The sequence below is a fragment of the Numenius arquata genome, chromosome 14 (assembly GCF_964106895.1).
Source record: "Numenius arquata chromosome 14, bNumArq3.hap1.1, whole genome shotgun sequence".
NCBI classification, from domain to species: Eukaryota; Metazoa; Chordata; class Aves; order Charadriiformes; family Scolopacidae; genus Numenius; species Numenius arquata.
In genome coordinates, this window is record NC_133589.1 from 9,466,570 (window position 1) to 9,610,019 (window position 143,450).

General features: G+C 41.0%; 3 protein-coding genes across 3 annotated transcripts; all 3 read left to right on the top strand.

Moving 5' to 3' along the window:
- Positions 1 to 10,464: 10,464 nt before the first annotated feature.
- SMG1 (SMG1 nonsense mediated mRNA decay associated PI3K related kinase) lies at positions 10,465 to 75,071 on the top strand. Its single transcript, XM_074158786.1, has 63 exons — positions 10,465 to 10,553; positions 19,571 to 19,734; positions 22,920 to 23,075; positions 27,452 to 27,588; positions 29,916 to 29,974; positions 30,738 to 30,951; positions 31,750 to 31,875; positions 31,971 to 32,043; positions 32,719 to 32,816; positions 34,386 to 34,559; positions 35,627 to 35,851; positions 36,551 to 36,652; positions 37,097 to 37,366; positions 37,920 to 38,050; positions 38,827 to 38,988; positions 39,465 to 39,583; positions 40,327 to 40,414; positions 40,496 to 40,597; positions 41,073 to 41,213; positions 41,519 to 41,718; positions 42,005 to 42,201; positions 42,897 to 43,064; positions 43,836 to 43,990; positions 45,066 to 45,211; positions 45,876 to 46,077; positions 46,839 to 46,948; positions 47,331 to 47,478; positions 47,863 to 48,022; positions 48,671 to 48,791; positions 49,488 to 49,736; positions 50,041 to 50,325; positions 50,633 to 50,777; positions 51,073 to 51,211; positions 51,510 to 51,740; positions 51,834 to 52,011; positions 52,620 to 52,781; positions 53,124 to 53,341; positions 53,531 to 53,685; positions 54,629 to 54,851; positions 55,871 to 56,117; positions 56,728 to 56,957; positions 57,520 to 57,768; positions 58,180 to 58,318; positions 58,406 to 58,515; positions 58,677 to 58,895; positions 59,370 to 59,560; positions 60,194 to 60,366; positions 60,769 to 61,048; positions 61,775 to 62,047; positions 62,183 to 62,417; positions 63,914 to 64,140; positions 65,389 to 65,539; positions 65,632 to 65,821; positions 66,050 to 66,519; positions 67,569 to 67,706; positions 68,563 to 68,715; positions 69,041 to 69,220; positions 69,436 to 69,663; positions 70,108 to 70,319; positions 70,520 to 70,626; positions 71,334 to 71,513; positions 71,653 to 71,759; positions 72,464 to 75,071. The coding sequence occupies exons 1-63, from the start codon at positions 10,465 to 10,467 to the stop codon at positions 72,539 to 72,541; spliced, it is 10,989 nt and encodes a 3,662-aa protein (XP_074014887.1). The 3' UTR covers positions 72,542 to 75,071.
- Positions 75,072 to 79,163: 4,092 nt separating this feature from the next.
- ARL6IP1 (ARL6 interacting reticulophagy regulator 1) lies at positions 79,164 to 87,187 on the top strand. Its single transcript, XM_074158556.1, has 6 exons — positions 79,164 to 79,221; positions 81,355 to 81,488; positions 83,226 to 83,345; positions 84,217 to 84,334; positions 85,765 to 85,849; positions 86,087 to 87,187. Exons 1-6 carry the CDS (start codon positions 79,186 to 79,188, stop codon positions 86,203 to 86,205), a joined length of 612 nt encoding a protein of 203 aa, XP_074014657.1. The 5' UTR covers positions 79,164 to 79,185; the 3' UTR covers positions 86,206 to 87,187.
- Positions 87,188 to 89,291: 2,104 nt separating this feature from the next.
- RPS15A (ribosomal protein S15a) lies at positions 89,292 to 92,652 on the top strand. The gene is made up of 4 exons (XM_074158543.1): positions 89,292 to 89,429; positions 89,610 to 89,689; positions 91,187 to 91,272; positions 92,517 to 92,652. The coding sequence occupies exons 1-4, from the start codon at positions 89,297 to 89,299 to the stop codon at positions 92,608 to 92,610; spliced, it is 393 nt and encodes a 130-aa protein (XP_074014644.1). The 5' UTR covers positions 89,292 to 89,296; the 3' UTR covers positions 92,611 to 92,652.
- The last annotated feature ends 50,798 nt before the right edge of the window (positions 92,653 to 143,450 follow it).

Consider the following 143,450-nt stretch of genomic DNA (forward strand, 5'->3'; position numbering starts at 1 on the left):
TGTGCTGAGACTTTCTGAACCGACCCAGCACAGCTCTGAGGGCAGGGCTATAAAAAGGTGGCTTCACTGGGGACACATTTGAAGCTGAGGCAAACTGCATGTGGGAGGTAGCCAAAGGCTTGCCCTGGCTTCTTGGCATGCCTCTCCAAGTCCAGGTCTTCAGCTTGTGTTCTGTGGAGTTCTCATGCCATTGCTATCTCCAGTGAGGAGGCCACTTCAGAACTTCAGATCAAGCAGTAAATGTTTGCATGGTGTAGGCGAACTGCATCTCTGGAGATCTTAAGGATTTCCTAATCATTTATTTTGGGGAGACATAATTACAGGAAAGGGTATTAAAAGACAAGTCTCCAAATAGCAAGAGGGACTGGCTTGCTGGGCTAAGAGCAGAATAAGCTCAAAAACTCAAGGATTGGGGCAGAGAATGCAGATACGGTGGTCTTTCATGGATACTAAATGGAGCAAAACAGATGAAACCAAGGAAAATGCCTAACTATAATGGGGCGGATGAGTGGGAAACAGAACCATTTTGTAGGCCGCCACTGTGGGGCAGGAGAGAGGGAGCCACGTGGTGGGGCTAGTGGTGTGGAGGTGTGCAGTGAGAGGGAGCTTCTGTGGCTTGGTTTGACCAGCTCCCAGGACTGGGTCCTGACACTGCAGACAAAGGCTGCACCCCACTCAGGGCAGGACCTGAGTTTGTGCCAGCCAGGCAGTGGCACTTTGACTCCTAGTGAGCAGTAGGGTGGTTGCCCCAGACGCAGCATCATCCCAGTGATAGCAGTGACGCTAGCAGGCTGGAGGAACCCAACTATGTGCTGGCACTCTGCACTCAAACCACTTTGGCCAGTACAGAAGTTTTCTTTTCCTAAGAAAACCGAGACATAAGAGAAGTTATCATTTGGGGTTTACAACAGCTGGTACACAGGAAAGTGGTCACTACTGGGCTGAAGGGCCAGCAAGCGGTGGGTTTGAGCACACCAGAGTGTCTTCCTTCTGAGACAGGAGGGAAAACAATCCTTGCAACCCAGTCCAGCAGGGACTCCGTACCATGGGAAGACCCCTTTCAAAGTGGATGCAAGTGAGCAGGCAAAAACAGAGCACCTTATAAAATAATAAAGCTCCACATTCAAGGTGGGAGCTACAGCCCCTCTCGTGAGCTCCGCGGTTCATGCTGAGATGGCAGCTGAGGCCACAGTTCCCATCTCCCTGCCCTATTTCCCCACTCCAGTGCACAGCCTGACATATTAGCATAACCCTCAGTTCCAGTTTGTATTAATATGTCGGTCTATGCCCTGCAGTAACTCAGGAACAGATATAATGTCATTCAGCGACTGGGCTAGAAGGCCATAGGAGGGCTTGGAGGTGGGGCCTTCCCTGGGTAAATCAGAGCCCACCCGTACCCAGGAATCTGTGAATAGCCGGATAGTCTCCAAATCACCACCTTAGTGCAACACAGAGCCATAAATATGCAGCAGGTACTAGGAACAGCTGAGCCCTGCTAAAAGAATTTAAATATATAAATAAAATGAGGTAATTAATCAATTCAGGCATCTTGCAAAAAATGTACATCAAATTTACATATTTTACTAAGGCATGTGATTGGTAATGAAGAAGGGTTTGGGGAACAGAAAGGAATCACATATAACCTGTCACTTATGCAAATCACTCTCTATTCACCGATTTAAAAAATCAGTTAGTTACATGTGAAGCTGCTTTAAGATGCTGATGTGCATCTCCCTGGTGTGTACCGGGCAGTGTTTAGGCAGTCTGGACTGTAGGAGCATGGTTCAGCACACAGAGCTGCGTGGGTATAGGTGCCATACCCTGAGAGCACCCTCAGCACTAGGGAGCCAGCGTGCTGCGGCCGACACACACACAGGCAGCGGAGAATGACAAGAGGAGGGAAATGCATTAAAAATCTACCTCGAACAATTGATTTCAGTACGTCTTTGATGGGGTTGCTTTGTAATTTGCTTCAGTGTCAGTTTTAATCTTATGAAGTTTAAAATTTAAAGGCTATAGTTCATTCAAATTTAGATGTTCCTTTTTTCAACTTGGAATCCAGATTTAAAGGAAATCAATGTTGATCCAGATAGTGTGTATGGAAACATATGTGTATGTATGTATACACTATACACACAAATGCATTTCAGAGGGGTACCTATGCCCAAACAGCAATTACCTGCGCAGCTCTGGTTCATACTGCTACATTTCTCAGTGTCGCTTTTTTGTCTCATCATGGGTTTTCTTCTCAGCATTTAAACACTTAGCTTGTTCTTTAGCTGTGTGTTGGTGAATGCGTACAGCCAGGATTTATGGATTTGTGAACACGTCATTATGGGTTTGGTGGACTGACTCTGCGCGCTTGGAGCTGAATTCCATTTATCTGAAGAGTAGATGTTTAACTAATGGGCACATCAGACATGGAATAAATGCAGGGCAGCTTCTAGTGTCAGTGTTTTACAAAAACATCTGAATGAATGAGCTGAGAGAGCAAAGCATTGCCTGTTTTTATATTCAGTGAACAGAAATAACAAGAAAAAGCGCCATGATGAAGCACTATCCTTGTGCATTACTGATTATTTCAAGGTTAATTTTATTCATTCTGAATGATCACCGTATCTGCAAGACTGAAGAGCAATGAGTTCAAGGAACTGAGAGAATTAAGTAATTCCAAACCATAGGCTGAAAACAATCTAATTAATATCTCAAATAAGAATGTGAAGGAACTTATGTGAAAGACGACAGTAAATTTATGCCACTTATTGATCACTTTCTAGCTGAATGAAAGGCTGATCATATTTGTTAAAAGGCTTTTGGATTAAAGGGCTGTAACGCTGCTGCGTGCATCGGCTGAGTGAGCTGTGGCCCGAAGAGGACGGCTGTGCTATGAGGAACTGGGCAAAAGCACAGCGTAAACTATGGTCTAGAAAAACAATGATAAGAGAGAAAGAGGAGAGAGATGTGCTCTGTTTAAGGGCTCGTTCTGCTTCAAATGATGAAGCTCCCACTGACTTCAGGCTCCTGAACTCTTCTATAACAGAATTATTAGACTTAATGTTATGTTGTGCTCCAAGATTCCGACTAGATCAAGGTCTTACTGGGCTAAACATGAGGAAAGATGTCATTTCTGCCAAGAAAGCTTTACAATATACAGGGTTTTATAGAATAACATGTTTTTTACAGGAGAAATCACAAGTATTGGGGGCTAAGGAGTATCAATTATGTGTAAATCACAAAAAAGAAAAAGTTAGAAGAACATGTCAATACTGCATGATAAGATCTGCTGTCTTCATTTTCTTTATTTCTGATTAAATCCTTAGAGTTTTCTCTGTAAACATGCAAAAAATGAATTAAGAGAACTTCATGAAAGCTGCAAAAGCAAAACTTGCAAACTGGGAAAAAGTCAGAATTCAGGTTGTGTAGGAATAATGTATGCTTTTTATGCACAAGAACACATACTATTTTTTCATTCTGGCCTGGGGAAGAGTCAAAGCTGCGTACTGAAGGAAGCTGTGGTTTGTAAGGCTGTTGTTAGAGAAGCTGGAAATTGTAGTGATTTCGATAGGGCACTACAGGAAGACGATTTGGTGGTTACATTGCATGTATGTTATTTGGGAAATCAGATTCTCTTTTACATAATGCTAGACAGCTCTCCCACACCAAGCTTCTCACAGGCACAAGTGTATCTGGCAGTAGAAGGCAATTTTATTCTTATTTAATTCAGCTTGAATTGTGTGATCATTTAGACACGGACACAGCCTTTCTCACAAAAATAACATGCAATAACAGCTGTGCAGGTGAGATTTTCACCAAGTAGTGCCTGGGGCCTCAACTTCCCCTGTGGAGACTTTGAACCCTCCTGGGTTTGCTCTAGATAGTGCCAGGTGACTGCAGCCAGAGGGATGCCCATCCTCTGCAGCACCAAGCAGAAGAGTTACCGCTGAGCTGGAGCAGAGCAACTTCTGCTGCTGCTGCTGCCGCCGAGTTTGCCCGAGCTTTATCCACCCGCCACCAGAGAAGGAATCCAACTCCATTTGTTTTCTGCTGATGAGTGGTTTTTCATGGTGGCAGCATGTTACCATGCAAATATCCAGTGGCATGAAAGACTGTCTTTTTAGCTGGTTTCGCATGGAAACAGAGGTTACATAGTCCCTGGGCCAGCAGGTGGGCAGTGGGTCCTCTGGTCGCAACTTTTGGTCCCATTGCCAGCTCTGTGGTCAAACACCTCAACTTGTGAGTTTCCACAAAAACACCCTTCAGAGGGACTGTAAGAAAACCCAAGTGGGACTGAGAAATATGAGCAGAACTGACAGACAGTCTGGTTGTACTTCACATATAAAATCAGTCCCATGGACGACTGCCTGGGCCAGAGCAGGGAACTCTGGTGGATAAGGACCTGCTGCTTAGATCTCTCTCTGCGTCTGGCCCCATGGCCCTGTGCATTCGTGCTCTGCCACTGTGTCTTTCCTCATAAAGGCTGGTTATCAAGCTGTCACTCGAAGTATGACCCAAGTGACATCTCTAGTGGTATCATCAAAGTCTTTTCCAGAGGCTTCAAGGAAAGATGGAGAAATAAGAACTTGGTAATGTTGACACCTGGAAAACATTAAAAAACAGGTAGGAAAATAAGCCTAGAAAAAGCAGTTAAAATTAGATAAGATTAAATGATAAATACTTGGGGGAGTTTACTGTATGTTTCATTCCTAATTGTACTACACCTCTTAGACTGATTTTTCTTTTAATTTTCATAGCACTCCACTATCAGCAATAAGCACCAAACTGAGACAAATTAACAAGTTGGATTCATTACACCATCCAAACAAATTTCCCTGGGCTTACTATGCCTTAAGGGCTTGATACTTTCCTGGCAGCTTCTTTGAAATTACCCCTTCAACAAAGATGACATAAACTTGGGTCTGTAGAGCATGAAAATTTATGTGAGAGAGCAGTTACTTTAACAGATGGAAATGCTCAGATTCACCGGAAAGGTGAAGCATCAAGTATGCTATTAATTTTTGAAAAAGACTTCACCGTATAATAGTCTTGTACTATTGGCATCCACGGTAAAAGATAACTGCTTCTTGCTCCACCTTTGTCTTTTTCTGCAGTGCAGTACAGCGAACGCCAGCTCCGCTCCAGCATCGTGCAGCATTTCATAATACGCAAGTGCTTGTAAGTCCTGATTCAGCTTTTCACTCCTGCAGGATGCAGTGTTTCTCATTCTCATTAAGCTTCTGCCCGGGCTCTCCAGAAATAACACAAGCAGCACAAACCTCCCAACAGCTGCCAGTCAAACCAGCCAGCTCTTGCAGCCACATGAACTCATCTCCAGCCACGCTGTTTGGCTTGCAGGTAACAGAACATCTGGGGCAGGACCCTGCATACAGCACTGTCTAATTGAGCAGCAGAGAGGGAACTGCTGCTTGTGGCACACATTTTATTCGGCATGAGTAAAAGCATACTTGATTCTCGGCCAGCGCTCTCTACCAATCAGACATGCAATTGTTCCACAAAGAGTTTGATTTTCAGAGCTGTTGAGAAATTTTTTTAACCCAGTTGCTATGATGCTGTCAATTTAACTATGTAACACACTGCATGCAGACTATGACTTTCCTCTAAGGCATTCTGTGTGACTTCCAACACTCATAAAAGGATTGCTGCAATTTCTGCTCTCCTGAAGACCAGCATGGAAACTACAGCTCTGGGCTAGCTCACCATTTTTACTTTGGCTGAAATGTAACAGATGTAATATGGCTGATTGTATTGACAAAAAACTCACTTTTCTACCATTTTTCCTTGGACATTTCAAGACCTAAATATTTCAAGACGTACAACTGTTTCAGGCTCTGTATTAGTCAGGTCAAAGTAACTCCAACGACTACTTGTTTAGCAACCAGTCACTTAAATGGAAGTGCTCAGTTTACATAATATTTATGACTGTTGCTGGTAATGAGTAAATGATGTCTAGGACATTTAAGGAAGCATACAGTAAATAAACAGAAAATGAAGGAACAGCTTATATCACAACCAAGGACTTCTGTAGTCCATGATGTAATAAATCTGTAACAAATGTCTGTGATAGGAACCCAAATATTTACTCATATAATGTACATAATGCTACCCTGCCTAGGAGATGTAAAATGCCTTGAAGATGTACTAGCCTTAAAGAAATTCAGTAGAGCAAAAATGCAAGTTCTAAGAGAAGTGAATGTATTGTATTTGTTGCACTGCTGTAGAGGAATACCGTTCAGTAGAAGTTATCCTCTAAAAGACCTTGAGGAAATGGAGCAGATGGTTCCATGTGCTATCCCACTTAAATTCAAAGTGGTTTTATAAACACTCAGAAATAGTAAAATAATATTTTCCTTAGTATTTTATGTAAAGAAAAGAAGGTAAAAGACAATTTTTGTTAGTCTTCAAATCACAGTGCATTTGTTATGGAATTCTAAAATGCAAGATTGACCTTTTTTGCATTAAAAAAATTTTCAACAGAAAACCCTAGAATGGTTCAGTATGCCTTGCTATTAGGACTATTGGTACATTGGATTTCTGTATTAATACACCCCATAGGATAAGGAAAAAATTCCAGTTTGGGATGAAACAATGTAGGCCCCGATATGGACTGCCCCATTTGTTCATGACAGACAGTATCTTTGCTCGGCAGTACAATCTCCACAGACCTTTATACCTGCCGACATTTTTAATAAAGAAAACAGTAGGAGTCCTGAGGGACCCACTGTGCATGCGCTGACGGGCTGTGCCTGTGCCACAAGGACAATATGTTCTGGACACCCCAGGCTCTCGATGCCTGCACAGATTGGCCATACATCACATGTGCTTCGAGTCTGCTATATCCAGAAAATAGTGTATGGGGCCATTCAACTGAAAATCTGGCAGGTTACTGATAAAAACAGGATTCTGCCATCAAAGCAGTAGAATTGGCAGGTATATGGATAACTATTCTAGGAATCCTTTATAATTTTTAAGAGGCATCCATCTGCAATATACAGGCTACAGGATCTTGGCGTCTGGTTCTTCTCTGCTCTAGTTAAATACTGTTTTGCTCCTTGGCTTCTGTCCTATTTCCAGAAGAGGAAATAGCATCTCTTTCCTTCTCGTGGTTGGTGATTGTTTTTCTCTCAATCTGTAGCTTTGTTATGGATCAGGGAACCAAGGGCCAAAAGTGACTTGTAATCCTCAGCACATGCTGTTTTTTCTAGACATACTGCTTAGTAAGGAAGTAAACTAATAAGGGGTAAAGTTGCAATATGGTGCTTACTGCCTTATTTCAGCACATTAAATATATACAATCTGCTCTTTATTCCAACTAAAAATAACACTCAGACTAATACAGCTTTCTTTTATATATTAAATAGAGAAATCATTAACATGAATTATAAAGCAGGAAAAGCGTGGTTCACAGTGCCTGTCACTCCAGAGTTCTGCATTGGGACGGATGTGGACAGTTTGATGGAGTGGATTGAGCATATGCCTGGGAGTGAGACAGCAGACGTATCTCTGCGAGTGTCACCGACTCATTCTGAGATTTGACAGGTCTTTTAAGTCTATTTATTTCCATTTTGAGGGGGTCCAGATTCAGACACCTTATTTATTTTTTTTTAACAAGACTCAAGAATCTACAGCTCCAACTGATGTCACTGCTGGCCACTAAATATCCAAAACTGAAGTCCCAAACTTGAGGACAGAAAATTAGAAGGCAGTTTTGAAAATCCTGGCCTCAACTCCCCCGGGCTGCTTCATGCTGAGAGCGGTGTCTGAATGGCCTTATCTGTCTTTGCAAAGCAGCTGATTGAAATCTGTGGCTGAGAAAGTGCTATACAAACAACTATTGCTCTATCTCACAAATCTTGATGAGCATTTTAACTATTATCTATAGTAACATTCAAATTTCACAATATAATCATCCTTGTAGAAACAGATCAACTATGTCTTTTCGTTTGGCAGCTGTATAGCATTTTACAGTTTTAAGATGTGCACAACATCAGTTTAGAAAGCTAAACCTCGCTGATCCATTTTACAAATAGAGACAACTGCACTCAGAAGAGGGATCTGCATTATACGACACAGACTGCTGCAAATTCACCTCTAGAATACAGGATTTCTGATACAAACTTTACTGTACCAAACACGAAATCAGTGGTTCTTAAACTCTTGCTATATGCAGGCAGTTGCTGGCCATAGTATGCCAGCTTGCTTTCTTGCCTCCCCTTACTAAATTAATTTGAAAGGTAGTTAAAAATACATTCCTAGTGTTAACTCGCCCCTCAAGTGATTCCTGTTGCTGCCATTGGGATGCTGCTCAGTCATGAAATAAAAAGAAAAATCATCACCTGCTGCATCACCAGGGGCAGAGGATCTCCTAGGCTTTGTTGGAAACAGTGAGAAAATACACAGCAGGTATTGTTGCTTTACTTACAAAAATCTAATTTTGCCGCATGTTGTAAATTTTGGATGTCCATCTCAATTACAAAGAAGGGGAAAAAACATCTATCATGGCTCATGGAATTGATCGGTTTTGCAAAACTGATTCGCTTAAGATACACACACGTTATGTCAGCTGAAACGCAGCCTGATGGGCACTGGGTCATATTGCATCAAATGGCATTATGTTGCAATGAAGCCTTGTAATAGAATTTTTTTTTTTTTGTCCCAAAACTGATTTTGAAATCTGTACATGTCTTGCACGCATTGCTTGTGGACCGGGAGCCAACAAGACCATATCAGTAGGATGATGGCTGCCCAGCAGAATCCAAGGGAGGCGGCAGCATGCCATCTGTCTTAGCTAAGTCACCAACAGAACCGTGGCATATTATGCACAGGGGAATTTTAAAAGTCTCCTCAGGTCTTTCACTGGTCTCAAATGTAGGATATTGTAATTAAAAGAAGAGTTTGATCTACCCACGTCTCTTTGCTGAGTATCTCACTAAAGTATTGTAATTTTTCATAACTAAGGAAATATTCTGCAGTCAGGAGTTGGGTTTATCAAATCAGCTAATGTAAGTTTCCAGGTCTTGCAGGAGAAATAAAAATATGCCTGAAACAGACTTCACATCTTTTTTGGGAAACAGAATACCTACCAAATCGAGGCGACTTTTTTTTCTGCCCACAATGTATACAGACAGGCTTTCCCCACAATGGGCACCAAATGCCCTTCTAGCAAATGTGGTGACTGCTTTATATAGAAAAGTCATCTGGGCTTAGAAAGACACTATTCCGCTAGTCTGCTTTTGAAATGCATTTTAGCAGCTGGCAGGAAGAAGGAGACACTTTAGGGGTTTAGTTAGTGTTTAGTGTGGAATTAGCCAGCTTTTTGCTGACCATTGCCAAACATCAGACTTCACCCCGGCAGTCCTATATGGGTGACATGTCCTAATGTGGAGAAACGTGGAGATGATGATCTGGCCTGTTCGGAGGGACACAGTTCCCCGCAGACACTCCATCAAGGCTTGGGGCCACACAGACCCCTGCAGAGGGAAGGAGAAAAAATGTCTTCGGCCTTTTAACAAAGGGAGACTGGAGCAGGGCTGGGGTCCTCCATGTCTGCTCACGGGTTGGAATCCCCAGCTCCTCTCAGGGCTCAAGGGCACCGGGTTCCCCTCGTGCTCTGGGGACTTTGGTCCCCTCAGCACCCATGGGCCCAGGCTCCCCTCAGGACGCAGGATCCGGGATCCCCTCACAGTTGGGGACCGGGAGGAGCTACCTCCCCTCACGCCCCGGGGACCCCGGTCCCCCCAGGGTGCGGGGGTGCCAGGCTCCCCTCAGGTCCCGGGATACCCCGGATCCCTTCACGCTGATCAGACTGGGATCCTCTGGCTGCTCTCACGCCCAGGGACCGCAGGTTCCCCTCAGAGCCGAGGGGCAGGGACCCTCCAGGCTGTCACCGACCCCTGACAGCCCAGGGGCCTCAGGCTCCCCTCGGGTCTGTGGGATTCCCCACTTCCCTCAAGCCGCGGGGCGGGGTGGCCACGATGGCCGCCCTCTTCCCCACGCCCACTCACGGGGGAGACCGCCGCCCGATGCCCCGCGGGGCGGGCAGCCGCGGGGACCACCCTCCCCGCAGGCTGGGAAGCCCGTCCCGCGGCGGCCGGAGGCGGGGCGCCACCGCCCCCGCGACCCGTCCGCCGCCCTCCCAGCCTGCCCCGCGGAGGGGGCGGGCGGCCCATGTCCGCCATCCCGGCATGCAGCGCGGCCGGGCAGCAGCCGGAGCAGCCGCGGCGGCCGCGTCCCCTCCCTCCGGTGTGAGACAGCAGCCGCCCGCCGAGCGCCAGTGAGGAGCCGCCGCCCGCGCCTCTCCGCCCCGCTTCCTCCTCCTCCTTCTCCTCCTCCTCCTCCTCCTCTTCCTCCTCCTCCTCCTCCTCCTCTTCCTTCTCCTCCTCCTCCTCCTCCTCTGCCGCCCCTGTCCCGCGCCGCTGCCCGGCCGGCCATGCCGTCTCGGGCAAGGTAATGAGCCGCAGAGCCCCGGGGTCTCGGCTGAGCGGCACCGGCAGCAGGCAGCACTACCACCCGCGGGGCTGGAATGACTGGCAACCCAGGTGGGCAGGGCTGGGGCAGGGGGCGCGGCCTGTCCGCCTGCGGGGCGCGGGGGGCCGGGGCAAGCGGGGCGCTGCGGCTGGGCTCGGCTCCGCCGCCGCCGGGCCTGGGGGAGCGGGGCGGCGCGGGCCGCGGCGGCCCGGAGCGGCGGCGGAGCCACTTCCTGGCTGTTGGGCCTAGGGGCGGGCGGGAGGCGGCCGCCGGGCCTAGCGCGGGGCGGGTGGCAGCGGGACGGCCACCGGGCCTAGGCGGCGGGGTGGGGGCCGGCCGCCGCCGTGCCCCGGCGGGAGGGGATTTCTGGATCCGCGTCTGCCGGCGGCTAGAGACGGGCCAGGGAGCACAGGTCTGTCGCTGCGCAGGGCTAGGTGGGACCCCGGTCTGGGCTCCGAGCTTGCGGGTGAGAGCCGATCCCTCCCCCCCACTCCCGCTTCTCCCGGTGTCCCCTCGGTCCCTCTCGGCTCGGGGTGGCTGTAACGTGTCTGGCGGATGGTGTGTGTCCGCGGTCAGCGGTCCATTCCCTGTGGGAGGCACCGGGGGCTGAAGCGTCGGGGGGGCTGCAGTGGGACGAGAGCTGGGAATGGGCTTGGTACCTGCATTTTCTCAGTCTGCTTTTCAGCTGGCAGTTAATCAGAGAAGAACAGAGGCTGCAGGAGTGCTATTTGAGGGTCAATAAAATGGTACAGGATTTATTTTTTTTTTTTTTTTAATCTGGGGGCAGTGGTTGAGCTGTAAGTGGGCTGAGGTGAGAGCTCATCCAATGTGTTAGGTTTTAAGGGGTGCTTGTACCTGGCACTTCTTAGTAAGTGAAATTCAAAGTCTATTGACTTCTTTAGTCAAGTATAGAGAGTGTATTTCAGGCCCCAATTACTTCCAGTGTACGTGATGCCAGTGTGTTTGCTGCACTGCTCTGCTTTGCTATTTTAATAGTCAAAATTGTCATGTAGAAATTGTAAATAAACTTGATGTTTCTTAAATTATTTTTCTTTTGATGTGGAAGATTTGGGCATTTTTTAGTGTTTTTGAAACTTTAACATAGTATGGGATCCTACTTTTAAAATTTCCAGCAAAAAACAGTGTGGCACATGCTTGGGAATGCATTTACAGATGGCAGTCCCAGTTGCACGCTGTTTGGGCAAGGAAAATTGGGTGGATGCGAAGGTAGATCTTATGAAACACAGATGTGACTTCAGTATTTACTGTGAAGGAAGCTTTCCTTTTGCTTGAGCAGCTAACAGCACAGCCTGCAGGGCTAATGCTAGAGGCTATCCAATTCTTAATGGTATGTGGGGCATGGTTATTTAGGTTCTAATTTCTTCTGTTATTGAACTACTTGGCCAAATAACTTACTATTTTTTCCCTCACTTAAAAACTTGCAAACCTCGTTGGTGACGTCTTACAGCATCTAGATTTTGGGGGGGGGGAATTAAGAAGTCTCTCTTACTCCTTCACTACTACCTTGATTCAGATTTCTGGGCTGCAGCCTGGAATTCTGGACCCTAACTCTTGACCCTCCCACCTGGAAGAAACTGGGTGTAAATCTTGTGTCTTTGCAGTGGCTGGGTTCTATAAATTGCTTTCTGTTTGGATATATTAATTTGTCACAGGTTCTGTTTTTTAGGCTAAAAAATATGTCTTACCAGGGGCTAGGAAACTGACTTTTTCTAAAATAGCATTGTCCGCAATAGGTTCAGTTGTGTTAGGGGTGAAAGTAAGAGTGTAGCTGCAGAAATGCTTTGCCGGGTGATAAGGCCGCTATAAGAAGTTAGTCTGTTCCCCCTGTGTCTGGCTCTGGTCCATTCCCCATGCTGTGGTTTGCTGCCTCCTTAGTACTCAAGTACAGCTGCTGTAAACTGGGCTGCTAAAATAATTATCCCCAAAACCACAGCAGAACCAATAATCTGAAAGCAGTAGAGAAAGTGTGGTGGACATGGGGAACTCCATAGCATGGATAGGGCCTAGTTCTGTTCCCATCACACTGTATGATTAGGGCTCCTGCTAAGAAATAGGTAATGCCTCTTCACTGATTCTGTCACTTGTAAGAATTTAACTTTATCCTTTCCTTTAAATATTTATTATTATTTTTTTTTAGTCTGGTGAGAGAGCGCAGGAATAAGAAACGTTCACACAGTCCCAAATATAGAGCACATTTTTCTCTGTACGTTATGCTCAAGTTTTCTTAAATTTCAAAAAGATGGCTTTGGTGATATGGACCCTGTGAGTCTACTTAAAAGCTTAAAGAATGAAGCACAGATTAAATCAGTCTTTGTTGTTTTGGCGTTAACTAATTTTTAAAAGTGATTCACATGCACGGTTGAGAGGATATCTGTTACATAAAACTGGCAATGAGTGTTTCTTTTTCGCTGATTGTTTTGAATGTGCTTTTGGACAAACCCCACAAGGCAGAATATACCCAGATATTCTTTCCTTCCCCTTTCTTTTGACTGTTAGTTTCGTTTAGCAAAGGTGATGTTGCTGGTAAATGCTTTCTTGCAGGGTGTGGAAGAGGGAATGCACGTGGCTGAAGTATGGAAAACTGTAGGTTTTTTTCAAGTTCTTAAAGGGGAAAAAAGGAACTGCTTATGCACAGGTGTATTATCGGATGGATTGTGTTTTCAAATGCAAATTTGCGTGTGTATAAAAATGACTAGATCGACTCTTGTTACTGGGTCCAGATTCCTCTCAATTTTTAGAAATGCTAATCAGCATTGGGACTTGAGGTGAAAACACTGTGGAACTGAAGGCTGGAGCTCACGTTGTTCTTTAAGGGAGAGTAGTTTTTAATTAGAATTTGACTTTTTGTGTGTGTGTCTGCATGAATGCAGTCATATCTGTCAGATACACGTGGACTGGTTTTCCTACAGTGTGTGTACTGATAGAGCTGTGTATTAGAAGGAAGTTGTCCTGATATACGTGGGCATATTAGTGTGTTCACTGAGGTGTACCAGACTCTAAATTAATAGCAACACAAACACTTTTTAGGTAAATGTTGGGTGTATGTGGCATGGAACAGTGAGGGATTTTTGAGAAGGTCTTGTTCCCCCTTCTCCTAATCTTTATAGCTTTTTAGACTTTTTTTCTTTCCTTTTTGTTTGACAGATCTTACTGCATTTTCCCTGATAAGACTTCTGGGGGAAAAAAATAAAATCATGTCAGCGGGCAGGTCTTGCGTGTGAGCAAGAGTAAATTCAGTAGAGTGCTAAAGGCTAATTATATACTGAAACACGCAATACCTCCCTTCGGTAGGAAGAGCTCTGGGTGGCAGAGCAAGTTTCATGTGCTTATGGTGGTACTAAGGAGTGAGAGTGCAGGGTAGCAGGTTAGGAAGTGCAGGGTGCACCATCGCTTTCTTACTCTTAAGTAAGAGTGGGAAAAAGAAGTTAAGATTTTAATTAACAGGACCTTTCTGTTTCTCTTTTCATAAATGTAGGTTAGCAGGGGAGCATACAGAAAAGCTAAAAAGAAAGTCTTTCACATCTGAGAAAAGTTCCAGAAGTGTCTTACTAGGTTAAGTACTGAAATTTGTTCTTGAAAATGAAGTGTATCCTTCTTATGCAATGTAAGTCAGTGTTATAAATTACTAATTTCTGTTAGCATGGTGTCTGCCAAACCAAGTTATCACCTAGGTCCCCATGGGTCCAGACATGATGAGACAAGACAGAAAAATATGACTCTTCTTCCAGGTAGCTTATAACCTAAGCAGGAGAGCAGTATTGGCTAGACTTTATGATTGGGGACAAGTACCCTGTGTTTAATTAAAGACAGAATGGGAGGTATTGGCAGGGAGCAAAGAAACTCAGAGTAAATGGGCTAAGAAAGTGATGGTTAGAGGAGCGCTTTTTACCTGGCTGTGAAGGACAGAGGCACATCTTTTACGAAAGGCAAATACCAGTTGCGGATATTGTCTGTTCATAATGCTGGATTAACACGCTGAATGACAAGCAGGGTGGGTGCTGTGTATAAGGAGAGTTGAGACAGAGGCTCTTTCTTCTGCGTTTGCATGGGCAACAAGGTACACAGAAAATGTTTGTTAGAAATAGGCTGAAATCTTAGTTTGGACAGGTGTGTAACTGAGACACCTGAAAGGTGACAACATAGAGATGTTTGAGGACATTGCTGAAATTACCTGAGAAGGGGTGTAGAGTCATGAAGGATTAAAGTTGGTGAGGCTTCTCCATCTCTTCAGGGTTAGTTGGGAGAGAGAGAGGAGAGTGCAAAGGGTGACAGAGATAGTTATGTATCATATGGGGGAGAGAGAAAAAAAGTCTGTGATGCTGAAGGCAGTTTAGAGAACGAGATGCAGTATCAGTTGTGAGGCGCCATTGTGAACAGGTCAGTGGAAACCTTGGGAGGAGATTCAGTGGACTGTGCGTGGGAGATGCTGAACAGGAATGGGTTCAGTTCTGAACTGGCAACAAGTAATTCTTGATCTCCTTTCACATCTGAGTGTGTTGAATATGCTGATAAAGTTGGAAAGTATGAGATCAAAGGGCTTTCTGTTTTTTGGTAAAATGGGGGAGCCTCAGTTTGTGCTGTGAAAGTCTTTGTTTTTAATGTGAAGACAGAGGAGAATGAGATGTGAGAAAGATGAAAGAAGATGAAAGTGTGTCAGTGGGAAGCAAAAGGAACTTGGAGTGCAGATAGTCTTCCATACAAGAATAGCCATACTAGATTGGATTTAGCTAGCATGATATTCTGTATCCAAAAATGGGTATCAGAAGATGCTTATGGAAAAGTAAGAAGAGGATGCATATATATTCAATAGATTTCCTGACATTCCCTCCTAATGTCTGTCACAGAACAGAAGGAAACTGGTGAGCTACTGTGTAAAAAGGGAGTGATGTAGAATCGAGCAGTGGAGATGTCAGAATTCCAGTAGGAAAATAGTTAATTAGTTATTTCAATAGTAGAAAACACAGCCACTTACACTCTTCGTGCTCTCAACACAGGAGTAGAAACAACAGTAGGCTTTGGGATGGGCTCAGCCAGGCTTGGGCTTGGCGAGATGGACCAAGTGATGATAGAAGAGCACAGCAAAAGAAGGCTGGCATTGCTCTGCATGGCGGTGGAAGAAAGGTTGGAAACTTGGTGGGAAGCTGTTAATTTGAGTGGATACAGTGACTCTAAGTTTTAAATGTTTTATTGATAAAGATTTTAAGTAATGAAGAATTTATCTCCATTACAGCAAATAAACTTGGCAAATAGAGCAAGTAAGATTGACTGTCTTGAACAATAATACAACTCGTACAGTAGAGTTGTCTCTGAATAAATCTTCCGTGTAAATCCTGTACTTGGAAATAAAATAGAATAATTAAGTGATTTTTGTCTCAAAATAATATCCATATGGCAGGGTCGTTCTGAAAGAGCTACAGAAAATGAATAGTATATACCAGATTGTTTATAACAAGTTCCTTGGACAAAAATTCTTCAATCTTCCATATAACTAAAGAAACATCATATATTTTTGATTGACCTATTTTTTTTTCTAGATAAAAAGATTTATTTTTTTTTCAAGCCAGTTGTTCTCAGCTATGCTTTCTTCAGTCATACAAATTGGCTAGTCAAATCATGCTGATACTTTTGATGGAATGAGATATAGTTATTTTTGGAAAAGTCTAACTTTCCTTTTGCATGTCCCTGGAAAAAAAAAAAAAAGTAGTAACTTTTTTTAGGGAGAACTAGTGGCTACTTCTGCTTATTTAGGTGGGTGAACTATTTTCTTTATTCCAATGAATAAAGACAGGTTAAAAACCACCCTGCAGAAAACTGAATGCAATCTCTTCTGCATAAATGATATTGCTAAAGCAGTGTATGCAGGCAGCTGGTACCGTGTTGGTGGTAACCAGGTAGTCTCCCAACCAGAACCAGGCACAGGTGAAAACTGTCACGTGAGCTCTTGAAACCCTTTGCTTAGTCTCCATCAATGAGCTTTTCAGGTGGAAATAAAATATAGTGTCTCACAAAGTGGCAAATAAGCTTTTGAAGCTACAGTATAAGGTAATAATAGTCATGTTCATCCTTGCAATTTCCCATTCCAACTTTATGTAATATCACATTTGTGTTTGTACTTCTGCTTATCTGTTGCTAACATTGTATGTTGTGATTTTATTAGTATACAATGTTTGTTCAGGTCTATTACAATGTCAATGTATGTAACTGATAAATCTGTTGTTACATAGACTTCTTTTGAAAGATGATGCTGAGCCTTACGTCTGTCACACAACCTCCCATCTGCTTGGCGTAACGTAATTAAAGTGGAAATGCTGCTGTGTGGACAGGAAAAGTGCCCTCCTGCAATGTGGGCATGAGTTGAGGTAGCTGGGGGTAGAATTCTTCCTGTCGCCTGGTAGGATGACTGCAGTGTACCTTAAAGGGCTGGACGGAGGAAGGAAAAGTAGTTATTTGTGAGACTTTGGCAAGGACCTGTCCATAGAGTGGACAGGTTTTGAGTTCCAAGTGGTTCTCTTTCAAAATCATGAATACGTTACTGACATGAAAAACGGTATTTTTCAGATACAGATTTGAAAATTAAATGTATCTTCCTGTGCACACAGGCCATGCTTCGCTGTGAGTTTACACAGCAGTGTCCTGTGTCGCCCGGGCATCTGTGTTCCTTGGTAAGGGAGTGCAGGCGACGGCTATTAGGGTCACGTCCCCAGGTCTCAATGAGCCCATACCACAAACTCCCAGAGTGCTGATGTGGGAGCCTACAGGGCAGTTCTTGAATGCGCTTCTCACCTGAGAAATGCTGTGCCTCGCTGGACAGCTAGAAATGCATGGGCCCATGAGATGGTGGGCTCTGCTTCCGCTGTGAATCTTCTTCCAGTTCCGAAGCTTCTTCCAGTTCAAAATCCTTCAAAGCAAAGGGAACCATAGAAACAAGTTGGGTTATAGAACCTAGTTCTCTGGAAACAATATCTTTCTATGAAGGGCAGAAACTGCTGGTTTTCTAAGCTACACATTTGTTGTAGTGGGAACTATTGTTGCAAATTGATAAAAAGGAGAAAAATTATATATTTTCAATAAAATTTTGCTCACCTTTTAGTTGGGTGATAAAGTGTGGACAGAGTAGGTTGTAGAAAGCTGTTCCCAAACACAGAACAAAGCGAGCATGTGGTTCTTCCCAGGGAAACAATAGGCTTATGTATTTTACCACAATGGAAAATTTTACAAAATGTTCAAAGGCTGTGCTGCGGGAAGTGAGGTTAGCTGAGAACACGTATAGTCCTTCAGTTGATTGGGATATGCAGAACAGTCTTAAAAATTGTATGTTTAATCAGCTTGCCTTCAGACTTAAGAATTTCAGACTTAATGCTTGACAATTGGAGATGATACAGTCTACAGCACGTTGCCTTAAAAAAAGCGATGCTCCAAATTGGGGAGGTGCACTGTTAAGAACCCATCAGGACTTAAATTTACCAATTGAAAATTTGTCAGTCTGTTTCACTGAAAGAAATAATTTGAATCCTCTGTAATAAACTCTGCTGTTCCTCAAAGTGAGCTGGAAGTCTCCTGAGGTTTCAGAACATGAAAAAAATCTGGGGGCTCTGTAGCAGACTGGAAAACTTGCAGGTGGTGTGGGCACATGAAAGCCTATACCATTTGAAGGTACAGTGCAGAACTTTGTTGTTGTTCAGTGTCAGTCAGGTGAATGATGAAGGTCCAACTTGTGTATTTCTAGAATCCCAGCTGACTGTTGTTCTTTCATTCCAGTTTTTGCAATTATCAGCCCTCGTGGTATTACGCTTCCAGTTTTACTGAGGATGAGCTGTATTTGAAAATAGCAAGCCTTCAGGACAGCTTAAGTAACAACTGCTTTTCAAAAATTTTAGCTGTGTTTTTCCCTTTGGCCTTGAGATGTATTTAACTCCTTTTCCCCGAATTTGTCTACTGGTTCTAATCACAGTGTTCTCTTGAAAAGTAAAAATTAGACTTTTCCCCGAGAACATGTGGTGTTTGTCCTTACACAAATTGTAGTTAATTTACAGAAATGAAAAAGAATGATCTGTTCTGCTTTTTGTTAAATAATCAAATGAACTATCCAAATCTTAAAATAAAAACAGTAGATCTTTAGGAAAAGCCCTCTGTAAATAATTTAAGTAGCATGATTCCAAATATACTTGAGTTAAACACAGTTCTGCTGATTTTTTTGTTTTAGATGGGTATTGTTTTAAAGTAAAACCTCCAGTATTGCTTGGAAGAATGCATTTGAAGGGATTGGTTGAATTTAAGTTCTGAAGTCTTATGCGCACAAGTTAGTATATTAAAGTTACTGTATTTTTAAAAATGAAATCAGTATGTCCAGTGAGAAGAGTTAGTTTGATAATTTTCACCTGTTTCCTTGAAAGTTTACTGTGGGCTATAAATCAGTTTTCTGATATGAGAGTGGTTTAAACAATGCAGGTTTTTAAACTCGCTTTTTATCTGCAAATGTTTACTCTTAAGGATAGCAGCTCTTAATTTACATTCCAGTTTTTTCCCCTGTAAAGCCTGTTTTTTTGTTTTGCAAAAACTTAATATGCGATTCCTGTATTGATTATCAGTTATATGCTAGTACCACCTCCATCTAATAATTGGTTTTACATTGCTCAATAAGGCCCATAGCATATTATGGAAATGTTCATGTGTGGGTTGGTAATGACTTTCACTAATGGTAGATACTGTATGGCTTAGCTGTGGTACACACCTATACCTAGTTGTATTTTATTTTTCACTTCTGGGAAGTAATTTTTCCTTATATCTCATATAGGCATCTAGCTGAAAAGAGGCTTGAGAACATCCTGAGAAAAGGCACTGGAGCACTAGAATGCATTTCCTTTGCATGTTGCTGTAATAATTAGTGAATTCTAATCCCAGTGTGAATTTAAGGTCACTTTTTTAAGAAGCAGGTTAGACATACACAGGTTTTTTAACACAGGAAGATACATTTGGGATTGTCATTTAAATATGTTGCATTTATAAATGAATATGAATCCCACTCCTGTTATACCCCTACATAAAAAAAATATTTTTCTCTTTATAGAACTGACAGTGCATCAGCTGACCAGGACAATTTAAAATACTCTTCATCCAGAGATCGGGGCAGTTCTGCCTCCTATGGATTACAACTCTCAAATTCAGCTGTGGTGTCTCGACAAAGACACGATGATATCAGAGTCCACACTGACATACAGAATGAAGAAAAAGGTATACAGATTGCTGTTTCATGTGTAAATTGTGAGGGGAAGAAGAAAGGCAGTAAACTTGAAATGGTGAAGGGTTGTTTTTTTGTTTTTTTTCCAAAAAGCGACAGTGAACTGATACAACTCATTGCCACAGTATCAGTGTGTTGAGAGATTTATCAGGGATCAACGAAATGTTGTGATTGATATGAATAGTGAGAAGAACGTAAGAGAAGACTTATGACATTAACAGATGAAGCACTTTTTCCTGAATACTAGTGTTCTGGATGTGTTTGTTCTGCAAGTTGTAATTTCTTCCTGAATACTGTCTAGCGCTTCTGGTATTGAAAATAGACTGCCTCATTAAATGGACTACTAATCTGATATTTTATCTATTGCAGCTTTACTGCAGCAAACTGGAATCTTAGTTTGGGAATCAAATCTATATTTGTCATTAATAGCAATTTCTACTTCTATGTGCCTCAGCCTGACTTCATATAGAAGGCATGATGTATGGCTCATACTGTTGTTTTTTTTTCTGGTGGATTGGGGTTTTTTTTGAGACTGGAAATAATTTCTCCAGAAAATAGCTGAAAATTCAAAATCCTATCTCTTTTTACCTTTACGAAAGAGAGATCTGTATTCTGAATTTTCTTAATCACTAAATACAGATATCAAATAGGAAGATTCTGGTTTTTTTTACTTGCGGAGTTACTTTTTAGACTACATAAATTTTATTCAGGCAGGCCAGACTCAAAAAAAATCTCAGAGTAATATTAGTGTGGGAGTTCTTGTTCAGGAACCTAAAAAGCATTTGCGCTCCCCCAACTTGTGTGTCCTGTAACTATCTCTGAAGAACTGCTACATCTTAGGGGAAGTTACAGCTGGGTACACTGATGCAAATTTATTTTTTTATAAGTAGTAGGTAGTGTTAGTAGGAGGCAGGAGCATGAAGCAGGTATTTGTTTTTCTGCACACCTTGAGAACCTTAAGGTTTGGTTAATTTTAACAGAGAAACTGCTTAGAAAGTGAGTAAATTTCTCAGTGGGCCTGCTAACGTGGAGAGTTTTACTGTGCTTTGCACAGACTGGCATAGTATGTTATTTTAATGCTTGGAAGTGTGCTAGTATTTAAAGATCATACTGGCAGTATAGTGAAGTAGTAAGTTTTGGACAAATTCAGTAAGGTAGTTTGTGGAGTTGCTGGGAAAGTGCCATTTGAAAAGAAAAATGCACCTATCTCTCCCTTAAGTACTGTATCTTGCAGGGCATGTCTCTGCTAGCTCAGCACTTTAACTATGCTACTTTGTTCAGGTGTGACTTGAAAAGAGATGATTAGGATATTCTCTACTATAAAACCAAGTTCCAGGTATCTCTAGTTCATTTTTATTTTTGGAGAAATTTGTAATCTTACAGATGCAGAATAGTTTCTTTGCTTACTAAGATTTTTTCAATTAATCTGTTGGAGTCAGCCAGCAAGGAATTTTCATTTTAAGAATTTCTAGCTTTTCTGTCCTGGATACCCATGTGTCATAAGTACCTAGAATGCCTGAGAAGAGAATATACATTTGTGTTTGTTTAATGTAAGACAGTGTCAAATATGCTGTAGCAAACACCAAATGCCTTTGCAGACAACCAAAAAAGCTAGGATTTTTTTGTGTGCTAAAGTACGAAATAACTTTAAGAACTCCAATATTATATAGTAGTATGTCTGGTTTTGTTAGTTGATGCTTGTGGTCTGTATGCATGATTATCTGACACCTTCAGTTAAATTAATTTCTTTGTTGCTTTGAATTTTAGTGATATGCTTCTCTTTAGTCATAATTATTGCTGTTAGAAGTAATTTCCTTCATAGGATAGTGTTGGTTTGTTTCGACAAAATGATGTTAAGGTGGCAGGCATGCTAGCTGATCTTTAAAAATTGAGTTTAATGTTGTAAATACAAATATACACAAAGTTTCTTTACTGTAATTGTAGTTAGCTAATTACAACTGAGACTGCACAGGATTTTGTGTTATTTCAGGAAAGTCCTGTGTGTCTAGAAATACACAAACTTATACTGGAACTTTTCAGCTGCTTTTTATGAAAAGCTTTGCCTTCAAGATGACATCATTTACATCTACTAAGGTCTAGATTCACCTTCATCTTTGAACTTATTTTTTTTTATCAATCCTGTAGTCTCAGTAGACTGCCTCTTTTTATGGAGAGCCACCTCTCCTTTTCCCGAGGCTTCCTTTTATAGACTGATGCAGGTGGAATTGTGGGAATTTCTTTTCTGAAATATCTTTGGTTGTTCTGGGTTTAATTTTATTAGTTGATTCCTCCCTGTCTGAGTTGGGAAAGGCACTTTAGAAAGCTGCCCGCACAGCTGCCTCGAAAGTGAGCTCTAATACATGGAGTGAAGTATTCGGCAGGCTCAGGGGAGCAGTTTCACTTCTCCACAGCACTGCAGGGGAAGAACGTGCCCCTCAGAGTGGTGTGGCAGACTGGAAATGTCTTTGGTTTCAAAGATTTGGTTTGAGTATGTAAATTCTTGTGGATCTAGGAGTAAAAATAATTTCATTACTCAAAATTACACTTTTATTTCTGTTTTTATATTGTTACCAAAGATGTACCATGTGTATCTCAAGTGGGAGAATGTAAGATTGAATTTAATTTAAGATAATGTCAGTAGTAGTCTGTAAAAATAGTGACTGATGTGTGTTTAGGGAGAGTTGTTTAGTCTGTACATGATAGTATAAATGGTCTGTGGCTTTTTAAAAGCTTTCTCCCTTGGCCATTTTACTGACCTTGTGTGGTGGATTTATAACAAAAACACAGTGGAAATTTGATGAACATAATCAAGGGGCAAGTAAGTGAATGCATCTAGCCACGTGTACTAGCAGTGGGACATGAAGGACATTGTAAAATACAGAGTCAAAAGTTACAATAAGAAAACCCCAAATACAACAAAATCGATGTTAAACTTCGTTGCAGTTGAGTTTTTTCATATGCTTCAAAAAAAGACTGATCAGATTCTGAATGTGTGACCTGGAAACTTACAGGGCATAACAAAACTTTTGCATGTGAAAGTGAAAAAGGGAGCTAAAGAAGGTGGTAGAGGATATGGCTGCTAATTTGAATTAGAATGAATTGAATAACTCATAGTATACTTCCCTTCTAAATATACGGTTTGGCGGCTTGTTTTAATCTCATGTTGTTTTTTCCACAGGTGGCTACAGTGTCAATGGAGGATCTGGGGAAAATACTTATGGTCGGAAGTCGTTGGGGCAAGAGCTGAGAGTTAACAATGTGACCAATCCTGATTTTACCAGTGTTCCGCATGGGAATCGTGCTTTAGCCACAAAAGACATGAGGAAATCACAGGGTAAGGATACCACAGATTTTCAGGAAAAGAGGATCTCTTTTGGCAACCTCTCTTGTGTTCCAAATATGAAAAGAAGTTCATTACGATTAGGCAATCTATGTGGATTTTATTTTTTGTGATCTATGATTAGATGATGTTGATGGAAACTCTAATCTTGTATTTACTGTTCCCTGCATTGAGGCTTCCTCTTAGGTAGTTCTCTTGAGTACATGGCTTATGCTATCAATCTTTCAATTTCCTTTAAATACCGTTTGAACCCTTATTCAGGTTAGCCAGTTTTGGCAAAGAGATCAAGGGCTCCAAGAAGGAGAATTTGCTCTTAGATTTGTTGAGAATTGATGCCTGAGTAAAAAGTTGTTAATGAGTCCCTACTGTGGGAAAACCTGCAACAGTGAGCTCAACCGTTATGTGTTCTCATTCGCCTGCAGGTCAGCTAGTCATCACATCATACCAGCTGATTAGTCAGTAGATGTGTACTCCTGAACCAGCCACAATTCATGCTCCCTCTTGCTCGTTTGAGGATTAGAGGCCAGGGAGGAACTGGAGGCATCATAAGAATGTGGGCAAGGTCTTGGAAGACGCAGTGAGAGTAAATCTGGTGTTGCAAGAGCGTGCGAGAATGCTGGGCACGTGTTTTTGAGAAAGAAGGCTTCACTTTTCCCACATTTTGGGTTTAAATCGTAGCTTAAAAAAAAGAAGGTTGTTCCAAGGATTTTTTGGAATGAAAATAGAAACTTTGTCATGACTAAGCACTGTCATTTATTGCATTACCTGGTGTAAGTGGCAGTTGAGCCACTGACAAAAGCTGTGACTGCTTTATGCCAGGTACATTATAAACATATGAGGACACAGTGTTTTCTTCTCAGGGATTTATATTTCAGAGGAGACAAAGGTCAAAGGAGAGTGTTGAATGTGCTTTGCAGATGGAAGAACTGAGGTGCAAGTGGTGATGAAACTGCAAAAGCCTGATCTTTGGAATGGGTTAAAATCCCATTTAATAATCCCAGACTTCATAATCCCATTCTGGTGTCTTGATATAAAAATTATTCAGTCCTTTTAGTGTCTTAAATTATGTTTATATAGAGGAAATAGAGAACTCTATGTAAATAACACTTCTGGTAGTGAGCTTGTGTGTGAATTTACTATTAGTTACTACTAGCAGAAAATTGAGACTGTTCTAGGTACATGCACACCTCTTTAATCCTTAAAATGTTAGGACCTATAATCTTGGATGACTGAAGTTGCTGCCTATGACTTGTATCCTCTGTATGTATTCTGTCCTCTAGATGTCAGATTTTGAGAGTTCCTCCTCTTTAACTGGGCTGTCTTTGTGATTGTTGTAGTTTTCAGCAAGTCATTTTGGTTTTTCATATCATCTTCAAAATACAGTGGGATTATGTTGCCACAGGATCTTATTTTTTAATTATTTTTTATTTTCTTGTTTGTTAGTGTGTGCATTAAGTGTTTTTTAAAATAGTTGTCTTCTGTGAGTGAGTTAGCAGACCTTGCTGATTTTTCACAAGTGGAAGTCATATGGGTGTGTGTTAACTAGCACTTTGATTAGAATAGCTTCAGTCATCCTCTTGGTTAGTTTATTTTATTTTTAGGTTATGATTATGGCTCAACAGACAGATAACACTCTTGTAGGGAGTAAAGCCAATATTCATCAGATATTAACTGAATAAAAACAAAGCTGCTTTTAGTAGAATTCTGAGCAGTGCGTTTTGTTCTAGCAGCAGTTAAATGTGTGTCTCATACAGTAGCTTTGGTGGTAATTTTATTTATGCAGTTTTGGTTTTAGGATTTTTTCTCTGTGTAGAACAGCACAACCATATTTCAAAATGAATTACTTTTTTCCCTAAAGAGATTGCAAACAAAAAGATAAACGCAGAGAAGGCAACACTAAAAAGTTGTAAGTTGTGGATTTAATTAAGTAAAGGCTTATATTCACTGTTGCCTTTTCATCTAACACTGAAGAGTCAACCAGCATTTTTAGGGACAGGAGGGGGGATTTTTTTAGGCACCTTGCAAAGATCTAAAATATCTTTATAAAAAGTTATTTAGTAAAAATAATTTTCAGTGTTTTCCAAACCACTGCACCTGGGTTTGCTTTTCAGGAGCAGTATCTAGTGACCTAACCCAGCAGTGCTGGTGTAGCTTCCCATATGCTCGCCGAGTGGCAGAGATCGGCGCAAACTGGAGGAGCGAAGTGATGTATACTGGGCGTTCCTGGTCCAGGTTAGCGTTGGTAGAGTGCAGCTGTAGGAATATTGTAAAATAGACTTCTTTCTTTCTCTTGAGGCACATCTGTTGTCTTGGAAAGGACTGTATTATGGGCTGGCCAATGCATTGTATTATTCAAGGGCAGATTCAAATTGCTCTTTTGAGAACCTTCTACTGCTGCCCAGGTGTTAAAGAAAATGATAGACACGGTACAGCCCCGGGCAGGCTGCGTCCTTCCTTCTCCACGGCTAATCAAGTTTTTTGGGTGGGTAACTGCGCTAGGTCCATCTTTCTGAAATTTAGCTAAGTATTGACCAGTGGCAGGCAAGCTTTGGACTACAGCTGTGGGCTCAGTTCTGGGCAGAAATATGAGATCTTCAGGTGCAAGTAATCATCTAGCAGGGATTGTAGTTATTAGTCTGACACCATCACTCAGGAGGACCTCAGATACTGCTTCAGAAGGTGTCTTCGCTGATCATGATTCCTTTTATGTTTCTCACAAGACATGTGGCTTTTTGTGGACTACTGAAGACTGTGGTTTCCAGATAAAGCAAGGGAAAAGAAACTTAATCCTTCCTAAATGGATATGTATGCCTTAGTCTTCTGTAAAATCAGTAACATTTTAAAAGAAGCGTCTTCATACCTGTCAGATAACGTCTCAACATGTCTCATGTAGTTGTTCTAGCTAGGAACAAAACGTAGATTTGATCCTTCAGACTCTTATAGCTATTTTAATGTTTGCTAAGCCTGCCTAATCCTTCAGAGTGTCAGGTGTCTTCAAAATTAATTGCTTAAACTGATGCCTGGCAAGAAACAGATTATCAAAGCCTATTTTATTCATACTGTCTTTTAAAATTCAAAAAATAAAGACACAAAAATAAGGTTGACAGTATTCTTCATAACTGTAATACAGCAGACGTGCTCTCCTGTAGATGATGTCATGACCTATAAGAGTTACTGGTCTGTGGGTGGGTTCATAGGATTCTGTAATACAGGAGGACACAAACGTTTTTGTTTCTTAAGTTTCTTTGTTACAAGTTACTGTAAGTTACCACTAGTAAAGTAAGTATACACTTATGATAAATTACCTATATGTATTATTCAAAGTGTTACCAGCACAGCACTCGCCAGGCTTCTCGCAGGACTGGGGCCAATTGATGACAGACAAAGTCTCATTTCAAAGATGATTTACATCGCGGAGCCTGGAGTCAGTCAGGTGTCCTCAGCGAGGGTCTGGTCTGTCCAGGAGATCTCTTGTGGTGAAGTCTTTGCAGGGGAAACTCTTGGAGATAAGCTCCATTTTAGGTAGAAAGCGAGTTATTTTTATGTTGTTAGAGACATAAGGGAGTGTAGGACACAACCACCTGGAGCCACCAGTAGCTCTTAATAACTGCTGTTTTTCATCTGGAACAACCAATAGATGATGCTGTTTTCTTAGACCACTGTTGGCTTTCTCAGTCTGTTTTTCAAGCAGGAGCAGCCAATAGCTGTTGCAGATTCCTGCTTTGTCAGGATGTTTTCCACCATTATTTTTCACCTTTTCAGACAGTAAGTTTGTTGTTGCAGTTCCTTTGTTTTGTGCTTATCAAGGGTATGTCAGGATGTCTCAGATTCTTAGGTACCCAGCTGCCATTCAAGGATGCTCCAGGTTCCTGGGCCAGGGTCTCAGGCTAGCAGTTCCCAGACATCATCTTCTGTCAGTATTTTTCCATTATAACCAGGTTGCCTTAATGGCTGCTCCAGATGGCTGATGTGTAACACACCAGAGAAAAAAAAACTGTCTCTATTTGTCCTGGGTGTTCTCATAGGAGTCATGGTGACTAAGAAAACCTCATCATGTTCGATGAATCCTCTAATTTTAATCACCATGAAACATCTAATGTTAAACTTTTGAAAAGAAACTTTTTTCTTTTTGCAAATGAGGGAAATTATTCATATGAATTATTGTAATTGGTACCTAAATCAGGTAGCTAAATTAGACTTCACATTTAATTTTCCTGATACTAGCTTTAAAACAAATCAGGATTTTATTTTTTTACTTTTTTCTCAAATTACTATTCTGACTTAGAGTCCACAAATACACATGTCAGACAGTACAGATATTACAGATTAAATGCTGCAGAGAGAAGAAATAATTGCCTTTTCTTTTTCAGAGCGATCGTTGTCTTATTCTGACGAGTCTCGACTGTCAAATCTTCTTCGGAGGATTACTCGGGAAGACGACAGAGACCGAAGACTGGCTACTGTAAAGCAACTGAAAGAATTCATTCAGCAACCAGAAAACAAACTGGTTAGTAATTTTTACCTTTCCATAGCACTGGAGTATTTCTCGTTTTATAAAACTGTCTTTTTAAAAATCTGAGTATTGGGATATGTCTGCAAGGATTACCTTATATACAAGGAATTTCCTTCCATGACGAAGGAAGGATTGCCTGTACTTTTTCCAGCATCCAGGAAATTTTTTATTGCTCAATTACTTTCGACGTATTGCCTTAAAGCAAACTACTTGAATGATAAGCTACAGGGATAAATATGACATGCATGTGGAGTTTTTTGACTGGTCTTAGCAATGTCCTTTGAATCCTTCAGCAGGGAAGTAGAGGAAAAGAAGTAAAACGTCTTGTTGTCTAGTTCAAGACTGTTTCTGTATTTTAAATTTAAAATACACAGATATTTATACAGTCTTGTGAACAGCTCATCTTAGAGTTGCTTAGCGTTCTAGCTAAACACCTTTGTATGTGGATTTCTTTTTATGGGAGGGGAACAAAGTAAGTCTTTGGTTTTGTTACATCTTTGGTGGTTTTTAATGGATTGTTGAACTCTAATATCCTCAAGTGTTTCTTAAGGATTTGGGAGTGGAAGGGGAAGTATCTCATTGTGGGTATATGTTTTTAATAATACTTTTTCTGAAGTGAAGTATTATTAGTATTTTGTCTGACATATCTCCCCCACTGTTCTGGAGAGCTTTGGAGTTCTCCAAGTATCAAAAGAGCAGGAAGCGATGGTTTAATACCCTGTCACTCATTTACAGGCAGTGCTGTGATATTCCAGTTGTGGGTTATATGTCTGTCCATATTTATAAGAATTTTGTTCTTTCTTTCATTATATATTAATTAACCAGTGGTAATTGTGCTGTTTTCCAAAAGGCCTGACAAATATTGAGACTTTTCTACTCTGTGCATGTAGGTTTAAGCAAACCATGTGCAAGTCTAGCTTTCCTCTGAAACAAAATTCTTGTTAATACAAGGGTTTGGGGAATGAATGCTTTCCATAATTATTCCGTGGTTGCATTTTTTTAATTACTTCCAGTATTATCAATGTATTTTTTCGTCCATTTATTTTTTTACTCCAACAACATTTTATTTAGGTTTATTGATATCTCAGAACATATTGGAACTGCCATTCTAATATCTAACTCAGTGGTGACAGACTTTGTACTTGTTAGTGATCAGGATGTTAAAAGTTTGTCACCGAGAAACTTTAAACTTCTCCTGGCTCACTAATGAGAACAAGATCAGATGTCAAGTGATATCCACAATGTCAAGCCTAAAATTTTGTAATGGACAGTGTTTAACCTAGCTGTAGCTCCTTCAGTTCTTGACACTAAGTGTAGTTTAACAGAGTTCTTTTCATTCTCTGGGTTGAAATGTGTGTTCAGTAAAGTAGTAAAAGTCACTACTGAAACTTTGTCATGTCAGTACCATTGTAATGTAATGGCATTGTGCTCCAGCTTCTAAATTGTACAGATGCCTTCTCCTGTCTCTCTTGTAACCTCTTTTGTGGATACCAGGCATATTTTTAAAATGTCCTTGTGAGTTCTGAGGGGCCAAGCATGTGGACCTCTTTCTCACCCCTCCACCCATCCCCAAGAGTGACGTTGCTCAAAACGTAACAAGAAAAACTAGATAACATCCACTGTGTTAAAGATTAATAACTTTTAAAGATTAATAAAGATTAATAACTTAAAGATTAATAAACAAACCTTTTCATTAACTCTTCAAGAAAACTTCTTGTCAATATCTTATTCAGATGCAGCTAATGTATTATTTTGCAACTCACCTCACTAATGTGAGGTTTTTTCAGTGTGTATTAGGAAAACAAGTATTTCTGGTTATGTGTACTGAGCAGCACTGGTTCATCAATAATGTTTCATCCATCAAAATAGTACTCTGTTTCTTTGAAAGTCAGGATTGCCTAAGGAGAAATTATAATACATCAGATTGTATGATCTGATCAATTACATATGCTGCTGATACAATTGATTATTAGTATAGGAGACTAGGGCTTCAGTAGATGCTACTAATGAGCTGTATGATGAGTCTTACACTTGTGATGTAATGTTATCAGCAAGAACTAAACTTAGAACAAATCTTGATTGCAGGCTGCCAGTGTATTTTTGTGGTTACTGTAAATAAATATGAAATATAACATGTAGGATAATGTTGCAGTATTGCTTAATATAGTTCATGCTAGTCCGCAGGGGCCATGGAAAGCATAATAGCATTTTGTTAGCAACCAGAACTGGCAGTGGTGTGTTTAACATGGGTGTAAACAGGGCCAAGTTTGCAGTATTGTGCCATTATTATGCTTATGCCTTTTATGTATCTCATACTATAGGTACTAGTTAAACAACTGGATAATATCCTGACTGCCATTCATGATGTACTCAATGAAAGGTAAGCTGAAAAAGCTAAGCAGTTGGAAGGCTTTAAAGAGGAAAAATAATGACAGCGTTAGGTTTGAATTTCAGTATAGATGTGAAGTGGAAGGGGGGAAAGGTTGAAAGGAATTAATTCACTAATTTTGCATGGGTGTGACATTGCAGTAACAGGACAGAACTGGGGAGAGTTAAGACTCCTAGGCATTTCAACAATACTGTGAGACTCGCCGTTTCAAGTGTGCTCTGGACAGACCTTGAGTGCACAAGTGGCTTTTATGTTGTAGGTAATGTGAAGCCTCTCTCACCTATGTTTAGTCACCTGGGTGGAGTAGAGCGCTGCTGTGGTTGTCTAGCTTGGAAATTGAACATAAGTTTTTTATAACCTGATCTAATTCATTTACATGTGACTTAAGAGCATATGTAGAGGGAGCTCAGGTGTGTATGGGCTTTTTGGTGTTCAGTTCAGTGTTATTGCCCAAAGTCAGCTCTACGTTAAGAATTTTCTCCCTTGGATAGTGTGTTGCAAGTAGAATAGCCTATTTATTACATACTTGTATTCAAGTTGTTTTATTCCATAGAATTAATATTTCATAGAATTTTTCAGATTATTAATTTTAGGTTTATCACTGCTGCCATTAAGTAGGAGAGAAGCAACTTCATTCATGCATATGTTCTTCTTTAGGAAATGTTTTAATTTGTTAATGATTTCTTCTGTTCTGCTCTCATGTCTGGAGATTCCACGTCTCTCTCTTTTTTTTTTTTTTCTCCCCAAAATACAGTAGCAAATTGCTTCAAGAACTGAGACAGGAAGGAGCTTGCTGTCTTGGCCTTCTTTGTGCTTCTCTGAGCTACGAGGCTGAGAAGATCTTTAAATGGATTTTTAGCAAATTCAGCTCATCCACAAAAGATGAAGTTAAACTTCTTTATTTGTGTGCAACCTACAAAGCACTGGAGACCGTAGGAGAAAAGAAAGCCTTTTCATCTTTAATGCAGGTAAGACTACAAGTTAAAATTGGGTTATTAATGATTTTTTCCAATGCAATGCTTTAATCAACTTTTTAAACTGGAATGAACAATAAATAATGCTATGTTGACATAATAAGTAAATATAATTACAACTGGAAGGGAACTTTCTGACTGAATGGAATTCTTTGATTCTGATTGCATTAGAAAAGAATGTCAAGTCTTTGTAGAATGATACAGTCTACGTATCATCGATACGATCTGCGCATCGATTTGATGTGACTTTTTAGTATATATTGCAGATCCAAGAAGAAGAATCTTGTTGAGACCAAAAGGAGAATTCAAGTGGAATGGTGCACAAAACCTGACCTTTGATTGCTTTGTGCTACCTCCTATTTATGATTTCTAACCTGAATTGTAATTAGATCTGAGAAGGAGTAGGATGTGTGCACACAAATCTGGTCCCCTGGTTCAAGTTTTAGGGTCTGTAATTTTGGGTATAGAACAGCAATGTCCAGGTCTCTGCTCCAATTTCAAATTTACTTTACAGGGCCAAAAAGCTTCAGCAGGAGAAACAGGAATGTAGAACTTAGGAACTTCGGTCTGCCATATTTCAAGCAAATGCCCACTTAATTATTTTTGTAGAGTGTATGTGCTGCTTTTTACATTTCTTTCCTTCCTACAGAAAGAGTATTGAGATGTTTCTGTTTGAATCAAAGTAGTTTGCTAAGAAGTGTTCAACACTGAATAAATCTGTGTCTAATATTGTAAGTTTTACATGTTGATTTAATGAAGTGAAATGTCTAATGGCATTGTTTTACTTTTTAGCTTGTAATGACCAGCCTGCAGTCCATTCTAGAAAATGTGGATACACCAGAATTACTGTGCAAATGTGTCAAGTGCATCCTTTTGGTGTCCCGATGCTACCCACACATTTTCAGCACCAATTTTAGGGTAAGCTTACTTTGTCCTCTGTATTTTCTTTCTCACATAGAAATGTTGGTGCTGCAAATTGGGTAATTAACCTTTTTTTCAAAATTGCTTTCCAGGACACAGTGGACATACTGGTTGGGTGGCACATAGATCACACTCAGAAACCTTCATTGACGCAACAGGTGTCTGGTAAGTTTGACCAAAGAGTCGCCAATGTAGTCCCACTCTGGCTTGCAGATGATGTGGGTTTATTTACACAAGTCTGGTCCTACTGACACGGAAGATGACATAAAACCAAGATGAGTTTCTGGCTGCATAACAAGAGACTTTGTTCCTATTTTTTTAGTAAATTTTACATTTGCCATTTTTGATACATATGGAAAAATGGGATGCTTTATTCAGGCTACATTTAAACATCAATTGCTTTGTGTAACTTTTCAACAATTTTACTAAGTATATAGATCTTAATATATTCTTTCACAGAAAATATATTTTCTCCCATGTACTTCTAGAAAAATCTTTGTGGTAAAGATACTGTACTGGGATTTAAGAAATTGGGAAACTTTTTCCCACAGTTAGAGTAGTTATCTTGGAGTTATTCACAGCAAGTCTGTTATGTTTCCTGTGTCATAGGTTCTATCCTTACTGTTTAACTGCTGTGGGACTGACCTTAAAATGAATTTGTCAAAGGCACAAAAGAGGGAAATACAATTTATAAGTATTTTAGAAACTACTTATGTCAAATTTTCGTACAGATGACCTTCTCTTATTTTAGCAACTTTTACCTAGCAACATGCAACTAAAATTTAATTTTCATATGTTACCTTGTTCCCCTGTTTTAATTACCCTGGCATTTTCATACAGGATGGCTGCAGAGCTTGGAGCCCTTTTGGGTGGCTGATCTTACTTTTTCTACCACGCTCTTGGGTCAGTTTTTAGAAGATATGGAAGCTTATGCTGAGGTAAACAAGACTTTGTGGTATATACCAGAGTTAACTGGTGTGGATTTCTTAATAAATATGCAGTGTGATGCTTGTGGATGTGCTACATTTGTAGAAAATAAAATTATATGGTTTTCCCGAGGATCAAAGTACGGAGTATACTTAAGGCATGTATAATTTAAATGACAATTCTACACGAAATCTCATGAACTACTTAAATAGCGTCATAGCCAGGCTTTCTGCCATTGTTGATTGAGACTATCATGTTATAATAAAAATGAAAGCAGTTAACCAACCAGGAATGCTTTAATTTTTAAAACTGCAACGAAGACATTTCTTCTTTCCTTGGTGTTTTCCCTGATTGTCCAACTTCAGGGTTTTTCAGAAGTAGTGACCACTGGGGTAGAGGGATTCTTAATGCTTCCGTAGGTGAATAGTAAATTGATTGTATTATGCAGGAAATAATGCAGCAGAAACTGATAGAAAACTAAAGTGTATTCATTTAACATACTTCATTTTGACTTCAACTTTTGCGTAGTTAACAGGGCACAGAGTTTATCTGACACTGTCATTAAAGGGAGGGTTTGGGGGTTTTGTGGGGGGTTGTCTTTTTCTTAAGATACAAGAATGTGCTCATACAGATTATGATATATTATGTATGTTAACATGCAGATCCTATTGGTGAAATTGTACTTCCAGCATAATCTGTTTTACTCAAAGCAGAATGAATAATTTGATTTTGTTAGTGTACTTACATGTACACCAAGGCTTCTGAAGGTGCAGCTTAAGGAGTTAGGATTCACAGACCTCTCTGGCAGTGTCAAGCCCACAGAAACGTGTGTTGCTCTGACTGTGGGCACACGGTTGTTAGTGATTAGTCGGTGCAGTAAGTCACTGCTTATCAGCTTGTCTGCTGAACTGGACGACGTGCATATTCTTAGTCACGGAAGAGTTTTAAGATAACATGTGTTAAGTTAAATCACGGAGGAGGGTGGTTCCAGCTAGTGTGTTTTTATCTGACAGTGGGGTAGACCAAGGCTATATCTATACTAATGAGATCAGCACTTCTGGGAATGTTCCCAGCACTGATGCCAGCTGGCACGAAGCAGCCTGCTGGTAAACTCATGGTCTCTGGATCAAGGTGGCTGCATGTAAACAGTAGGATGGGAACAGCCACTTGAACATCCTGACTCCAGCTTGTGGGCGGGAATTGTTTGGGAGAGTAGTAAAAGTGTGCAGACAACTGTTGCAACAGTGCAGCAATATGGATGGTCAGGTTCCAGGGTCCAGGAACATCATAAGTCTCTGTTTTAATTTATGAGGTATAGTCTGAGTATTCTCTTTTAGTGACTAAATTAATGAGCAGCAGCTCATTACTGCTCTGACTTGCTCATTGTTGTTGTCTATGTCCCATCTTTGTATGTGTGTGAAGTTAGAGATATTGGATAAATATATCTATAACTGGATAGTATCTATAATATGTCTGGAAAGTAGTTATAATTAAGTATTTTCAATCTGGTATTTTGATCTTTTATGCATGTAATTATAACTGTCAATGGTGTGTACTGATATAAAACTTCTGTGCTGTAGGACCTCAGCCATGTGGCTTCTGGGGAATCTGTAGATGAAGATATTCCTCCTCCTTCAGTGTCACTGCCTAAACTGGCTGCACTTCTTCGGGTTTTCAGTACTGTGGTGAGGAGTATCGGGGAACGCTTCAGCCCGATTAGAGGACCACCAATCACGGAAGCATATGTAACTGATGTAAGAGATGAAGTTTCTCTTCTTGTTTTTCTTTGTTGCTGACATGATTTGTCACCACATAGTGATGCTATTCACTGTTGAGTTTATTTAGTTTTTGTGAATTTTACCTGAATATATATATGCTCAGCTTTGAGCAAATATTTTTCTTGAAGAAATATGCTACAAGAATTTCATTAAATATTAAGGTATAGATTGTCATAGGGGCACATAGGAGTCATATACAGCAGAAACTGTTTTAGGCATTTTAATTTCATGCAGCTAGGTCCGTGCTTGTGTCATCTGTCTTTGTAAATGTTACCATTTATTCTAATTGCTATGATGCTAAAAAACTAAATTCAAATTATGAATTGGATTTTATAAAATGTAGGGGTTTTTTATCCATGCTGAAATTGTATCTATCAAATCTGATAGCAAAGTCCTGTTGTTCTAAAGTATAGTATAGACTGGTGTAAACTCTGAATAAATATTAAATAATATGCTAAGTAGCTGCCATACTTTAACAGAAACTGTAGAGAGTGTGAATGATTACAAAAAAAGATTAAACAAGATAAAAATACTTAGGGTTAAAATCTTGTTGTTGCTGCATTCCCTGTGCAACTGGAATTTTTGCTCTTGCTGAATTCTGTGAGGTTCAGAACTTCTTGGATAAATACATGTATAGATTTCTCAATTAAAGTCAAGATAGTTATGGCACTTGTCTCTTAATCTGCAGAGGATTCTTGTGACACAAGCTCAAGAAAGGAAAACTAGTCTGTCTTTTGCAAGAGGAGGTCTGTTGACATCACTTGGAACTGAACAGGATTCTGAACAATGAATTTAGGTTTTCTAGGTCTTTGCAGGTCTTAAACTGAGTAGGAAACCAGGCAACTGAAAGTTCACTTTTTCTTATACTTCTGAAGTGTAGTGCCATGATGTGCATTATTTGGAATATTTGTTGACAGAATTTACCAAGCTGCAGAGTAGGTGATGGGACAGGATATCAAATGGATGTGAATATAATTAAAGTAGCATGCAGTCCTTGACTCTTTTTAATGGAGTTTAATTTTAGTGTGTCTTTAATTTTCCAGGTTCTGTACAGAGTAATGAGATGTGTGACTGCAGCAAACCAAGTATTCTTTTCTGAAGCCGTACTTACAGCTGCCAATGAGTGTGTTGGTGTTTTACTTGGCAGCCTAGATCCCAGTATGACCATACACTGTGACATGGTCATCACATATGGATTAGATCAAATGGAAAACTGTCAGACTTGTGGCACTGATTATATCATTTCAGTCCTGAATCTGTTGACACTGGTTTGTACATATTTTTATTACTGTGGTTTTCTCATTGGAAAATGTTTTCTAAGCAACCTTGCTTTTTTTGTGTGTGTGTATTAGATAAATATTTAAAACTCTTCCTGGTCACAAGCAAGAAATTCCTCTTCTAAATGCTTGTGTACTTTTCTGTAAAGCTTGTGCTGCTAGCTTGTTTATGGATTTGGTTTGTCCTTAAATTGGTGGTTAGTTTTAGCCTGAGTGTTTGTGTTTTGGTTTTTTGTTTTTTTTTTTTCTTTTTTTTCCCTGTCTGGCTTGACTGTTGGACAGTGCCATTCTCTGGCCTCTGTAGTTGATAATACCACCTGATGAATTTCAGAATCTTACTGCTTAATATGTCCTAATTATCTACTTATGCCATGACCTGGGAAATCAGACTTCTTCAAAACATAACTCTTAATATGTAGGTCACAAACTCTTAAACCCACATCAATCTAAATTAATCATGTGATGTTTTCTCTGTCGTGCTATTAAAGCCGGGAAACAACTAATTCTCTGAATTTGGGAAAGCAAATACAAAATATTTGTATTGCTGGGAAGCTGTTTTTTCTAAATACAGTATATAAAAGCTAGAAAAACAGTATTTTAATTAATCTTTAATAATCTGTAATAAAATAAAAAAAATAAATAAAAATTAATTTAGGTAAAGGCATTCACAATTTTGTTTATTATCCTCAGATTGTTGAACAAATAAATACAAAACTGCCATCGTCATTTGTAGAGAAATTATTTATACCAGAGTCTAAACTACTTGTTCTTCGTTATCATAAGGAAAAAGAGGTAAGAGTCGGTGACTTCTACAGGTGTATTACAACAGCCTTCATGCACTTCTTAGAATATAATTATTAATGTGTGAAACTTTGTTCGCCTTAAATATATTTTTTATCTAACTGTATATCTATGAAACTTTTGAAAAGGTTGATGTAGCTAGTTGTAGATTTTGGCATTTAGGTTTGATAAGGAATTGGTGAGTTGGCCATCATACCAGATAGAGGAGTCCTTAGTTGATGTGGCTTTCATACTCAGCCTGTTATGTGGATGATCCAGACAGTGATTAATAGCATTCTGTAAGTAGTACTTAATTACAGAAAACTGCAGATAGGTATGTGCATCAGACTACGCTATTCATAGATGGAGCACAATTTTAAATTCTGTGTTGGTGATTAATGTATTTTATGATGTCATGCTAATCAATTATTACTCTAATTATTTTATATTCTCAAGGTTGTTGCAGCAGCCCTTGCTGTATACCAAGCCGTATTGAGCCTGAAGAACATTCCTGTTTTGGAGACTGCTTACAGGTTGATTCTAGGAGAAATGACCTGTGCTCTAAATAGTCTTCTGTATAGTTTACATCTTCCTGAGGCCTGCTCTGAAATCCAGCATGACTCTTTCAAGAAGCATATATTAAATGTGGATAATGCGAAGTTTGTTGTTATATTTGACCTCAGTGCTCTAAGTACTATTGGAAATGCTAAAAACTCATTAATTGGGGTGAGTGAAACTCTACAGATAAAGTTTGTGCAATTAAGTGTAAAAACTCTTTTTTACTTAAAATACACCACAACGTATTTCACCAGTAGTGCACATATGTATAATTAAAATGGTCATATTTGTTTCCCAACATATGTTACAGAAAAACTGCCCTTATTAAAACTTACGGAAACAGAATGGGTGGATTGTATCTAGTTGTACTTAATGAAAAGCAGTTTCTAGGGAAGAGTGTCTTATCAGGGTTATTCATGGATTGATTCTAAGATTGTCATAGTAATTTTTTTTGAAAATCAAGACTGGTAAAAGCAGCTTTAGTGTGTCCTCTTATAGTATATCAGCCATGTGAAAACACTTGTTCCAGATCTTTCCAAATAAAAACATAAACTGCTTTTAACAGGTTGTTTAAAATAGTTACAATTAAGGTCAGAAAATTAATACAGTTAAATTGTTTCCCTTTGGAAAAAGCAAAACATGATAATTAGTGGTATGGAAACTATACTTAAAAACAGATGCTATTTATTGTTTCTTGGCTTATGTTGCTATTGTTTTATAGATGTGGGCCCTTTCACCGACTGTGTTTGCACTACTGAGTAAAAACCTGATGATTGTTCATGGTGACATAGCAGTTCATTTTCCTGCTGTGCAGTATGCAGTACTCTATACCTTATATTCACACTGTTCCAGGTATGAAGATTACTAATTCATCAGTATTTTAAGAGCACTAGGATAGACTGATCTGAGTAGAATATAGTGTTGGAGGGATGAATTTAAATAGGCTGTTACAATTACGCTTTTGCCCAAACTTCCTAATCAGTTTTTACTTTCATTAATTGCAGGGAGTCTGTATCTCAGCCAAGAAAGCATATCCTGGCTTAAAATTTGGCATTTTATTCAAAGACAGATTAGAAGTCTTGTGTTTGAATAGAGATAACTGAGGGAGAACTCTACTGAAAGTAAATAAGGAAAGATTATTTACTATTTTGCTTACTGTGAGATCTAGGAGAGGTAATGAAATGTAAACAATAGATTTAAACACATTTTGGACCTTATTACTACAAAATGTTGTCAAACTAAGGGAATATATTAGTTTAACTGCTACTTTGTATGTTTCTTGCTTTTAGTGATTTTTCACTAAGCATTCGATACCAGCCACAGTTGAAAGCAGGTTCCTGGGCTGCATGGACTGATGTAAAATTGCAGCTTTGTTCTTTTAGGCCAGGGAGCAAAATACTTGGGTTTTGATATAAAGTGGTTACTGTGTGGGTGTATGTTAACTTTTGCTGCTGGGTTTTTTGGTTGGGTTTATTTGGGGTTCTTTTTTGGTTTGGTTTTGGTTTTTTGGGTTTTTTTTGTTTGGTTGGTTTGTCTTGTTGCTGTTTTTCTCCCCTCCTGTATACTTTAAGGAAGTATCCCTAATTTCAGGGTCGGTTTATATTTTATGTTTTTTCCTGCCTTTTCAGGCATGACCATTTCATATCCAGTAGCCTCAGTTCTTCCTCTCCCTCTCTGTTTGATGGAGCGGTTATAAGTACTGTAACCACAGCAACAAAAAAACATTTCTCAATCATACTAAACCTTTTGGGGCTACTGCTTAAGAAGGATAACCTTACTCAAGATACCAGGTAACTAACATTTTCTTATTAATCAGGAGAGAGGGGATTTGTGTTTTTTTTTCCCCATTAGAATGGCTTAATTCAGAAGTGAGGATAACTTTGATCTGTAAAACTTGGGGTAAATTTAACCTGACAAGTATTTGGTTTTAATGAGACAATAATGAAATACCTATCGAAGAAGTAGCTCATTTTTATGCATGAAAACTACAAACATTGAAACCATCAGAAGATGTATACAGTAAAAGCAGAGCTATCAAACTTTACTGAAAAACAGATTTTGCTCATGGAGAGTACCCTTTTACAATGGGTACATTCTGGTATTACCAAAATGCTGTGAAAGCTAGGGATATTTTTATGTTAGAAACCCTTTTGTTTCAAAACTATGAGTTATGGTACAATAGTCATTTGTAACATGAAGTAGTTTGTTATATTGAAAGATAATCTCTCTGTAACTGTATGGAGTGACATACTTTTGGTTTTTGAAGGAAACTACTTATGACATGGGCTTTGGAAGTGGCTGTTCTGATGAAAAAATCGGAAACATATGCACCGTTATTTTCGCTCCCATCTTTTCATAAGTTTTGTAAAGGACTTTTAGCAAACAGTAAGATATCGCATATTTTTACTTAACTATCTTTTACACAGCATAATTAAGTACATAAGTGACCTTCTCATATACCATTGATAGCTGTAACTGTACTTATTTCCTTTACTTTTAAGGATGCTTCCATTTTGTATTGCACAAAAGCTTATGCTTTCCTGCTGTAATTTTTCTCAAACTAGCCATTACTTATGCAAATAATTGTCATCTTAAAATAATATTTGTGATTGTGAAATTGGTCTACCAAAAATGTGAGTAGCGTGCCAAATCTTGTAAGACTGCATTTTATTTTATCAAAAGCAGCGGAATCATTCCATAATGTGATGTGTTTTTTTTTTTATTTCAAAATAACCTGGAAATAGAAATACGGGAACAAATACTTTTTGTACCATAATACTAGCAAGAGCAGTAACTTCTCAAGGCCGCGAGTTACTAACTTTACCGTAGTTTCTTATTGAAATATATTGTCTAATGCCAGTGTGTGAAGACCATAGAAGGATTAATCTGTCAGCCATCAGAAAAGGCCCATAAGTAACATGTAACACAAGTGACTTTTTGTTACTAAGCATTTATTTATTATAGTGAAATCAGTCAGCTAACTCAAGATAGAAGTATTGCTTAAAGCCTGTGTCTCCTTCTACCAGCTATCCTGTAAAAATGTCTTTAGATGTTCTGCCACAACCAGAATAATGTGTAATTTATATAATTCTAACAAGAATAACTTTTTTTTCTACTCTTTAATTCAGCACTTCTGGAAGATGTCAATATTTGTCTTCAAGCATGTAGTAGCCTCCATGCCCTGTCTTCCTCCCTGCCAGACGATCTTTTACAAAGGTACTTGCACAGAATTTTGTATATTTGAATTATGTAGTTAATGGAAATGTTCTGACCTTTTTTCCTTTTTGGTCATGCCAGGTGTGTTGATGTGTGTCGTGTTCAGCTAGTACATAGCGGTGCTCGTGTAAGACAAGCTTTTGGAAAACTTTTGAAGTCAATTCCTCTTGATGTTGTGTTGAGGTAAGTTGTTCAGATTAACTTTAATATAGAGAATGGTTTGGTTTCTTTCTTCGAAGAGATTTACCTGAAGAATAATGCCAGACAAATGTCATTGTATTTTCTCAATTTAAAATCAAAAAGCATGACAGTGTCTTTCTGTATTTTCTACTGTTACAGGCTTAAGAGCAATAGATAGTACACAAAGTAGTTAACAAATTTGATAAACTGTGCAGCATTTCTTGCATCAAAAATGCATACTTGGAAGGTCCGTGTTATCCAGATCTTCAGCAGTATTATGTCTTGCCTTTTGTCTCCAAGACCTGCACTCTTAAAGCACTTTGTCTTATACCAAAGAGTATACTCATTTCCAGTCATTGCATATATATACACACACACATAACTTTTTTAAACAATATTTTTTGATTTATTCAAGTACATTATAGCATGGTTTGGTTTTTTGTTTTGTTTTGTTTTTTCCCCTCCCCTCTTCCTGCAGTAACCGTACCCACACAGAAATACAAGAAATTTCTTTGGCTATAAGAAGTCATATGAGCAAAGCTCCAAGTAATACATTCCACCCGCAGGATTTCTCTGATGTCATTAGTTTTATTTTGTACGGAAACTCTCACCGAACTGGGTAAGAACTTCTTTTAAAACTGAAATTCATGGATATTGAATTGATAGTGAACAATTCCATGTTAGATCTAGTTTAAAATTTGTAATTATCTTTACAAATTACAAATTATCTTTATCTTCAGTCTTTCTGTACACTTCTCTTAAGCATTTAATAAATAACTTCAAATACACACCTATTTGCATATGTACAGTACTGTTTGGAAATAATCCTATGAGTGACTTGCTTGAGAGTAATAGGTAGCTGAAGTGTGTGCAGTATGAATTTATCTCGTGAACTTATGTTAATGTACTGATATTTTCTTTCAGGAAGGATAATTGGTTAGAAAGATTGTTCTATAGCTGTCAAAGGCTAGATAAGAGAGATCAACCAACCATCCCTCGTAATCTGTTGAAGACTGATGCGGTCCTTTGGCAATGGGCTGTTTGGGAAGCAGCTCAGTTCACTGTTCTTTCGAAGTTGAGAACTCCTCTGGGTAGAGCCCAAGATACATTTCAAACAATTGAAGGTAATGTAAAGAATATAATTTATTTTCATGGGGTTTTTTTTGTAAGAGATTGTGCAGCAAAGAACTTCATGTCCAAGGCAAGAAGCACAATGGCTTTATTTTTCAGTGATTATAGATCTTTAGCTTGTTTTTGTCTGACATATCAAGAAGTGCAATGGCAGAAGAGCATTTGCATAATTACTATTAACTTCTAAGTGATTTTACTTTAGCATTGTTAATCCTTGACATATCTAAATAAAATATTGTCTGGTAACTTTCTTTTTCCATATTTTGGTAAAATGTGTAGGTATTATTAGAAGTCTCGCGGCTCATACGTTAAACCCTGACCAAGATGTTAGCCAGTGGACTACTGCAGACAATGATGAAGGACACAGTAGCAACCAGCTTAGGCTTGTTCTCCTTCTACAGTATCTGGAGAACTTGGAAAAATTGATGTACAATGCTTATGAAGGATGTGCCAATGCCCTCACCTCTCCACCCAAGGTTTGCCTGTCGTACAGTGCTGATGTTACTTGAAATGTACTGAATGAAGGGTGTTTCCAGGGTTATTCGGGTCTTAACTGTGGAACTTCAGAAGAACTTAACCAAACCAAGTTTGAGACTCTCAAATCTGGTTTTGACTTTGGCTTATTCATAGAGAACATGTGAAAACTGGATTTATTTCTGCAGTACCAGCTTGTATCGTGGTACAAATCAAGCAAGTCTGTAGTACCTCTAATTTGTAGCAGTCATGTATTCATAGGTTGTCAGCAGTCTTGTTATAAATTAACACAATTATTTGAGGCTTTAAATTGCTTTTTGAGGAATATAATAATTATTTATAAACAACATGTCCCTTTGTGTAGTTCTAACTGCAAAACATTCTTCACTGTTGAAATAAGCTGTTTAATTACTAGACCTTGACGTGACAATAGTATATAATTTATAGTCAGTTCATTTCCCAATTTTTAGCTTGCCAGTATGCCTGGCCAGTTGCATGCTATGCATGATTTCAGACCATCTGTTTTAATAAAATTCAACATGGAGAATTTTGCCTGTTTCTTAATCTCTCAATTGAAAACTCAACTGGAGAAAAGAAACCTGTCTTGACTTTGTTATAAATATTAAGTACTTAATGTAATTATTTTGATTCATACAGAAGAACGGTATTGTATAACTTACCTTTTCTGTCTTTAAAGGTTATCAGGACATTCTTCTATACTAATCGTCAGACATGCCAAGATTGGCTAACAAGGATTAGACTTTCCATCATGAGAGTTGGATTGCTGGCTGGCCAGCCTGCGGTGACAGTCAGGCATGGTTTTGATTTACTCACAGAAATGAAAACTAATAGTAGTATCTCTCAGGTACTCCCTTTTCAAGCTCTGTAGACTATTGCAAAAATGTTCCCATGATATCCTGTGAGACTTAAGCTAAGGCAATCAGTGGTCTGTAAAAGATTGTTATTTAAAGCTATGTTTTAAACTGATACTTCTGTATTTATAGACTTTTGTAGATAAGTGATACTGTAGGTTGGAGATTAGGATGTACTGTATGCATGTGGTCAAATACTCTATAAAAATTAATGCTATAGTGGAAGGTTCTACTTAAACCTTATGAAACTTCTCTTGTATTAGCGTGAGGCCTTCCCCATCTTGTGGTAGTGTAGTGTCTTTGCTTACCTGTGGGTATGAGCAGGAGGGGGATGTCCTGTGAGGGTGTCCTTCCTCTATAAGTAACTGGCAGGTAAGTGCAGGGGTGGGATGAGTGGATATAAAATTATTAAGCTTTTTAAAAAGTTCAAATAGTTTCTTCAGTACATGACTTCATTTGCTTAAATATTTTAACAAAGGAGGTTTGATAGATATTTATTACTTCCTGCTTACGAATTGTTATATAGGTATAGACCATCGCCTAGTGATGGCTAACTATTGGCATTCAGGCTGTGAATTCACAGCTTACACTCTTCCCTCAGCTCCCCTGCTTTTCCAAAAGCAGTGTAATGGATGGATACACAGAATACTTCGCTTGTAGATGCATGTAACGAAATACTGCTTTACCATTTCCAAGTGTTTAACCGTGTATATAGCTCTTACTTTACTTGAGATTTGTTAAATAAAGTTTTGGTTTCGTTTTAGGGAAATGAATTGGAAGTGACAATTATGATGCTGGTAGAAGCACTGTGTGAGCTTCACTGTCCTGAAGCTATTCAGGGTATTGCTGTCTGGTCTTCTGCTGTAGTTGGAAAGAGTCTTGCCTGGATCAATTCTGTAGCTCAACAAGCAGAAGGGCGGTAAGTTTTCTTGGATAGCTGGATGTTACAAACGGGGCGTTTTTTTTTTTTCTTTCTTATGCATAGATCTACCTCTAAGTCTTTTAAATTGTGGCGTGAATCAAGGCTGCTGATCTAATTTCCATGTCAGTTAAAGTCATCTTGTCTTTTAGAGATACCTAATGCATCCAGCATTTTTTGATATATATTTTTAACTTTTACTTTCAACTAAATTACCAAGGCTTAAATATAATTGGTGTTCCTAAGCTGTTTTTTGTTAGTTTTTTGTACACAACAGTACTATTTTTGTATTGTATTTGGTTTTCCATTGCAAAATATTAATTTAAATATTTTGTAATTAAGTTTCAGACCAGTGGCGTGATCTGATTATCTGTCACAGTTTGTCAAGAGAGAATCGAGAGAGGTGTTTTGCAGTCTTAGTTCAGCTTTGAAAAAGTGACTTTTCTGTCTATGGAAGTAGAGTCTTTGGCTGCAGATACAAATAAGTGGGTCAATGTTCCAGATAGGGTATGCCTTCATTTTGCCGTTTCATCTCCTTAAAGGAATGCATCCTTTAATCTGTATGAAGTGAAAAAGGGACAACTTTCATTATTTACCTTACATGTAAAAAACCCCAAACAAAAAAAAAAATAAAATCCAGTTTTCATAGGATTACTTAAAATAATTTGCAGCTTTGTAATACCTGAGATGTTTCTCAAGAATGTGAAGTTTAAGGTGTGAATTGTTGCCCTGGAACCAGTTTTACAATCCTCTATTAAAGGATACATAGTTAATCACTATTCAGCTTTACTCATTCAGGTAAAAAGTGAGACAGTCAAATACGAAACTCATCTCCTTCAATCTGTACGTGGTTTGAAGTTAGCATTAGAACCTGAATGGAAAAGCTTTTATCCTATGCTATAACCTGGAAATTCAGCCAGTAAACTTGTATTCTATGTTAATTCCCTTCTTTTGCTGAAGATGACACATGAACTTTTTGAGTATTGTGGTAAAGAAATGTTTAAAGTACAGTCTATTTACAAGAACCAGTTTTCGCTTTTGGTAAAATGCTGACTAAGATATTAAACCATTTAAGGTTTGAAAAAGCAACTGCGGAATACCAGGAGCACCTGTGCTCCATGACGGGGGTGGATTGCTGCATAACAGGCTTTGACAAAACTGTTCTGAAGTTGGCCAATTCAAACAGTGTGAATAACGCCAGCCCAAAGCATTCATTGAATGGTCAGTATTTGTTGGTTTCTTTTTAAGAGAAATACAATTTTGTAACTGTATGTACATAAAATTAGAACACACAATGATATAGCTGTGGGTAATGGTAGTGTCTCGTTTTTAAGTCTGAAAACCTGTTTGTCTGCAGTTAAACTGAACCACTTAATGCCATTGAAGCCAATATTATGTATAGATGTGAGGGTTTGCAGTAGTGAGGTCTAGCTGAATGAAACTAAAAACAATAGGTAAAATATTTTGTAATTTACTAATGTAATTCTAAATTATTTTAGATCATTATAACTTAAGGCTTAGTATTTATGACATAATTGTATCATAAATGTACTAGTTACTCAGTTTTTTAACTACTGAGACTTTGTTTCAGTATTCCGTTTCATCTTTGAAAAGGGACCTTCTTTGTTCCTAATTTAATTCTTTTGTTTTCCTGTTTTGATACTTCTTTACAGATATGGGCTAAATTTTTCCAACACCTCCTTTGAAAAAGTTTTTTTTAAAAAAAAGTGCAAGTGGAAGAATAATACTGTAAACGTGCAACTATTTGATTTTAAGTGGAGTGTTTTTCTTGACAAAAAACATTTGAGTAATAGAATGGTTATTTAAAAATATATAAGCATAAATTTATATATTTAAGTATATATATTCTTTTTTTGTTTCACAGGAGAAACTAGAAAAACTGTTTTGACTAAGCCAAGTGACTCTTCACCTGAAGTTATAAACTATTTGGGCAACAAAGCATGTGAATGTTACATTTCCATTGCTGACTGGTCTGCTGTTCAGGAGTGGCAAAATATGGTCCACGACTTGAAGAAAAGCAATAGTAATACCTCAATCAATCTGAAAGCAGACTTTAACTACATAAAGTAAGGATACAATTAACTTATTCAACAGTACCTTAGAATTCAGTATCTTAGAGCTGAAATACTGAAGTTTTTATGGATTTTAGAAACTGAATGTCATTGAAAAAAAGGTGTGATCAGAAGGAAGTTGTATTCTTGGAGGGGGAAAACTTGGCCATATTTACTAGCCATACAGATAAGTAAAGAGGTAACATTGTTCTAAATAGTTACTGTGGCTTTCTGATTGCTGAGGTTTCTTAGTACTCAAGAAAAACATCTTTTCACTGAAAGCAAAAGATACCAAATTTATTCTATTGCTGTTGGCAGAAGAGGCATCCTTTTGCACAAGTTAAATAATGATAAAAAATAAAACGCCTGTCAGTGGTACAGTTCTTATGAATATTTTAATTCATTAACCTAATGTAAAAAGTATATTAAGGAGGTGATCTTGGCTTGTTTCAGTTTTTTTAAATGGAATTTAGAATTGTAGTTTGTGCATTTATTTCCTAGCCTTTGATATTTTTCTGGTTCATGAAAAAATATTTGTGACATTGAAATAGTCCTTCGAGGTTTAAGGGACCTTTCTGATTCATTTGACAACTTGATTACTTTCCATCCCTGTTCTATTGCGGTAAACATCATAAAAATCCTTTTGGCTGAAACTTCTTGATGTGAAAATAAAAGCTTCTGAAGTTAGGCTTGAGTCTTTTTTTACCGTATAAGTTATTTAACAACTGGAATGCAGTCAGAAACGTGAAAATAAAACTATAAACATTGAATTGCAGATCTTTGAGCAGCTTTGAGTCTGGACAACTTACTGAATGCACTGAACAACTAGAATTATTACCAGGAGAAAATATCAACCTACTTGCAGGGGGATCCAAAGAAAAAATAGGTATAAATGCATAAGTTAACATTACTTCAAATACAAAAGTAAATATTTCTTCATGTATCTGCCTCTCTAAATTACAGGCTGAAACCTCTGAATGCAGTTTGCTGTGTTTAGTGGACTGACCATAACCTTTATGATTCGAGCTTCAAAATGATTGGCAGTGATCATTCTAAATGTTGATACAAGTGTCTTTTCTGGAGTTAATGTGTTTGTTTATAGTAATCATCAATTTTAAATATGAATACATACACATATATTAAATATATATAGTAAAAAAAGGGCTTTTTTCCAAACTTTCTTGCTCTCAAAAATGAATTTTCAAATGGTTACACTTGATAAAATTTGGCAATTCTAGTTGGTTTCAATTGTTTAATCTCTCACGTAGACATGAAGAAGCTCCTTCCTAATATGCTAAGTCCTGATCCAAGAGAACTTCAAAAAGCAGTTGAAGTACAGCTTTTGAGAAGTTCAGTGTGTCTGGCAACAGCTGTAAACCACATAGAACAGGAGCAAAAGTGGCAGTCAATCTCTGAGTAAGTTGAAATGTGCTATGAATGAATGAATGTAATATACTGTGAAAAGCTGTTCTCGTTTGTTAAACATAACTTTCTGAAAAGCATACTTTGCTTTCTACTTCGGCATCTATGGTAGTTTGGTACCAGTTTTAGCTGTTGTGAGTTAGAAGCTTACTGAGGAAAAATAAGATGATGTTTAATTTGGAGATTATGTAGTTCTTTGAGCTGATAAAATACTGCTGTTTGTCACTTTATTATTAAAGTATCATACTATAACTTGTACGTGATATTGCAAGGTTTTCTCATCTCTTTGAAGGTGTTGAATTTGCTTTTTTTTTCAGTAATTTTGGTATTGCTGTTTACTCTTCAACAAAAACGACTGTTCCGATTCTTTTATTTCAGAAATGTTATTAAGTACTTAAAACAAACATCACGAATTGCTATGGGACCTCTAAGACTTTCCACACTCACTGTGTCTCAGTCTTTACCAGTGTTGAGCACTCTTCAGTTGTATTGTTCTTCTGCTTTGGAAAACACTGTATCCAACAGGCTGACATCAGAGGTATGTCTGTGTGTTTAAAATCTAAATTGCTGTAACATCTTTCTCCATGTCCTGTCATGAAGTATTGAATATAGAACATACATTGTTTTGACCGTTGTTAATCATACTGTAAAAAGACTTCGTTTAGCTTTCTACCTTGCCTTACCTAAATTTACATCTCAGTTGGGCTTCTTTTTATAGTCATAAATCTACCATTTGCTTCAATTACTTCTAGTATTTTTAAAGTTTCATTGGTAGTTGCTTTTTAGAGAAGTGTTGATATATTTCTACATTGTAATACTCCTACAACACCCACACGTAATTTACTTTAACTCTAAAATATTTATCAAAACCCAATCAGTTCAGCAATTAAAAACTCAATGTCAGACTTCAACCAGCATGAATGATCTAGTTACAATTTGTATTCCTGTTGTTCAGAAAAGAATTCTGCTTGATTTTGAGTTATTCCTAGTGTTGTTCTCAAAATGAGCACATCTTTCTAGAGTTGCGTAGAACATATTTGTGTTTTATTAGTTAACCATAAAGAGTGGCTACTACACAAATAAGAGTATTTACTCTTCACTAAAATGGTCTTTGATTTTGATAAATGAAAATGTTTTAGTGAAGATGTTTCTGATGACAACTATGCAACTTCTGTGCTTCTTTCAGGACTGTCTCATACCTCTCTTCAATGATGCTTTGAGGTCATGCAAACAGCATGATGTAAGGCCATGGATGCACGCGCTGAGGTACACAGTGTACCAGAATCAATTGATGGAAAAACTTAAAGGTATATAAGCTCTCATTTTAGTGTTATAAAAGGTAAATGCAGTATTTGAACTTAAATCTTCTGCTGAAAGCAGTGGCTGTGTCTTTTTCTATTATTTAGATGCATTACTTCTTCTTAAAAGCCAGATTTTGGTTATTTAGGTGTCTTGCTGTACAGCTAGGGGTCTCAATTACTACTGTAATGTAGACAGTGTCAAAAAGAAAAAAACTATTCTGAAATGCTTAGCAGTTCTATACTCAGTCTTCTAATGGCACTTCACTTGCTCATCTCTTTGTACTTTAAATACTTTTGCTTCTGAACACTTCAAAACTATCAATAATAGGTCTTTAAAAACAATTATGAAACTGCACATTTAAATGTGCGGTTTCAGAAGAGCTAATGAGAGAAAAAAGTATTGGGGATAAGTAGATTTCTTAGTTAAAAAGAATGCTTGTAGTGAAAAAATTACTATTTTGCCCAGCAGATAATCTATGGATATATTTCAGATATTTATTTCAGATGAGATATGTAAATATTCAAGGCAGAAATGAAGTAATCTAAATTTCTGAAGGAGATGTTAGGAAATACAAAAAAGCTGAGCAATTTTTTACTGGTGGCCATGTACAGAATACATTGGGTAGAAATTATCTGTGTACCCCAGATGCAGTTACTGTTTGTTTAACAGTTTTGTTTAGAATGTTCCACTTTATTCTTCAGAACCAACAGTCCCAATTAAAAGCCACCTAATGGAGCTGGGCTTAACAGCAGCGAAATTTGCACGGAAGCGAGGAAATATTGCCCTAGCTACACGACTGCTCGCCCAGTGCAGCGAAGTTCAGCTGGGAAAAACCACCACTGCACAAGACTTAGTCCAGCACTTTAAAAAATTGTCTGCACCTGGTCAGATAGATGAAAAATGGGGTCCTGAACTTGATATAGAGAAAACAAAATTGTTGTACACGGCAGGTGAGTATTTGCTCATTATGTTGTAGATCCTTGGGTGGCTTGTCCTTATAACCAGGCTAATTCCCCTGACCTTAAAGAAATCGTAATAGGACAGTATCATTAGGAACTGATTTAATCCTATTAACTGTTGTCACAGTCTGAATGTGTTTCCACAAGCCTTCTCTTCCATGTTGTTTTGAACTTCAAAGAGAATTTTCTTTGTAAAAAATATTTTGTTACAAGCTGTATCTGAATATGCTGAATTTCAGGAGTGTTTTGAATAAAGTTAACACTCTACTGAAGATATGCTTTTCATGATATGCAGGTCAGTCAACGCATGCCATGGAAATGCTGAGTTCTTGTGCCATATCCTTTTGCAAATCTGCCAAGGCTGAATATGCAGTTGCTAAATCTATTCTCACTCTGGCTAAATGGATTCAAGCAGAATGGAAAGAGATTTCGGGACAGTTGAAACAAGTGTACAGAGCTCGACAGCAGCAGAATCACACTGGTCTGTCTACCTTGTCTAAAAACATATATAATTTGATTGATCTCCCAGCTGTTAACACACTGGAAGAAGAATATCCTAGGATTGAAAGTGAATCTACAGGTAGAGGTGGTGTTCTTATTCATTTTTGTTAAATTAGTTACTGATGATTCCGCTGAGGGATGACACCAGTTATATTGATAAAGTCTTAAGTGCTCCATCACTTGCGTATTTATTTTACTAATACAAAGGTAAACAGTGTGTGTTTGTGCAATTGGATTTTTAATTGTGTATAGTACCCTAACACCTTAATATCGGTATTTTGATTTCTTTCACTTTTTTCTCATATTTTGCTGTTATCTTGTATGTTGAGGAAATTGCAAGTAGGTTTTACATCATAACACATGCTGCTTTCTTTCTTCCATCACAGTAAATATTGGAGTTGGAGAACCTGACTTCATCTTGGGACAGCTGTATCACTTGTCTTCTGTACAGGCACCTGAAGTAGCCAAGTCTTGGGCAGCCCTGGCTAGTTGGGCTTATAGATGGGGCCGGAAAGTAGTTGATAATGCCAGGTAAATTCATCCTAACGTTTCAATTGATATGGCACAACTAGTTTTCTTTCTTAAGATAAACTCTAGCTTTGCATTTGTGATAATTGTTCTTTGTGGTCAGAAGTTGCATGCGAGCAGAAAAGTGTGAATATTCTCTTGATTTCTTGTGCTCTCCAAAAAGAAGTGAGTTTAATTATGAGTTAAAGGGTGAAGATTTCTTCCTTCAAGAAGTTTTATAAATACAATGTTAGTGGGTTCAGTAACTCTACAAATACTAATATATTGGGGATCAATAAATAATCATTAAATGTTACAGTCAGGGAGAAGGTGTTCGTCTGCTGCCCCGGGAAAAATCTGAAGTTCAGAACTTGCTTCCAGACAACATTGCAGAGGAAGATAGAGAGAAAATCTATGGGATTCTTGGACAGGCCGTGTGTCGTCCAGCTGGGATTCAAGTAAGTGTAAATTTGCTTCCTTTAAAAAATGTTCAACTTCAGCATGAAACTTGCTTTTCCTCTACCTCTGATTCATATTAACTCTTGTAAATGTTCTGAAGTTAACATTCAGATAATACAAGAGTTCTCTATGAAACCATGTGTTAGCAAAGCAGTAACATGCCTGTTCTGTGGCCTATAGTAATATGAGCAAGTAATGCAACTTCATGAATTGTCTAGACAAAAATTGGATTAGGAACTGTTTATAGAAACAGTTGGAGGACTTAATCAAATCTATTGTCTCTTTATTTGCATTTAGGATGAAGATATGACTCTACAAATCACTGAAAATGAAGACAATGAAGAAGATGATATGGTGGATGTTATATGGCGTCAGTTATTAACAAGTTGTCCCTGGCTTTCGGATCTTGATGAAAATGCAACAGAAGGGTTAATTAAAGTGTGGAGGAAAGTTGTAGACAGAATCTTCAGTCTCTATAAACTCTCCTGCAGTGCATATTTTACTTTCCTCAAACTCAATGCTGGTCAGGTTAGTGTTTGTGCTGATGAGGAAATCCAGTTACAAACTTTTCTAAATTATGGTATGACCTATGTACTTAGAGGAGTATTTCTTACTTCAAAGGTTCCACTTGATGAAGATGATCCCAGGCTGCACTTAAGAAATACGTCTGAGCAAAGCACTGATGATGTTATTGTGATGGCAACCCTTAGACTGTTACGGTTGCTTGTGAAACATGCTGGAGAACTCAGACAGTATCTAGAGCATGGGCTAGAAACTACACCTACTGCTCCTTGGAGAGGTAAGTACATGTACCCCCTCCCTCCCCTGCCCTAAGACATTGAAAGGAGATGTAGTTTTTGAAGTAGTACATTACATTACTGCCTTAAAAAAAGAGGTGGGTTTTTATCCTAGCTACAGTTTTAAATACTATTCAGAGGAAGATGTCTCGGAAGTAGTTGTTTGTCACTACAGTACTGGCTCGAGTTGCTCAGGCTCTTTCCCACAAAAGGTTATTGAGTTAAAGTGTGGAGGGCAGCAGAAGAGGAGGCCAACTAAAAATTGTACTTTCTTTTGAAACATCAGTTATACTGACTTCAAGAACTATTAATACAACTCCCCTTTTTAAAAATTATGTAACAGGTACAATGTGCAAAACTCAATTCCTAGTGCTTGACTAAAGGATTTATATATTGCATCTGATGTTATCTGTATTTGAATAGCAGAAGAAAATAAGCTATTGCCTGTACTGTGACAGACGGTTATTTAAAATTAGAAGTTTTTATTGGGAAACTATGTATTTGCATTCTCCTAATGCAAAACCAGCCCACTTTTAAAAATAAAATAGAATTCTGCATCGTTTGAAGTGTATGGAAATGAATTGGCACATTTTCTTTCCTGTTTATGAAGGTATTATTCCTCAGCTTTTCTCCCGCCTGAATCACCCAGAAGTGTACGTTCGTCAGAGTATTTGCAACTTACTGTGTCGAGTGGCTCAAGATTCTCCTCATCTCATACTATATCCTGCAATAGTGGGTACCATTTCCCTTAGCAGTGAATCCCAGACTTCAGGTATGGAGGAAAAAGTAAATGTTCAAATACACTTTAGCTAATATATTTTATATACTGGATAAAAGGATACTGAGTTGTTTGAGTTGTGGTTTTTTTTTTTTTTTTTTTCCAGTAACTCTGATACTTTCTATCTTAGGAACATTTTTATTATGGGACCTCACTGATACCTTTCATTTGATTTACCAGTTTGGCAAATAAGTCAGTTTTTTTTATTTTTATCATCATATACTTGGCCAGTACTTAATGTAATATGGGGACCTGATGCTAGGTGTAGTATTGAGTGATGTATCTTTCAAGGCCAGAACAATGTAAATAATATTTTAACATCTGTTTTTAATTTAGGGAGCAAGCTACCTTCTGCCATCCCTACTTTGCTAGGTAATATTCAAGGAGAAGAACTGTTGGGTGGTGAATGTGATGGAGGGAGCCCTTCAACTTCTCAAGAAAGTAGTAAAGATGACACAAAAGTTGGATTAAATGAAGATCAAGCAATGATGCAAGATTGTTACAGCAAAATTGTGGAGAAACTCTCTGCTGCAAATCCAACAATGGTATTGCAGGTAAATAATTCAAACATGTTACTTGTGCTCTTATTTGAACTACAAAATACGTAATTTGTGTATCTTGCGGGTAGGTCTAACTGAAAGTTTGGTGCATCTTTGCTGTTAGGCTGTCACCTTTTTCAAGTTGTTAATCTACAAGAATAAGTCTTAGTACTCTTAAAAGTAAGTGAATCTTATTTTATGCAGGTTCAGATGCTAGTGGCTGAGCTGCGCAGAGTTACAGTTCTTTGGGATGAACTTTGGTTGGGAGTTCTACTGCAACAGCACATGTATGTCCTCAGAAGGATTCAACAACTGGAAGATGAAGTCAAGAGGGTGCAAAACAACAACACTTTACGGAAGTATGTCTTTGTTGAATAATTCAGGTGGTAATTGTAAAAAATTTTTGTTCTTGGGGAAGCATACAGTCAAATCTATCAATAGTGTTGTTGCTCCTGAATTTGTACTATCCTAGCTGCTGCTTTGTAAGCCAGTGACCGTATTTCAGGAACATTTTGACACTGCAGCTAGTCCTCTAAGCAAATGAGAAACAACAGTCTGTCTGTGAATTCATGTTGGGATTCCCTTAGTAATAATGTGTTAGAACCAAATGCATCTTAAATTGTGGATTATGAGATTGTATAGTTCTTCGTTCCAAGATCTTTCATACAAGTCAGCTGAAATGAGGACAAGCATGTTGAAGAGTGTAATCTATTTGGAGTTTTCTGTAAATACAGATTTTTTTTTTGAGTAAACAGAACATCTTGATCTGCTTCTGGTTTTCACTGTTGAGCAAGTCCGTTTTTTTCTCTCACCTGGGTTCTCTTGTGAATGGATTTGTGGAAGACGAAAGCCATTCACTGGCTAAACTGAAGAACTCCGCTTGAATTCTGAAGTCATGGCTTACACGGAATGGGAGACCATCATCTAAACAGCACGCTTCCCCTTCTTTATAGCGTGTTGCACCCTCAGGAAGTAGTAGTTAGGAACTCTTTTAAAGGAAATAGTTCCTTAGTTGAGCTCTCTGAGCTTCTCCTCAGGGTTTCTAGGAGTGAAGAGACCAGTACAAATGTTTCAGTTTAAAAAAAAAAAAAGATAAAAATTATGGTTCAGAGGAACATGCATTCAGTGTGGAATGAAATACTGTCTTTTAATATGGTCACCCTTGAAGGCCTCATTTTAGAGATGTGAACATTTTTGTGAATTCTTAGAAATAATGAGAATTTGCAGCTTGATTTTAATGCTCTGCTTATGAAATAACTTGGTTTTATGGATTCAAGAGGAAATAATTTTTTTTTTCAATAGAGAGGAGAAGATAGCAATCATGCGTGAAAAGCACACAGCTCTAATGAAGCCCATTGTATTTGCTTTGGAACATGTACGGAGCATCACTGCAGCTCCTGCAGAAACTCCTCATGAGAAATGGTTTCAGGATAACTATGGAGATGCAATTGAAAACGCACTAGAGAAACTTAAGAATCCTTTGAATCCTGCTAAACCTGGAAGCAGCTGGCTCCCGTTTAAAGAGGTATTATATGCACAGACTAAGAGTACAATGTAGAGATTCCTGACGCTCTTGCTGCACCATGTGCTTGACCCTATCCTTAGTATTCTCTTGCCATATCAAAATGGCAGCCTGAAACTTTCTGTTCTCTGCAATCACCACTGACATGCTAAACACGAAAGCAGAGTAATTGTTGCCTCTGTAACAAGTTTTACTGTCTGCATTATTGCATTTCTACCCAATGAAATTACTTTTTTCACATCTTGCCTTTTCTGCTGTCTGAGATCCTGTCAGTTCTGGGGGCAAAGGGCTGTAACTTTAAAATACTGCCTTTTTGAAACTGTATGCCATTTGATTTTAGTGGATTTAAATTCTAGCAAGTTGGTACTCTGGTTATCTAAATGTAGTCCTCAGGCTGTGCAACAACCTTCAAATGATCAATTGTTCCCAAATATACTCTTGTTTTTCAATTATGTGATCTTGTCTTATTAGTTATTTATGGGTATAAGGAGAAACAAAATACATATTCACTTGGAGCCAACCTGGTGGTTTTGAACAGTCTTAATAGACAGAATGTAGACTGTCTATTAGTCTGTCTATTTGTGTGTCTACGTTCAGTCTATTAGACTTTTCTTTTAGTTTCCCTTCTGCTTTGCAGAGCAAGCAAGCATGCAGGTTCATGAACAGGAGTTTGCTGAATGCTGCTGCTTTTGACCACAGCTCAAATACTTATAAATGCAGGAGCAAACCTCCTGAGGAGTTTGATTTGTTGTGACTTTGGTGCTTATCACCAGGCAGGGTATATTTCCTGCATAAAGGATGTTTTTTATATTTTGTCATCTTCATCCTAAGTTGTAAATGGATTAGTAGGGTGACAAGGATGACAGGTAGTTTAAGAAAAATCTCCCTGCCTTCTGGAAGATGACTACCATTAAGTCTGTTTTGGTGTTAGTGGTTTTTAGGGTTTTTTTGGGTTGGTTTTTTTTTTAATGCTAGCTGTTAAGGTGAACCTCAATCTAAACCAAAACATTTCTTTGAAATAGGTTATGCTAAGTTTGCAGCAGAGGGCACAGAAACGGGCTAGTTACCTTTTACGGCTTGAAGAAATCAGTCCTTGGTTGGCTGCCATGATGAACACTGAAATAGCACTTCCTGGAGAAGTATCTACCAGAGACACAGTCACAATTCACAGTGTGGGCAGCACCATCACAATTCTGCCTACCAAAACTAAACCTAAAAAGCTGCTTTTCCTGGGTTCAGATGGGAAGAACTATCCCTACCTTTTCAAAGGTAAGATACTGAGGTTTTCTCGTGCATGTTACTGTCTCTTTTTATAAATCAGACTATATTGAAGTTGGAAAGATGTGTGGCTGCAACTTTTGCTCTCTCTGCCTGCATGATAAGGTGAAAGCATTATTTGGAGCATGCGCTCCCTCTCCTCCCCACCTCACCATAGATTTTTGAGGATTTTTGCTTCGTGAAGCTGTGTGTCAGGGGTGTTTCAGATCACTTCTTTATAAGGGGAGAGCATGAGAAACAGTGCTCTGCTTGCATACTGATAGGATTAGCTGGATGCACTTTTCCAGAAGCTTAAGGCAGCACCCAGAAGTGAACTTTTGAGACTTCATGCCTTCCCTGAAAGGGGAAGACCTCTTCATTATGTTAGTAACTGTTGTGTGTACTGCCCACAGAGAGACCTGTCACAAACTGGTGATTCTAGTAGGTAAATGCTATGTAAACATTTAGGTCTGAACATCTCATCCTTAATCTGTATAATTTATAAAGCTATTCATAGTCTGAAATGAAGTAGTATTTCAAAATCTGCTAATTTGGGGGCATTAAGAGAATAATTATTTTTTTATCAAGAAACTAAATTTTAAACAAAATAACTGTATCGCAGGTTTGGAAGACTTGCATCTAGATGAAAGAATCATGCAGTTCCTATCAATTGTGAACACAATGTTTGCTACCATTAACCGTCAAGAGACACCACGGTTCCACGCAAGACACTACTCCGTGACACCTCTGGGAACAAGGTCAGGCTTGATCCAGTGGGTGGATGGAGCTACACCTTTGTTTGGGCTTTACAAGCGGTGGCAACAGCGAGAAGCAGCTTTACAAGCCCAAAAGGTAACAACTATGTTTTATGCCATCTAGGACAATTCAGGAGGGAAACGTTTATTTGCTTTCCTATTCTAAATAACGTAGTCTTAAAAGGGTTGTGCTTTGTTCATAATCATGCAGAATGGTTCTGTGTATTCATATTTCTTAGGATTTCACCAGATGAAATTGCATATATATATTTATATGTATTACAGTATGTAATGTAAATATACTGTTCTGGCATGATAATTCAAGTAGAACTGGTTTTGAACAAATAACCTTTTTGAACAAATTTAACCTTGGTTAAAATTTAGTTCCACATTTTATTCTCTCATTCTCAGTTCATTTTAAATACAGTTGGGTTTTTTTTATTGACTTTGAGGAGAATAGAGTTAGGCTGAAGCAATGTGTTTTCAGTTTCTTTAGGTTTTCGTAATCATTGAGTTTTAAAAGAACTCTCTGAACTGTAAAAGTCATGCTCAGTAAAGGAGTTTATTTTATATTATTCTCACCAAAACTTTGGGATTAGGATGCTTTTCTGTGGTAATGAGAGTTGCAGTATGAAAACTAGCATTTTTACCTCTTCTAGGCTCAGGATTCTTACCAGACTCCTCAGAATCCTGGAATAGTGCCTAGACCCAGTGAACTTTACTACAGTAAAATTGGACCCGCTTTAAAGGCGGTCGGGCTTAGTCTTGATGTGTCACGTCGTGACTGGCCCTTGAATGTCATGAGGGCTGTTCTAGAAGAACTGATGGAAGCAACTCCCCCGAATCTCCTAGCTAAAGAGCTCTGGTCATCATGTACTACACCGGATGAATGGTGGAGAGTTACACAGGTGAGTTACAACAAATACGTTTTCTCTTTGAAAGGTTGTGTTTTTAATGGGATGAGGGGCAACAAATGCCTGGGGTGTGTCCAAGCAGTGATACTCCTGAGTTAGGTGAGCTAGGACTGCTGAAGTTTCACATAACAGGAAACGTTAGTATTTGGCAGGAAATGATGCAGTTGTACCACCTGGAATAAAAAAAAAAGGGTATACACCTGATAACTACATTATTAAACTAGAATTATCAGTCTAAGACATGAAAACTCTTGTAAGATGTTGTCAGACAACAAATAGAATACAGCTTAGATAAGGTGGTTTTGATTTGTCTTACTCTTAAAATAATGTTTTAAGATGGTAGTCAGTCCAATGTGTTGGCAGAGGATTCCCACAAATAATTTTTTCCTGAAACTCTCTTTAAAGTCGTATGCAAGATCCACTGCAGTTATGTCCATGGTTGGCTACATCATTGGTCTTGGAGACAGACATCTGGATAATGTTCTTATAGATATGACTACAGGAGAAGTTGTCCACATAGATTATAATGTTTGCTTTGAAAAAGGTAATTTAAAAAATGCTATATGTTATTCAAATAGAAGGTTTCCCTTCTTGGCAATTAAAAGAAACAACTTAATTTTTTATCTTAAAGGGAAAAGCCTTAGGGTACCAGAGAAGGTTCCGTTCCGCATGACGCACAATATTGAAACAGCACTTGGAGTGACAGGAGTAGAAGGGGTTTTCAGGCTTTCCTGTGAACAGGTAAGTTAACAACTAGCAGAAAACCGAGGGCTATTATTTATCAAATATTGTCTTAGAATTTTTAAGCATTCTGCTCTTGATACAGTGTTTTGCATTTAAAATTCCACTATTCTGCAAGGATAATACAAGATCAGAATGAGTCTGTTTAAAATATGATGCAGGTCCTTCACATCATGCGGCGTGGGAGAGAGACTTTGCTTACATTGCTTGAAGCTTTTGTTTATGATCCGCTGGTGGACTGGACAGCAGGAGGCGAAGCAGGATTTGCTGGGGCTGTCTATGGTGGTGGTGGGCAGCAGGCTGAGAACAAACAGAGCAAAAGAGAAATGGAAAGAGATATAACACGTAGTCTCTTTTCTTCAAGAGTGGCTGAGATAAAGGTGAGTTTACTACAATAATTTTCTGTTTTATAACCGGAGTAGGCCCTATGCTTTCTTTTCATTTATTTGCATTTTGGGGGTGGTGGAAGAGGTGGTCATTTATTAGAAGTAGTTCACAAATTTTATTGAGCTAAATTGAGTTTGTATGGAGGGAAGTGCTTGTATAAAACTTGCAAGTGTTTGGTTTTCATTTTCTGTGTGCTTAGTTCTAAACTGTTACAATGTTTTGCCTGAATCTGTGCTAGAGTAGTTAAAATAGAGTTTTAGAGAGCAGTCTAAATAAAGAACATCTGTTATGCTTTACCACTTGTAGCACGGGAGGTAGTCCTAGATGAACAACATCGATGAAGGGTTAAGTGCTGCCATATATTACTTATTACTTATTACATATATAATACATATATAATACATATATTCCTTTTCTTTTCTGTTTGAATTTAGTCCAGTTCTGTAACGTCTGTGTCTTGGTTCCAGGTTAACTGGTTTAAGAACAGAGATGAAATGCTTGCTGTGCTGCCAAAATTGGACAGTAGTTTAGAAGAGTATCTGAACCTGCAAGAGCAGTTGACAGATATAGAAAAATTGCAAGGAAAACTACTGGAGGAGACAGAATTTCTGGAAGGTGCAGAAGGAGTGGATCATCCCTCCCATACGCTTCAGCACAGGTACTCCCAGAGGACCTGGGAATTCTGTCAGGAATCTCGCAGATCTCTATATATATTTGGTGGTTTAGTAACATACTTATGAGTTAAATGTTAAAAATGTGTTTTTGAGAGAGATTAATAGCTGGGTAAAAGTTGTTCTTGCAGTAAGCAAGTCACTCCTTGTACAGAACAACTATTGAAACCATTTTCCTACTGAATAATCGTATTTATGTCCTAAACTTTATAGTCCATCAATATCACGTGCTCATCCGTGTTCCACATTTGAGCCACAAGGCAAGAGACAGAATTTGCTGAATGTGGTGTCCCGTCAAATTAATCTATGCAATGTTGATAACTGTTGATAAATAGCACACAAATCTCATCTAAGTTTCTAATTCTTTAACTTATTTTTCAAGTTCATTTGAGATTTATCAAGGATTTAAGAATTGCAAGAATATGCACATGTATTCATTATGTTGTAGGAAAACAGAATTAATTATTAACAAAACTTTGTTAAGGTTTTCTGTAATTGGTGAGAATATGTTCATTTTTTCTGGTCAACAAGGTAGTTTTTCAATATAGTTTTGTGTTCAATATAGTTAAGTATTGTTTTTCTTGTAGTACTTACTTGGTTCTGTGGCTTCAATAATGCAGGTATTCCGAGCACACGCAGCTGCAGTCCCAACAAAGAGCTGTCCAGGAAGCGATCCAGGTGAAGCTGAATGAGTTTGAGCAGTGGATAACACATTACCAAACTGCTTTCAGTAATTTAGAGGCAACACAACTTGCAAGTCTTCTTCAAGAAATTAGCACGCAAATGGATCTAGGTATAACAAAGTGTTTGTGGGGGTTTTTAATGGGTTGAAAATAACTAATATTTAATATAGTTCAAGTTTAATATCAGGAGGCATTATGAGTATCCTTAACTTAAAGGCAAGGACTTGTATATAATAAATGAAAAGAAAGAGGGTTCTTCAAAGGGTGATTTAGAGCCCTTCAAGGTTTCAGTGCCAAGCTGTGTGAAGGAACTTGTCCGTTTTACCCTGGATGGGCACGAGATTATTCTCTTACTTTGTGCTCAAAATTCTCAATGTGAATTCTCCATGCCTCCTCATTCACAAGGAAAAGAATATATTTGAAAAGATGTTAATGCTCAGTATTCGTGTGCTATAAAATGTGTGTTCTTCAGAGAGTAGTAAAGCTTAATTTGTAACCATCTTTCTTAAAAGGTCCTCCAAGTTACGTACCAGCAACAGCGTTTCTGCAAAATGCAGGCCAGGCGCATTTGATCAGTCAGTGCGAACAACTGGAGGGAGAAGTCGGTGCTCTTCTCCAGCAGAGGAGATCTGTTCTACGTGGTTGTCTTGAACAATTGCACAACTACGCAACAGTAGCTCTTCAGTATCCAAAAGCTGTGTTTCAGAAGCACCGAATCGAGCAATGGAAAACCTGGATGGAAGAACTCATCTGTAACATGACAATAGAGCGTTGTCAGGATATCTTTAGGAAGTAAGTTGACAGAATAATGAACTGTTTCAAGAACTTAATTTCCAACCTCCTTCAGGATTCTAATTTTCTAATTAAAATGAATGCTTTTGTGAGGACCAATCTAATTATGAAACAAGACAAATTAAGTTGTAATTCCAGAAGTTTGAAGAAAAAGATTAAAAACTACTTTTAAAATACTGTTGCAGGGTTTAATCTGCGTACTGCAAAAAGAAAACCAAGTAACTTGCCCTGTAATGAACAAAAGAACAACCATGTTTGTCACTTTATGGTAGTGATATTTAGGGGGTTTAGAAACTTCTAGTATTTAAAAATCACTTAAGTCAACTAAGGGTTTGGTTTTTTTATTAAAGCATTTTCAAGGATTTTTTTTTTCTTTTTTTCTTCTAAAGTTAGGCTGTTTCAGCATTATAACTGCTTGGCTTATAAGATCTATATTATAGTCAAGGATTTACACTGAAACTGGTTTTCTTACAATTTCTTATGTTCTCTTAATTCTTTGCCTCAAGGACTACTGATTGTCTTCTGTCCTTGGAAATAGCTCTGAGATATGGTGCGTTCTAGGACTTTATGAAAGCATCATTAGGGTAGTCATCAACTGTTGTAGTATTTGGAGTAGGTGATGTGGGAACTGTTCAGATGTGTAGTATTCTTCCTACCCACAGAGCAGAATGCAATTTGCTAGAGCTTGAGAAGGGAGAATTTTGTCATTGTACTTTTGCTTTACAGGTATGAAATGCAGTATGCTCCTCAACCACCTCCAAGTATGTGTCAGTTCATAACGGCTACAGAAATGACTCTACAGCGCTATGCAGCAGATATAAATAACAGACTTATCAGGCAGGTGGAGCGGTTGAAACAGGAGGCAGTTACTGTACCTGTTTGTGAAGAGCAGCTCAAAGAAATTGAGCGTTGCATAAAAGTTTTCCTTCATGAAAATGGAGAGGAGGGCTCGCTGAGCTTGGCAAGTGTTATCATCTCTGCTCTTTGTACGCTGACGAGGTGAGTTGCCTCTTGTGAAATTTTTTTGGATGTGTTCGTGTTTGAGGCCTCATAAAAGGAATATTCAAGTAGCATAATTATGTGGAGAATGCACTAGCAGGCAGGCTGTCTAACTGAGTCTCATAATTCATCTAGGCGAAATCTGATGATGGAAGGTGCAGCATCTAGTGCTGGAGAGCAACTGGTTGATTTGACTTCAAGAGATGGAGCCTGGTTCTTGGAGGAGCTTTGCAGCATGAGCGGGAATGTTACGTGCCTTGTGCAGTTGCTGAAGCAGTGTCATCTTGTACCCCAGGACTTAGATATTCCTAACCCAATTGAAGCATCAGAAGCTGTTCACTTAGCTAATGGAGTATATATCTCGCTTCAGGTGATACTTACGTTACTTTTTTCTTTCCTCATCCCCAACCTTCTAAAGCTTTAGCTAATCCATTCTTAAGAGCTTCTTCCTCAAACAGCTGAAAGTTTGCTTATGATGCTGCTGAGATTTTTTTTTTTTGTTGTTGTACTTTGATCTCAGTTGCTATATTTGGCTGAGCTGAACAGGCATTTGCCTCTGCCATTTACATTATTATTGCTTGAAAGAAACCATTTTGATCTGTACATGACAAATTGTAAAAACTACTCTCAAGTAACCATGAGAAAAGATCGTATTGGATTTTATAGACACACCAGCTTCGTGTCTTGCTCATTCTTTTATTTTGCTGCTGGCAGTCCAGAACAACTTCCAAACCATTTAGTCTGTGCTTTCTGTTTTCTGCTCCTGCCAAGCCTGACTTATTTTCACCTGAAAACAAGTAGTTTGAAAAAAATTATGAAAACCTGTTTTACAGGCCCCTAACTCCAAGAGTGGGAAGGAGAAAAATGCATGTATAATTTCTTAGTAAAAATGCTTTCACTTTAATAAAACAAACAGAAAAAACTTAACGGCAGCTTGAGTAAAATACCTGCTGAAGATGTAGGGGTTTATAAACCTTGGCTTTTGCTTCCACTGTACTGCATTTGAAAAATATTCCCCTAGCAACCTCTGTAAGCACATCAAGATTTTCATCACTTTATTTCTCCGCTTTCCGAAGTATTAACACTTCAGAAATTTTTCAGAAAATTTCATGCAATTAATTAATTTCATGCAATTTATTTCATGCAATTTAATTGCGTTGCAGCTGAGGTCTGTCACCCACACATTGTTGTCCTCCCTGTGAGCTCTGAGGTAAAATGTGTAGCTGACTGAGCAGCCAAGATAACTAATCTTTTTGGTGTGTCTTGTCTCATTTTGGAGACAGAGCATATTGGTTGGTTCTTTCTGTAGCTGCCTTTAGCCCTCTGATGCATTTTGCTTGAGGAAAATGGCTTTATGCCACTTAAGGTACTGGTTTTTCACCTGCATTGATTCCTGTGGCATGACTAGGCCTCTAACAAAATAATCACTGTCGAGTTTTTGATTCTTTGCCCTGGCTTAGTCCAATCAGTTTAGGAAATCATACATTCAGTAAATAATTTAACTCACTCATAGTTACATAATGGAAAAGAAAAGCTACATAATTTGATGAAATTGATTTGCAAAGTGTCGTTTCTATACCACTGATCCTCTGCTGAGAATTGCTGTGTAAGCTGTTGCTGCTGATGCTATTGAGGTAGTTGTTGCCACATTGTGCAAATGTCAAACCTTTGGGTTTGTACAGGGTTTAATGTATTCCTGATTTCTTTAACCAAAAGTAGATTTTGACCCTTGGCTGACTACCATCATGTTATCTTTTAGACAATGTCTGCAGCAGGCTGGTGTAGTGCTAAAATGAGAAAGATGTTGCATATGATGCTTTTTGAGAGGGGAAAATTTCTTACGTCTTCATACTTGCTTCCCAACAGGAACTGAACTCAAACTTCCGACAGATCATTTTTCCTGAAGCGCTCAGGTGCTTAATGAAAGGAGAGTATACTTTAGAAAGTATGCTCCATGAATTAGATAATCTTATTGAACAAACAACTGATGGAGTCCCTTTGCAAACGTTGGTTGAATCTCTTCAAGCCTACTTACGAAATGCGGCTATGGGACTAGAGGAGGAAACACATACTCATTACATCGATGTTGCAAGGTAAATCACCAGTTTTTTTTTTAGTTCAGATATGAGACAATGAAGACTGGAGAACAATAGTTTGTCTAAATGATATTGTTTGTTTGACGTACAGGCTTTTCTTGCCCAAGTATAACCTTAAGCAGAGTGCAGGGTTTAAAGTGTGCATGTTTCCTCTCTGTGTGTCTATGCCTTTATCCGCATGCATACATAGAAATACAGAGCTATGGCAATTTACAGCTGCTTAAAGTTGACTTTTGGTAGTCAACTTTTTCCAAAGTACGTAGTTGTGATTTTGTTTGAAGTGTAAGGGATGCTAAAAATAGGAACTAGTCCATTAGTTTGTGGGAGGAACTGTGAATGGGAGAGCTTGTACCCATGGCACTCCTCTCGTCAGCAGGTCTGATGAGCAACTTTGCATAATGAATCAGTGACTTGATTAAAAAGACAAAACACAAATAAAGAAAAACTGCAACCAAACAAAAAGACTTGTGCATCTTGTACTGTGGGACAGTACCTTTCTGGGGAAGTGCTTGGTAGATGACTGAGCCAATTTAAAAGCTTCCTGCTGAGTAGAAGTACTGATCTTGCTGCTTCCCTTGAGCCAATTATGGTGACTATCAGTGGTTTGGTGAAGGCTGCTGTACCAGTTCAAAACAATTTACTTTTCTCTTAGGTTATTTTTCCTCCTGGTTTACCCATTGGCAAGCCTGCTCAGCATGTTAGTTGAGGGTCAAAAGTGATATAAGGGAGGGAGAGGATAATACAAACCTTTCAGGAGCACCGAGCTTTTAAACCATCTCAGCCATAACCCGAGACCTCATGCTCCACCGTTTTACCCCATGCTCCGTTCAATTATATATGTATATGTTATAAAACCAGTAGTTGGTTTTCAAGGAAGGAAAAGTGATATATACATCACTTACCATTCATAACTTTTTTACTATGCTCATAGGAAGTACAGGCCATATCCTCTACCTGTATTTTAAGTTAGCTTTGTAGCTGGTCCTTTAATACGATCCCATCTTACACAGTACCCGTACCTGTTCGTATGAGACCAGCATTGGGATTTGTGTAATAAGCAGGGCAGGGGAGGGGGGAGTAGGAAGAACCTGCAGAAGTACCACATTGTTCAAGTACAACTTAATTCCAATCTGCTCTAGCTGTGGGATCAATCAGTTTAAGAAAAAACTATTTATTTCTTGTAGACTAAGCAAAAACATGTTGTGGTTTTTTGTTTTTTGTTTTTTGTTTTTTTTTTTTTTAAAGAGTACTTCATGCTCAGTATGGTGAGCTGATTCAGCCAAGAAATGGCTCAGTTGATGAGACTCCCAAAATGTCAGCTGGTCAGATGCTTTTGGTAGCCTTTGATGGAATGTTTGCTCAAGTGGAAACTGCATTTGGTTTATTGATTGAAAAGGTATGGATTTGTTCTTTTCAGAGTGCTCTTTGAGTGAGGAACATGAAAGTTTTATAAAAACAAAACTAATTTTTTTCCTTTGTGTTGCTCAGCTAAACAAGATGGAAATACCTGTTGCTTGGCGTAAGATTGACATAATTAGGGAGGCCCGCAGCACCCAAGTTAACTTCTTTGATGATGACAACAATCGGCAAGTTCTAGAGGAAATTTTCTTTCTGAAGAGACTGCAAACAATTAAAGAATTTTTCAGGCTCTGTGGTACCTTTTCTAAAACATTGTCAGGTAAAAAAATGTTATCAAATACTCAGGTGTCACTTTGTCTACTTTCATCCTATGTCTTTTTTGAGAAGAATGTAAAATGAAGGTCACTAACTGTAACTTACCTTTCATATATGGCAAGTATGCAGAAATTAAAAATTAATTCCTGGAATCTTACTGTGTTTATAATATTTTTCTAGGTGCATCAAATGTTTTATTTATAACAAAAATGCTATTTTTTTCCTTTTAAAGGAATCAGTTCACTTGAAGACCAGAATGCAGTAAATGGACCTGTTCAGATTGTCAATGTGAAAGCTCTGTACAGAAACTCTTGTTTTAGTGAAGACCAAATGGCCAAACCAATCAAGGCTTTTACAGCTGACTTTGTGAGACAGCTTTTAATTGGCCTTCCAAATCAAGCTTTGGGACTGACTTTGTGCAGTTTCATCAGTGCTTTGGGTGTTGATATCATTGCTCAGGTAGAGGCTAAAGACTTTGGAGCAGAAAGCAAAGTTTCTGTGGATGACCTATGCAAGAAAGCTGTGGAGCACAATATCCAAATCGGCAAGTTCTCGCAGTTGGTCATGAACAGGGCAACAGTATTAGCTAGTTCTTACGACACAGCGTGGAAGAAGCATGATCTAGTGCGCAGACTTGAAACCAGTATTTCATCTTGCAAGACCAGTCTTCAGCGAGTGCAGCTGCATATTGCCATGTTCCAGGTGAGACCACACCGTGTGTTAATTCTTTCCAGCTTTTGTCTGTGGAAAGTGAGCTTCAGTTACCGTGTCTAAGCACAAGAAGAACTTTATATTGTGTTGAATGAGCTTAAGAGTATTTTTAAAAGGACTTAAGTAGTCGATCAAAAACCTTGATTTGGGTTTTAAATTCTGTAAATGTGTAAGGGAAGAAAAGCATTACAGCTTGCTTCTTTTGTAGATTAGCTGCCTTGTAAGATGCAAAAGCGGCCATGTGTAAATTTTTTCAAGTGAATACACTTTTTTTTAATAACCATTAAATCATTAATTAGAAAAGAAATCATTCACTGTTCATTGGCTTTCTTACTAGCCATGTTGTCCTGTTCTCCCCCCTTTTTTTTAAACAGTCTATGACTTTAAGGGAAGAGATTTCTTAAAACAGTATGCATTGCAGAATGTCATCTTCTACCTTTCCTTCCAAGTTTTAGTGCGTTAACTGTCTCCTTGTTCCGCTGTTTGCCTCATGGAAAAATATAAATAGCAGCAGTATCAATCCTGAAAATGGTCTCCTGAGGCTTTAGATAAATGTCATTGTGGACCTTGAACTGGTGCCCAGTTGCTGGTGCCCAATTGTGTTGTAGTATCATTGATCTTCATTTTGGAGTGATTTGTAGGTTAAGGGTAAAGGCTTTCTCCATGTCAGTTACTAAACCGTTTCATGGACTGGTAAGCAAAATTGTCTTTGTTTTAATGCATCACAAGTGAATTGTTTCTGAATATTGATGGGTTTTCCTTTAGACCAAGGAAATGTGTGTAAATCACTTCCAGTAAGTTAATGATTGATTTAATGGTATAAATATTTAGAGCCAGTAAAACATAGTTTACTTGTTAAATTTAACACACTTTAATGATTTAGAACTTGTAAGTGCGCTGGTACCATCTTCTGACACTTAGCCTTTTTAAAGTGCTCTTACTTATAAAGTGTAGCAGAGTACTAGAATTGCTGTTTGGGAAGTGAAGTATTTTGTGCTGAGCAATATTGATAATCAAGTGTTCCCCTTTTTATCTTAAAGTGGCAGCATGAAGATCTCCTCATCAGTCGCCCACAAGCTATTTCTGTTACTCCTCCACCTCGTTCTGCAATTTTAGCCAGCATGAAAAAGAAACTTCATACTCTCAGTCAGATTGAAGGTTCAATTGCAACAGTCCAGGTACTGCTATTCTGGGGGGAGTTAGTTAGCAGTATATGGGAATGTGAGTCTAACACCCACTGCTTTATCTCTTGTGCTATCGAAGCACAAATTTAGCAGTATTTTCATTGACCTTTTTCGGTCTGTCTCATATGTACTGTTACATTGGTTGATTTTTGCTGTCTCATACAAAATATTCTCTGGAATATCAGTAAATCTGTTTCATGAGGAAAAATACAAATATGGCAAAGTACTTTTCTTCTGAAGGCTGATCGTGCTCCTACTCTTTAAGTTTGTCTGACTTAGATCATCCTTACTATCATTTTACTAAAGTGTCAGAAGCTTCCTTTGTAGATCTGGGAAAATCAATTATTCCATGTGAGGTTTCTGTGAGCTGTGGCTTGACTCAGCTTTTTAGGCTTTGGGATATCAGTAATATAGCATGTTTAATTGTTTAAAATTAAATACTGCTTAGCTTCTTGAACTTTAATTTCCTTTTTTAGTTGTGAAGGAACTGTTTGTAATAATTTTTTGAAGATCATTTGTAAAAATTTAGGACTGCGATGACTCTATATAACGTTTAGTCTAGAAATGTGACTACTTTTAACTTCCTTTAGTATTTTTTTCCTAGTGGGTTAATGTCTAGACAGGTGACTTTGTTTCCATAACAATCAAATCCAGTTGTGATGAGTGCTGAAAACAAACCTTTAAATAGCATAAACTAACAGTTGTCAATCATGAATACCACATTCTTCTATATATATGGGTATAATGTCTCTGCATGTGTTTTATATTTGTAATTTTTTTTAAAGTTAGGCTTAAGGTGATATATATCAGTATGGGTTATCTACATTTTTTCTTTTCTTCCCCAATGCAGGAGAAACTAGCAGCACTTGAAGCAAGTATTGAGCAGCGTTTAAAATGGGCAGGAGGTGCTAATCCTGCACTGGCACCAGTCTTGCAAGATTTTGATGCCACTATTGCTGAAAGAAGAAACCTTGTACTGAAAGAAAGTCAAAGAGCAAGTCAGGTACTATACATAAGGATAGTACTATTGACTTCATAAGTGTCTTCACTGTTTCCTACTTGAGAGTTATGTAGTAGATAATTTTCCTCCTCAGCATCTAAATAGCAAACACAGATATCCAAATACTTCTGGGAATCCCACTTTGAAAGCAATATGAATAATCTCTGTGAGAATCTCTGCAGGGTTGGATGACCCTGAAACGATACTGCTACTGTAACAGAGCTTTACTGCTGTGTTTAAAATTCTCCCTTCTAAAGATAGGGAACAAATGCAGTTTGTATAATAGTTTAATTGGAATAACTTTTCTCACTCTTGCTTTGATTTTCAGGTCACTTTCCTCTGCAGTAATATCATTCACTTTGAAAGTTTACGTACTAGAACAGCAGAAGCCTTAAATCTTGATGCTGCGTTATTTGAACTTCTCAAACGCTGTCAACAAATGTGCTCATTCGCGTCGCAGTTCAACAGTTCAGTCTCCGAACTGGAGCTTCGCCTGCTTCAGAGGGTGGTAAGTAAAGGTCAAAGCAAAATATGTAACATTACAGAATCACTGTAATCATGAGTTCTCAATTTTGTCTTTTGTTCTAAATCAATATTATTTACACCTTCTAATCGGTTGCGGATTACAGAGTTTATTCCATCAGCTGCTAAACTCTTGGCAGTAGCGTCTACACAGTAATTGAATTTTATCTCCAGATACAAAAATGTTTCTGTTATTTTTAGGGCACTGGTCTTGAACACCCTATTGGCAGCTCTGAATGGCTTCACTCGGCTCACAAGCAGTTGACCCAGGAAATATCTACACAAAGAACAGTACAAACAGAAAGAGAACAGCAAATAGAAACAGTTTGTGAAACAATTCAGAACCTGGTGGATAGCATTAAAACTGTGCTCACGGGTCATAACAGACAACTTGGGGATGTCAAACATCTACTGAAAGCTATGGCAAAGGTACACCTAAAACTGCATTAAACTCACTGCTCAAACTCATGTCAGTATGGTTTTAAGAAAAATAACACTGATTTTTAAAGTAAGTAGAAACAGTGAAATGTGTTTGTGCATATGGAATTCAAGACATAAAAATTCATTTCACCCCTAAGAATTCATAAAGCTTTATTTCTAGAGTTAGGCTAATCAGGCTCTGGTTGAGTTAAACCTTTTCTCTCATTTGGCAGTTGAAAGATTTTCTTTGTGTTTTCAAATCCTCTTGGTTTCTAATCAGTAAAACATTTGATCTTTTTCAAATTCATTTTCTTGAAATGTAACTACTGAAGATTATGGTTATTTGTAGTCAAATGACAAACTGAGGGGCTGAAAAGGCTCAGAAATGCTCAACTTTATTGTCTCAGCCAAAATGTATCAAATAGTTAACCTTTTTGCACATCTTTGTTCCAGGATGAAGAAGCGGCTTTGGCAGATGGTGAAGACGTTCCCTATGAGAATAGTGTTAGGCAGTTCTTGGGTGAATATAAATCATGGCAAGATAATATTCAGACAGTTTTGTTTACATTAGTTCAGGTTATGGGTCAAGTCCGCAGTCAGGAACATGTTGAAATGCTGCAGGAAATAACTCCCACCTTGAAAGAACTGAAAACACAGAGCCAAAGGTAAGAAAGTCACCTTCTGTCCGGTGAAGGCACTTTGCTTATCTACTTGCACATGTCAGAAACACAGCACGGGGCACCTCCTTGGTGGTTATCTTAGAATGCAGAAGTCTTTTTTGCAAAATTTGACTTAAATTTCAGTTTGAGTTTTCAATAAGTCAAGTAGTTGCATGAATATTTATCAACTCCATTATATTTTCTAGCGTCTACAATAATCTGGTGGGTTTTGCATCACCTTTGGTCACGGATACATCGAATGAATGTTCAAGCCCAACATCAGCTGCTACATATCAGCCAACCTTTGCTGCAGGTAATACTTGAAAAAGTACAAACATTAATATTGCTTCCCAATGTTTTAGAGAGGGGATCGTAACTTTTATTAAACTGAAATTTAGACAATCTCTATAAGATTATAAGTCTGTAAAATTCTGCTTGATCATAGCCTTTGAGATCTGGATTCACTCCACAAAGCCCAGAATACCTGGGATGCACCGTCACTTATATCAACTGAACTGTAATTTCTGTTGAAATTAGTATTTAAATTTATGGAGACTTTGGAATTAATCCTGAAACCCCAAAAATGCATTCACGTTTGCAAAATTTTCATTACTTTACACTTAAAAACATGAATAAAGTTTCTTACAAGCATGGATTTTTCTATTTAAAGGATTATTCTACTGTCAGTATTCGGACTAAGCGCAGGTCCCTGATTTCTATCAAGAACAAGAATTACATTTTATGACTACCATGCAAAATGATAAAATTGGAGGTTAAGAGACCCCATAAAAATTAGCTTAATGTAAATAAATGTTTTGCAATGGAACAAAACACCTTGTTTATGAAGTGAAAGAAATTAGAAAACAGACTGAAGAGAGGAGAACTGGTGCAAAGTTTAAAATACGGTTTAAAATGTATTTGTACTGGTAGCTGCATTTGGTACACATTTAATTGTGCTTTTTCTTGCAACTATAATATATTATTTTGAATGCTTCAACCGCTTTTAAACTTCCTTTACAGCTGTACGTAGCAATACAGGGCAGAAAACTCAGCCAGAGGTGATGTCGCAGAATGCAAGAAAGCTAATTCAGAAAAATCTTGCCACATCAGCAGATACTACTCCAAGCACAGTCCCAGGAACTGGCAAAAGTGTTGCCTGTAGTCCCAAAAAGACAGCCAGGGACCCTAAAACGGGAAAAGGTAAATACAGGGCTTAAAAAACAAAACCACAAACCAACCAGAAAAACCACCACTTGACAACAACAAAACATCCCCAAACACCTCAGTGGGTTTCTGTGCAGGAGTGTAAAATTCAATTAATTTTATTTTGTGTCTTTAGCCGTGCAGGAAAGGAATTCATATGCAGTTAGCGTGTGGAAGCGGGTCAAAGCCAAGTTAGAGGGCCGAGATGTGGATCCCAACAGGAGAATGTCTGTTGCTGAACAGGTGAGTTGAAAATAGTGAAGTTCCAGTACCAGTCCTTGCATTAAATTTGGGTAGTCAGCATGTGTGTAAGCACGCTGAAGTGTGCCTGAAAATAAAATCCTGTTGTGAACAGAAGGTCCCTTCTGAGCTGTGTGATTTATATTCCAATGCAAATCACAGTGTGCTGCTGCCTTGTGTTGCTGCATTCTTTTTTTGTTTATCAAATGCCTTTGTTTTCTATATCATAGATTTATATAAGCTCATGAATTGGATAAAATTGCCTTTTCTGTACCAGTAAGGTAATGCTTGTTACGCAGCTGTTGGTATCCAGGGAGAACATGAGATCCATGCAGCTGTCTAAGGCACAGACCTTGTCTGTGTTTACTGGCATAACACACCCATGCTCCTGCCTCTGGGAAACTTGGTCAGGGGACCCAAGTGTCCACATAAATTTGAGGATGTGGTGACTGTTTTCAAGATAGGGGCCATGAATGAGCTGATGCATGGGGTTTGTTGGGGTTTTTTTTTTTTTGCCCCTCCAGTACAAATTCCTATTTCCTATGTGGACTACACAAAGTTACGTAAGATTAAGTTTACAGTTACTGTAGAATTTTTTCACTGAAGTTTTGTATTTGCAGGTGACGTTCAACAGTAAATTTTAAAATCACTTAAACACTTAAAAAAATCTAGCTTATTTTTAATTACTTGTTTGACCTTTTCAATAGGTTGACTTTGTGATTAAGGAAGCAACTAATCTAGATAACTTGGCTCAGCTGTATGAAGGTTGGACTGCCTGGGTATGAGTAGGGCAAGAGCAGATCGGTCTGGTTCAGCGAGGTCAGACACCCACCAGAATCAACTCGGCCTCAGGCATCCGTAGCCGCACCACGGTCGGTGGTGATGCACACTGGGGCTTAATCTGAGGAAACCTAGGAAATCTCGGTGCACTGGGAAGTGAATCCTGCAGGATAGCTGCACTCAGGGATACGCTAAACACAATGGTCTGCAACCCCCGCGGTCAAGGGTGAAAGCTCCACCGCTTGAACAACACGGTTTGTCTTTCTGCTGCGGAAGAACTGCAAACGTGTCTGGGGGTTAAGCTGCAGAAAGAAATCGGGATGCTACAAACCGCAGAGTGATTTGGAACTCAATTCCACCTGACCCTGTGAACAATTCAGGAAACACCGAACCCTGTTCAAAGAAAAACAGAAAAAGTGGGGCCATGAAGAAATCACAGCAAGGGAAGATTTGATGCATTCAGATTCTTGTTACTCTTGTTGCGTGGCAACAGCGCTGGTTGAGTCGACCAGTTAGTACGGAAAAAGGCTACAAAACGTAAACTTCAGAAATGGACTGAAAGCGAAGAGCTGTACATCAGATACACGCTGCATTGGAAGAACTTCTGAGATAGAAGAAAAAGCCTTTGTTCTTTTCTCCCTTTCCTCTTTCCTTTCTCTCCTCCCTCCCAGCCTCTCCTTGCATACACCTCTCTTGGCTTATTCTTGTAGGTTAGGCGTACTTCCAATATACCTTTTATTTCAATCCTTCTACTTCACAGTTTAGTCAAATTAACAATTTAAATTTTGTTTGGTAAACAAATTTTCCAAAAGCACTGAAAATATAGAACCTCAATGATTACTTATGAGATGGATGGTCAAATGCAAAATGTAATTTTGGTTATTTTAAAGTCATTTTTGTGATTCTATTATGTACAGTTTCTCAAAATTGTCACTGTGCATTTAAAAGTAATGAATCCTACAGGCATTTGATTTAATGTGCACTTCCCTCTGCTTGCAGTGTACACTTTTTTGTAATTCAAGTTGTCCCTCCAATCTCATTCTACTGTGATTGCTGTAGTTTCTTTCGTACGACGTAGCTAATCCAATGTAATCTTTACCTTTTTAAAAACCAGGATAGAGTATCTAGTAGAGTTTTACATTGTTGATGACAGATAAACAATAAAGTGATGTTCTGGTGGAGGTAGAGTGATACGCTTTTTACTTCACTTTCCTAATACTTTTAGTTTACACTTGTAAATTATAGTGCTTCAGTTCACAGGGGTATGCATAGAATCCAAGAAATGAAGGACTCTCCAATTTTTGTTCAACTAGATCTGTAAAGATTTCTGCAAAGTCATTTTCCTTTGCCGTATTACTTCTGTAGATGGTTGTTCAATAATGCATCCATAGTCAATCTTCCGCCAAGGTTCTTCTGTTTTGCAATCAGTTCTGCACTCAAAGTGTGATTATGGTCAGAAAAGTCTCTCTAAAAATGGCATCTTCTTACTTGGATAGATGTCCTGCTGGTCTGTCGGTTGTCCAAAAGACTTCTTGCTTCCTTTTTAAAGTGGGACACCTTTAGGAAAAGGCAACTTCCTTTTCTTAGAGCAAGTAAACCTGGCACAATTCAGTTACAACTCCAGGATCTAACAGGTGCTGATAGCTACAGCAGAAATGCACGCGGGCGTTCTCAACCCAGATAAATTTGTGTAGCTATGTATAAAAAGTTTCTTTTGTAAACTTGGTGAGTTCATTACGCACAGTTGCTGAAAAACAAATTTTGGAAAATTCTTTATGCCATTTTAGTCACTTTTCAGAGTCAAAACACACTTTAAATACAGCATTTTTTTCAATCCGAATTTAAGTATTAAAGGATTTGAGCCAAGCTCACTATTGGCATAAAATTCATTTAATTGAGTGGATTTGCAGCAGTTCATCTGAGTGTAGAGCTTGGCTAGTAATTTTCAGATAACATAAATTAACAGCAGGCATAAGTAGTAGGAGAACTTGTATTATTTTCAGTATTTGCACTATGCTAACTGCTCTGCCTCCTCAGTAGGTCTTAGAATTCACTTTCTTCTCTGTTGCCAATTTTTCGTGGACATGCACTTTGAAGTGTAAGCATTTTCAGCAGACACACAGCCTTTTTTGCATTCTGACTGCCTGATTAACTCTAGGGAAGTCGCAGGCTTTGTATCTAAGGGTACCGGTGCAAACGCATTCCACTGCCACTGCTTCCCGACCCCTCTGCCGCGCCGCCCATTGCAGGAAAGAAGGTGTTTGAATGTTGCAGTGAAGAACATTCATTCGCAGAACAAGGCACTTGACACTATTGGTCCTTTTTCTTTTTCTCCAGTTAAAAATCCCCTTACGAACAGTCTGTTTAGAGTACCATAGGAACGAGAGTGTATTAGACATGCTGTTTTATTTCTTGGAAGCTGGGGGGAAGGGAGGGGTAATGCACTCACCTGTGGCTCATGTATTATACCTCTGCTATCCAGAAATGAAACACTTGTGTGGAGATGGGTTCTTACTGCGTAATTTAATAAAGTTTTAAAAAAATAAAAAGAATATGTATTCATAATTTCCTTGTATGCAAAACTACTTGTGGTTGGGAAAATTCCAGGGGAGAATAAAATGCCTAATACAAACCAAGCCCCTAATTAGAGCAGGATTCTAGAGACCTAAATTTGCATAATTAATGTTGTGCTCTTGTTCCATTTTTCTTGGTAAATGTTGAAAATATAACAAATTGATAGAGTCTTGGTTAAACCTAAAATGCTAAAGACTGTATTAGTTACATTGTATTTTAAAAGATTTTTTTTCAGTAAAATTGAGACAATTACTATTTTCCTGCAGTAAGACAGACCTAGAATAATACAAATCTAAAATCAGATCTTTGTAAACACATAATCAGCTGAAGCTGTGGGAGTCAAACTGTTCGGTTGATGCCAATTTTTTTTTTTTTTTTTTTGCATGATGCTCCCTACAGTGAATGTTGACCAAGGGATCATGCTCTAAACTAATTTCTCAAAGTCAAATTGAAAGTATGCTCATCACATTTAAGTCGTTGCCCCCTCTCAATTATACAGGCTGGTGGTTGAGATGCTCTTAACGCTTTGAAAATGCAGTTACTAGTTTGCCCATGGCCTTCTGTAAAGCCAGGGTGTGAGCACTGCTCTACCAAACGGGTTACTGGGATGTATTAAGCAAACTGAAGTGGTGTCTTAGATTATTTTGCTGGAATAATGGCAGTGTCAAATTAATATAACTGAAATAGAAATTATAAGAGAATGTGTACAGTTAACAAATTATTTTGGTACTTTGCAGGGACTTCATGGTCTGGGACAATTAGTTTTGCGTTCAGTGATGAGTCTATTTAAATAGTAGTATTTTTTTTATCTGTAACTTTTCAAATATCTGTAAAAGACTCAAGTCTCTCATATAAATGAGAGATGAATCAGGGGCAGGGAACTAGCTTTCCAAGGAAAAATAAATAAGGCATCTATAAGAGCATTGGGGACACTTGATGCTCATGCGAGGTTACCTGCCTGGGAAAGGAGGGTGTTCCACTGCACGGACTCCATCATGGGAACTGCAGCGGTGTCAGCCCCGGCCCCGTGACACCACGTGGTGGTGTCTGCCTTCTGATAGATGCTGTTTGATCAGTTTGGTTTATCGTCTGAACTGCTTTGTGATATCTGAATGAAAAGCACCATATAAAAAAAATTCCTTTGGAAATACTGGAGGGCATTGGAGAGGTTAAAGCTCCATTATTCTAATGCTGTAGTCCTTAAGGTTAATTTGCTTTAATCATTCATCAGTGTGTTCTGTGCCCAGTACATGTGGCCATCCTGTTTTAGCACACTCAAGTACTTCAAAGGTTTCTTTGCCTTTCTTTTGCCCTTTCGTTTTTGCAAGTTTTTCCTAAAATTAGCAGACACACTCCTGAAAAAAGTTTAGGGTCATACCTGCTATCCATCTTTTCCTTTCTTAACACAGTAACCAGTTATCACATGCATATTTTTTTCTTTAGTGGAAAATAGTTCTTCATGAGTATACTGTTAACACTTTAGTTACAGAATTTCATTGAAAGTAAAGATACTACATGAAACTACTGTTGTATGTACTTAAATGCATAGCTGATTAGAGCATTTTGGCATCCACCAGACTAATTTTTTATTAATAGCATAAAAAAAAAGTTTGAGATGCATTTATTATATTAGGTACAATGAGTGGGTGGAGGCTTAACATGGAAAATTTGTGTCTCTGTGTCTGTTTGAAGTGCACAGAGCAATTAAACTGCTCCTTTTAAAGCTGCTTTGAAGTTAGCTTGGGCATTTAAGTTTCTGTGCATCTGCTAAGGGAGAATCTCGGCGCAGGAAGAATACGTTGCATCGCAGCATGATCTGCGTCCCTGGAGCATATGGAAAACAGCTGGTTTCTGTAGCTCAGGTAACGTGTGGGAGGTGATGGGCAGGTTTTCCACACTGAGCTACTGCTATTACTGTTCTCTGCCTTCTACATTAGGACTCTGATTTTAACAACTGAATTTACAGACATACACGTGCATCTGGTTTTCGTTTGACATTGTTCTTCCAGAGGCCTGGCTGCTCAGGGAAGGGGGTGTTGAGTGTCGTGGTTCTGTTCTCTGCAGCATGATGGCCCATCTCCTCTGGTGTTTCTGGGTGTCCCACAGGGCTCGCTTCTCCCCCTGCCCCTCCAAGTTCCGGGGAAAGGCTTACAGGAGGGAACTGCACCTCTGTGGGACCACCGAGGTGGGAGAAAAGCTCCAAGGGCAGACTGACTTGGGAGCTGGCACTTGAAAGAGTGGCTGGATGAAAATGAACCTGCCAGTGGTTGGAGGTGATGGAAATCCTGCTTGTTTCATTGGTAAGTGCTTGTGGTTTTGCAGTGAGAATTGTACAAATGGATGAATCCAGGAGTAGGCTGATCCTACCAAATAGCCGTGGAGGTGGCCTCTGCAGGACACTGCAAATGCTCCTAGGAACAGCAACGCATCATACTTCTGTGTGTGTCCGTATTGCTAAAAAGACTAATGAGAATTGTTGCTGACATCACTTCCTTAGGAAATTAGCTTTTGTTTGAGCTCTGCTGTGGTGCAATTAATGGATTTTGAGGGTGGACTCCATTATTTTCAAATGCAAAACGATACACAAAAATACTCTTAGCTTTTAGCAACATGTAAATGAACCTGAAAGTTGTTCAGTGAAATAGCTGTTCCTTAACATGCAATCTTGAATGAGTCTGAAAAGCACTCTGTAAAAGATCAAACAATTCAGTACAGACACGTTTTTGCTTTTATGGTATCATCCTTAGTCCTTCTTTTTTTCCTCTCCCTCAAGTTGGTGGGCTGGGTTGGAAAAGCATTGCGCTTTCGGTGTTAGAAATGATGTTGTCTTTGCCCTCATTTTGGAATTGCATTACAGCCTAGGGATTGTGATTGAGCTCATTAACATGTGACAAACATTTAGGAAGTTGAGTCAGAAAAAATATTTAGACCCTAGTGCTTTTCTCCTGTTTTGTGCTGCTACAGCTTCTGAAAAAAATACAGCAAGTTGTTGGACGGGTGGTGAATATCACAGGTAGGTCAGGCGGTGGTGGTGCTCAGAGATGGAGAACTTTCTATGAAGTTGGGAGTTGTTTCAGTGGTTTAGAGTCATAGAATCACAGAATGGTTTGGGTTGGAAGGGACCTGAAAGATCACCTCGTCCCAACCCCCCTGCCCTGGGCAGGGACCCCTTCCACCAGACCGGCTTGCTCAAAGCCCCATCCAGCCTGGCCTTGTTTCCCGTGTGGTGATCCCGAAATCCCATACCCATAGATCCTGCGGTCTACGGCTGACACGCCGGCTGCTTCGCGTCGCTCACATGCAATAAATAAACACTTGTGCTGGAAAAACAGCAAAACTTTAATGCAAAGAAAGTTTGTTGGCGAGTGCCTCTGGCGCCAAGTTAATTCAGCAGCAAGGGGCTGTCTGTTGGCCTTGAAACACCCTCTGTCAGAAGGCTCTGTCTAGTGCACGGTTCACGTACACACATGATGTATCTCAAGAAAAGGGAACATTTTTTTAGACAGCACATAACGTTTTACTTATTTGCCTCCTAATAATCACACATTCAGGTTATATGGGTGAGGCTTTTTCAGGTAAAAGCCATGTCCCTGTAAGTCCTGGTGGGGGGGTGACTGTTACCACCCCTCTGCCAACGCCCGGGTTCCCGGCTCGCCTTCCTCGGCCCAGGCGGCCCGGAGTCGGGCTTCCCCATCGGCCGGCGCCACCCCTCCGCCAACTCCCGCCCTGGGCCGGGCCCGCCCCAGGCTACCTCGGCCCGGCCCAGGCTACCTCGGCCCGGCCCGCCGGCACCTCTCCCGGCAGGGCCACCCGCCGCCGCTCCTGCCGCCGCCGCACTGCGACGGAGGGAGGGGGGGAGGCGCAGAGCCCTGACGCTCATTGGTCGGCTGTCACTGTTCGAATCCCACCAGCCAACCGGCTGTGGATGGGGCGCGACGGGAGACCCGGGATTGGCCTGAGCTGAGTTTCGAGACGGCCAATCAGAGTGCTGAGAAGGGCCGCGGAGGCTATAAAGGGCAGCGGCGCGGAGCGGTGCGGGAGGGCGCGGCCGGCGGCGGTGTGAGGGCGGCGCAAGATGGCGGAGGGTGACAACAACAGCGTCTACCAGCTGGTGAGGGCGGGCGGCACCGGGCGAGTTCCCCGCGCTGGCGGCAGGGAGCTACTCTGCTTCCCGGTGGATGGGAAAGGGCCGGCTGCCGCTGGGCCCTGGGGGAGGAGGGGGATTCGGGCCTCCCCGCGGCGGCAGCTGGCGAGGGCCGCCTCCGCCCCCTGAGCTTGTTAAACGGGGGGCAACGGCCTCTCTGCGCTCGCTTTTCCTTCTGAACGGTTCCGGTGCAGGTATCGGCTTATGCCTGGGGGCCTGGCGGGGGCTGGGTGGGAGGAGGCGCCGTCCTGGGAGCGGGTATGGCTGGTGCTGGCAGGCCGGAGCTCATAGCAATATCTGGCTTTACCTGATGTGCAGGGCTCACGTTTAATATTCATGTCTTTGTGTTTCAACAGCCTTTGGCTGTGTTCTCGAATGCTTCAGGGATGCAGGAGAATGGCAGGAGCTGGACGATTAGCCTAGCAGATCTGTCAAGGGTGGGCTTGAATACTTAAAAAAATAAATAAATACAAGGATATGTATATTTATCTGTGTAATGGTAAGCGGCTGTCATGGAAAATGGGAAAATCACTGTAAAAGCCTGTGAAGGGGTTGAAGAAGGGGAGCTTTTGAGCGCGTGTCTGATCCGTGCTGTTTCTCGCAGCAGGAGGCTGTGCAGCCCGGGGGGGTCACACACTCTCCGTAGCAGAGGTGCAGGGCAGCTGCCAGTTTCTGCAGAAAAAGTGCACAGAACTGTATTGCCAAAAATACGTGCAGTGCTTTCAGAGCAGAAATTCGTGTTTATGGAAACTTTATGTTGTTTGAGTAATGAAAAAGCACTTTTGATGGATGGGCTCTGGAACTCAGTGATGTTGACAAAAGCTGACTCAAGCTTTCTCTACCTGGCCCAGTGGGAAAACAAGTTACAATAGTTGTCTTCTAGGCTGCTGGAGACAGGCTGCTATTAATAACACTGTTATATTCCAGTCTCTTTCCCCATATTTTTTCTCTTGATTGTGATGTTAAAAGCAGACAGCCAAAGGTAATAAAGCAAAACAGTTTTTGTCCATGTGACAGTTTGTGTTTATAACATGAAATAGATATGATAACTGGAAGGCGTTTCAGCAGCATGTCAGATAGTTTTCTACTTTTTTTTTTTTCTCCTGAACTGTAGTTTTCAAATGGTTTCCAATGGTATTGCACGAGAAAATTGTCTTTACCATGATAGCTGCACTCAGCTGTCCTTGTTGTTCTAGTGGTGTCAGGCTTCTCGTTTGAGGTAGGCATAGCACACAGCTGAGAGTGAAAGCTGCTCTGCTATCTCTGCACAGCATGTATGCAGGTCTTGAGGACTTTTCACCTCTTACTGCTTGGGTGGCGATTGGTTCTGATCATGGTTACCTGAGTTCTATAATCTCCAAGATCCCTTGGCCCACTGAGGGGAAACTATTAAGCCATGTTAAATGTGGAGCACCTCAGGTGAACTGCTGAATGAGCTGATGCCAGAGCAGATAGGGCCTCCTTGCAGAAGATGGATAGGGAAGAATGTGGGATTAATATAGGAAGAGTTTAAAGGCTGCCTGATCACTCTTTTGGGCAACCTGTGGGAAAACTTTCTTTGCTGTGCAAATATGATCAGTTGGGTAGCTTTCCTCTAGTGTGGATTCTGAGTTCTTACCCATCTTCCACATAATAAAAACCTGGTGTTGGACAGCAACTAGAAATCTTCAGTCCAATGTAATAGAGTTGTCTTTGAAAATACATATATTTTAAATAGTTATTGTGTTGCAATTTTCCAGATGTTGACACTGAAAACTTGAGGGCATTAGCTAGACTTTGAAACTTGACTTCCTACTAATCTGGGGGGAGGGAGTATCATAAATGGGAGGTTGGGGGAAAACACTTGGTAAAACCTCTGTGAGGAGGTATCACTTGGTCTAATAACATATGCTGCTACTTTCTTAAGATCTTGACTTTAAAGTATCACCGCTACAATTCCATAACTTAGTACAAAACTCACAACATTATTAGTAATCTAATTACCCAGAAAGGTTTGTGACTGGGGTCTTTAATTATGACACCTTTTTTAGCTACTTCAAGCGTGGAATTCATTTGATGCTCTGGTTAGTAATTAAAGAGTTTTCTCTTCTTTTTGTCTAGGCCTCAGAAACTGCTAGCTTGGAAGAGCAGTTGCAAGGATGGGGAGAAGTGATTTTGCTGACGGATAAAGTTCTTCGCTGGGAGAGAGCCTGGTTTCCTCTGGCGCTGATGAGTGTTGTTTCCTTTTCTTTTCTGTAAGTAGCTTGTGGAGGGAGCCTAGGACACCACTGTGCTTTCACGGCTGGAAACAAAGATGTTAAGTAAATTAGGAAGACATCTTTAAAAATCTAATAGGAAGGCTTTTACTCCAGGTTCTGTTTCTGAATGCGTGTGAACTTTCTTGAAAAGAAAAACCTGAAGTATTGAGAACAGGAAGTAACATGAGTCGCATCCTGCTCAGAGGGGGAGAAGTGCTTTCTGCAAAAGCTGTTTGCCAGCAATGGTTGCTGTGGCTTTTTACCATGCTCAGCTGTATGTTCTTCATTGGTGTGTTCATATTCTGCCCTCATCCTTTGTATTCTGCTTCTTAGTCAAATCTGGTTATTTCCTTTGGCTTTTTTTTCCCCCAAACCAACAGCAGTATAATTATGGAAAATTTGTTTCCATATGGCAAACTTTCTTATTCTGCATCTTTGGTGGGGTGTTTAGGATGAGTTCAGTGGGTTTTGCACAACTTGTTTTTTTTACATTCTCTGTCCTGTCCTTTGAGAAAGGAGAAGGAAAGACTGCAGGTAATTTTCAGTCAACAGGATGGGAGGATGTTCCCTGTCTCTGGATTGGAGATACAGAACTGGCTTGCTGGAGGCACTTGTACGTGCTTTTACCTAACATGGTAGTTAGTCAAGATGACCCCAACCTGCCTTGTGCAGATAAGTGTCCACACCAGCTGTGGAGTTTCCCAGTTGTCTGTGGTTTTGGACTAAGGAGAAGAGGGGAGTTACAAAAATAAATGTTGAACCAGGTGAGGTAGGGTGATCAGTCTTCTGGCTAGTACAAATTTTATGGCCTTCGGGGGAGGCGAGGAGGATGGAAATCAAATGAAAAGTAACTTTTAAAAGAAGTAATTGCATGAACTTCAGGGTATTGTTATAAATTATGTTGTTATAGCAGGAAAGAGCTTGTGTTGAATAATACTCTGAGGAAATAGACAGAACTACTTCAGATTCTGAATTGGTACTTCATCAAAAATGAACTTGGACATTCAGTGCAATAGCACTGTGCCAGATGTATAGGAAGACTGGCCCTGCAATGGACTGTACAATTTCTTTACTTCTATTATTTCAATGTTCAGAAAGTTCTGCAAATAAGTAGCACGGGGCATAGCTGAGTGTTAACACACACTTAGGAGATGAGAGAGTTCTTGTCCAGTGCCCATACTGCTGCATTCGAGTGATGGCACACTTAGTATGAAAAAGGACAACACTGTCCTAATTGGAGGTTTATGGCTCCTTGTCCAGAACAGGTTTGGTAACTCTCACAGGTGAGCCAGAGCAAATGACAACCCGTAGTGGATCTGAACGCTGTGACTTATTTAAGAACCAACAAGTTCTTAAATACTTGGTTATTTCATACGTTCGCTCACTCTTCCTTGTCCCCTGTCAGTGTTAAGTTCGCTAGATGTCAACTTTGAGAGTGTAATAATGAATTTTTACTTCTACTGAACTTCATACTGTGCTTGCTGTATTGTAGCATTTTCTTACCTAGTACGCTAAGAAATTTTTCTTTAATCTGTATTTTGTTGTAATAGTTGTTGAAGTACTTAAACCTCTTTTTATTAGTAATAGGAGCAAATTTGAAAATCTTTTTGAGGTTGGGCAAGGGGGTAGGTCTACTGTATGAAGTCGTGAGCCAATCTGAAGAGGTGACTAAATATGTCTAATATTTCAGAGTCTGAGCATCCAGAAATAATTTCTGTTATCTTCTTTCTGCAGAATGATCTACTACTTGGACCCATCGGTTCTTTCAGGTGTCTCCTGTTTTGTTATGTTCCTCTGCTTGGCTGATTATCTTGTTCCTGCTCTTGCACCTAGAATCTTTGGCTCTAATAAATGGTGAGGAAAGCTTGAATTAGAAGAGTGTAAATAAATTATGAACTTTATCAAAATGGATATCTGACTTGCAAATATCAAGTGGTTACTTTATAGTGTCATTGAGGTAAGAAATTGGCAATCTGTAATATATGAATTGAGGACACTAGTTAGATGCCCTTCATTCTTCTTCTGAAAGATAACTACTACAACATATCTTTATTACTCCTTTTCTTCTAGAAAATAAGATTTTTGTCAAAGGAGTAGGCGCGTTCTTTGGTCTACATTAAGGATGCTAGTTAGTTCTGCTAAACTAGTTTTTGGTAATTAATGGTTAATAGATACTGAGTACTAAAATTAAGACTAAGGGTATTGGATTATGTTTGGGAAGAGTGGCAATAGTAAATACGATGAAGGAGAAGAGTAATGCAGAAAATATGAATGTGATTGTAAGTGAAACATATTTGAAGAAGAGCAAGGCTTATATAAAAACAGTAAGCTGGAGAAGAACCTTATTTGAACTAAACTTTGAGTTAAAAGTAAATTTTAGTGTACCTGTTTTACAATGACTAGTGGATAAATGTTCTTGTCTAATAATGAAGCAACATAAAAGCCGAAGTAATACACACTGCTATCAGATTAAAATCAATGATCTTCTGGTTTGAATGTGGTTGCTCTTTGGGAGTCAATTTAATAGAGTCAGTGTACAGAAAATTTACATGGGCAATTGCATTACAATGCTTAATAAAGATAAGGTATAAAACCAAGCAAAGTAAAAGCTTTAGCAAAGGGAAAAAAAAAAAAAAATTACTGCTAGAAAAATACCATGAAAGATTTTTTTAAATTTCAGATTAAATCTTGAATTCTTATTTCTGGCTTTTTTCTTTATTAAAAGGACTACGGAACAGCAGCAAAGATTTCATGAGATATGCAGCAATTTGGTAAAATCTCGTCGCCGAATTGTTGGCTGGTGGAAACGTCTCTTCACGCTGAAGGAAGAGAAGCCTAAAATGGTACTGAGTTCCAGGAGTTCATCTCTATTGTCTTAAGATTTTTATTTGTTTTGTTTTGTCGTAAGTATTTTAGCAAGGCACATGTCTGTATAAACTGGTATTTCCAACCAAGAACCAGCAGTTCTGCCTGTGATTTAACGCCAGTCACACATCTTATTCAGACCCGGAGTGGCTGTCGCGGACGGAGTGATTAACTTCACTAGTTAGAGTGAAGTAGTGAAATGTTTATTAAGGTGAAACAGTGATTTAACAAAATCAGTAGTAAGTGCGATAAAACCAGTAGTAAATGCGATAGTGTTTTACGAGATTTGATGTCAAGGTACGCTCTATTATTTACTGCATAGAGGACAGGGTCAAACAAGCTGTCAGGGAGACCCTCCCATTGAGTCACGAGGTTCAGAAAGGACCCCATTGCTTTCTAAACTCCTTCTCAGAGAGGAGTCTAGGTGCGGCTTGGATCCAATCCTAGTCCCAGACTTGGTCAACGGTTTATGTCTAAAGGATTATATATGCGCAATCACTCCTTTGCATTACTTAGCTAAGATTTCAAAGTTTAGCATGCTGTTAGTCACTTACTGAGAATCTGTTGCGGCAAGGAATTTCTAAACCTTGAGGAATAGAACCTTAAGCGAGCGTCCTCACAAAAGGGGAGATCCTGGATTGCAGCCTGCTGCCATACAGGAGAGCTCAAAGGGCTCTTGGGCTGTCCACTATTTATACAGTAAGATAATTTACCTATAGTCATGTTCTCATGGGAACAAAATTTCTAGGTCCCTACTCCAGACAGTATTTTGACTATGTTGCCAGCCATCACCCAAAGTCCAAGTGCAAGTTATCACAACTGATGTTGTGATGGCCATGGTGGCCAAGGCCCAAGCAGGAGGCGGGGGGGAGGGTGGGTGGGGAGGGTTGGGGGGGAAGCAAAACAGGGAGAGCACACTGCCACAGTGGCAAGATACGTGACTTTAAACTTGCAATACAGTGCAGTTAGGAGCATACCCTTGATACTAAGCATATCATATCCTTGATACTAAGATAAAGCTTGTTTCCAGTGTACGTGAACTGTCTGAAAAACTAGATCTTACTCATGTGTCAGGTACAGGAACTACTGAGTTTAGTGCCCTGAAAACAGCTTTAGGTACTGTGTGAGGCTGAAGTTGTGTCGATGGGGATGGTGTAGTCTGACTCGAAGGGATATCTGGATGGAAAAGAAGTGACATCCTGTAAAACTGATGGTCTGAAAATAAATGAGAACATAGTTGTAGACTCTGTAACAATCTCAATTTTAACAAGCGTATGCACAGGTATCACATGTGGAAGAGCCAGCAAACTTCAAGTTAGTTTTAGATGTTGAAGTGTTGCTGGATGCTGAAGGGAAGGGGGGAGAATTCCCAACAGATCTGTGAAACTGTTTCCTTTTCATTTTTCAGTACTTCATGACCATGCTTTTTTCTCTTGCCGTGGTTGCCTGGATTGGACAGCAAGTTCACAATCTCTTTCTGACCTATCTTATTGGTAAGTGCACAGTGTGCAAAACAGAAGTAACTTTTTTGCTAGCTGCTTGAACTGGCATAAGGCTGGTAAAAGTAAATTTTGATTATTTGTGTGGTGATTTCTTTTTTTTGTTGCAGGGTTTTATTTTTCTGTTTTTAAGCAGTTAATGGGGTTTAAGGGAAGCAAGGAATTTCAAGGTAACAGAAGCTTGTTAAAGGAGTATTAAGTAATTCCCTTTTTTTGTTTTTTAATCTCTAGTAAGTTTCTTGTTGCTGTTTCCTGGACTCAACCAGCATGGGATCATTACAAAGTATGTTGGAATGGCCAAAAGGGAGATAAACAAACTTCTCAAGCACAAGGAAAAGAAAAATGAATGAAGACTTAACTGCTGTTCGCTCCTGTAAAAGGTTTCCTTGGGAACAGTTTTGAGAATTAACGTATGATTAAGATAATAGAAGTTGTATTGCTCACTGGCTTTTTTTTTTTTATTGGCTCCCTGATGAAATGAAAATGTCACTCTAGCAACTGCTGTGGGTTTGTGTCTCTTGCTGTGCTGACACTAGGGTTCTGCAGCCTGCAGCTGATCTTACAGGAAAGATCAGATGTACGGAGTTTATCTGTACTTACGGAGTTTGGAGTCTTCACCAAACTAAGAAGTCTCGTAAATAAATACCCCAACTCGAGGAACAGCAGAATTGTAATGTGTGATAGCATTTCTGTAACTGTGGTAGTTTCACTCATCATTAATTTGTAGCTAAAGCAAGTATGAAAGGCAGTTCTGAAAGCTTACACTTCTTGGAGGCTTGTTACTACTGATCCTTGTGGAAGGAGGACAATTAGCTGAATAAGAATGATTGTAGCTGAGGGTGCATATCTGAAATCGCTGCAGAAAGTGATCCCATTGTCTCACTGAATTCGTTTGCTTTTTTTGGCTGCATAAACCAGATTATCTGTTGACTCGGGGTCTGGAATATATACATTTGTAGTTCAGTTATTTAGCTGTAGCATAAACTTCAACTCATTGCACTGAGACTGTAGAAAGTGAGTTAAGATGTGTGTTACCTTAACAGCTGATTGTTCTAAAAACTGCTGTTGTCATGGAGCCATGTAGCATGTTTGGTTTTATGAATGTTGTTGTCTGTACACAAAATCACCTTGAATATGCTAGACTTGTCTCTGTAAATAAGCCTGTCTGAATTGTTTGTGCTTTTCTATCATCTTTCCCTCCTTTTTTTTTTAAAATTGAACCTTTTTTCTTTAAAAAGCTGAAACCTGTGTTAATGCATTTTAAAAGTTTACTGTTTTAAAATGAACTCTCTTCAGTGTCTATTGTAACTGTTGAATAGGTAAATACAGACTAAAGAGAAACTTTTTGAAGTCTGCCTCTTTGTGAACACACACAAGGCTGTGTAAATGCATTTTTCAGTTGAGACCGGGAGCTGGGAGCGGTGTGTTTGTGTGCGGTGTCCTGACAGAAACACTCCTTTGCTTTCGAATAGATCACTGTAGGTAGGAGAACTTTTATCAGCCGTGACAGTACACCGACGGCTCCTGCTGCAGAGGGAAAAGGCAGTCATGTCATCTGCAGCTGATGAGCACTGATAAAAGTGACAGGTAGGGGACAAACCAGATGCCGTTGGTAAAACTCAGGACAGGTCTGAGCTGCGGGAGACGCTGCGGTGTGATCTCGGTGCTGTGATGTGGAAGACACTCGGCTGCACCTGCCAGAGGCTTTGGGGGGAAGAAATGCCGGCTGTGAAGAGGCGGGTGGCGACGGGGGCGGTGTCGCAGGGCGGCCCCTCTGCCACACACCGACACCCCGTCTGCGCTGCAGCACCTGCAGCCGCTTCTGCTTTAAGTAAAAGTTGGGTACAACCCTGCTCCTCCGTGTGGTGTGTCCTTGCTCGCCACAGGCCGTCACTCCCTCGCAGTGTGGAGTGGGTGCGCACTTCTCCAGCGTGCGTGGGCCTGTTAAAACTCCGGTGAAAATAAACAATATTAGAAATTCCTCTGTTACGCTCCGCCAAACCCCGGTTTCAGCTGTTTCTCCGCCGGGCGCCGCATCCTTTTTGTCCCTTCCGCCTCGCTCTACGGCCTCGCGCTGAGCAGCGTCCCGGTTGCTATAGGAACCCCGGCCGGGGCGTCGCTCCGGAAGTGCGATATGCGGCTCTCGACCAATGGGGATGGCCAGGTCCGGGACGCCCAGTCTCGCGAGATTTCGCGAGGCGCCGCGTACAACCTCGCGCCCATGGCCCTCCCATAATCCCGCGCGGGCGCCCGGCCTCTTCCTTTTCCGCCATCTTGCTGCACCGGTGAGTTGGTGGGTGCGGCGGGTCCCGGCCGCCATCCGCCGCCTCCCGGCCCCATCCGCGCCCCGTCTCCCCCTCCGCCCGCCTCGCCGGGGCCTTGAGGCTGCGCCCGACAGGCTCGGCCCGTTTTGAGCCACCGGCGCCTCCTCTAGCGCTCTATGGAGCCTCCGGAGTGTAGGGTGGGGGGAAGCGCACTCCTGCCCGTGGCTCTACTCTCCACAGACATGCGGGGCGGGAGCCGGGGGCGGGCGCTGGCGCGGCGGCCGGGCCGGTGCGGTGGGAGGCTAGGCTGGGCCGGGCCGCGGAGTTCTGTGGACTGCGGGGAGTGAGGATCGTGCGGCGAGGCCCGGGAGGAGGTAGCGGAGGGCTCGGGGAGCGGGCGGTGGGCCGGGCCCTGGGCGAGGGGGCGGCCCTCAGGACGAGGGGGGCTGGCTGCGCTCCCCCCGTGAGCAGGAATTAGCCAGACCTGCTTGGTTGGGGGTCCCTGGGTTAGCGGTACAAGCTCTCATGTGCGGCAGGACGTGCCCAGCTCGGGAGTGGCCTTGTGGCCGAGGTGAGGGGACCTTCCTGACTGGGTCCGACAGTGCACTGGCTCTGTTAGTAAGTGGGGCCGCGGTGTCCAGCCTTGTCATACCGAGTGGTACTCGGGGGCTTTTGTCCTTATCCCTGCAATGCAAGAGCTGATGCCCGGTTTCCTTTCCAGAGTGCTGCGTTGCACTTGCGTCCTGCGTTTTTTTGCAGATAAGCAACCCGAGCAGCATCTGTTGTATGTAATACCATCTGTGACCTCGTTTTTGAACAGGGCCAACACTGCATAATTGGGTTTTAAAGTTCAAAACGATTCACCTGGGGAAGGTGTCGCGCTGATGAAATGTCTAGGTGGTGTTTTTTAAATGTTTGTTTACGCGTGTTGATAAAATCAAGTTTAAATCAGTGTGTCGGACTTCCTGACTTGTCATGATAGTTGTGAATCCGTTTGAGCGTACCTGAGCATGCCATTTGATCTACCTTTTAGCCTAGGAACGCCTTTTAAGGTTTAATGTAATTTTCTGTCTAATCTTTTAGGTCTGAAATTAGCCTTAGAAACAGCGTGCTGCTCAGTGTTTCTGTGCTGAAAAGCTGGTGTATGTAACTGCCTCTCCTCTTCCCTGCAGGCACCATGGTGCGCATGAATGTTCTGGCCGATGCTCTCAAAAGCATCAACAATGCAGAAAAACGTGGGAAACGCCAAGTTCTCATTAGGCCGTGCTCCAAAGTAATCGTCCGGTTTTTAACTGTGATGATGAAGCACGGTAAGTCCAGAGCGCACAGTGTTCATTCATGGTTTCTGTGGCTGCTGTTGTGTTAAGGTGTTTTGTGACTAAAAGTAAATCGAGATGCTTGAACTGGTTTTGTAAGACATAGTTAGTTGAGTTGTATTAATGTAGCTAAGTATCATGTATTTGATTTGTCCGTTTGCTAATCTCCTGCAGGTTACATTGGTGAATTTGAGATAATTGATGATCACAGAGCTGGGAAGATTGTTGTCAATCTCACAGGCAGACTCAACAAGGTAGGATTCCTCTTCCTGAATTCAGTTCTCTAGGAAAATGCTTAAATGAGACTTTTATTTACATTTTGCTGCTCCAGTTCTGAAATAATTGTTTGTAAAGAAGGTGGTATTTATTTAATCCATGTAAATGAGAGTAATGGGGGTATTATCAGTGGTTATCAAATGCTTATTAATTTTTCTAGATTTATAATGGTGTGGTTGACTAGTTACATTATGAGTGACTCTGAATATGTCAGACATTCTCTGGGAAGTCTGCTTGCAAGTGCTGCGTGTTTCTCTCTCTTTAAAGGCTTTCTGGCTACCTAGTGATTTCTCAGGTCCTTTGATGTTTAAGCTATCTATAAGACTTGTCTTAAGAGATAGAAACTGAGCTGCTTTCCAGTTATGTTTAATACCTGTAAATGTTGAGAGGACAAGCCTTTCTCATCCAGCTGGATGGGCTTTGCTTGCAGTTGAGGGAAAGCTGAATGTTATGTTAATTGGTGATCTTTAAGTTCCTGGGGCATATGAAGTATTCGTGTGTGTTTTGGACATTGTTAAATTGTTTTATCCAAAATACAGATCTTCTGGTTCTGTTATGACTCGCAGTGCATCATTGTTTCCAGTTAAGCTATTTAAGTGACAGGTGGTTCTTTAGTAAAGAAATAAAGAAATTACTGGGTCAAAATATGTTGGGGGGTATCTCCACGATGAATAAATATTGCAGCTGAAAATTGCTTGAGTGTAGTAGGCAGAGAGTTCTGATGCTACCCAAATTACTAGTGTTGTGTGTCTGTAGTAAAAGTATTGAATGTCAGGTTTGAGTAGAGTGTTCCTTGAACTCTTCCAGGATGATTTCATATCAGATCTTCCAGGGTGCACCTGGATATTATGTTTCTCTCGATAGAGCAATAAGGGAATAGTTGTTTGGTTCAGAAAAACCTCCATCAGTGCAGGAAGGTGTGCTTCTGCTTTGCTCTTGGATGCTTATTAAGATAATTGGAGCCAGTGAGGTAGCTGGGGGTGGTGGTCATGGTCAGTATGTAATAGGATTAACTTGAAAACTTTGATAACTTTATGCATGTTAATTTTTCCCTGGTTACAGGTACTTTTTGCTAACTGTGTATGATGATTAGAAGTAGAATATTGCCAAATAATTGCAGGATTTGTGATCATATAGGATGCTTAATAATCATCAGTGCTTTATAGTGTGCTTTTGTGCTCTCCTGGGTCTAGCCATTAGTTTGTGAGTTTAAGTTCAGCAGCAGTGTAAGTCACTGTGTTTAAATGAGGAGGAGGAGGGAAGGCTAAGGAAGTAACAGCTGAATGGCTGTGTGTGAGTCTCAGCTTACCTGAGGGGAAGCCCTGTTTCCTGTTATGGGTAATGGAGCATGCTTCTTGGTACTCGAATCTTTTGCTGCCAAAAATCTTTTAATTGTAGTCATTAAATTTCTTCATCCACTGAATTGGAATGACAAATGTGCTAATCCAGTTTATAAATGGAATTCTGTTTTATAGTGTGGTGTGATCAGTCCCAGATTTGATGTTCAGCTGAAGGATTTGGAAAAGTGGCAGAACAACCTACTGCCTTCACGTCAGTTTGGGTAAGTCAGGAGAAGAGTTAAATCTGTGTCATATGTAAAAATGCGAGGGGTTTTATTACGCTGTCATACTGCTTGAGGTCACTTCCCTGACACCTTTCCTCTCTCATCAACCTGGTGGTCTAAAAGTCCATCTTCCATATAAATGTTCTTTTGAACCAGTTTTAAAGGGGCAATGCTAGTCAAGGACCTATTTTTGCTTGGCTTTGGTAAATCCTGGTTTCACCATTTCTGTCTGCAGTTTACTGGGAAAACAGGACTTTTTCTTTTACATGTTTTAAATTTTATTAATGCCCATTTGTAGATGGGGAGGAGTCATGTAAGTTACCAGGTCACTGGAAGTAGGTCATACTACTTGAAATTAAACTTCCTGATTGTGTATGAGTTGCTTAGATATTAAGAGATGAGAGACTGAGAGCCTCTGTTAAACAAACTGGCACACCACAGGAAATCTTACGATGCAGTGTGTTTTTCCTTCCCAAAATTCTCTGAGTCAAGAGTAATAAATCCCAGTGCACCAGGATGACAGAGCTGGAAGAATCTTCAGAGGCTCAGCCAGTCTGTCCCATCAAAGGCAGGATGAGCAGCTCCTTGTCATTTCTGTCCTTAAGGCTGCAGTGATAAGCCACTTGCTTTAGCTGTACCGATGTAGCTTACTAGTGTGTGGTGGTGTATCGAGGTTTTTAAGAGTATTTATAGAGCGGTGGGACAAGAGGTTCTCAGATGCGAAGCTGTGTGGATAAGTATGCTGATAATCCAAGCGTTGGCAGTAGCGATGACTAAGGCTGCTTCAGTTGTCAGTCCAGACCCAGATACTCATCTGCATCAGTGCACAGTGTTCAAAACACTGAGAGACAAGCGCTCCGAGGTGAGGAGCTGTCTGGCACCATGGCAACTCTACCTGCTCTGAAGAAAAACGTCTGCTTAAAATAGACGCAGGCTGTGTCTAGATAGAGTTGCTGCCGCTACAACAGCTGAACTGACTTTACAGTGGGGATGTGACGAAAAACTTCTTGCTGAGACTTAGGCAAATATTTGGAGAACGGAAGCCTATAAATGTCCTTTGTGCTGCAGAGTTGTACTCTTGAGAGGGCTTCCTTTTCCATTGCCTGATAACCTGGTCTTTGTTCTGTTGGGTCCATTCTTACAGAAACAGATCTTACTGTTGTAATACAGACATGAAGTTAGTGCTGTCAACACGAGCATGGAGCAAAGCGATAAACTGAATGTTTGTTCTTTCTTGACAGGTACATTGTACTGACAACCTCAGCTGGCATCATGGACCATGAGGAGGCTAGACGAAAACACACAGGAGGCAAAATCCTGGGATTCTTTTTCTAAAACTTGTAAAAAAAGAGGATACTAATAAATTGTTCAAATGGACTCTGGTGTTTCCAGTTGGTATTTTAATGACTTCTGACAGTACCTGTGATAGTGCTTGTAACAGACAGCTCTTCAGCAGTGTTTAAGTTCCATCTTTACTGCAGATGATGTTTGGGTTCCACACCATCCCTGGTCACAACTTTTATTTCTGTTAATAATGTAACATACTTTAAATAATTACCTCTTGAATGACAGTTACAGGTCACTGTACAGAATAGCCTCAGCAGGAGAACTCTGCCTACTCGGTTGATGTGTGGTGGGATCGCCTCTTGGGTGTTAGATACCTGTGTCTCCATAGTTACATATATGTGACTGTTTAGCTAAACAATAGAATGTGCCTTGCCAGAAGATATTTCCTGTTTTTGGTTTTAAAAGTTATGAGATGTGGGATTGTGGAATAATTAAGATCACTGAAGTTTCATTTCAAGTCACAAACATGTTCCACATCTTACAGGATAAGGAGTAACTGAGGTAGAGAGGTGAATGATTATTTTTTTTCCATCACGTTTCCAGCTTGAAAGTCCTTTGAAACACCAGAGTTTTGTGTAGGGTAGTTGTGCAGCTGCTTTTCCTGTTGCTGTGAAGCAGTAACTGGGATTTAAGTTACTTTTTGGAGCGAGGAAATAAGGATATCTGAACCTACAGGTAGTGAATGTTTAGCGCTGAATGAGTTGTTGGTCTTTGTTTCAGGCATCAGATGCATGACAGCATGCTGTACTTGATGATACAGAAAAAGGAACAGATTTCTTTCAAAGCAGTACACAGAGCAGGTGACTGCAGCTGAAGAGCTGCTGTGAGGTGGTGGAGAGCGGGAAGCGAGCTTCTGGGTGAATAGCAGTTGGAAGTACCTTCCCTTCTTTCACTTTGGTCTTTACTGAGAAGGAGCCTCTTTAAATGTGGCAGCCTCTTTCAGCAGGCTTTAAAGCAGCTGTTGAATTTGTGGTTCTCCTGATACAAGCAGCTGGAAACAGTTTTCTGTCTCGGTGATACATCCTGGTGCTTGATAGGTACAGTTGCTTGAGTTAAAGTGGTGTGCCCTGAAGGTGATACTTCATCTCAAAGCTTTTCAGAGAGCCTTGGGATGGAAGTGACTCTCCAGGCACAAAGGCTTTAAAGTCGATAGTTTATGTTTCACGTCAGCCTGTTACTTTTTATGGAGAAAAGGAGACCTGATACTGCTCAGCAAACAGGGCTTAACTCTTTGTAGAGGGGTAGTGCAGTCTCACCGAATGTGGTGACTGTTCCCAGAGGAACAAGAAGCTTGGCAACAGAGCTGTGGAAGCGCTTACAGTAGGTGGTCGGAGGTGTGCACTGGCATCCCGCTACAGAGACTTGCAGCCTGGCCGAGAAGAGACAGGGAATAATAAAAATGGCTTATTTACCTGTTTTGTCTCGATCACATGCAGGTTAAGGTCACAAAGTATGGATTGCAGGTGGCATCAAGACATTCAAAGGTGATCAGTATAGTTCTCTGATTTGAAAGAAGTTTGCTTAGCTGAAGGTAAACTGTACACTAAATTACAAGGAGTAGTTACTGAGTCAAAAGCAGTCTGTCTTGACCCCTTTTTTTTATTGGCAAATCAAGCCATTTTATTACAGGGTTTTTTTTCCTGTCCTTAGTGGGGGTAATTCTGCAGCACTAAGCACTGATTTGCACACGAGCTTTTGTATTTCTTGCTCAGAGTAACCCTGAAGATCATACCAAGATTCTACTGTTCCTTTTTATAAAATCCTGATTTTTTCAGTCCAGAATAGAACACAGGTTTCTGATAGATGATACAAGGTGGTCAGTGACGCTTCCTTTAGATGAAATTACTATGGCTTCAAGCAAACCAATTTTATAGAGGACTCATGGGTAAACTGGTTCAGAAGAACTGTGTGTGTGTCCTTTACTACCACAGAGACTTCTGAAGTAAGAGAATTTCTGTTATTTTCAGTTGATGGACTGTTAATTTATTTCGCAAGCCAGCCTGACAACTTTTTCAGAATTACTAAATGGAAATTAGAGCTTCAATGTCAGAAGAATGACTTGGAGGGAACACGCGGCAGCGGACGTGCCTTTTCCCCAGTATATCTAAAAATGTAGCTACACACTGGGCTACCATGCGTGGAAGCCGATGTAGCTGACCCAAGGTCAGACGGTCTCTGAGCTTGCACCTCGCTGACGAGAGCTTTACTCCCGTGCAGTCGCCGCTGCCTGAGATCCCAGGAACTTCTGAGGTGGGACTCGGGAGCTGCCAGGCGGGATTATGACATGCCCTGCCACGCAACTGCTTTAAATGGGTTTGCAGAAATTCTTGTTCTCAGGCATTTAAAATCTGAAAGTGGTATTTTTTTTCTGAGCCTTGGTGATGCTTTCTGATACGCCTTGGGAAAGCAGGGTTTGTGGGTAAAAGTTAACTATCGTGTGGGGTAATAAAAGGATTAACAGGGAGAGGCGAGAGGGGAAAAAAGACCCAGAACAAGTTGCAACTGGCAATCAAGGCAGAGTGTTAGTTTAGAGAAGGTGTTTGGTACCTGTGGAGCAGAGGGGGACATTAATGATGCCCTATGGGACAGAGGCAGGTGACCTTGCCCAACTGCTGTGCCGTGGAGAAGCCAGTGTGGATATGTCTGGTGATGGTATGGATAGTGTCTGGTGATGCCTATAGTCCCTCCTCGCCTGCTCATTCGATCACAAGAAAGTCAGCATCAGTGCTTCCAGTCAGAGGTGGTAAAATGGGGTCAGAACTTAAAATTTGAGTTGTGAAAATTACTTATTAAGTCCAAAGCAGTTGGGAGAGGGTTGGTGGCCCTCAGGGGCCATCAGGGGGTACAGCCTGGTCTCACTTCTGCTGTCAGATACATAATCGGTACTTCCAGATGCTGATTGCAATTGCTCCTTATGCCATTGTTTGAGAACAGGATAAAACATGTTCAAACCGCCTGCCATGCATCAAGAGAAATACCTATTTAATGTAGCAGTGGGAAGGTGTCAACAGATGGCAGCAGCCGACTTTGAATCGCTGGAGGCTGAGGACGACCTGTGTGAGAGGGGTCCCCAGACGGCTTGGAGGTTGCTGCTGGTCTCCCTGCTCCTTCTGCAGCTCTAAATATCCTGACTTCTGTACTCTGGTCCAAAAAGGTAATTTTTTCTGTCTTTGATGCAATAGAACCTGGTTTAAAATAATATGGAAGGTGAGAATAAGTGTGGATCTTCAAAATACAGCGACGGGATAAAAAGCCTGGTGCATGAGAGTGGCTTCACTGGAGATGCACTGCCTCCTCCTCGTCCTTTTGTTTTTCTGCCACAGGTAATTCAGTCGGCTCCCTTCCCCTGAACAGAGCATGTGCTCTCTGTCTCAAACTCACGTGCCAATTACTTGCACCAGAAATGCAAGCTGTAATTAAACCTTGTTCTCCGATGTCTGAACAGTTATTTTAGTGACTCTTTCACACCTGCTGGAGTCCAGGCGAAAGCCAGCGGCGACAGGCAAGGATGTGCATGGCGGTGCAGCAAAAAGCGAGAAAGAAAAGGGGTTGAAGTGGTGAGCGAGGCTTCAGGACTCTCCCCAGTGGATTTGGCACCGAGTAGTTATTTCACAGCAGTGAGAGAGTGAGAAGTCCCTCGTGGCTGGCAGGGGGGCCCTGACATGGGCACAGGAACGGGAAGCAGAGTGACAAGCAGGTGATGAGCATGTCAAGGTGTTGCAGGTGAGGCTGATGGGCGGGGATAAGAGATACCATTTATTTTTGAAGGATCTGGGGCTGCCAAAGCTACTATTTTGGGGGTTTTAATTAAAATTACATGCTCTCAAATGACAAGATTTTCTGCGTTTTGTCTAATGCTATATAACTAATTTAAATTTAAGACAAGACTATCTATTGTTCAGTGTCTTATTGCCAATTAATGCAAATATCAGGCTCTGAGTAAATATCTGGATGGACTAACCGCAGTTTAGTCCAGAGGACTATTCTAGTAGAGCCAAGGAGTTTCAGAAGCTGGTGGCCTCTGTTCTCCCCTACGCCTCTGATGCTTTCTCTGCTCAAGTGCTGCCATTTTACTCATGCAGTTCTATTTTAAAAGAGAATTATCTATTTTTCCTCTTAATTCTCCTGCTGTTCACCATCTCTTTGCTCTGGTACATTCTATTTTGACTACCAGCTCATGACCTTGTTTTGTTTACAAATATTTTTACAAAGAGAGAAGTGCTGACATAGCAAGTGACAAGAATAACTGGGTAAACTTTATTGCTTGATATGCAAAGGTACATCTTCTGCTGGGGAAAAAAAAATAAATTCCATTGACCTTCTCCTGCTCTTCTCAGACAAAGCGGATGAGGATATCTGAAGGCATAAAACTTTCCACTTAACTTTCCACTTAGTTTTAAGTTGATCCAGTTTGGTTTATTATGAGAGACACGTAAGAATAATCTCATAAAAACACTAGAAACAGAGGAGAACATGTACAAAGAAATATTGTGGTTCTGGTGTAGGTAATGAGAGTTTTGACCTTTTCTAGGACCACTCTTAATGTAATCAGGTAGTCCTGGTATCCACCATTACCTTGTGGTTACCCGTGGTTTCAAAATAGTACTTGTATCACAAAGACAATTGTTCCACCTCCTAAAATCAGAGTTGAGAAGTGAGTCCAGAAGAGACACTTAGTTCTCTTACCTGACCTTGGTATAACAAAGGCCCCAGACCTCATTTCTGTTGAATTTTATCCCATTTAGTTCTTTCCAGGTGCGAGGGAGCAAACAAGAACAGGAGGGTATGCTAGTGGTGAAGCTGCCTTTACAAATGGAGCCAAGCTGGGACGACTACTCCCAGCAAGCAAGCTTAAACCCCTTTTGCTCTGATGAGCCGGTCACAAGCCTCAGCCTAACAAGGTGATCAAATTAATGTCTGCTGAATGTAGCTGACTGCTAGAGCTGCGTTACGTGTCCTACAGCCCAGTTCCCCCTCCTTCACATGCTGTTTTTGACACTCAGCTGTTTAAGCAAAACCTCTGGGGCTGTGTTATTTTGTTCCTGGGTTGGCGTCAGGGCAGTAGTCGTCGAGCAGCTGTAGTTGATCAAATTTTAGTGCCACGCAACAGCATAATGCAGCAGGACACTTGAGATCAGCCAGCTGAAACCACCCAGCAACCACCACTTACACTTTTTATAGCGACATAAAACATTGTTAAAGTGGATGCCGAATGGTCTATAAAAGCAGATGGGTCAGGTGCATATTTTGATGAAATGAGTAGCTTGTTCTACCTGTTCTGGGCTGTAATTTTCCTGATCCTCAGGACACCGCATCTCATCAGTCTTGTGTCTGAGTTGAGAATAGCGATGCTGTTGGTGCAATTGTGCTGGTGGATTTGTGCCTTTGGGATTAAAAAAGCAGGATTCAAGTTCCAAGTTTAGCTTAGTTACATTTTATTGAGTGTTTTATTTGCTAGCGCTACACTTAATCATTGCGTATGTGTTCCTGTAGTATTGTCTGCTTTTGGAAAGGGTATGTGACCCACCCCAAACTTTCTGTCTGCCGAGGAGCTGCTTTTCTTCACCGTTTGGGGGTAGTGTGGGGTGAGAGCAAGCCATGGAAATGGAGAGCGTTCCTGCTACTCTAAAATCTGTTGCTATTCCCTCTTGGGTCTTCATCATTTATAACCAGGAGTTGATTTGTTTCATATTTCATTCATTTTATTTATTGTTCCCACTCTGTAAACACATCGTGCTACCCATTCTACAGAAAACTCTTTTTCCATAAAATTGCAATCCCCCGCCTGTGATCTCTAGGTGTCTCTCTTGTTCCAGTATAACCAAGTATGAAAAAGGCAGGAGCAGCAGAACACTTGGGATGTGATCTTGGATAGAAACATGTGTGTGTGACACTCCTCCGTCTTCACCTCCCCAGCTGGATTAGAGTGGGATTTGCCCCTTCTTTTGTGGGGAAGAATCCATTCTTGTTGTCTTCCACTGATGCAAATAAATTGTGCTTTCAGCTGGACCAGGCTGTAAGCAGGAAGGAGCAAGGATTATATCTGGGAGCAAGAGGAGAAAAGCAAGTGACAGTGAGCTTAAAAGAAAAGCTGCTGCTGAAACCCACCTCTGGGGTACTTTCCCAGTCTCATTAGCTCTACAGAAGGAGCCTAATTGGTGTTTGGTCCACTGTTTCATGCAGTTTTAAAAAGCAAAGTCCATGAACATCAATGAGAACTTCAGGTTTTTAGGATTTTTACAAATCAGGCCATAAGAATGAAAAAAGTCAGGGGGAAAATGAAAGGATTTTTTTTTTCCTTTTCTCCTTACACCTCTGCAATTCACATGGATGCTTGTCTCCTCACTTGCAATAACATGCCCAGCTGTATTCTTGCATAACAGGATCCTTGACATATAATCCACAAGTCTGCGTGGGCTGGTAATTAGCGCTGGCCCTCGTTCAGTCCTTGGGATTCTTTCCTTAGGGCAGCAACATTAGCCCCTCAGTTAAGTAAGCAACTGTGCTCCTCGGATTTGAAACCATTTTTACCTCTTGTGCAGGCTGTGGGTCCCGGAACCGACTGCACACATCGCTTGTGTTCGTGTGAAGACTGTGTTTGCTCTGGTGCCAGGAGGACCTGTCCCTATTGGGCAGAAGTCAAAGCCTTGCTTGTTTTCCATGATGGTGGAGCATTTCTGACTTGGTTCTATTTTCAGTTTAATGTGAAAAATAAGTGTAGTTCAGCCCAGGTAGCGGGAGTTTCTGAGTTTGGTGCGATGCCTTGCTTACCGTGTTTGTGAAGCATTGTCAGGAGAAAGATGAAATGTGCATGGTGGGACCACTAAATTCACCTGCTACCTGCCAGGCAGACTTTTGCTCTGGAAAGAAAGCAAGAATCAGGAGACTATTTTTAGCTCTGAAATACTTTTCTTGAATGACATTCAGTCCTCGCCAGTCTTTGATGAGCAGAGAAATAATCCCTCAAGTGAAACCGAGGGTGCCTGGATCCAGGCTCGGCTGCCGGCAGCTCCCGGTGTGGCTGTGGGAGCACTGGGGCAGCTCCAGTGCAACAACCATCCCCAGACATCACCCAACGGCAGGCACTGGGCGAGAGCAAAATGCACATGGGGTGGCAGGGAGCTGGAGTACAGGAATGTATCAGAGCTTGAATAAAAATGACTCTGAGCTCGTTTTTCTGATAGAGACCCAGTCCTACGGTGCGGGAAGTGGGGCTGAGAACCACAAGCCTGTTGCACGTCAGGAGTCAGCCCTGTTCCCGTGCCCAAGTGGGAGAACCCAACTTGCAAATCGGCAAAATATGAACCCATTGCTGGTAGGTGGCAGCTCCAGAAATAGAAAGATACAGTGATAGCAGATAACACTCCCTGATAGCTGAAATAAAAAGAATTAAACTGTACAAAAGTGTGCTTTAATTGCTAACTCTTCTGCTGTCTGCTTAAATCACTAGAAATAAAGGTCTCCTCTTTAGTGATGAGCAGTTCCAGGCAGAACAGACGTGATGGGGGAAACATGTTTGGAATAAATACTGATGTGAATGACACTTATTAGCTACAGTGTGGCATATTTATTTCTCTGTAGTTAGCATAATAGCACAGCTTGAAATGAGAAGGATTCTTTACTCGTGTCTGTGTGTGCGTGCATAAAAATAACAATGGATTGTTACGGGTAGAATGCAGATGGTTTTCCTGTCTCTGCAATTAGCGCTGATGTTTGGATGGCATCATTTGTTGTGGGAGATTGAGCGAGTGGCCTAAGTGTGGCTGTGCTTTGAGAAAACCTTCCCTTCCTTGTGTCAAACAGGAGACAAGTGAGACAACAGCACAAGAGGCCGGCTCTTCTCTCCTGTCTCCGTGCCAGAGCGCTGCCAGCCCGTGGCAGCTCTGCTCTGCTTTTGGGTGCTGCAGAGCTTCTATGAGGGTGAGATGCTCCTACAAGGGCGAGACACCCCTCGCCAGCCCCACTGGGACTCCTGGCAGCCTGGCTGCAGCCAACAGTCTTAACTTGAGCTGTGGCTGGAGCAGGAGGGGAGTGGAAACATCCTTATTATCTCACAGGAATTTAATCGAAGATGTGTGGGTGGCCCAGTGAAAGCTTTATTGTCTTCTGAGGAGTTGGGTGCTCTAAATGGAGATTGGTGATGGAGATAAGGTTGGTTGCTTGAATATGCAGGTTGCCTGCCTTTCTGCTGGTGTGAACCTGCTCATCTTATTCTTGTCTTGCTTTTCTGTGCTTGTGCGTTGTCAGATGCTTTCAGGTGCCCCCATCCCTGGCACTCTTGGCTGGGAGTGGTGTTGGAGGCTGTGCAGGAAGGTGCTCGTTGCTCGCTTGGCTACAGCCCGCTGGGTCCTGCCAGCTTCGTTGGGGTCTGGCAGCACCACTGCTGCCCTGCCCCTTCTCATCTCACGGCGGTTGGGGTTTCTCACCCTTAGAGAACGAGAGCCTGCAGTAATTTTAAAAGTGTTGTCCAGTTCAATGAGGGCTTCCCACTATAGTTGCCGGTTCTTCCCCAAGTTTCTGGAGCAAGGGAAGGAAAGCTTTGCTAAGGGTCTGTGCATTGCAACAGCTTTGTCCAGCAAACAGCTTCTGGACAAATCACTTAGCGCTCGAGTGGTTCAGTGGGCATCACCTTTCAGATGCTACTTTGCAACAGTAGTAAGATTTCTCATCTCTTCTGCATATGTTTTAATGTAAGAACCATGTGGAAATGGACAATCTTGGACCTTTACTGTCCTATTTAAGATTTGAGTGAAACTGGCTGGTGGATTGCAGAGCTGCTTGGGGAAGGGAAGACAAAGGGGTGGACAAAGGGACTGTCTGAGCATTGTTTCCCTAAGGAAAATCATAAAGCATTTCAAATGAGAAGAGCCAAGAGCTTCTGAGGTCGGCTGTGAACACGGAGTACTGTCTCAGGAACTGTCCTGGAAGACTTTTTGTTGAGGGGAATAATTATACTGTTGCAGAAGTGTTTACTGACCAGGTATTTGCCTGCCTTATTTGTACTGTACTCTTCCATTGCTGAAATGTAAGATGTAAAACCTTAAGACACATGCCTGGGAGTAACAAACTTTCCATTCTCTAAGTTTGCTTGATTGAGTGCTTGGTTCAGAAATACCATAAAAGTGCCAGGCCATGGCTTGAAATATCTCATTACCAGGTGTCAGGCTGCTTATAACTTTCACTTGGGGATTGTTGAGGTGTTTTTTTTTTTTTTTTCCCTGTTGGTCTTCTAATGAAAATGCCAAAGGGGGAAAAACTATTACAAAAAATAGAAAATGCTGCTTTGATTGAAAATAAAAATGCTGAGCCAGCAGTGGCTTTCAGTAGTGCTTGCTCTATTGTATGGTTCTGACTATATATTATTTCTCAAGCCTATGGGATGTTGTATGGTGTGAGGGCACGGACCTACTGTTTTTCAGCATGCTGGGAAGTATTGCAGAGCTGAGAGATGAGCAGGTAGTTTACGTCAATAGAGGGACCCAACAATTACTGTTGGGACACTGTTTTAATGCCTTTCCCTTCTCTTATGGGGTTGTCTGCTCCTCTAGCTTTGGGCGCTAGCACAATAAGTGATGTGAGAGAGCTTATGGCGTTTCCAGGCCCTGTGCAACAGGTCTGTAGGACCAGTGAGGCTGCTGTGGACCTGTGAAACATTGTTGAATAAGCAGCTGAGAACTGGTGGTCCGAAGCATGAGCAGGCAGCAACAACACTGGGAAGGAAATGTGGAGAAGACTAATGCAGGGTGCTGCCAGAGTGGCTGGGGAGGGCAGATCTGCTCTCCCTGAAAGGAGGGGGAAAGGTGCTTTTCTGGAGACCTTAGTCATGGTTGGAGGTTTATGTGGCATCTTCAGAGGCCTCCTGTCATGGAGAAGATGATACTCTGGAAAGATAGTCTTGGCCATCCCCAGCCTGTACCAACTTTGGGTGGCATCGGGATCTGTCTTCACTCCTGGCCTTCAGTAGTGCTTCCCTGCTGCCTGGGGATCTCCCAGTGCCAGCAGCAGAAGTGATGGTTTGACGATCTCCATGTCATGCTGTAGAACATGCTGTCAAGGATGGAGGTGTCACAGCTTGTGCAGCAGCACCCAAATGTGCTGGCTGCTGTGAAGCCTGCCATCCTGTTACTCCCTCTGTGAACTGTGCCCTGGCACAGGAGGGCCTGTGCTGCCTGGGGCATGCAGACAGAGGTGCTCAGATCCACCGTGGTACCACTGAGGGAGGTCACAGTGCCCCAGAGCAGCCTGCCTTTGTGGGAGGTTTTTGTGATCTTCTCCTAGGTTCAACTGATTGCTTCTTTGTGCCTCCCAGAGGCTGCAGTCCCTCCTTACAGCAATGCTGGCACTTACCACAGCAGGGAAAGGGAAACTTGGAGACGTGGCAACCAATTTGCAAATAATAAAACACTTAAAGCTATACGAAAAGCATCTTGCACGGAAAATCAGACAGGGCAGGAAAAACAGCACTTACCATCAACATAATGCAGCTGAAATCTCTTTCTTAGAGATAATCATCTCTGACTCCAGCAGTTAAAATAAAGGACAAAAGCTGGAAGAAGCCAGAAAGCATGGTCGTGGGAGTGAATCTTGGTGAAATGAAAATTAAAAACACAATGAAAGGCATAGAATTGCCTTAAGTAAAAACAGAGCCGTCTGCCTAGAACAACAACTGAGATTATATGGGAAGCACATGGGGATGTGGGGAATGGGGCTGCAGCGGGGCTGGTGTTGTGCCAGCACTCAGCCATGAAGGAAGGGGGGGAAAGAGCGCCTGCCTGGACTTGAGAAAGATCCAGATTTCAGGTGTTCCTTGCAGTCTAGAAGACATCCAGGTCCTTGCTTTTAACACCTGATCTGAAAGATAAAGTAATTTATGGTCTGTCTGGAGGATAATGGCTGATCCTGGCCAGTGCCTGCTCCTGCCTGGTGAAGCTCATCCCCGAACTGCTGACCTTTAATGGACAGTATGTACCGGCCTTCCTCAGTGAATTTTGCTGAAGCTCACATTTAAAAGTCTGCGCAAGTCAGTCCTCATCCAAAGCTTGAACAATGGAAAGGAAGATTTCCACTGACACAGATCCAAGTCCCACCAGGCTGTGACGGCTTAGAGAGACAGCACTGCCGCCTGAACTGAATTGGGAGCAGCCCATGAAGTTCATTATTGTCCCTGCTATCAGGGAGCACGGTCCCATGCAAATCAGAGCCACAGAACCGGGCTCTAAATGTTTTTTCCCACTTCAGGTTTTAAACAGTCATTTGGACACCCTCATTTAAAAATAGGTATCGGTTTTGAGGTGCACAGCCTTTTATCAAAGGATGCTGATGTATGGTGTGAATACCTATGCCTTGTGACTATTTTCAGGCTGACCTTGATGGATGTGTTACGGTAAGTGTCATAAAAATCAAACTGCTTGATAAACTATCTGCTATTTCCCACAACACCAAGAAGCACCTGGGGCCCTTTTGCTCCCTGTAGACTGACACACGGCGGCTTCTGCGACTCTCCTGCTCTGCTGGTGGCTGCTGTCTTCCAGAACTGGCATGGTATTTTTAGATGCAAAGGAGAAGTGTCTCCTAACTATATGCTAATCACATTTTCAAAGCTTCAGCTGATATTAAAATGATTCAACCGTTGCCTGAATTCACATACTTTTGTTTGCCTTCAGAGCTTTTTGTATGCTGTGTGTAGCTTTTCATATCACTGTGCCTATTTTCTACCAAAATCATGGTTTGGGAGCTGCCGTGCAACAAAGGATGTTTTTATTCTTTTTGAAGATCTTTGGAGTTATCCTTGGCCCCAGCTATCTGAAATACAGACTCATGCCCATATATTCTCTCTGCAGGCAAAGAACAGAGGCAGGAATAGACTTTATAGCTGTGGTTCTCAAATTTTATTAGTCAAAGGGCTGCCTGACCTTCAGGAAAAATAAATAAATCTGGGAACCATCATATCTGATGCTGCCACCCTGGTGTTCATTTATGGCCAAATAACTTCTTTATAAGATATATTTTTTATTAGTTTTGCTTGCCCTTTTGTTTACTTGCTCGCCTGGATGGGAATGTGCTCAGTAAATGTTTTTGTGTCTCTTTGTGGGTCATTGTCTGGTGTCTCACACGGCACCCTGGGGCCCACGCTGAATGTGGGTCTGCAGCCCTCATGGCCTCTGCCCCGTCGGTCTTACGTGGTGTCTGCTAAGCTGAGGAAAACAGTCACTTTTCTGCAGACAGTGTGGTGAAATTAGTCCTTTTGTTAGTAAAAAGATGCCGCATACCCAGCCCAGCCCATCGTCTGATAGTGAAGAAGACTTCTCAAATCCAGTTCATTACAGAATAAACTCGCTATGTACTTAAATGAACAAGGAACACAACAAGCGATTGCCGTAGCTTTTCCTGGTTTACTGGGTGCTTGGAGCAGGGTCTTTGCTGCTGGGTTTATTGGGGCTGAAGGGGAGGAGATGGGAAGACCCAGCTGGGCTTTGCTGGTGTTTCTAGACCTGGGGTGCTGCTTGCAGAGCCGACAAGGGCTGTCAGCCGGGGCAGGCCAGGGTCATCCCTCTGTAGAGGTAAGTGAGGTTTTGGGGATCTCCATGTAAGAATTGGTGCTTCCAAAGCCAGGGCTTTTAGTGGCAAAACAACGCCTGGGTTTACTGTTCCCAAAGGCAAGGGCTGCTGCCCTCCTTGGCCATCTTGGCCTGGTGCAGAGGAACCAGGCTGGGGGGCTCTGGGCCACCCTCCCTGGCATTTTGGCATCTCTCCCCTTGCCAAGTTGCTCTCCTGGTGCCCTGTCCTGGCCCGTGGTCTCAGAGATGGGCCAGGCTGGTGTGTGCTTCTGCCCATCCCTCGCTCCCCTCTCAAAAGCCCTTGAGCTGTGGTTTCCTACAATGCGATGCCTGTGGGAAGCGAATGGCCTCCTGTGGGTCCCCCCCACCAGAGATGGGGCTGTGCTGGGGAGAGCAGCACTGTGGGGGAACACTGCTGGGGATGCCTCTTTTCACCAGAGTCCAGCTGGGCAGGGCTGCTGGTGGCCATGGCCCTGCTTCCCTGCAGGCCGGGACCACCCAACATGGCCACTGGCCCGGCCCCAGCTGCACCAGGCCTGGATCAGCCCCTGCTGAGGGGCCAGGGAAAGCTGACACGGAGGCTGGCTGACAGGGTTTTCAACTGTCCCAAGTTCCCGTTGCTCTGCAGATATTGAGTCTCCTCTCGCTTTTCAGCTGCCCTCTCCAGACCAGTGGCCTCTCTGCCCCTCGTGTGTCCCTTCTGCTCAGCCATGAGGGCTGGTCCAGCCTGAAACCACCGTCCTCAAGTGGGAACAGCCATGCCAGCGTCCCTGGAGGGCAGTGAACAGCTCTGTGCTCCGGCAAGGTCCCTGCATCGAGGTGAGGCACAGATGAGGTTTTGAAAGAAACTAATCTTGTGTAATTCAAGCACCAGAGGGAGCAACTTGCGCTGGTGGAGGATTTGTTCTGTGCCCCCGCTCTTCCCTGTGCTGCTTTTCTTCCCCTCCTCCTCCTCTTCTTTAATCCCCATCTTTCTTGGATTCAACTTTTTATCCTGATCTTCAAGGACCAATGCAAAATGCTTCCACAGCTCAGGAAACTGCATGGATTTGCATTAAACATATTTAAATATTTAACATATTTAAGGCTGAATTAAAGCAAAGGGAGACAAAATTGGGAGCAGACTGAAGAATAAGTGTGTGTGTGTGCATGTACGAAGGAATAAAGGTGATGCTTACAGATACACAGGGAAAATAAAGCACGAGAAAGAAGACAGAATCTGGTCCCTCTTTGTTGTCATATAAAGCACACTGTGACTAATGGCGATAATTTTTTCCCCCATCAGTACCATAATAGAAGAATAAAATTAATTGTCATCTGCCACCCACTGTTTGTAAAGCAGCTTCTCTTAAATAGTGCTTATATATTGAGTTCAGCTGTCAAAAGGAGCTGCTTTTTTCATGGTCTGCAAAATGCATTTCAGTATGAACACAGCTCGATGCAAAGGTCACCCCATCAAAAATGTTTTCCCTCAGTAGTGAGTATAATGGCAAAAAAAGGCATTTTGCAGACTATTCTCACCATTTTACTTGATATTTCTTAAATGGTAGACAGCTGGAGATTAAATTCCCTTTGATAGGCAGAATTTGAGGGAGAACATTTTGTAGTGTATTTTGGGTTTCCTCCTCTCTTCCATGCTGCGGTATGGACTCTTTAATAGCTACTTATGACAGGTAGTATAAGCCATAAAAAGAGCAGGAGACAGAAAAAAAATACCCATTGTTTTTCAGATTGGCTATTGTTCCTTAGGATATTAGCTTGTGTTCCTATGTGTGCTAGTGTTTTAATGGTAGTTTGGTTCCTGGATGCTTAAATTATGCTCCCTGTCAGTGTTTCCATTTACTTGACACATTCCAAATATGAAAGACTTCAGGAGCCAGTCTACAGAGCAAGGGAGACCACAAGGACAGTGAATATCACTACAGACAATTGGCAGAGGTCACAAAGAATTGAGAGGGACAGTTCCTGCTAACATGTCCACAGGAGAGTCAGGGTAAGGTGGTTTGAAGTTATAATTTCAGGGTTCTCACACAGGGGTGCCTACTCTATGTGTGTGCTCCTAGACCTGTTTGTAATGTAAAGTGGTGGTGGTTGTGGGGAAAAAAAGTCTGACTGTCTCCTGCCAGGTGTCTGAAATCTGGTGTTACATCTTCAGGGATATAACTTGCATGTTTCATCCACGTTTTTACAACTTTGCTATGTTTTGGAGTTGTGGAGGGGAAGTTTGGAGAAGGCTTTATTCACCTGAAGAGGAAATGATTTATGCTGTCGTGCTGCCTGGATTAACTCATGGTGACCCTTCCTCAAAAAAATGTGCAGACAATGAAAGCAGTGGCTCTGCATCAGCTCCTACCAAATACATGTCAAATTATCTTCCAGCAATGGCAAAGGGAAGCTCAGGATAGTTGAGAATATAACCCCAGCTGTTCTCTCTCCCCTAGAAGGAGGAACCTGTCTTTCAGAGACATTTCTTACAATTTCATCGGTAGTTCGATTGTGTGCATTGATTTAGGCTTCACTCTGCTTATGTGCACAGAGATCTTAAATTAAAAAAATAAAACTGAAAGCAAGCACAAGTGGTGCTAAGCCTTGAGATTTAAGTCCTCAGGAGAAGTTCATGTTGTAACGATGGCCGGCGATGAAGTTGCCCTGGAAGATTCATTGGTGGTGGTAGGTCACCCTCAACAGACAACAGGTTGTACTGCCTTGAGGATAGATGAGTGGTGTCAATCTGCAGGGAGAACCAGGCCTTGCCTCAATGAAAGTGACGTAGTCTCACAGCAGTGTCCTTGTATGGTGGCATGGGAAGACCCTGTCCTTGAGTTTGTGAGAAAACAATCAGGGCATAACAATGGTTTGGAGATTTTAAACGTCAGTCTTCAGCTGGGGGCCTGGATGCAAACTGAACCTGGAGTGTCTAAATCATTAAGGCTGAGCTGTTTCTGTTTGATCTGTTAGTGAGTAGCAGTAATGGATGGAAATTTCTGTTGGACCAGCTTCTGAGACAGCAAGGGGTGGCTGGGATAATGTAGACCACACCTTACCTGCAGGGAGCTACTATCCAGTAAGCCTCAAACAACTTCTCTGGTGGTAGGAGTGTTGCTCTTTCTCAGCCACCCATCAGAACAGAAAACTTCTAAGTCTCTCTAGGCCTTATTCTTCTCTTAAATGTTAGATTTCCCTTTTGTAAAGGGCAACTGTACCACATGTAAAAGATTTTAGTTCCAAGTGTGCTCTGAATGCAGCAGAACCTGTTTTGTTCTGTTGTGCTAGCAAAAACGTGTTGACAGGGACGGGCGTCGAAGCCCCGGGCTGAATTAACTGGCCTGGAATTAGGCAGAGGATGTTTTGCAAGGGTGTTCCAGCCGGCGAAAACCACACACTCTGGTCTCTTCTTGCTTCTATGCTGCTGTACAGTCCAGAGAGCTCCTTTGTTTTAAGTTGTGTTGTTCATGGCTGAGTAACAGGGGTGAAGGAGTCCTTCCTTTGTCTCTGGGCCCCTCTGTGGGTGACAGTGCCATGAGGTGTCAGTGGCCAACAAATAAGGTCTGGCCAGAAGCACAAGGTCCAGGCAGTGAATTTGCCCAACCCACTGGGCTCTTTGCTCTCCACCGTAAGGGTGGGAGTGCAACCAAGCCCTAAATGCCAGCCAAAGCACTGCTCTAGCTTACAATTGTCCTTTGACTTTCAAATAGACCCGACTTCCCATTTCTCCATTCCCATGTTGTTTTAGCACCTCAGTAAAGTCAGGGTGAGCAGACTGAATTTGTGATGAACTGTGCATTGCTTTGCTGTGTGCACACTTCCAGAGACTTACTGCCTCTGGAGAGCTCACTCCTATTCAGGTTGCACATTCCTTGCAGGATTATCTTGGGTGTTTTGTGTAATGGTGGTTCTTTCTCTTTTCCTCCATATTAAATTTTTTGGCTGACATTTTGCTCTTCTATGCCTGGGCTACCTGGGATGGACAGCGTGAATTGCAGCGTGAATAAAAGCTAAATAATTTGAGTGATCACTGCCTTCTCACAGGTCTCTGTGTCTGCAAAGGCAGAGAAGTTTTCCTGCAGTTTGGTAGGACAGACTTTTAGAGATGGCTGACCTTGACTTTGTACTAAACCAAGGCATATATCTGCTAATCTTGGTGCTGCATGTCTACAGGAATTTGCAACATCACCAAAAGTCCTGGTAGGTCTTTGCGGTGTGCCTGAATTGCCTTGCTAATCCTGGGAAATCTGCCTTCCTGGCCTGGAGGAGCTGGCCCACGCCCAAACCTACCTGCTGTAAAGGAAAGGCCATTTACATTGTGGTAGGCTCTGTAGGCTTGGCCATCTTAAGAATCAAACCATAAGTAGATAGACATGTCTTTGTCATCAGCTGATGGCTTTTTGCTGTCTTTGGCATAAACAGTGTAAAGCAAGAACCACTAATGCATGGTAGACTTGTGAAATGTCTGCTAAATGGGAATAAATGTTCATGGGTGGCTCTAAGAAGAACGGCTAGGAAAGACAGGATGGCTTTTGCATTCTGCAATCAAGTTACTGAATAATCCGAGGCCAGGCCAGGAGGATGGAAAGAAGACAGGAATCACCTCTGTTCAATTTTTCTGCTGATTAAATGAAGCACGACAACACAAAACTTAATAAAGCACTGTGACACTTTAGGTAGAATGTTGTACATGGGTGAAATGTGCTTCCTACTCATGATGGAAACTTTCCAACATGGGACTCCATTGCTGTCATGTCATTGGGGCTGATAGATAACATGTGCCATAGATTCCTGCAGGCAAAATGCTAAAACCTTTCATTTTGGGTTCTTCTCTGTAAAAAGGATTTTGCTTCACCCAGCAGAGGTGATGTGAGGATACGTTTGTTGATATTCTTGGGGTCTTCGTCTATTTTTGGGAGAGCACTGTGAAAGACTTGAATGGGAAATTCTTTCTGTCAAAGCATACCCATAACTAAACCGGTCTGTTTATTCATGAGCTCAGGCAGGCTTATTATTGTTTTTTTTAACCTTGATCTAACAAATTGTGCAATGTGGTCTGCCACACATCTGCTGCTAGGGAGGGTGGACACCTGGTGTCAGTAGAGGGAGGGTAGTGGAGTGGAAACAGTGGCCTCACTGGGAATTTCCTTTGAAGATAAAACCCTTGGATGGCTATTTGTGAAACATTTCTTTTGAAGCAGCAGCATGGGTAGGTTTTTCTTCAAGCAGGAGACTTTATAAAAGCAAATAACTGCAAGTTGGCCAGGTGCTTAATGAGGATCTGTGAGTTGTGACAGGTGAACTCATCTGGCAGCAATACTGGCTGCATTGTTATGTCACACACTGGTGGTTGCTCTTGAGAGACACATTTGTACAATGTACCTGGTGTACATGTTGATCCTCCTCGGTGTAAGACGCAGGCTGTTTCCATCACATTGTCTTGTGGGTCAGATAGGAAAATCACATATGTAGTCATGTGCAAGGACCACAGCTGGTTCTGCTTTCCTGAAGTTGGGGGGAGAATGGAGAATGTCCCCCTGTGGACAGAGTTTCATAGGAAGGGGAAGCAACCCGATGGAGAGGGGTGGATGCCTGAGCACTGGATCTGCCAGCATGGACACTTTAGTCTTTGTAATACATAAATCACAGAAAATGTGCGTGCTTTTCTCATTGTGTCAAAGCCAGAAAGCCCTGACCCAGCTGGAGGAAAATAATAATTTGAACAGAGATCTCATCAAGCAAGATGTTCCAGCTCATTAGAAAACAACCTACTGTATGCTTGAAAGGCGCCTGCAATGCATAAAAAGAAATGGCTCGTTCTTGCACTGGAAAAATCTAAAGTAGAATAGGCAGATATGACCTCATCTCTTCATGCTGGAAAATTACTGCCACTTACCTTGGAGTTCTTGCCATCTTAAAGTGGTTACTGGGGAGTCAGTGATTTGTGAGCAAGTGTAAAGGTGGCTCAGTTGCTTATCAAGTTGGAGCAAAGTCTCTTGGTTGGAAGTAAGTATAATGAATGGAAAAGCAAATGAACAGGCAATATTGTCTGGCTTTTTAACTGGCCTCTTCCAGGTGTCTGGAAGACTGGGGAGGGAAGAAGTCCAAGTGAACTGTGTTGCCTGACCCTTGCATTGAAGGCAACTATGGTCTTGCTATTCACAGTACAGACTTCTGGACTGGTGTCCCACCAGTTCATTTGGAAAGCGTGGTCCCAGTAATAGATACTGCCACAGTGTTTAGGAAAATGAGCCAGTTCCACAACACACTCCTTGGGGATGATCTAAGTGGGAGAGTGATAGATGGCACAGATGGCTGTGTCAGTCTGTTCTCTCCGCATGTCAGTTCAGAGTACTGGGCTTTTGCTGTGATTGCAGAGCTGGGGGGACCCTGTCAGACAGACTTGGAGGTGAGGTCCGCTCACAGGCTGCACGCTTCTGGGAAAGAAGATCACATCTCTGTGGTGGGCTGCCATGTTAGAGGTCTTTTGACTAGAATATGGGGTTTGGGCGGTGACGCTTTTATGAGCAAAAGATAGCTAAGCCCAGCATCTCTGGTACTGCAGCCATTTCCACAGAGTTCACCTAAAGAGAGAGAAGCTCCTAAGAGAAGGAGAAAGTGGTGGTAGTGGCTGGAGGGATCTGCAATCCGTGTGGCTAATTGTTGTGTGTTTCACTCATGAGTGGTTGAATATACTTTTTTCTTCAGCAAATTCCATAGTTCTGAAAAAATACACAGGGTCTGTTTCTGAATATAAGAGCTCAGGAGCTCTGGGCCTGGTGTGGTCTGGAGGTCCCCAGGTTCCCGTAGGCCCTGCCAGGGGAGTGCGAGCCAAGCCCTGGCTTGGGAAGGAGCTCCTTGGCTGCTGGCTCTTGTGTCACAGCAGGACATATGTAAGCCAAAGGCCTTTAGCCTTGAGGCAGGCCATGTGGGACGGGACCACTGCAATATGTCTATTTGGCACGCTTCGATGTGTGGGGACAGTCGAAGCAGATTAAAGTGTATCACCCAGCAGTGAATACTTCCCAGTGGAGAAGTCTCCCACTTCCCCAGGGAAGTTATTCCAGTGGTTTAATTATTCTCAGTGCTAGGAAACAAGCTTTTATTTCAAAGCTGAACTTCTTTGACTTCACCTTCTGCCCATTGGGTCTTATTTTGATGAGGCTTACTCTTGGCTAGCTCTTCCGAGTGCCAAGTACCTGTGAGAATCAATTGAGTTGTCCCTTTGTTTTATTCAGACACATTAAATTCCATATGTCTGTGTCTGCAGGAATTGTTCTCCAGGCCCTGGTTTTCTTTCAGCTCTCATTTAAACCCATTTCCATGTCTTCCCATTCTCTGAAAGTTTACTTTTTGGTCTGGATGCAGTTCTATGGACTTCTGAGGCCTACATATGGAGTTAAGGTCACCCTCATGCTGCCTGGCTCTTCAGTCATGCAAGAATGGCATCAGCACTGCAGAGATCATTACTTTCTTCTCTGAATCCTTATTTTCTGTCTTGAAAACACACCTTTTTGGTTCCCAGATCTACAGCCTTGCATTGTATTCTGCAGCAGTAACCTGATAAAGCCCATGCTCACCTCTGCAGACAGTGCAGCAGATCTGGTTGTGAACTAGACTTATGTGAGACTTGTGGGTATTGCACAGCCTGCCAGGTTGCTGTTTTTTACCAGGTCTGTTGTCTGTGTGTTACTAGCACTCATGGAAATGGGAAAGTTCTCCCTATCACATCCATTTCACAAAAATTTGCTTTGCAACTTAATTGATGTTTGTCAACATTAGAAAATTTGTTCAAGCTTGGCTAGGTTTCAGCAGAGTGGGGAAACAGGGGCTGCTCTCAATCCTTCTGTTGGGGTTTTGCTGTCTATCACGGGAAAGGTGAGGAAGGGAATGTGGAGGAGAAGCTGGGTCTAATACCCACCACGAAGGCATTAGGGTACTACTGAGACGGGTTGTTTTAGATGTATGAACTTTTATAGGCAGTTGCAAGTGGAGCTACTGAATGTGATTCAAAGCAGCCATCTGCTGTGGGCAGGCTGTGCTGCTGTTCAGAAGAGCCATCTCTGTTTATAATGAATATTTTCCTTCGCTATGAACTCTGTCTTATTTGGCCACCTACCACAAGAATTGGTTAACCCCTTGAAAACTCTCAGAAAGTGGGTAATGTGGCAGGGAGTCAATGTTTAATTAAAGGTTAAAATAATATGTCTGCCCCCCGTGTGCAGTGTAACACACATGAGCAAAATCTGGGAGGACCAGAGAAGTCCAGTTATCACCTGTGAGACCCAGTCTGCACATCAGAATAGTAAATGTCTGACAGTAATGAAACAGTGCTGGAATGAATAGCAGGTCTTGTTCTTCCCACCTGTTCTACGTCTCTACCGTCTGCAGTGTCAGAGTCTCACTAAAACTGCTGGGATTTCAGTGCAGTGCTTGGGCATATGCTTAGTTTCTAATTTCTCAGATTTAGGAGGGACTGAAACGTGTGTTAAATACTTTGGTGAATGGAGATCTTTTCTCAGAAAAAAAAAAGAAAAGGTACAGAAATCCGAACCAGAAGGCAGGGTATCTTTTCTTTTTTATTAAAGAGTTTATGTTTTTCTGCTTAAAGGCAAATATTTTTCCTTGACACCCTCCATGAGGAAAAATAAGGTGATTGCTCCTCGTGGCTATGCTGGTTTCCTCATTTGAGTCTGCTGCTATAAAGCCAGTCAGATTAAAAAAAAATAATAAAAAAATGGCAGACGGTTGGGCGGAGTTGGGATGTTAAATGTTGCAGAGAGCATGGAAACCCTGTGTCAGCCCAGAGCTTGTAAAGGGAAAACTATCACTTGGCAAAGACAGCTTAATAGGCTTGTAAAATCTGGCACCATCAAAACCATGATTTGGGTTTTATCAAAGCATGGCAGGGGAGCCTTGAGAAATGACAGCTGTATTATCTGTCTTCAGATCGTTCTGAGAGCAACATCAGGAGCAGGCTGGAAACAGTTCAGAAAATAATTTCATATGGAGGGTTTTCTGGGGGCAGAAATGTATAGGGAAAATTGAAATGAAAGAATTAATAACAGTATCAATAACCTTCCTACAGCAGCTATCAGGCATGACATGAAAATGACTTGAAAGTTGTCATCTACTGTGTATTTTATTCCCATCAGGAAGGTTTGAGGGATGAGAGGAGAATCCAAACAAGGCAATTAAAGACTGGAGCGTGTTGGGAAAAGGAGGAACGGCTGGTGTGTAGAACCTTTCAATGCAATTTTCCCTGGCAGACAAGGGCTGGGCCAAATTCTGATATAGTGGAGCAAATATTGGAGCGAGCAGATTTGTGGAGTGACACCAGTGATTGCAGTGTCAGCTGGTGTGCACAAGGGCCGTCTATGCAAGATGCTGATCGTTGCAGCAAAAGACACAATGCAGCTCTTCCTAGAAGTGTATCCTAGAGTCAGAAGACTAGGGTTTCTCACTCACCACCAAAACCTGCGAGTCTTTGAGTGTGATTCAAATTCACTGAAATCATTGCCAAGTTTTCCAGTACTTTTTCTGGGCTGTGCACCAATCCTGCTTAGTCCAGTCCAGTTAATGTGGGTGTAGGGGATGGTAAAATGTCCTACATTTTTTCTATCAGTGTATGTTGACTCTGAGCCATTTGTACTCCTTCCTTTTTCTCCATGACTTGACTCACAGCCAGGAGTTCACTGTACTTGTCTCAGGTTTTGGGATTCTGGGCCCAAACTGGAACTATCCATAACTGCTGGAAAAGAGAGCCCAGCACGTAGGTTAAACCACTTATAAATGATGGCAAGGCTGAGGCAGCCAAGCTCTATTTCTGAAAGTGACTTAGTCACTTAAGAAATGAAACCACACTGAAAATGTTCCCCTTCCTGAGGTCCAAATGCTTTTCAGACATTACCTAAGCCATCAGGCTGTGATGGGACAGACTACTGTGATCCCATTTGCCAGTTTCAGGTCAGTAATGTGCAGAGTAGAAGGGACTCGATTCTCAGACTTTCCCAGAGACAGCAAGTTTCATTGCAGTTTATGTTCAAACTTAGCCTGCAAATCATTCAGAATTGACATTTTTTGGGACCTATATTTTTGCCACATAGCTGGCCAAACTTGTAGTGTTTCCAAGGTAAAAGGGAAGAAGTGAAGCTTGCAATCTCCATTTTCTGAATTAGCAATTGTATATCTGAGAGCTTGAGAGCACTGATCAGAGAAGCTAGTGAAGAAGAGAAACCACTTCCATGAATTCACAGTGAATGCTGAGGCACAAGCTTAGTTGCACAGGGCTGAGAATACATTAGTGTTTATATACAGAGGAGAAAAATGGTATGAGATGAGCAAGCTAGTCATTTGAGGAAGCTGGTCATTGCTTTCTCTTTTGCTCTCAGAGCAGTCCTCTGAAATTAATCAGTTACTCCTATGTAATAGAGTTAGATATAATGAGGTTTATGCTTTTGGATGGAGCACAGGCACTGAGCTGAAGAGCGAGTACTGTCCCTGCTGCAGGAGACGGGCTGAGGTCTGCTGAGCAGCTGGAAGTTGCTGGGGAAGCAGGAAAGCAGTTTGACAAGTGGAGTGAGGTTGGCCACCTTGGTCCCCATGCTGCTATAGTGACAAGACCGAATGCTGTTCAGTCCCAAGCGTTGGTCCACACTGGGAAGCCTGCAATGTGCTGGTGCTCAGAGCTGTGATGTGCACAGACTATGGTCCCTGAAGTCAAGGAATACTTGTGCTGCTAGGGTTGGTTGTAGTGTGGGAACATGCTGTTCTAAAGCATAACAGGGCTTTCTCCATGTCCATTCCTGTTCCTGTAAGCTTGGCACAGAAGCAGAAAATGCCTTTTCAAGGGAAAGAAATCAGTGTATTCACTGGTCATAGTGTTCAGTGGGTTGATTTGCCAAAATAACCTATGTGCACCCATAGTAAGAAAAGACCTCCGTGGCACCGAGTCTGTGATTCTAGGTCCTTTCTCCCTTTGAACATTTGCTTTTCTTCTGCAACATATAGTTAGCTGGGAGTTATTCAAAGGTGTCTTCAAAAGATCAAAGTCAGATCCAGTCTTTATGTCATTCATGCCTCTACCATTCAGTTTATGCAGATATTAATGAGGTGTGTTTTATATAGCCTGACATTCATGTCTTCTGTTTACTCTAACGAGATTGTTCTGCTGTCCCTCTTGTTCTAATAAGCAACAGAGTCTCCAAGATCATGTTCTACAAAAATATTTTTCCACTTTAGTATTAGCAGGAGCAAAACTAGGAATGAAAATTTTAACAGGCATAAAACATCAGGATCTTGTGTCTGGTGCCTTCAAAGCAGTGCATTCTCCTCTGCTTCGCCTACTCTATATTATCATAGGTTTCAGGCTAACTCACATTTCTTACCCTTTTATCTCTAATTGTTTTCACAAGTTCATTAATGATTTTGCAAAAGCTGTAGTGAAACTAAATGACATGCTCATAAACCTTTAAAGGAGAATATACCAGGCCGGTGATGAGAAAAGTCTCATTAGTCTTTTCAAATCACTCCCAGCAGGTTTTTCTGCAGATTCAAACTTGTTAGGCACATAAATATGCTTCTCTAATTCAATCGGCTGTGCTGACTGTGTGACAACTAAAGTTTGCTCTGCTTTTACATAGCCACTAAGATCACCTTTCTAAAGCAGATGTTCTGAGAGCCGGAATTGGGCTGAATTCTGAGTTGGGGTTTTGGTGGTTTTTTTCCAATCTGGAATTTCTTGTGCTACTGATGTCACCTATGCTTTGTTTCCAAAAAAATTCTGTGGTAGCTCTTTGGAAAATCACTGGGTTTTTCTCTGAGCTGTGAATATTGAGGTGATGATGATATAGCATCTGCAATGTATCTTCAGGCTTAAGATGGTGTGGGAGTTTTGCTAGGACATGGACTGATTCTGTAGGATTAATCACAAAGTGATAAGCAAGCTTCTTTGTGGTCTCTACAGAGAATATGTTCTGACATGTGCGTGGGGCAGAGAGAAGAGCTGGGTACAAATGAAGGCAGCTGCAGCATCTGTAGGAAAATGTGCAGCACGTCCCGTGGGAGATGGTCCAAACCTCTGCGAGCTGTGCCAGCGTCATGCCTAGCCCCAGCAAGGAGGTTAAAGAAATCGGTCTTTCTCAGTGGTGGTGTTCAACAGTGCTTTGGGTGTGAAGCAGCGGTGGGAGGGAGAGCCTGATACAACAGTGTTTCAGCACAGCAGGATGTGGGGGCAAGTGAGGAGGGCTGGCCTTGGCGCTGAAGCAGCCATGGCAGGAGGAGGAGGGCTGGAGGCTGAATGAGGCGGGCATCCAGGTGTGGAGGAGCCAAGGGGAACTGAGACCAGAAGGTTCACCACTTCTGTGAAGTGCAGGGGACATCCTGAACTGCCAGAGCAGCACATTTCTACCCTCCTTCATCTCAAAGATGTTTTTTCTATGCTGAGATAAAGAATGAAAATGATTTTCCAAGTCTTGAGAGTGCTTTCCTTTGAGCTTGTCTATAAGAGGATATTTCTACCACACAAACCTTAATTGAAGTATTTGATTTCACTTTTGTATGTGGGGTTAATTTATGTGACAATTAAAATACATTTAATTTATACAATAGGAACTTAGAACCGGAGTAGGTGATTAAAGCAACTGAATAGCCTCTTCTGAAATTTTAAATTTGCTAAAAGTGTAGTGATCCTTTGACATGATATTCTAGTTGAGCATTTTTGAAAGTAAGTTAAATATAAGGATGCATTTTAGATAAATACTTTACCATGCAAGCTCTAATTTATGCCTGACACTAGAGATCCTGAAAGAGTTTTAATTGGACTAGGCAGCGGATACTAATATATGTTTTGGCACTTATAGTTGCCAGAATGAAGTTGAACTGTCTGGTAGTGTTACTTCAAAGGGGTGAAAAAACCCTTCTGGCTGTGTTCATTGTGTGTTACGTTGTCACCTCTCCATGCAAAGCTACTCAGCACCAAACTGGTATTCTCACATTAGAAAGTGAGTAGTTCTCAGTGACACAGAGAAAAACAAACCCCTTTCCCCAAGGAAGCAAAATAAGCACATCCAAACTCAAAGCTGGAAACCAAACTGCATCAAGTCAGCTTTGCGTCACTACCAGTGACGACTCGCTCTGCGGAGCGCTCAGCATATAGCAGAGACCTGAGTGAGCACCACTGCTATGTACTTGTCTTGTACAGGCCTCTCTTGGAAAGGGGATTCATCTGCAACTCTATTTTTAAGGCCTTGCTTTGTTTAAGACTTTGCTGAAGTTGTAAATGGCTATTTTTGGTTGTTATAACTGACAGCTGTCGTAACCTGCACTTTCACACCACGCTCTGTGGATCACAGTAAAGTGCAACCGTCAGCCCTGCCTAGCCCAGAAAACAAGATGTGCATCTGCTGACATTTAACCTCGACTCTACTGCAAAGAGCAAAGCCTTTCCTGGGGTTAATTGCTCAGCTGAAATGTCTTGGGCTGGATGCTGCATGTGTAGGACTCTCCTGAGCATGGCAAACGCTGGCTGAGCACGGCCAGGGGCCGTAGAGAGCCTGCACACCTAACACCAGTCTCTGCATCTTCTGCGGGGCAGTGGGAGCAGAAAGCTGGGCATCCTCCTCCTCCCCAGGGCCCACCTCTGCTGTTTCACCATCTTGCTGCCCTGAGAGGGACAGGTAGCTGTGGCTGTGCAAAGACTTGCACATCCCCATGTCAGATTACTAGCTGGGTGGTCTCCCATTGCTTTACAGTTTCTCTGGGATCAGAGACCGAGAGCTCAATATTTTGCAGAAAGGGGGAGTCACAGGGAAGTGCTGGTTTCTGCAAGTGTCCCAACTGGATTTTCATAGAATCATAGAATCATAGAATGGTTAGAGTTGGAAGGGACCTTAAAGATCATAGAGTTCCAACCCCCCTGCCATGGGCAGGGCCACCTCCACTAGAGCAGGTTGCTCAAAGCCCCATCCAGCCTGGCCTTGAACACTTCCAGGGATGGGGCATCCACAACTTCCCTGGGCAACCTGTTCCAGTGCTTCACTACCCTCACAGTAAAGAATTTCCTCCTAATATCTAATCTAAATCTCCCCTCTTCCAATTTAAAACCATTACCCCTTGTCCTGTCACTACAGGGGACCATTTGAAACTGCAGAAACAAGATTCTAAGTTACCATTTTAAAATATGTTTGGTAAATCTGCTTGATAAAGCATTCAGCATAAACTCCTGAAAGTTTGTTGTTGTTGCTGTTTGTTTATGGAAATGTTGACTTCTTGACCTGACTTCTTGGGATTAACACGGGAAGGGCAAATCTATTTTTTTCTTTTTTTTCTTCCCCACCCAGGACAAAAAAAAAGTGTTTTCCACACAAATCTTTTGAGCCCTCATTGTCTTAAAGTCACAAACTTCCAGTCTTCCATCACTTTGGCTATTTTAGTGACTTTTTTAGTGCCTACCTTTGATTTGTTCTCAGTTTCTAAAACAGAGCAAATTTCTCCTTTCTACAACGTAGTTGTGCTGCTGCATTACTGTGTGCAAAGCATTCTGAAATCTTTGCATAGGAGGTACAGTTCAGTGGAAAGTCCTTCCGTTACACATGAGAAAATAATTTGCAATTAATTAAGTTATTGGATGAATTCCTCTTTTGTTCTGTCTGAAAAATGGCCTGTGAGCAGATTGCTAAATTCTCAAACAATTCATTACAACAAATTGTTTGTGAGTTTATTCCCTGAATAATTCCTAGTCTGACCAGAACAAACAGTTCATAATGTCTGAGTGGAATTAATGATTTCTTGGTTTCTTGAGTGGCTAATATATGGAGAGAGGTTCCCCATTCAATGTGAACAGCAGGTAGCCCAAGAAATTATTCAGAACTGGCTTTTGATCTGTGCTTTAATATTGGGATGTTGGGCTATGACCTGAGCTTTCATTGTCTTGAGGGACTGAGCCCAAAGAATAGAGAGTGGGTGGGTTAAACCTCGCTTTTAGGTGGATATTTGCAAAGGGGAAGTGTCTGTGTGCAAGAAGAGGCTGTGTGAAGGGATTTTAGCGGGGTGGAATTAGCCAGTGTAAATAGATAATTTTAAAACTCCCAGTTATGCAAAGTGGGAGGAAAAAAAATATGGACAATTCTTTGGTGGAGGAGGGAGAGGGGAGCAAATGAAACGTGCTGTGTGGCTGGGATCTGAGTTATAAGGCAGCCCAAAGGCGAGGAGCTGGACACGACGACGGGAAGCCAGGACAGACTGGCCACGTCGCTTGCGTCTGGTAGTGCTGGTAGAGGCTGTGTGGCGGAGCGCTTGATTGCCAAATTATCACCCAGCCTGTCCAGCTAGTAAATATTATAGGAGCGGAAAAAGTGAATGAGAGCATAACAGAAAATGTCACTGACTGTGCCAGCAGCTGAAAATGGCTGGACTCAGTGGTGTGACACTGGCAGCCCTTTCCGTCACTGCTGCAGCCGCGACTCCTCCGTGCTCCTTGCGGGCAGCTGCCAGATAGCTCGGACTGCATTCCTCTGCTCTTTGTATGTGGAAACAGGATGCAGAAAAAGAGAAGTTAATTTTTACTTTGTTGCATTCTGCCGCTTTCTGCCTGTGCTGATTTCGTTCCCTGACTTAGTATAAAAGCTGGCTGGAGCATTTTCTCCACTGTACTATAAATGTCTTTTTTACACCATTCTTCCTCTCCTTACAAGGAGTTGCATGTGGCCCTGCTAAGTCTGCCTGTGCTGGCTCACGACTGGCTGTTAACACAGAGGTGAGCACCAGCTAATGAAGATGGAAATGCTGGTATTCAGACTATTGCTGATTTGCTAGTCTGTGGTCTCAATATCTTTGCCCCCTTGTTAAAACCATCTCGGTAGCATATGCCGCAATGTTCACTTTGTCAAAATGTTGGCTGTCCTTCTGGATTAGAGCAGCTCCCAGACAAACTCCACTGGCATCAACAATTAGTTCATTCTGCTGCCGTTAATTAAAATAAGCTAAGAGTATAGCATGTTATCGTGGCTTTTAAAAGCATACGAGTATACTTGTGTCTATCAGTCTGTTCCCATGGCTGATCTTTCTTGACTGATTCGTGTCGTGTCTGTATAATGGTTGCTAAATCTGGAGTGAAACAGGAGCAACAATTAGTGAAACCCAGAAGATTTCTTGCTTCTCAGCTGTCTTTGGCTCAGTGGCAGCTTATATCTCTACTATCTCTCTTGTGAAGCATTAAAATTAAAGACGTGTCCCTTGCTGCTTGGGTGGTGGAGTGAAAACTGTTGAAGCAGGAGTCAGTAGATGGCACTGTTAGACCCTGCTGGGGAGGTTACGGGGCAGGTGAACAGTGCAGGTACAGCTCTGAAAGGTGGTGTGGTGTTTGGATTCGGCTTCTCTCCTGGGTGCATTTGTTGTAAGTGGCAGGTGGACCTTTTGTCCCCTTAATCTCTCCTGCCAGGGTCTGGTGATCAGGTTGGGGGAAGTGTTTTGGCAGGGGTTCCTGCTGGAAGAGTCCAACCTCTGAAGGCATTTGCCACGTCTGCTCAGGGACCAGATCAGATAAGGCAGTTGGTGTTAGCTCCACAGACATCTTCCTCCATGCAAGATAACCAGTGAAAGTGCTCAGCTGAGCTTTGCAAGGATAGAGGTGACATTTCAATTTTGATTTCTAAGGGGCAGGGAGAGCCGTGCCTGCTGGGAGAGCTGACGCAGAGGCAGCACGATGTGGAGATCAGCACCATGCTTTTCTGTCCGAGCCTGGCTTGTTCTGTGTGGCAGCAACTCTCTAATACTTCAAAATTGCAGTATGGCCTTACAAAGAATAGCCAGCTCTGCACTGCTGATGAGATAGCCTTATTTCCTAAGGGATGATTCCTAGAAAACTAACTAGCATTGCTGTAAAATGAGGATGTGTGGTTTAATAGTTATCGTGGGAGCAGCTCCAGGAGTCCCTCTGATGCACAGTCACCATCCTGCACAGGCTTCTTTTCTCTGGGCAATGCCTTTCTTCCAGCTTCTGGAGCAGATAGCAGGCTTGACATCATGTTCATCTGTCCGTGTACCATAATATTGTCAGCGACATTCAGTACTTTGGGGATTTTTGACTGCTGACTTTCAATGACATTTGGAGCAATCTCCATGGCCAATGTGAGACACTCCTTTGTGCTATAGAATATAAAAGAGACTGTTGCATTTAATATATTGGAGTACGTGAGACACACCAGCAGTTTGTGTGATTTATTGGGAAGACAACAATGCACCATAGCATGTTCTGTAAATATAAGCACAAACAAATCATGCTACATCCCTCTGTACATTTCCTTTACTGCTAAAGTGTATAAATTAATAAGTGCAGCAATAATGAATTGATTCAAACAATAGGTTCTATCACAAGCTACTTGGTCATTAAGATGGGAGCACACTTGGCTGTCCTGACAAGGATATAGGACTTCAGATGGTGGTGACATGGGACAAACAATATCTCACTTGGGGTATGGCCTGATACCCTTGAGTCTGCAGGAAGTGGTTAGTCCTGGGGAGACTAGAGAAAGAGGCTGCCTCAATTTCTATGCTATAGATCACCCTCTCTGAACCACTTCTGCATCTTACAGGAAATACTCACCTGCATCTCTCACTGGCTACCACCCCCTGACCTCACTTTTTTAATGTGTATTAGGCACAAGACAGGTGATTCCTACGTTGTACTGTCTGAACCCCTCTCATACTGGATTCTTACTTAGTTTTGCTCTCTTTATATCTGGAGGGTGGGAACAGGGAGAATTGCTCTCAGTTTCTTTGGACGGATTCCCAAAAAGGAAGAAACAAGTAAGTAAATACATACACTTTTTTAAAACAGTATTAATTTTTACTTGTGATGAGGCTGACAGAAGAGAGAAGCTGGCTGACAGGAGTCAGTATGGTGTGTCTGTTATCACATCTCGTACAAAGTTTGATGTAGCCAGCTGGCAAATACCAGTGACTCTCCTGAGTTCGTAGCTCACCCTGTTTGTGTTGACATTTCTGGCAAGGAAAGGTAAAGAGTTATCCCAGCTGCAATAACCTGTGAGGTCTCGCTCTGCATTTCTCGTAATTTGCCTGAAATTAAAGTCTCACTCAGCAGGAGCAATTCACACGCCAGCACTTCCCGTCTTTACTACTGGCTGGGGGACCTGCAGTAGGAGGATGCTGTGGGAGACAGAACCTGTAGTGATCCAGTCCCAGCTCCATAACTGCACACCAGTAGCTTCACAGCTTACACCTTCTTTTCCTCCGTTTAAAAACCTGACTTTGTTTTATCCTGGCTCCCCTAACAAATGCAGCACAGAGCTGGTGTGAGGTGCTGTAGCCCCCGAATGAGCAGCAGGCTGAGCCCTGCCGTGTTGCTGGAGGGGTGGGTGTGGGGATGCTCAAGGAGCTCCTGAAGAAAAGCATTCAAATTAGTACCTTGACCATATGTCCTTGTACGGGGGACTTGCTGTTTTAGCCAGGAGGGCTCTGTCCTCGTGTGGCTAAGTCAGCTTTCTCACAGTTCACAGCATGCCATGCTTATGCTGTTTGCAATTTGGAGTCAGCTGGGATTGTGTTTTATTAATTGCTATTAGCTGCTGGATAACATAGAGAAGCTTTACCTGAATTCCTGCCTGAGCGTGTGAGATGTTGCTGATGGGCAAAGGATGTGTAAAAACACCTTTAACTCTAAAGAAGCAGCCAATGCTAGCAGTGAGTTTCCTTTGAAAAGTCCATTTCAGCTTCAGGTGCCTTTGCACAGAGCCCTTGACTTTATCATCAATATTGAAGGCTTTGGGCCTGATTCTTTTCTCCTGCCAGACTTACCCTGAGGTGACACTGGAATGATTTTCCTCTTGATTCTTACATATCAGAGTGAGACAAAAATCTGATTTCCAACATAAATCTAGAATATATATTAAAAAAACCCTACAAACCAACAAAAAACAAACACCCCCAAAACTGAGCCAAAACTGATGGGCCTTTTGCAATACAGTGGAAATATAAGGCACATGTGATACAAAATTGGTTGGAGTTGTTTGGAAAGTTTACTTTCATTGTAGTGGTCATCGGACATTGGGTATAATGGCATGGCATTTTGTCTTAGCACATGAAGCCTTACTAAAAATATAGAGTGGATGTGGGATATTGGACTGGTATTTTTTAAAAATGATAAAAGAACCAGTGCTGAAATCTGGAGAACATTTTCTTTCATTTGAAATAGATGCCAGAAAAAAATCTGCTATTTTAGTAGTCTAAATTTTGCTGAACATATTTCTAATTAGATGCTTTGTCCTTTGAATGGCTGCTGTGGTTTAGGTGGAATATGTCAAGTAGTTCTGTCATTATCTGATGTTCTTTAATAGACTTAACTGGAATTTTATTTGTGGATCAAATCTATGGGCCAAATAGCAGTGAAAAAATCCTTTTTCTTTCTAATAAGATAATGTACATACCCTCAGGAAAGCTGTGGTGGCATGTTCTGCCAGCTCATATTTTCCTCTTGCTAGGGATCTCTGTGATGTATGTAGGCAGAAAAATAAATACAAGGGAAGGTTTTCTTGTGGCATTTTCCTCTTTTTTTATTTATAATACAATTTGGTGAACAAAGGTGTAACCCTTTGGAAGGAAGATAGAGTGCTGCAGATGACTGCTAAGAGGACATGATATATTGTGTGCTCAGAAGAATCCTTTCTCCACTCCTAAGCCCAGACTTTCTCAGTTGAGAAAATATATTTAAGTAAACATATAAGCCTCGTGTCAACCAAAAAAAACCAGGCCAGCCAGGGACCAGAAGGGAAGGCAAAGAGCAAGGGCATGGCAGAGCATTGACAATCACTGGCAGGCTCCCAGTTGTCTCTTACTGTCACACCGCTGCTTGGTTGAGTTCATCAGTCATTAGGTGAACTAGATTCTGTCTCCCAGCAAGTTCGTCTTGTCTACCTTCATATCCTAATCATTATCCTCCTTGTTACTCCAAAGAGAATACTGAGAGCCCTAGCAGGGATGTTTGATATCTTCAAGTTCCTTTTTGAAATACTTCTCAGTTTCTGCCCAGGTTCCGAAACCCCCTTGCACCTCTTACTGAGAGGTGGCAGCAGCATATTTGACCTTTAATTCTCCTCTTCCATTTCCTCCACCCAAGAAAGGAAAGAGTACCTGTTCTTCCTACAGTGTTGAACATGTTGTAGGGGTTGCTGGACAGTAAACTTAAACTTGCTATCACACATGTGCTCTAGTAAGGCCATGATAGTACTAATTAAAAGTCAACATGAAGAAAATGCTTAAAAAGTGGTGATAAAACTATGACTGAGCTGGAGCTGATTTTTGAACTACTGCAGCAAAATCACCAAGGCTCTGGGGAGGAAAGTTCCTTCCTAACTCTTTGGCCTTTTTAGCCTTCTGTACAAGCAGATGCTTGGGGATGGCAAGTCTTCCTGAAAACTTATTGATAGGACCAGCTAAATAAATGCATATAGTTTAAAAGTTACTTTCTTTATGTCTTTCTCCATCTCCTCTACCAAAATAGTTCTTGTTGATTTTCCTTCTATTAACCAAGATTTTCAGGAGATTAGATTCAACACAGTAGTTAATTGTCAAATTTATTAAATGTTAAGGCATCAGTTATCTGAAAAAGTAGTTCTCCAGACAACTGTTAAGGTCTGGTGAGGGTATTTTCTCATTGCATAGGAGGTAAACTTCAATTTGAATCAATATTTAGTGTTCAGTGGCAGAGTCCCAGGAGGTATGTGAGTTATTGATAAGTGGGTTTAGATGTCTTTGTTTAAAGTATTTTGTTGTTTATATCTCTAAGTCCCCCCCAAGCAGTAAATTGTCAGTCTTGGTTTAAGTGTTAGTAGTTCTGCTGTCAAATCTAGTGAATCAGGTTGGATGGCTCCTAAAACATATATGAAAGCCTTCACACCTTCATGTGGTGCTGCTTGGAGCCTTTGTCAAAACCAGCATTTTCTGATTTGGCATTGGCATTATAGTTGTAAAAGAGAAGAAACATCTCTTAATGCTGATTGCATGGGAAGCTGTGACGCTGAAGTGATGGACTTGCAACCCAAATTTCTGGAGGCAGAAAAAGTCTATATTGAGAAAAAAACAAATGTTCTTCTCATTGCACTTGTAAACAGTTTTGGGACATGCCAGAACACAGAGGTGAGGGCAAATAATGAGAATATGCATCTCCAGCTCTTTTCAGGTGTCAACTGATGTTTAGGACAGACACTGACTGGGTGTGACCCAAAGCCTGCTGGAATGAGGGAATGTTTTTGATGCTGCTGGTTGGCTGTGGCCTGGGACTGTGACAAGTTACAGAGAAGGGGGCAGATTCTGTGTTTGACTAATGCTTTCTCAGGTGGTGGAGCTCAGCTGGCAGGGAGCATGGTCTGAAGACTTAATCTGGGAGCACTTTTCCATTCTTGGCTCTTGACTCCTGACCCAACAGCCTGTGGCTAACTGGCTCTGGTGAGGAAGTCCACAGGGGACATCACAGTGATCTCTGAAGCAACCCCTTCCTTCAAATATTCCAAGTGAGAGACACCAGTAGGACTGTTGCTCTCTGTGGGTGGACCTGTGTGGTCCTACTTCCTTGAGCGAGGCTCTGTGTAAGTTGTGTTGCAGCTGATTTTCCTTGGAGTAGGTGAATTTTGTGTGATGGTGCTTTGGGTTGTACATTGCCTTGGGTTGACATGTTCCCTGTCCCCAAATGGTCTCTTAAAAACCTAATTTCTGCCAGTGCCTGCTAGCAGTCCCCTGTCCGCAGACGAGTTGGTGTTATTACTTGCTGTTACCACCCTGATTACTTTCCAGGGGAATGACCATCACATCAAGGTTTCTGCTGAGCACAGGACATTTCCTGTTCCTGTTGCTTCAGCCCCAAAATCTTACTTTAAAAAAAGGGCAGATCTTTTCTTCTGTCATCACCGCAGCTGTGCTGTCAACTCCACTTGTGAAGGCACTCTGAATAATTGATTTCTGCCTTGTGCAGAACCAAAGGCCAAGGAAAGTGTCATTGACACTGGTAGATAATTTGTCTTAAAATCCTTAATGAGGCAGTGACCTAGCGTGACCAAGGGCCCAGAAGATGAGTGCCACCAATTCTGTGGTCCTTATGATCTTGTCAGCAGTTCAAAGCTACTGGGAGGCAGGTGTGCGCTAACTAAATCTGTGCACACACACTCCTGTGCTGGACTACACCAGTGCAAGAGTTAGTGAGGGACAGATCCACATGTAAGGAAGTCATTGAGGGACCGTGCAGTGCGTTGAGCTTAACCACTGCTGGACAAATGCCTTATGAAACCTTCTGTGTCTCTGGCTTGATAAGCAAACAAAAATACTTTCTCATCCTTAAGAGCTGACAATTTGCCTTCACAGAGAAGAGAGGAAATTAAAAAATTAAAGGAAACCCAAAAAGACTTGATTGTCTTGCCAGCATCTTATGTTTCCTTAGGCTTTGCTCCAGTGCTTGCATTGTCTGTACTGTTAGTAACACTGTGTTTTCCCCTGGAAGTTAGCTACTTTTATATTCTTGCCTCTTTTTAAAAATGTGACCTTTGGCTTTTGAGCTTTCATGATTACTATTAATCTGTTCAATAAGGAAAAATAATAGAAAGGGAAAATAATAATCTGGTCTGTCTGACTTCAGTCTTTGACCCCAGTATTTTCTCTTTTAGAAATGCATCTCCCCGCACCCCTGGGAATGTTAACCCCTGCCTGCAGGACGGCTGCTGGGAGCACATGGCTCCTCCTGTGTGCCTCCATTGCAGCCTTGTGTAGAGGAAAACAGGCTTCCTCTTGTTTCTAATTAAGCCTTGGTGTCTTGCCCTTCCCACTGCCTTTTTGACCTGCTATTTGTATTCAGTAGCCACAGTCATCCTCCGGCTCAATCTCCTGTGCCCAAGAGGCCTCTCAGTGTCATGCATTCCCTAGAGCTGTGCCTGGGGTGTAGTTTTATTATTCAAAACCTCAGACTCAGTCAATGCAAGATGATAGTCCTGTGATCAAAGCTGGCCTTAAAATACCTTGTACTTTTCTTCTGTGCCTTGCAATTTCAGAGCAAACATACTTCTGAACTTCAGATATTCGAGTGATGGGAAGTTGGTTTTTCAACCCTTTTCAAATAGTTTCACTCTGTCACTGTCCTTCTCTTCAGTGGGATCCAGACCAGTCTTTGTCCACTGACTGTCCCTCTTCACAAATGCTTTGTATTATAATACAGTACAAAGTGAACAAATATTGAAGATAAAGCTGGAGGCCAGAAGAAAATTCCTTTCCTCTCGTCTTAGCCACGAAAGCATCTTTTCAGCACCTAATGCTTGAATAAGTCTCTTCTAATGCCTGAAAGCTCTGCTCACCTCGGCCTTGCTGGCTGACTGAGCTCACGCTGCCTATGTCTCCTTCCAGGATGACAGCCAGGAAATTATTACAGTGCAATTTAAAGACCATAAAATACAGGATGAGCAGATGGCAGGTCACGTCTCCTTCCCATGAATAGCCTATGTCACCGTGGCACTGCTTCAGCGCATGCTGAGCTGCACTCAAAAGTCCAAACAAGAGCCATCACCAATGGAGATGATATCTGTCAAGGCAACATCCCAGCAGCACAGACCTTACGACTATGACAAAGAATTTGGGCATTGGCAAGAAGCTTTAGTGACAATGAGCTTCAAACACCTGCTGCTAAAATAATCACAATAATCTGTCTGCCAGCTTTTTCCTAATGTGCATTTTCTAATTCATTGTGGGAGGCAAAATCCTTTGACTGGTGGAATGAAGACGTGGCACTGTGACTATAATTTACATTGTTAAACAACTGGAAGGAGCAGCTATCAAAAGCTGGAAATCCTATCCAACACAGAATAGCTGCCTTCACAGATTAATTTTTTTTAAAAAGATGAGAAATTAGTGTTTTCACAGAAAGGAACTCCTGATGCAAGGGATCCTCAATGCTTCGGTTCTGTGAAAGGGATTAAAAAAGAAAATATCCCAGTTGCAGGATTTGCTGTGATTTTCTTCCCCTTCTGATTTTTTTGAGTCTACCTTTGGAGTAGGGGATCTTACCCTCTGCCTCTCACTGCTCTGTGGACTACTGTGCTTTGAGGGGACAAGATGCTGGAATAGCCATTAAGGCCATTCTTGTTGTCCCAAAGAGGTTGTTTTTGAGCAAATTAATTTCTCTTCCATCTAATTGGGAAACCAAAACAAAGCTCTGCCATGTATTGGGCCTTGGTGCAGCAGTCAGGATGATCCCCCTTATCCTTTCAGCATTAATTACAAAACACCTCTGCTCCTATGAGCAGCACTTTGCCCAAGAAGTCTGTATGTTGCCTATTAATCAGCAACACAGTCGGGTATATTTGATGCATAGGGACACACTGTGGTGTAAAAATTGTCATAATTCCTTTACTTGTAGTGGTACTAGAGCAAAAGAGGGATCTGGGATTCAGCAATTTCTTGGTAGAATGAAGTTAGTAGTTTGATAGGAAAGTATCTTCTCAAAAAAGGGAGGAAAGCACTACATCTAAATGAGCCATTGAGCTCTAACAGTGGGGCCAGCAGGTAAGTAATGTGTGCTGAGAGAAGCACAGCTATTCAGAAATCATTCCTTACACAGTTTATTTTCAATTAATGAAGGCTATTGTTTCTCCTCCTTTTGCACCCAAAGCCTCCTTTCCCCCTGCCCTGGTAGGTGAACAAGGGTCCAGGGAGTAAGGAGCAAACATTCAGCAGCTTGTCAACCTGTCAGCCTGCTGCCCAGCAAAGAGCAGCCGCTCAGGACCCTGGTCCTGCCGGTGGTGCCTGGTTTGCATGAGACCTTCTCATGCACATTTGCATAGCGCATGAAAAACGCCTTTTCTTTGTCCCCCTTTGGGTGAAATCTGCTGTAATGTCACCCTGTTCCCATGTGAATGTGTCCGTGCCCTGCATAGGCTGTATTTGGCACCCTTGTTGGCAAACCCCTCTGAGAGGCAGACGTTGGTGGAGCTGGGACTTGCAACTCCCTCCTCACCTCTGGAAACAGCCCTTTCAAGGACGTTTTCAAGGCATGTTTGCAGAGGCTTGCACTGCTGCTTGCTGTTCATGCTGGGGAATAAATTGGATTTGACTGTCTGCAGCTGCTTTCGGCACCTTTCACTAGTACAGAAATTCCCATTGTGATCTGTGAAAAAATAACCACCAAAAATTCTTCATTTTCTAGGAAATATTCCTGGGCAAAATGTCACCTTTCGTATAGGCCGGCTGAACTTAGGCAATTGTACCATTTATTCAACAGTGAGCATTACAGTTTGCACTTAGCATTTCTAAGAATTGAATTTACTAAATGGAGCACTTCCCACCGACGATGCCGGAGTTGTGCTATGCTTTTTTTTTTTTTGCAGCTGGAAGCCATTTTTACTTGTATTATAGAGCTTCTCAGCCCTGTTGAATCTGGCTTAGTGTTTCTCAGGGGACTGAGGAAGGATTGCTAATAGCTTTCCAACCCACTTTAGTCTCTCTCTTCATAATGCAAACTCTCAGCAAAACAGGCTCCAGCAAGGTCTTTGTCCTGGATGACTTTTTGCTAAATAAGTTAGCAATGCTCTAGTTAGCAAAATCTCTTATCCCCTGTGGGTGTGTTCAAACTTACGGGTACACTACATCAGGGCTGGGACAAAGATAACGTGAGAAGTGCTAAGAGAGGAGTCGTGTCACGTTTAAACCTTAATGCGGCCAATACCCAACATGCATACTCAGACATTCCAGGGAGATAAAGAAGTATTTTGACCTGAATCAGAAAAATCTGTCATTTACTCACAGAGAATCTGAAACTGGTCTGTTTTTTTTCTCTCTGGCAGATGAACAGACAGAATAAGGTGTCCTGCTTCAGAGAGTGAGTTTGCTTTGCCTTTCAAGAAAGAACATTTGTTTCTTCTATGTGAAATTTATTAATAAGCATGTTTCCAGAGAAATCTTACTTCCTAAAAATATGTATCCTACATTTTGTTAGAATTTTTTTTTCTGTAAGACTTCTGTGGAAGTTGTATGCTGTAGGGTCATGCAAAAGGGAGCAGGTACATGTAGAAACTTATTGCAAATTCTTCCAGACTAGACTTTCTTTTCTTTTATTTTCTTTTTTTTTTTTTTTTTTTTATAAAAAAGCAGCTTTTTCTTATTCCCATCATACAGTGAAATGAATCTTTAGATGACAGATACTGGACTCTTGACAGGCATCTCATCTTGTACTGAGGCTAGTGACAGTCTGAAAGAAATTGCTCATCTGAGTCAACAGCCAGCTTCTCCAATTGTGTTTGTCTTCAGTGCTAATTTCATTTCTTTGCTCAGTTTTCCTGGAATCTGAGCACACACACTGACCTGATAAATAACTGAAGCCAGCAATAAAGATAAAGGAAAGTTCTACACTCCAGAGGTCAAGCTAGCCTCCAAATCATATTTGCCCTAATGGAGAGCAAATTCAACACTACCAAAAGTCAAATGAATGTTTAGTCACCTGAGAAAATACCATTATAAGTTGAAATGAGTTCTCATTATTTTTTCCATTTTATTTCTTTAATTTCTCCTTGGCTTCTGCTACAAAACTAAAAATAGGGGCATTAGTCACAGGGTACTTCAGAGGCACCCTCAAGGCAGAAGCAAGGTTCTAAGGTAAATCAGAGCTGGTGGCTCTTAAAATGGATGAAATCGCTTGCATTAGGCCTTCAGGATGCATATTTTCATTTACTTGATTTATTCTTATTGTTTAAGCTGTGATGTGAAGTGGCACAGACGCGACAAAGCCAGGCTGATGAGGGACTTTATAGTGAGCTGTCAGAGCAGAAAATCCCATTGCGAAGGGACCCTATCCTCGGGGCTGTTCGTGAGAATAGAGCAGCAGAAAGCTAAGTGAATGATTTAAAAAGAAAAAAGAAAAAGAGAAAAGACACATAGGGAAATAGGCAGGTAAATTGTCTGACATGCTGTTAGGCACCAAGGCATCGGACAGCTGGTGCAAACGGCTGCAGAGCTGGGCAGAGGACAGAATCAGACCTCTTTCTGGAGGTGAGGTGGTGATCCCTTTCTGGAGGTGAGGAGGAGCTGGTCCCTTCCTTCTCCTCCAGCCTGGGAGATGCTTGTGACTTGTATCTTGATCGTATCCATAAGCTCCCCTCTGCCTTCTACATGCTTTGTGCATGTGAACTCAAAGGCTGGTTATTGTCTAATGCAACATTTCTAACAACCAAACCTGTTTGTTTTGGAGCACAAAAGGTGGTTAGTAAGTATTTTTTTTCCCCGTCATTGCTGACGCCATCAGGTCCCATTCCTGTGTCATTGTATCACCAGCATCCTAGAAAGAGCATCCTGGATAAAGCAGCTTGGCAATGATAAGGTGTTTTATTGGTAGATGTGCTGTCTTTGGGAGAAATAAAGGAACCAGAAGGGCCAAATACTGCTTTAATAGTGGGTCCAAGACTTTCTCTTTCAATTTATATCTTGGAAATTCTGTAAACCATACTTATTTTGCAAAGCATTGAATGAGAGAGAAGAGTTACTGTGGAGGTAGATATCAGCACAGATAGGGGAAGAGTGGAGAACCTTTTATGAATCCCACTGTGTCCCTGTAAAATCTCAGCACTGTCTTACCTCACTTGATATATCGTTTTGTTACTATGGGCTTATGAGTCTTAATTGGTTATGGGAACTTTTCTCCTTAGGTTAAGTGCAGTTATAGAGTTCATTAAGTTTAAGTGCAGTTATGGAGTTCATATTTATTATAGAAATCTCTTTGTAATGAAACTTCATCTGATTTGTGTTCATGATGGCAAAAGTAATTCTGAATGGTTGACTTGCATGTTAATGTAGCACATGGAAAAGGGTGGACACATCAGTAATGCCTTCGAGTTTCTGTGCTACAGAAACATATGTACATCATAACAGAGCTGTCAGCAAGTTGTAATGAAGCTGACTTACCACTTAAGCTGATTTTTTTTCACCTATGTAAGATAGTGTGTGGGTTTTACAGTAAGTTACATTGAAACAGCTTACAGAAGGATGTCTTACTGTATTTTCTGGTTTTTGTTTATCCACTTGTGCTGCCTTTGTAATGGGAATTCATTTGGTGCAAGTTCCCTGCAAATTTCAAATGCAAAATCCCCAAGCAAGTCCTAACTCCCATCAAAATATTTTCAGAAGCAATTTATGATTTTTGTCAAAATTATTTTCTCTTCCGAAAAAAAAAGCCCCAGGCAATATCATAGTTCATTTCAGTATTAAGAAGAGCTGCCAGAAGTGGTGTATTTTTAGTGACGGGTGTGTCCCTTCTCTTTCATTGACTAGGTTCCCAGCTCGTGTACAGCTCCCCTGGTACTGGGACATCTCTCTTCTCATGGAGCTGGGTGATTTCTGTGTCAGTGATGCATCTGGGAGATGCAGCCCAGTGGCAGAGGCCGGGCTGAAGAGAAGACTGAGAACAGGAGGTATGCAGCTGTATGAACACAGCCATGGGCAGTTTACAGTCAAATAAGTCAGTAATTTTTTTAAGTGAAAGTCTTCTGATTTTTTCTTTTAAGACATATCCCTTTCTTTCATTCACTTTGGAATCATAACAAATATCAATTTATCAGACATCTTAATTTTTGACCAGATGTATACAGAGGTCAGCAAGAGTTTTGCTTTTTTCCATTTCCCCTGTCAAGGGGTCAAAGCCAGGTCCATGAAAGTATGTCACTTTCTAGCACAAAACATCCAGTTTTAAGGACAAAAGGACAAATTCTTTTCTGGAGGAGGCAGGTTTGATGATTCACAATTGTAATGACATATTTATTCCAGGGCTAAACTTGGCCAACTGTTTATAAGTGAACACAACATAAGAGATGTAAATGCGGTATATATTGCTTGGCCGTGGGAGAAGGAGTGCTGCTCCTGGCATAAAAACAACAAAGTGGATGTATCTGAGAGCTAATATGATATCCTAGGCACTCCTTCATATATCAATAGAAGGAATGGTACTAAAAAGACTGCTTCTCAGATTTTAATAAGATGGTGTCTGTGAAGATTACATTTTGGCTTATAGTACAATATTTCATTTTCCTCAGTTCTTTAGCATCTTTTTTAATAATACATCTGTGTGTACATTTTGTGGTTGCAAACATATTTTAGGTCACTCAGTCAAGTAACATTAAAAAAAAGTACTAACAATGAATTTAAAATGTTGCTGGTAGATGGGTGCGATAGCTCATCTGGTAAACAAGCTGTTATTGAAAAAAAAGTTACTGGTGCTGTGTATGACAGTTATGGCAACTGAAAATATTGGTTCGGTTCCATGTCACCAGTGCCATCAGCAGGCACATGGCTTTGAGATAACCCCAGTCAGACTGGCCATGTCTGTTCCAACAGCAAAGATAAATTTGGTTTTCCTGTCTCTGTATTTAACATAGCCCATATCAATCCAATATCCTGTTGGACAACTGGTAATAAATCTCCAGAAATCATCCAGAAAATCCCTAGTTCTCACTCAGCACTCTTTCTTAATCTTATAATTTGCTGTACCATTAGTGGGGCTACATTATGTACTGAGTTTTTATTCTGGCTATGCCTTATAACTTGATTTTCTGGAAGCTGGAGACAAGAGAAATTCTTAAATGTTGTTGATTTAATTTTCTTCCCAATATTTAGATCCTGCTGTTCAAGTATGCAGGACACCAGTGTTGTGTTTACTGTAAACCAAACAACATTTGCAGTGGTGGGAAAATTGTCTATCTATACCTCACCTTAGATTTGACATCTGTGTCAACACTCCCACTTGTATAAGAAAGGTGTATTTCTCTACTAGTTGGCAGAAGTACAGGCAACCCATCAAGTATAAACTGCAGCCCTGAAGATTCCTGTTGCTGTATCTGAGGCGGCAAAGAGTGACATTAGTCTTTGGAGCTGAAAGCTCAGAGCTGGCCAGTGCCGCTTTAACTGAAAGCGGGCAGAAAGGAGTAGAAAATGGCATTACTTTTATGTTAAGTGTGTGAAAACATGCAAATCACAGAATATGCAGCAGTTCTTTAAATCTCTTGAGAACAAAATAGATCTGTATAAGTTTTGTTATAACTTATTTACTCATGAGGCCAAATTTTATGAAAAGAATAGCTCACAGAAATTATTTGTTGATCGCAGATCTCTAAAGGATCTAACTGTCTGAGGTTCTTGTGCTGGCACATTTGCAATAAGCATTTCAGGGTAAAACTTGTTGGGTAGAATTATGGATCTAATATGTTCAACACCATTAATTGTATCTGCTATTTACTTAGTATTTTACAGGCTCAAATTGTCATCCTAACTGATTTATGCAACAGTCAAGATCTTTTATATGTTTTAACCTTGAAGCAGGATGGTAAAATGATAAGCCTCATGTCACCCAGAAAGTCAGTAGCAGAGTTAAGGTTGGTCCCATAGTCACCAGCAGCACCTAAGGATGTTGTTCCTCCATTTTACTGTTCATGGACACTTGTATGGCTGAAGTTTAATTTAGGCAATTTTTCAAGAAAAGGCAAATTCTTCTGTGTGTTTGATGAATCAGAATATGTATAAGGAACGACCAAAAATTCTTTTAGGAATAATCTGAAATGTTTAATTTAGCTGAGAGAGTCAATACCCAACAGGCACTGAGACACAGAGCTAAACGCAGAGTACCAAATAGTCACCAACAGTTCTCCTTATGGCCACCTTGTGAGCAGTCTGCACTCTTGAATATATTAAGCAGCTGTGAGTAATGAACAAACTTGTAAAAATTAATATGTTTTTGGAGGGATAGTTAATGAGCTGAAGAAGGGCTACATTTATTGAACAAGTAATTTATTTAATGAACAGTTTGACTCAAGAGTATGGCACCTCTGTTGCAGCTCATAGCTGGACCTGAGGGCCCTGTATGTTTTACTTGGGTATAAACTGCTTCATGTATATTTTAGTGCTATGGCAGGTTTCTGGCCTTTCCTACAGGATGTAAACAGATAATGACAGCAAGCAGAATGGAAACAATGGAGTTAAGTCCTGGAGGAGCATCATCACAGCCAAGATACAGCAATATTAAAAATGGGATTGGATTTGTAATTGAACTTGCAAGGGTGACATTAGCATATTTTGGAAGGGTATTAGTATGTCATCCTTCAGATTGTGAAGTAAACTTTACTAGTGGCTGGGACTAGACTTTTTTGGAATGAGAAAATTATCTCCTGTGTCCGTGCTGCAGCCTCTCTCTGATGGATCTGAAGTTGTCTGGTGTCCTGCAGCAGGACCCTATACGAGCCAGAGGCTTGATCCATTTTAGCAGTTCTTATGCATCTTTTAAATCTTGTAGACACAGGACAGTCATGGTGTGGGCATGTATAGCAGAGTATTATGGAGAGGCTACTTGCCTATTCCCATGGTGGGTTGTTGATAATTAGTTTTTCCTGAGGCATCTGGGACTGGTCACTAGATGCTTGACTTGGCTGGCTGATCCCATACAGTAATTCCTATACAGTTTTCAGCTGTACTATGCTTAAAGCTAGATTAGTCAGGGAGAAGAATTTAGTTTTCTATATATTTGCTGATGCCTGCACTGGTATTTGAAAGGAAATGGCTGACCATAACTCTCACATACAAACCAGGGAGAGCAAATGAACAAATAAGCTGTGTGATATCATGCCAAGGAAGCCACTTCCTGGCACCTGCAATATGTGAAAGGGGATATAGCACGGCTATTTTATAGCCTTGGGAATACTTGGCTCCAAGTTAGTAAACAAGATTAATGAATGATTGTTTTGTTGATGAAAAACATCTAGCATTTGTGGACTGTTGAGGGAATCGGGTGCCAAGAAGAAAACGCACTAAGCCACTGCTTTTAGCCCTGAGTGGAGATGCAGCCCTTGGGACTGGGAAAGGATATGTTAAAGAGTAGAAAACAGATCGATAAGTGGTTCACAGGGAGGAATGTTTGGTGCTAGTTAAATGGTCAACCTGCAGGGAGCTAGAGAAGGAAAAGCTGTATAAGGAAGGATGAGAAAAGCTGTTACAGAAAAAGGGATTTAGTTGTTAAAAGCAGGGCCATACCCGATTCGAGATTTTTTCATATTTAAAAAAAAAAAAAAAGAAAGAAAACGTAACCCTGAGTGAATAAAGCATCAATTTTCCTACATTTTAAATGAGATCTAAAAAAGAACTCAGTAATGGCATTGGTTGCCATGGTGTTTAAAGGTGCAGCTCCACAGACACTTCAAATAAAAGGAGATGCTTTTATCTGCCTATGTGGCTGAGTTAATTTTCATCTGCTGGAATTATTCATTTAGTTTGCTTTAATTATTCCATATTGGCAGTATCATAAAAGGGCCTGATCCTGCCATCTTAATACAGACAGAGCTCTTTATTACTCCAGAGGAAGAAAGATTAGATGCAAGCTGAACTAGTTGGGAGATGCAAATGGAAATGCTGTGGCTCTGGGTTTGCAGAGATGCACACAGAAACTGCTGATGGCACAAATGTCCGTTTAAATAGCGGTCAGGGCAGAATTGAGCAGAGAAACACTCACCAGGCTCTGGGGTGTGAAGGTGCATGGAAAATCCACAGGAGAGGTGCTGTGATCTGTTAACACAGGCACTGACACTCTCACAGGTCTGTTCAGAGGGACTGTTGAGGCTGGAAAATTAGGTCTGGTGTACTCCCAGGTTTTGCCCTCCTTTCACCAGAGCAGTAATATCCCCAGCTCAGGGACCTGGGTGAAGCAGACAAAGACCGTCCCCTTTCTTTGCTCACCTCTGAACTGCTGGCATGTTGGACCACCCCATACCAAACAGGCTTTTGAGCTCACTCCTTTTGCATGTCTTTTGTGGCACTGGGGATGGTTGCTGACTGAATAAAAAGGTTACTAAGTAGATGGGACCTGCAGTTAGGTTTCCAAATCCCTATTGCACGCTTCAGTCTGACTTTTGAAGTGCTGAACACTTGGCTGCTCCCATGGCCTTCAGTGGTACGTGCTGGACGCTCACTGCCACTGATAGCAGCACCGCTCAGGTGAGTGCTAACATTCCTGCTCCTGCGCTCTGTTTGCAGTAGCATCCTCAGGCCCATGAAGAGCCTGGAACTTGTTTCAGATCTTGGCTCATATACACAGTTTATTGATCCTGTGCCTTACTACCTTTGTATCTCACTGGCTTCACTCCCTCTGTTCCCTTGTATTTTGGCTAAGAACACAGCCATCAATACTGGCATTGCATCTCTAAACACAAATACCTCTTTCCTGTATTTGGCTTTACTTACAACACAGGAGTGACCTGAAAGAGGAAAAATTAGAAACTGATGATGTGAGATGGCGCAGCCCTGTGTAACTATTCTATGGCTGTCATTTGAAACAGGTGATCGATAAATACATTTATCATGTTTTCTCTCCAAATATTAGTTGTCACATAATCTGCAATAAAATGGCATTCAGAGTCTCAAGATCTTTTCCAGCACCCTCTCTATGCTTTATTTTATTGATTTTTTCCCTTGTTGCCCTTAGAAGCATAAGTCAGGAACCCTCTGTTATTAAAAGCAGTCCCGGTTGCACATACCTTTCATTTTCTTTGGATTACATTAATTGCCTGACAGCTAAAAGTGATCTGGGTTTTTCAGTCTTCAGTACTGGAATGTAAGAAATATTTACCAGCTACATCAGATTTATAAAGATGCCACTGAGATGCCTTGAGACTAACAATCAGAAAACACAGCAGCAAAACAACACTATTTTTCAAGGTTAAATGCTCAGAATGCTAAAAAGGAATTGCACATAATAAAGCCAAACAAAGACTTGGATTCAGCCCATTTTTTCCTCCACTTGTCTCACATAAAAGGAAGATGCTGGTGGTTTAAAAATGATTGCACAGTGTCACATGACAATTAGAAATTTAATAAGGGAGCTTTAATTTTAATTTGGTGTTGGTTTTGTAGTTCAAATATCCGTTAGTGTCAACCCCCTACCTCTATTGCACAGTCATTTTCTTTTCATGCATGCCTTGTTCCCTATCTTTGTAAGACTCGCTTAGCTGAGAATGGCTGATGATACTATATAAAGAGCAGCTAATGTGAAGAAGGGATTGTCCAGGCTGATGTTAGCAATGTGGAACTCAAACATGTCCTGCATGACTTTGAACAAGTCATCTGGCCTCCCTGCACCCTGTTTCCCAGGTATAAAGTGCAGGTAATAGCACTTCGCGCTCCCTGAGGGTGGGGATGATAACTGCTTGCTGAGGTACTATGGCAACTGGACCAGGAAAGGAGCTTCGACAGAGGAAATACCTTGTAGATGTGTATTGGGAAGGCAATGGTACCAAATTTGCAAGCTTAAATACATCAACAACTTTGCAGTTTTGTTTCAATGACAGAATTAATAGTTCTGATCCTTATCCAGTGATGGCTACTGCTTCTTGTGCATAAAAAGACCCATCTTAAGGCCCCACATCACTGGCAGAGATGCTGTCCTCAAGCCATAGATATGTGCTGGGGTCCTTCTCACTGTCTTGAAGCAGTGACTGAGGTCTCCACATATGATATGAAGATATTCCCTGCCTTAAAGTGACTTCAGGTTTGCAAGTAAAAAAATGAAACTTTACTGACCTCTCTACTGACCTCGGTATAATTTATAATTCAAAATGCAATGTTCTATGTATAAAACCAATAGAATTGAACCATTTAAAATTGGTCTGCAAAGGCAGTAATAACCATTCTTTAATGGTACTCAGTGAGAAGAGGTGATGCAAAATATTACTAATTTTTATTCAAGTGACCTTGTAGAAATTGTTTGTGTTTGTCCATGTTTCAGATAAATGCTATACACTTAGATATTTATAAATTATTTTCATTTGAAGGGAAAGGACTTGCTCAGAGGGGATGACACTTGCAGCAGCATGCCTGAGCCGTCCTGAGGTTTTGAGAGCCAGGGAGAAGTGGACGACCTCCCAAGGTGAGTGGGGTTTTTAAATAATAGAGGTGCCCAGCATCCTGGCTGTACTGGCCTCAGTTTGAAGGCCATCAGAAAGGACTGGCAGCAGCCAGGAAAAGCTGGAAGCAGTAGTCTTTTTCTTCCTTTCAGTGCCTCACTGTGAGCCTGAGAGGCTGTTATGGACTGCCAAGCTGATCGAATAAGGCATCTTCCTGGGGCTAGTGAAATCTGCCTCCAAAGGCAGCTTAAACTCGCTCAATGGTGAGGAAATTGTTGAACCCTTTGCTACTCCCTGAACTACATTTTTGTAGCACCACAAGTCTGTGCTGGGAACAGGTTTGAATACCACCTTAACAGGGAAAAAAAGAAGAAAAGTTCCACAGTGGTATAGCCTTCCATTAATAACAATTGAGACATTACTGACAGGCACTGCTGTCTTTCCAAGCCTTTCTTGAGATTTTAATTTTGCTTAGGAGGTGGATTAAGTTTAGTCCCTTTGCCCATAGTTTTTCTGAAAGGTGCTGTTTCTGCAAAGGAGGAAGCTGATGGAGGTGAGCAGCAAAGCTGCTGATGCAGGTGGCCTAGAGGACTCAGTTTGGATGACCTCTTTCTCGGCAGCTTCCTGAAATTGGTTTGCAATAAGAAGGTGACCCAGGTACTTTCAACAGACCAGAAATTTGAGCCGATAGCGAGCGCTGCAGGTTGCCCGCAGTTTAGCACAGCAGGGTGGCTGATGCCAGCAGCGTTTGGAGCAGGGTCAGCCCTCACACTGAACCGTCTCCATTACACAGGACAGAGCAGTTGGTGGCAAGGAGTTTTATGGTCTAGTTAACATCTACACTGTCTACTTGTGTGTATGTGTGGGGAAGCTGAGGTATATATCCTAACTATTTTAGGGAAATAGATCATTATTATGAATCAGAAATACGTATAGGGGCTTGAAAGTTTGGATTAAACTCCTATACAGACTCTGTTGAAAAGTACCCTAATTTTGGTTTCTCAATCTATTTCCAAAGTGAGTTAAGAAAAACAATTAAGAACTTCTCAACAATGTAATGCGGTTTTAACTAATCTGGTATAAATTAATATCTTTAACTTGCATTATTCTTTCTGTGCACCCTTCAATAGTGGAGATCTGAACATAGGCTTTAAAATCTTCAATTATCTTAGACTTGGCAGCACGTGCGAATGCTTGTTCTGAGATCCCATCTTTGTGAGTGGTTTAACAAGCTCATTTTTTTTTTAACGTGCGTAAGATATTCTAAAAATGGGATCTTTATTTTAGAAATAGCAGGGATTTGTTTCACAAGCAGATACTTGGTATTTCTCAGTTATTTCGTGTGACTGACCCTCTTGCCAACATGGCATTGGAACACCTGTTTTATTTTTGCAGCTCCTGAAGTACAGGATTGCAGATCTTATTAATTTTGTGTGGTTATGTCATATTGTGACTCCAGGTTTATTATTCCATAATGAATATGGAAATATTTAAAATTTTCAATGCACTAGAATATCACACATATTTTCCTCCCTTTGCCTTTTAAGTTGGAAGGAAGCTTTCTGCCTTGGAAATGTGTCTCTTTCTCTGTGGGCCTTCAAAGCCCCTCAAAGCCTAGGGCTGGCTGCAGTAATACCGCTTTATCCTTTTTTTTTTTAACCTGTAAGAAGAATTAATCATGTGAATCATTACTCATGTGAATCTGCAGTACTCATTTTGTTGTTCGCAGACTCAACTTTCACTGCTTTTGATGATTCAACTCAAGCTGTTATCACATGTTCACTTTCTGGGAGAGGCTTTGGGGGACTTAAGTTCTTCTTTAATCCTACCTCCAGCTACCAAAATACCATGAACCTTTGGAACGGAGAATGTGTGTGTGTATATGTGTGCTTGTGTGTGTGCATGTCTGTGTAGGTTGACCTGCTTGAGACATCCTTTCTTCAGGCTTTGCCTTATCTGTTTACAGATTCAGTTAAAACCATAGAAGGATTATACCTAGTGATCTTTGGCTCCAAATGCTCAAGTCAGCTCTAACTTGGAGATGCCTTGGCAGTAGACAAGGGAATTGAACCATTGCTTTTACAGACACACTTGTATATTTATCCCATGATTTATTGTTAAAACAAGTTGCTTCCCAGATCAGGTACTCCTGGGGAGCAGGAATGGTATTTGTGTTTGTAGAGGTCTTCTCATGGGGATTTTCATTTTGGTCTTTTTTTATTCACTTGTTCTGTTAACCTGAAATAATAAGCTAAATTGGTTTATCCCTGTGTATTAGGGGAGGATAAGGACAAAAGGATATATAACTTTTGCACAGTTAATCAAAAATCCTCCAAGGCTTGGACTGAACAAATCTCTTCAAGGTACCCTCCTTTTCACCCTGCATATAAACAGCAACAGTACAGCCTAAGCAGTTAGTTACATGCTCTTTTGCAATTCTCAGTAGCCTCAGCAGCAGATACCTGCATCCGTCCTCCTTCTTCTAATCTGTACTGTAGTATGGGAGGAAAGAAGGTGAAATCATTAGAAGTGGGGGAGATGGAGAGGACAGGAATTGTCAGCTGTGTTACAGCAATAGGTGCAGCGATGAAGGGAGCAGTAAGGCCCTTGAGGAGCTGGGAAGACTTCCACAAGCAAAAAACACTAGTTATTTATCCAGTATGTTTCCTCTTCTTTAAGAAAATTAGGGAAAGGCAGGAGATTAATTTACCTCACTGTCTGAGAGAAACAATGCTTCAGGGAGAAGAGACTTAGTCTCCAGAGCAGCACTGAGATATGAGAGCTGGCTCTGTTCTTCCCATTAGGATGAAGAAATCATTCTTCCCGTTCTGCTGCAAACCAAATGAGTATCTGACTGAATGAATTTGAAGCAAACAGCTTATAAAACCTAAAATAAATGAGATTACTGAATCAAATCATAGAATGCAAAATATTTGTGTAATTGTATAATTCAAAGCTGTTGCAATATTAATGAATATTATAATACAATGATTAAACACAGGATTCATTTCCGTTTTGCAAATGTGCCTAAGCCTTTAATCTAGCAGGGTATTACAACATAGGTAAATTTTGTTAAACCTTTCTGTGAAAGCATTGTATTGAAAAACACAACTACAAACCCCTTCCTGTTCAAAGCCCTCATCATCTCTCATTGTTTCCTTTAGTCTGCTTCTTCCCATTGTTGCTGGCTCACTTACTGAAGATAAAATGAGACAATAAGCAACTAAGATGACACATTGAGCAGTGAGAAACCAAGGATATAGTTCAGCACAGCCGAAGTCCAATTGCCTAAAGCACCCTTTTATTCAAATCCTGCCTTTTCTTTTCCTGTAGTCTCTTGTATAAAGTGTTTTTTCTCTGTATAATCTTGCTGTTCACA

What these genes read in the sequence shown, in the direction of transcription:
- SMG1 (XM_074158786.1), top strand. Translation starts at nt 10,465, where the DNA reads ATGAGCCGCAGAGCCCCGGGGTCTCGGCTGAGCGGCACCGGCAGCAGG. An exon ending in TTTTCAGCACCAATTTTAGG is followed by an intron (nt 31,876 to 31,970) that starts GTAAGCTTACTT and finishes ATTGCTTTCCAG; the next exon opens with GACACAGTGGACATACTGGT. An exon ending in CGGAAGCATATGTAACTGAT is followed by an intron (nt 34,560 to 35,626) that starts GTAAGAGATGAA and finishes TTAATTTTCCAG; the next exon opens with GTTCTGTACAGAGTAATGAG.
- ARL6IP1 (XM_074158556.1), top strand. Translation starts at nt 79,186, where the DNA reads ATGGCGGAGGGTGACAACAACAGCGTCTACCAGCTG. An exon ending in AGGAAGAGAAGCCTAAAATG is followed by an intron (nt 84,335 to 85,764) that starts GTACTGAGTTCC and finishes TTCATTTTTCAG; the next exon opens with TACTTCATGACCATGCTTTT. An exon ending in CTTTCTGACCTATCTTATTG is followed by an intron (nt 85,850 to 86,086) that starts GTAAGTGCACAG and finishes TTTAATCTCTAG; the next exon opens with TAAGTTTCTTGTTGCTGTTT.
- RPS15A (XM_074158543.1), top strand. Translation starts at nt 89,297, where the DNA reads ATGGTGCGCATGAATGTTCTGGCCGATGCTCTCAAAAGCATCAACAAT. An exon ending in AACTGTGATGATGAAGCACG is followed by an intron (nt 89,430 to 89,609) that starts GTAAGTCCAGAG and finishes AATCTCCTGCAG; the next exon opens with GTTACATTGGTGAATTTGAG. An exon ending in CTGCCTTCACGTCAGTTTGG is followed by an intron (nt 91,273 to 92,516) that starts GTAAGTCAGGAG and finishes CTTTCTTGACAG; the next exon opens with GTACATTGTACTGACAACCT.